General features: G+C 48.4%; 1 protein-coding gene across 2 annotated transcripts; it reads right to left on the bottom strand.

Annotated features, from left to right (window-relative positions):
* Nucleotides 1-10,589: 10,589 nt before the first annotated feature.
* On the bottom strand, nucleotides 10,590-63,884 carry LOC111144277 (ubiquitin conjugating enzyme E2 F (putative)). 2 transcript variants are annotated; one of them, XM_022498514.1, is made up of 10 exons: nucleotides 63,778-63,884; nucleotides 59,193-59,326; nucleotides 49,352-49,381; nucleotides 45,598-45,663; nucleotides 31,043-31,110; nucleotides 24,204-24,274; nucleotides 20,020-20,077; nucleotides 17,310-17,342; nucleotides 14,985-15,047; nucleotides 10,590-11,217 (listed from the first exon to the last, which is right to left on the bottom strand). In XM_022498514.1, exons 2-10 carry the CDS (start codon nucleotides 59,308-59,310, stop codon nucleotides 11,167-11,169), a joined length of 558 nt encoding a protein of 185 aa, XP_022354222.1. In that variant the 5' UTR covers nucleotides 59,311-59,326; nucleotides 63,778-63,884; the 3' UTR covers nucleotides 10,590-11,166. The 2 variants fall into 2 exon arrangements, with proteins under 2 accessions (XP_022354222.1, XP_022354232.1); XM_022498524.1 differs by lacking the exon at nucleotides 63,778-63,884 and adding an exon at nucleotides 62,139-62,198.
* Between the last annotated feature and the right edge of the window lie 44,019 nt (nucleotides 63,885-107,903).

Raw genomic sequence — 107,903 nt, 5'->3', positions numbered from 1 at the left:
GAGCGCTGACGCCCGGGCCACCCGGGGTCGGCCCTGCCACGGCGTGCTTGCGGCGCCGGGAGGCGGGTCTGCAGAGTTCGGGGCGTGGGGGACGCGTAGTTGGCGAAGGGGCGCGGGAGCTGAGGAAGGGGTGTCGGGGCCTGGGGCAGGCAGAGGAGCGGGAAGGGGGCTCCGTGACCCGGGCGGCGGGCACGTGGGATGCTGCTGCACGCAGCCGACAGCCGCGAAGTCAGCTGTGCACGGGCCGGCCCTAACGGAGCCCTGAGCACGTGCACCGTGGTGCGCACGTTCACTCTTCCCTAATTTAATCCCGGGAACATCGAGTGCGCGCTGTTAGGAGGACATCAAGGGGCACAAAAATTGAGCGTCTTGCCCGAGTTCACACGGTAGTGAAGGAGTCGGAATTTGAATTCAGGACTGCTTTGCCAAGAAGTTGAGTTTTATTCGGCTTTTCGAAGACTTTCTCAGTTTGATCCCCTGCTGGGGTCCAGAAGTTGTCTCTTCCAGCTCTGCAAGTCTCTACATTTCTGGGCTCCTTATTTCCTTTCATTCTTGCTTGCAAACTGAGCTCATGTCAAATGTAGCCAGAGCAAAGGACACACTTTTTTTTTTTTTTTTTTTTTTTTTAAGATTTATTTGCGAGAGAGCAGGAGGAGGGGCAGAGGGAGAGAATCTCAAGCAGACCCGGTGCTGCGTGCAGAGTCCAAGGTGGGGCTCCATCCCACCGCCCTGCGATCACGACCTGAACCAAAACCAAGAGTCCACACTTAACCCACCAGGCCACCCAGGGCCCCAAGGACACACCAAAATTTAAGAAGCAAAGAGGTACACAGAGCTCAAGGACAATCCAAAAGAGGAGGAAAGGGAAGGGAATTAAGAAAGAATGTCCAAGAACAGATGGGAGTGTAAAGTGCAGCTGAGAGGACATGTGGCAAGTGTCTACCTTATACGAGGATTAGGAGGCACTGATGGATTTAGTTCAAGAAATTTTTAGTATGGCAGTGGGGAGAGGGCAGAAGAGTGTGCAGTGAGTTGAGGGATGAATGGAACATGAAAGAATGAAGAATATGCTTAGCCCTTTCCCAAAGGCTGAGAAGGGAAGGAGCCAAAAAGGGGGGTACAAGATTAAGGGAAATATTTGAGGGCCTGAATGTGTTTATATGCTGAAGGGAGGTAGCTGACAAGGACACTGGAGGTAAGAGCCAAAGCCCTGGAAGCATTGAGAAGGCATGAGATTAAGAGCAAAAGTGGGGGGCACCTGGGTGGCTCAGTGGGTTAGAGCCTCTGTCTTCGGCTCAGGTCGTGATCCTAGAGTCCTGGGATCAAGCCCCACATCGGGCTCTCTGCTCAGCAGGGAGCCTGCTTCCCCTTCTCTCTCTGCCTGCCTCTCTGCCTACTTGTGATCTCTGTCAAATAAATAAATAAAATCTTAAAAAAAAAAAAAAAAGAGCAAAAATGGGTGGGGAAATTTGAAAGTAGGGGGCAGGTTTCATTCTCTGAATCTGCAGGGGATGGGAGCTGGAGGGCCCCCAGGGACAGCCGACAAAGTGATTCATCTCAAGCCCTTGGACCAATTGGGCAGTAGTTAGAGGGTTTGTGTTTCAGGGTGGAGATAGTAGTAGTGGAGTCAGAGAGACAGATAGTGCCCACGTGGCTGGTGAGACACCTGGAAAGAACAGAGCACCTGCAAACAGAGGACTGGCTGTGGAGGCAACAACTGTCCTCCTCACTCTGACGAAAAGCAGCATCTGGTGCAACAGGCAACAGCCACCACCACTATTCCAGGTGGACTGGTCAAACAGGTGCAACAGAGGACCGGAAGGATGTCTTAATTATGGAATAAGTGCTCAATAAAGACCAAACCAAATAAAGACCAATAAAGATCAAACATTTGAGGAATGCTATCTCCCTGAAAACAAGATAGCGAGTACAACCAACAGAAATCAGGTCTGAGGGCAAAGACAGTAGCACCTGCAGAGTAAATCTTTAATAGAGGAAACTCCATAAGGAGGTAAATGGCTGGTTTTGTTAAGGTAGCTAGTAAAAAACAAATTTAAAAAACATGTTGGACAAAAACTATAATCAAGTTTTATAAACTCAGTAGAGTTGCTGGGGGTTAGGGGGTAGGGAAGAAGGAATAGAACACAGGATTTTTAGGCTGTGAAACTATTTTGAATCATAGAGGCATACCTTGTTTCATTGTTCTTAGATTTATTGTGCTACTCAGATAATGGGTTTTTAACAAATCGAAGGTTTAAGATTTCCATGGAGGACGTCACTGCAGAGGGGTTGCAAACAGCAGGAGAACTGGAATTCCAAGTGGAGCCTGTAGATGGGACCGAATCACGGCAATCCTGTGATTGAACCTGAGGGAGGAGGCGTCTCTTCCTGGGGCTGAGCAAAGAAAGTGGTTTCCCAAGACGGAATCTAGTCCTGGTGACGATGCTGTAAAGACCATTGAAGAGACACCAGAGGGTTTAGGAAATCATGTCTGCTCAGGTGCTAAAGTGGGGGCAGGAAGTTCTCCTGTGGGTGAAATGCCATCAAACAGCATCACGTGTGACAGAAAAATTGAGAAAGGAAGTCAATTGATGGGCAAATCGTTGTCTTAATTTAAGAATCTGACACAGACACCCCAGCCGTCAGCAGCCACCACCCTGATCTGTCAGCGGCCACGGACATCGAGGCGTGACCCTCCTCCAACGAAAGGACTACAACTCGCTGAGAGCTCAGGTAATAGGTAGCATTTTTGCAATAAGGTATTTTTAAATTAAGGTATGTACAGTTTTTTTAAACTTAATTCTGTTCCACACCTGATAGACTACAGTACTGTGTAAATGTAACTTTTATATCCAGTGGGAAAGCAAAAACTTCATTTGACTCCCTTTATTGTGATACTTGCTCTCTTGTGGCGTTCTGGAACAAAAACAGCAATATCTCGGAGGTATGCCTGTACTATCATAATGGATACATTTTAGTATCTATTTGTGAAAACAGTTCACACTAAGTGTGAACCCCCAGTGAAAACTACTGACTTCAGGTAATAATGATGTGTCAGTAAAGTTTCATCAGCTGTAGCAAATGTTACATTTGTGGGATGTCTACAGTGGGAGAGGTTGTACATATAGGGGGCAGGTTACATGAGAACTCTACTTTCCACAGTTTCACAGTTTTGCTGTGAACCTAAAAACACTCTAAAAAATAGTCTATTTTGGGGGTGCCTGGGTGGCTCAGTGGGTTAAGCCTCTGCCTTTGGCTCAGGTCATGATCTCAGGGTCCTTCGATAGAGCCCCGCATTGGGCTCTCTGCTCAGTGGGGAGTTTGCTTTTCCCTCTCTCTCTGCCTGCCTCTCTGCCTACTTGTGATTTCTCTCTCTGTCAAAAAAAGAAATAAAATCTTTTAAAAAATGATCTATTTTTAAAGGTTATTTATTTATTTATTTATTTGAGGGAGAGCACAAGTGGGGGGCAGGGGCAGAGGAAGAAGCTGAGCAGGGAGCCCCATGTGGGACTCAATCCCAGGACTCTGGGATCAAACCTGAGCTGAAGGCAGATGCTCAACTGATTGAGCTACCCAGGCACCCCAATAAAGTCTACTTAAAAAAAAGAAAAACAATAAATGGGTTGAATAGAATAGGCACAAGGAGAAATTTAATGAGCTGAAAACCTGAGCATAAGAATTCTTTTAGATTATTCCTCAAAAACACAAAGGGATAAAAAATTTGAAAGAAAAGAAAAGTCTATCCAATACAGTGATTTTCAACACAGAGTGACTTTTTCTCCAGGGCACATTCGACAATGCCTAGAAATAATTTAGTTGTCGTAACTGGGGATAGGTGCTTCTGGGATCTAGTGAGTAGAAGCCACTAACACCCTATGATGCACAGGATTGCCCCCAAATGACAGATTATCTGGCCCACAGTGTCACAGCATTGAGGGTGACACCCTGGTGTGGTTCTACATTGCCATTCCGTATTATATTCCGTCTGAGGATGTCGTTCAGAATTTCTTCTAGTGCTAGGCTGCTGGTGCAACTTTCAGTCTTTGCATGCATGGGGACAGTCTTTATTTTGCCTCCATCTTTCATACTTTCCCTAAAGAATTTTAGCTTGACTATTTTTTTTTAAAGATTTTATTTATTTGAGAGAGAAAGCACTTGCTACATAAGCAAAGGGAGGGGGCCGAGGGAGAGAGAGAAGCAGGCCCCCCGCTGAGCAAGGAGCCCAATGAGGGACTCAATCCGAGGTCCCTGGGATCATGACCTGAGCCAAAGGCAGACCCTTAATTGAGTGGCTCACCCGGGCACCTCTGGAGTTTTTTTTTCTTTTAGTAAAGGTGTTTCTCCGTTTTCTCACTTGCATTGTTTCCAATGAGAAATCAGCTGTTAACCTTTCTCTTTGTGCCTCTGAGCATCATGTGTCTTTATTTCTGGCCCGATTTTCATAGTTCTGCTCTGATTTAAGCAATTTAGGGTGTAATTTGGTATGAAGAGTGGGTTCCATCTGTGTCCCAGACATTTCGTCTTTCATGTTAGGAGATTGTAATGTAAGTTCTGTGTAAATTTTTCATTTTAGGTTTGGTGGCCAGAGGTTTTTGGGGCCAGGGGCTCAGTGTGGAATTCCTTTGGCAGGTGCTGTCTGGCTGCCCTGGTGCCTCTGGGCAGGGGATGGGAGTCTCAGACTTACTGAGATAGAGGCTTCTGGGCTGGGCTGCTTGTGGCAAGTTCTGGATTTTTATTTTTTTGTATTTTTATTTTCTAAAGATTTATTTATGAGAGAGCTTGCACACGTGTTCGAGCAGAGGAAGGGGCAGAGGGAAAGGGAGAGAATCTTAAGCAGACTCCATGCTAAGTGCAGATCCAGACACAGGGCCCTGTCCCAGGACCCTGTGACTGTGACCTTAGCTAAAATCAAGAGTTGGATGCCTAACCAACTGAGCTACTCAGGTGATCCAGGATCTGGATTTTAAAAATTCCTGTTTGTCTTTGTTCTGGGACACAGTTCATTTTGAAATAACTTGATCCTTTAAGGCTTGCTTTCCAGACACTTGAGTGGGACTAGTGCAGCCGTGAGCATCTATTTTGTCATTACCAAGCTCATCCCTCTCCAGCACACCGCAGATCACAAATCCATTGCGGCTCAGGGGAACATGGACAATTCCTGGCCTTCTGTGAACTCCAGGGGTCATTTTCTCTTCTCCTGTTGGGTGATGCTCTTCCCCACCCGCAGGCAGTTTCCTCAGGGACACATGCTGGTCAGTCTCCAAGGGATGCTCTGGGAGGACCCCACTGCAGGTCTCCAGAGCTGGCTCTCTCTGCGGCCCTCTCTGCTGGGAACTCTAGCTCCTCTGGCCTTCCTACATCATTAGTTCCATCTCAAGGTCAGTGCCTGCTGGGGTCCACCTGGGCCTCCCCTTCCCTGGTCCGAGCCAGGCGGGTCTCACTCCAGGTCTCACTCAGGGATCGCTGTCCTGTTTTGCCTGTGTCTGACGTCAGAAAACTGTAGTTTTTTTTTTTTTTTTTTTGCTTTTTGAAATAGGGTTCCCCAGCCCTGTCACCCCATCTTAGGCTAGTACAAGTGTCCTTTCTGTTCTCTTCCTTCTGATGGCTCCTCTTTGTCATTCTCTTCTGCACACTGGAAGAATCCATCAAATTTGTCCCCACACCATCATCTCTTTTTCCAGCATCTGCCCTGCCCTGCAGTGGAGATGTTGCAATGGCTATGGTTTCATCCTGTTGTCCTTTCATTTTAGCCTGTTGTCCCCTTAAGACTTTCTGATTCCAACTGAAAGGTGCAATTCACTGCATTTTCCTAAATATGTGGTTTTCTTCCCTGAAGTCTCTTTCAATCCTACACACTCCACTTCCAATGTCCTGTTCATCCTGCTTGATATTATTTCTTCTCTACAGAATCTTTCCACAGAATCTTTCCAGTTTCCTCAGACTGTTCGGACTTGGCATGTGCAAGCTGATGGACAGAGGTTTGCTCTCCTGTGTGGTAGCAGGTGCCCCCCACAGCTCTTGCCTTGCTGAATGGCATGCCCAGCTCCTGGTGACAGGACTGTCTTGAGCAGACTCGCCAGAGTACTTGTGCCCCAAAGCTCCTGGAGGATGTACTCCATGTGAGTGATGGCATTGTACTAAGCTCTTCAGTTACTGTGGGATGGCTAAGGTCCTGTGCTCCTCATGCCACCTGACACCTGGGACAGGCAGTACTGCATATGGAAGCCTGGGCAGGACGAGGATGCCCCGGGAACTGCCCATCTGCCTGTAAGGTAGGCTTCCCAGTGGCGGCACCACATGACCTGAATGATCTTGAAAGGACAAGCAAGACAGCTGTGGAGCTCATCACAAGGCATGGAAGCACTCTGAGGCCAGGCAGGGTCATCAGGGCAGGGCTGGCGGAGTGGACAGGTGACCAGTGACAGTGTGCTCCTATGCTAAGCCCTGGGGGCTTATTCTGGAGGCAATGGGAAGATGTGGCTTGGTGAAAGGCTTGGTGAAAGCCCTCTGGCGGCAAAGTGGGGAGGACGTGGAGGCCATCCCACCAGTTTGTTCTGGTCTCTCTGGCATGTCGGCCAGGTCTCCCTCCGTCGTGCTGCTCTCCTGCATCAACTGTGGTGTTTTACACACCTCACTGACTGGTCTGGCAAGGCGCACAGCAACCACAGTGGGATCCATGCTCACTGGACTCCACCTGCTCCCGATCCATCAAGAACCAGCCCAGGGAGACAGGTTGTCTCTTCTCAGACTCACTTGAGGCTGAAACGCCTCAGGAACAGGATACTGGCTCTTCACCCACGGGACTGCCCCCACCTTACGGCTCCTCAGCCTTACCCTGGTTGGGAGTGGGGGGGTGGAGGGAAGGACACAGGTGAACAGGGCTCTTGAGGTTGGAATGAATTTTTAAAGAGATGTTTGGGAAGAACAACTGACAAGTACCATGTGGTGTGCATGGGAGCGGAGTGGGGAGCCAGGTCAATGAGGTCTGACCCCAAGAGGATAAAAACCCAACACCGGAAACTGCACAAGACGAGTCAATCCTGTGAGGCCAGAGACTGAGCAGACTCCCTCTGAGCGGGGAGGAAACACTGCTGGGTGTTAACTATGGACCAGTGGCTCGACGGGGAGGCCACACAAGGTGCTATGCCATCCATGGGTACAGTTTTCCTGGCCAATGGCCCCTGACAATTACCGCACCCGCCCTACCGTGCTGGGGCCCGGAACCCGGTCTCTCCTCGAGCACTGGGAACACTTGGGCAAGCTCTTCTTCCAGAGAGCCCTGACGTAAGCCAAAAAGTGAACTTACTGAAGAACTCTGGCTCAGTGAACTTGGCAATGAAAATGAATGAGCCCTAAGGTGGATTAAAAAAAAGATAATTCAGTCCTTTATACAGCTTAACATGAATAAATAGACATTAACAAAGTGAGTTCCCCAAATGCCTTCATCACTGGTTTTTTTTGTTTATCACTGGGCTTTTTGAATAACTTTTTTCAAACCACAATTCTTTCAATTCATCAGTTTTGGTAACCCACGGAAACCCAGGGCATGAGTGGGGCCTTCACTGGGCACCACGGAAGCCTGTGAATTAGCTGCTGTTACTTTGAGGGAGGAAAGGGGAGTAAGGAGGAGGAAAGGGAGTAAGGAGGGAGGAAAGGGAGTGCTCTCATTTTACAGGTTCTTTGGCAAAGGGAAAGGAAAAAACGTTATTTTGCTAAGACTATTAGCATTTTGCTAGACACACTTTCATGAAGAATAATGAACTTATGACAAACCTGATTTTCCAAGGAGAAACATTTTTTTTCCAAGGAGAAACATTTTTTAAGTGGATGAAGTGAAAACACTCCTGGAATAGACCGTACTTGCTGGAAGAGTTTCGTTAAAGGCTGCAATTGGTGGCTAACCAATTTTACAAATGGTTGAAGTTTACATTAAAAAAATTCTGGTAGATTCTGATAAATCTGCAAGAAGTCTGATTTTGTAGGAATTTGCGATTTTTTTTTTCACATCAACTTTTTAAAAGGCTGTGAGAGGTAACAGAGCAACCCTAGAGAACAGCGGGCATGTCCTTTGAACAAGTTTAACAGATCTTACAGATGACCACTGCCTGGAGTTTGTTTGCCCTCTGGGATTTTGTTGTTGTTGTTGTTCAACTCCAGAGCCCAGCAGAAGGGCTGTTCCATCTGTTTCCGATGCCATCGGAGGAAGACATGCTGGCTCTGCTCCCAGGTGGCCCGGACTCTGTGGACTGGTCTGGGGGCAGCCAGGTCATGACTAGCATGCTTTTGCCTCCCGTACCCACGACGGTGTGGAAGTTTGGCAGACTAAGGGCACAGGAAAAATGAAACGTTTAAACTAGTAAATACCAAGGTATATATTCCTTTTAAAGACTGTATGTTCAAACTATTTTAGCTCCCGCAAATGCGCTGAACCAGCTCTCTACAAAGCTTTCTCATGAACTTCTGTCACACGACTGCTCTAGCAGGTGCCAAACCTGGCTTCATCTGCAATGGCAGAAATCACAAACAGCCCTCTGAGCCTGTCAGTGCTTGTAAATGATAGTAGATGAATCAGGGGGTCTTGTTAAGCAGAACCCAAGGTACTGCCCTGAGCCAGAGCTCTGCCAACACTCCAAATACAGTGAATGAAAACACAGATTAGGAGCAAGGGACGCAGACACGTTAGCACTCGACACTGGAGCCATACACTCGCCCCAGCTCCTTATGACTTCGAAGGGAGGTAATGTGCAGGTGGTGTGCTTGAGGGAAGGGGAGATGTGAGCCTTTCCTTCTGACAGGTCTATCCGGGAACTGCTTCCTCCTGAGCGCGCCCGAAAAACATGCTGCCGACCCATCAAATTCTAAGCAGCAGAGTTATGGGGACACAAGTGGACATTGGAGAAATCTTGGAGCTTCATGTCCCAAGGGCCTGCTCCACTCCCGTCTGGCTTAGTACACCCACCCTGGGAAGACAAGAAATCTATTCTCACCGGGCTGGTGGAACACATGATCCAGAACCTGAAGTGTTCCTTTGGTCTGAGTGGAGAGATCTCAAGAAACCAAAAAGGCCTGGAAGTCAGGGTTCTGCAGCCACTAAACGATGCCATGCTGCCCCCCCCCCCCGCCCCCGGCCAAGTAGGCAGCACAGCATCAGTTCTCTGCCTCGATGGGCCAGGCTGGGTGGTGTTCTTAACAAGATGGGGTAAAGGGCAGGGCCCTGAAGGATTTCCACTGGACAGAGAGGGATGATTCTGTCACGCAGAAAAGTCATTTTTGAAGAATTACTGGATCTCTGATCCAGAACAGGTGTCCCTTCCATTCCTTTACCTACAACACCCGTTATTTCCATTCACCCGTGGGTGCTGACGTCCCTTCTTCACCTCCATCTGCACCCCCAGCTGTGCAGCCTGGGAGTTGCCCCAACAGCTGTGAGGGGCGTCAGGACTCAGGTGTGTGGGCAGGCCAGCTGCTGGCTGCAGACCTACCGAGCAAAGGCCAGCCCTGGGTCCAGCTGACCAGGTTCCTGGGACACCGGCCAGAGTTCCAATTAAAAGTGTGTAAGTTACAGTGCCTCTCACAGGCTTTAGGAGGGGAGATTACTGTTGTCTTCTCACAGGCCCTGAGCCTCCAAGAGGCCAGTGTGCCATCGATGCAGCCCCACTCTTCCTGCTCCGTGCACCAGTGTGGCCCATCAATCAGCCCCCAACCCCCGCCCCAATCTAATGGGTACAATTCCTGATTACAAATGGGAAGCACAGCATATATTCCTTCCCTGCCGATCTCCAGGAAGACTGACCTCATAATCAGACTGTATTATAAATTAAGAACAACAATCCAGACTGGGCAGATGGAAGACGGGGGAATCCAGAGGTCAAAGGAGGCTGTCAGTGAACTTGAGTGTGCCAGGCAGGCAGCAGGTGAAAACCATACAAGCATTTATTTTGCATTTGATTTCACTCGTCCAGATGTCTAAATGCTGGAGTAATCCATCTGCCTCCTTAGTGTTCTTACCCAACATGGGCCTGCTGGAATACGGACGGCTACGTGCTGCTGCTGCTTCTGATTCCCGGCCCCCAGACCGCCCAGAAGCACAGCAGTCTCAGAAAGCCACAGGTACTGTCTCAGTGACTTCACACACTGGTGGCTGATTGCTGAGGTACCCCTCCTGTCCCTCAGTACATGAGGCTCTGACTCTCTGGCATTGCCCACTGGCTCACAACCACAAGACTGCTGTGCAAACACCAAGTCCCTGGCCGGTCTGGGCTCCCACCAGTTTCCTCTGGGCAGCATGTGAGAAAGGGCTCCCTGCCTTTTTCCTTTCCTTTCTCTTTTTCAGTTATCATCCAGATCTAGCTTCCAAGGGTTCCAAGACTTCCTCATGCCATCTGGACCCAAAAGCAAGAGCTGATTTTTAAAAGCCAAATTCTTGTTTCATTTGGACAGAAGGAATAATGTGTCTTTCATATTTTCTTTGTATTTCTCTTCAATAGTTGCTTGACCCAACATCTTTCTGTCTGCTCTATACAATGAAAATACAAACTAAATGAGAATAGAAAAAAATAATTAAAGCATTAAATTGTACAAATTACAAATCTGTTCCAAAATATACTTACATTAAATAAAATACGCATTTCAGTAAGAGATCTACAGTGAATGACTATGCATTCTGGGAAGCTTCACAACATCTAGGCAGGGCCAACATCCGTGGGAGGAGCTAAGAGAATGTGCATCCAATCACAGTATGTAGCGGGTTTCTTATTTCCCCTCTGCGAGCTACACTGAGCACATCATCAGCATCACTTGTGCAGGGAAGGACTTTGGGAAAAGGGGGAGAAGCAAGCGCTAGCCTCAATTCTGAGTTCGTTACAACTTTTCAGGAATCTCATCAATAGCCTATACAGTACAGTTTCCAAAAAGTAAACATGTTAAGGGAAGCAGACAACTCTTTAGAACCCCAAACACATTTTCTTGCTGTATTTATGTGGGACTCTCCATCTACAATGGGCAGTCGTGAAGAGGTTCTTCCTCGGGACAGCATGGTCACAGGATGTGGATGACCCTGTGGGTCTGAGGGGAGCACGAGGACTGGGGAGGGGGAGCTCCCTCTTGGTTGAGGTTGGAGACAAGCCTACAACACACAGTCCACAGCCCCACTGTCTCCTCCTCCTATCATCTGGCATAACGCTTCATGTAGTCTTCCACTTTATTCCGGAAGTCCTCCTGTGGAGCGAGAGGGATCAGAGAGAGAAGGAAGAAGGGAGAGCGAGTTAGCGAGGGAAACACAGAACAGAACAAGTGGGACCCGCCCAAGTCAAGAAGCCACTGCAAGCTCTCCAGAGCATAGGAAGGACTTGGCCTCCAACCCCCACCCCACCTCCCGCCCCCCAGCCACCAAGGCTGCAGGATAATCAGAAGCCCAAGGAGCAGGATGCCCTCTCCCTAGGACTCCAGGGGCCTGCTATGTGCAGGAGGCTGTGCGCAGGCCATGGGGGCCACTGTGCTGGGAGGGCTGTGGGTGGGGACCCAAACACAGAAGCTCTGAGTGGAAGGCAGTCTAAGACCCTTTGTTTTGCAAATGGGGAAAGTGAGGGCCAGAGTATGGTCAAGGTGGCAGTGTAGGTCAAGACAAGGCTCTTGACCTCAAATGCAGATGAGTCAGAGTTGCTGTTCTCCGAGGACGCGTGCCCAGATCTGTCTTCCTAGAACCACCCCCCCAGACCCTGTTGCCTATTTAAAACATGCCCACTTTTCATGGTGTGAGTGAAGCCCACCATCCGAGTGACTACTGTGCCCAGAAGAGCAACCCCCACCCACCGCCAGGCATCAAGCAGAGGCCCCCTGCGCGCCTGGACTGATTCCCTGGTGAAGAGAGGACAGTGTGGCCCTTGGTGTCCCCAGGCCAGTATGGGCAGGAAAATGCCCAAGGTGTGCCCCTCAGGTCTAATGTTAAGACCAGAGTTCCTTGGCCTTGTAGGACTGAGCAAGGGCCCCCCGGGGCCACATGCGCCATGAGGGACTTGGAGCTTGCCCATCCCAGAACACATGCCTTCAGTGTTCAAGACACTGTGATCTGACAGGTGGAACTCAACCCTCTTACTCCCACAACACGGCTACTAGGTGTTGTAGGACGGCCATGGGGTCACACTGCTTCAGTCGCATCACATGACAGATAAGGCCACAGGCCACAGAGCCCCTGGTAGGCGCTGTGCTGGCTGCACCCTCTTGTGGCCAGTCCTTGCCTGGAGCGGCGTCTAAAAGGGGGCAGAACAAGGAGGAGGCCTCCTCTTCTGCCACACTTAATTCACATGGTGACCCATTCAAAGTCAGGGTGGGTTCCTGGTTTTAAGGTCTGAAAATGGTTTGGTGGCTTGTCTGCCATCTCAGGTGAGGAAATGGAGAGCTGCTGAGCCTGCACTTGTGGAAAGGACTCCCACAAGCCCTGACTTGGTCATTCCCACAGGACCCAGAAGCCAACAGCACCGTCAGCCGCTAGGGAGCCACAGTCACAGCTCGTGGGATGTGCAGACCGCACAGGCACTGCTCCCCCACCGTCCTGCCCTCAGGTGCTCAGTCTCACCCCCTCTGCTCTCTCCTGGTCCCGGACAAAGCCCAGAGCTCATGGCCTCCAGAAGCCCTCTGTGCTCAGCCTCTGCTGCTTTCCTCTCCTTCCTCTGCCTGAGGGCCCACAGAGCAGAGGCCACAGGAAGACTACAGACTCTGGAGCCAGACTGCCTGCATTCACATCTTGGGTTCTGCCCCTTCCTGGCAAGTCTGTTACCTCCATGGTGGCTCTGATTCCTCAGCAGATCAGGGATAACAAGAGTCCCTCCCCTGTGGAGATGTCAGGAGAATAAATGCTCTCTGGGATGTGGGTGGGATAGGGCTTGGGAGGGCCACCCGAGGAAGCTGCTGCTGTCAAATCACCGCCGTCCTGCCCCCCCAGCTCTAGTCACGCCAGTCTGTGTCCTCCTCCCTCAACACCCCTAGCACATTCCTACCTTAGGGCCCTTACACTACTGTAACATTCTCCAGAATACTCTGTCCTGATACCCATTTGGTTCACATCTGATCTCTACTCACATCTTGTCAGAAAGGCCTTCTCTGAGCACGCTACATAAAACAGCAAGACCCACCACTGTCCCCGGCCCCCAGGCCTCCATCCACCACATGCTTATGTTTCCTCATCTATGCTCTGCCTCTGCTAGCATGTCCGCTCTGGACAGGGACTGTCCGTTCATGAGTTGATCCTGAGCATCAGCCCCTCCCCTGGCATTTCAGTGGCCACCAATCCAACTTGGGGTGAACAATGAGCACAAAATAAAGCAGCAAGTTCAATAGCTGTCATCATGACTCAGCATGAGGATGGGGCTGGGGTCTGGGGACTCATGTGGAGGCATCACTGTCTGGAGGATTTTAGGTCCACCATACTGGGGCCAACAGTTCATAAATACAAGTCTTCCCCTTATTTCACACAAAGAGCAGGAAGCAACCTTTGAAGAAAATAAAATGATAGACCATTTATAACTGGTCTTTCTCCACCTGGCCCTGTAAGTGTTCCCATCATTATCGATTTCTCTTCCTGACTCGGCCTGTAAGACAGTGCTCAGCGGGGAAGTCCATGTCAGGGACAGTGACAGGTAGAGGTCCAATGTGAATGGAGCCACCTGAAAAGGTGCAGGGGTGCGGGGGGTAGCGGGCAGGAGCACACCTGCAAGGGCTTGTCATCGCAGTGGACAAACCAAGGCTTTGCCAGGCAGTGAGAGCCAGCACAGGCGGTATGGGGGACTGACTGCTGTGGGTGGGCGAGGCCATGAGAATGGCCGGAGGGGACGCCCATGCCCAGGGCCGCCTGATGCCATGGCACACCTGCTGAAGGCCTCTGCTGTTCCCAGCCTCCTCTGCCTGAGCAGAAGCACCCACTGACCCTGCACGGCTCACGGTTTCCCTGCTGTGCCTGCTGGTCTGGTGAGCCCCTGCCAGGGTACGTACCCAGCAGTGCGGCTCTGGCGGTGCCCGCTCTTCGGTAGTAGCAAACATCACACATGGCACATTTAAAATGCCCCCTGCTCTGGCCCGTCACAGGTCTCCCAGAGACAGAAGCCCCTGCTCTTCAGCACTGTATTTAGAACGAAGCTGACGGCATTTAGAACTTTCTAGACTCCAGGCAGGTGTTGGGTAACAGCCTCGGGTGGCTGATTCTAGGGTGGCAAGGATTCACAGGGAAGCCGGTTCAGAAAATTCAAATTCAGAAAAATTTGAGGCTCTAGGACTAAACCAGGTTAGCCCTGCAGGATTGTCTGCTGAGGCCTTACTGGCTAAAGAGCCTGGCCCCAAGTGAAGCTGCACAACCTCAAACAGCCTTGTTCCGATCCCACAGCCATTCCCAGACTCCTACTCCTGCTCCCAACTCCTCGTCCATGCACTTCTAAGGATGTGCACAAGAGGGATACTGACTGTATTATCATCTGTAGTTGGGAGAAAACCTGAGCGCCCACCACTCAGAGAATGGTTGAAAAATGTACGGTAGAGCCACTTTATGGACTATTAGCTCCTAGAATGGGTAAGGGTTTATGCACTGATTTGGAAGAAAAAAGTTTAAAAAAAAAAAGGAACTGATGATTAGTAATAATTAACAGGACCTCATTATTTTGGATGGAAATGCATTGGGCACCGCAGTGCATAGGCACGCTGGAGGACCCGACAGTGTGAACGCTGTATCCCCATACTGTCAATCCAGTGAAGTAACAGTGGCCTGTTTTAAATCCCTCAGACTGAATTCTACTAGGAAATCACATCTAATAGGAACACTTCTGTCTGACCTTGGGTCAAGCACTTTACTCACATTTATCACAACACATTACTTATCAATCAACTGCTTTCAATTCCAGGCATGGACCTACCATTCTCAGCCTCCTACTTATCTGAGCAAGAGCCGCTAATCATCTTTTTGGCAAATCCATCAACCTCGATCACTACCACTAGCTTACCTTGTCCCTCAAATGATGTTCTGCAGCCTCAATATTCAGTGGATCATCAAAATTCAAAAGATCCTTAAAAAGAGAGAAACCCAAAGTAAACAACGGAAAGAATCTGTTTTTCTGCTGTCACAAGTCTTCATTTTCTGAGCCAGATGACAGAAGTCTACTCAGTAAACAGGAGAAGCTGGAGAGTAGAGCGATCCCATTATGGATCCCAGGTCCTGTGATGGACGCCCACGGTCTACGAGGTGCTTTCTGAACGTCGGTGAACCGCTGACTGAAAGATCACGATGTTTATATACAACTGTCCAAAGTTTGGTGAAAATGAAGGATAGTGATCACATTGAGTTCTAAGGCTCTTTTTGATGTAAAGAACCACTTTCATTATGAGCATTTCCAAATAAAAGTCCCATTTTTTCCTCCAAAATTCATCTCTTCTTTTAATTTGTGACAAACATCTTTGCTTCTCTAAGTTTGTGGCTTCTACACTGACCTTAACCAGATCTTCCCTTTATCTTTTTATTCCCCTTCACAGCATGACACTCATACCCAACAGAGATGGGGTGTGGAGCCTGAAGGCAGGATAGTGCCAGGAGGACCCTGTCCCCAGGCATTTCTACGTTAGAAAACCCTGAGGTAGGGTTTGGAGCATGAGACTCTTGATCTCGGGGTTATGAGTTTGAGCCCCATGTTGGGTATAGAAAGTACTTAAAAAAAAATAAAATCTTAAGAAGAAAACCCTGGAATGGCTACTCCCCTCTCCCCATGAGAAACAACATGGATTTCAAATTGGAGGCCATGTTTTATCTTTATACTGCCTACTCCCCTTCTTAAAAACCAAGGTAGTGAGATTTGTTCTTATGAGAAGTCACTGCTTTCCAGAGTCGTCTGTAAAGACAACTGTACTTCTCCCTCAGGAGAAATGTTTAATTTGGGGGCTATATTTCTGATTTGGAAATAAATATGAGGTATGACCAATATGTTACAAATATAGCAAGGAAAACTCTTAAGTCTCTATGATCACTTGTAAAGTTGAACAATTAGACTTCAAGTCCTAGAAACAGGGAAAAATATAAAGCACATAGATGAGATGCCCAGGGCATATGAAAACCACCAGACACACCAAACTCTCCATCTTCCTTACCATGTATCTGACCTAAGATGAACATATTGGCTGGAACAACCACTACAGGCTTAATCAGCAATTTCGGTTGGCCCTCTAGAATGTAGAGCACTGGAGAGACAGGGACTGCGTCAGATTAAAGGCTCAATCAATGAAAAAGCAGTGTGACCTGCTGGGAAGATTTTAAATCCTCCTGCAGCCTTCATGGCTCTAGAAGTAAAACTGTGCACATTCATGAAAAAGCCAAACCAGGACCATAACAGAATGATAGCACTACCTTCCCCGGAGGTGAAGGGAGGGCAGAAGACAGAAGTGCTGGGCTTGCTGCTTCTGCTACAGGGATCACCTGGGACAACAGATGAGAAGGCAGAGGGAGGCAGGGCCCTGGGGGTCTAATTTTGAGGCTCTGCTGCTTTTTACTTTGCTGCTGGTAAGAGAAGAGCTCTGTGACCTAGGACAGCAGCCTGGCCCCAGATGCCAGTGTCGTGTCAGCACACCTGCCATGGGCCAGGAAGCTGCCCCTCCAATGACCCGCCCATTCTGAGGTCTGGACGGGGTGGGCTCGTTTTCATGGAGGGTCAAGTTTTATCAAAAGCAGCACAGCTTCTCGCCCCACCCCACAGACAGATCCCTGAGGCTCATTTCTTCTAAAGCTCTTTTATGATCAAAGAGCAATAACTCAAAAGAATAATATTAAATTAAAAAAAATCCAAAGAGCAGCTTTTAGCTTCTCCCTGACCCCCTCCTGCCCTCCAGCCCCTGCCTGTGATGGGCTGTTTTCTGCAGATAGCAAACTTCAGCAGCTCATCACTGAGGAGAGAATGGTTCTAAGGTTCTGGGTTTGTGAAAAGCCTAGAGGTCAGGTGACCACACTTCTTCACCCAAACCAGGACACCTGGGAGGGAAGAGGGCTGATGGCGAGGGCAGACATGGAGCGGGGTGGGCCCAGCGCCCACAGAGGAAGAGCCGCCCCCGTGAAGGAGGCCGTGGCCCCGGCCCTTCCCTCCCTGATGACCTCCCCAGGTGCCACCCCAAAGCCCCCTTGGTTCCCATCTCACTGTTCCTCTGTCTCCTACAAATCCTACAGAAAGAAGGAGTTCAGTGTCTACAGGGTGCTGTTTTTAATCTCTCCAGGTCATCCTTAGTGTGATGTTTAAAAGCAGTAGTCAGAGGACTCAAGAAAAACTTGGGATTCTGGTCAATATACTTACAGTAAACAAAGAGTTTAATCCCCAAACAACATCCTGGAATGAGAAAGAAAGAAGAAAACAAGTTTCAGGCTCCTGTGCACTTAGTGTTTCAAACCCTTGACCGAGAAATATAGACTGTGGTAGGTCAGAATTTATCTTTAGTGTGCTGTTTTTCCTAAAGACAGAAATTTAAAATAACTTGTCTCCAATATGACAACAGACTTGGGAAATCTGGAGGGGGCAGTCACAGGAAGTAATTACTGAATCAAAGTACCCTCGAGACCCAGCCCAGGGAGCCCACAGGCTGTGTCTGCTCAGGAGAACCTCCCCCTTCCATCACCTCCTCCTCCTCACCTTCCAGTACAGTGTGGGACTTCTGAAGAGTCATCTTTACAACAAAATCTGTTGTTTTTGTGCCCTCTTGGGGACTAGAGATAAGCTAATTACCCACAGTCCCACAGGCCTCTAACCATTTTGCTCTAATTACCTTAAAAAAAAAAAAGTGATAAACACTTCCTAACATTCAAAGGTCAGAAATTCTCATTAAAATAAGGTGGAAAACCAATGTGCTCTCTCTGGACTGACTTGTCATCTGTGATTCAACTGCAAATTCCCTCTCAGCCTTCCCTGTCACCAGCTCGAGTCTTGTCTTCTAAATCAGGCCAATTCTCAGCCCCAGCTGATACTCTGCTAGTTGGCAATTTTAATTGCCGCCTCTGCTTTGGCTCAGCCATCCACCCGTGTCCTTTTGGGGTGAGCTGAACCTGGGGCTGGAGCGGGGGGTGAGCACACATTCTCTGTCTGGTGGAGAGGTTGGACAGACAGGCATGTCAGCAGAACTCCCACAGATGTGTTCCCACAGAGGAGCCAGCAGGGAGGAGACACTTCCCAAAGGAAGCGGGGCCTGCCGGGTAGAAAAATGGCAGGAGGGAACACCTTCCAGGTGGAGGGACCCCTGTGCCAAAGCTAAGTCCCGAGTAGGCAGGACATGTCCGGGGTACGGCGAGAAGACAGGCCAGGCCCTGTGGCAGTAGAGACCACACCTGGGGAGGACCCAGAGTCAGGCCTGTAGGAAGTGTGCAGTGTCCTCTGAGGGCAGGCCCCAAACTCCTTCCCTGTGTTCTTCCCCCAAAGCGCCTACTTGGCGATACACAATAATACTGCCTACACACCAGAGTTGGCAGCTGTCGCCCACGAGGTGTGGTCATGGACAGAAAGAGACCTGGCCCAGGACTGAGGCAGTCACTGGTGGGCCACTGTGACCCATGCATACCTCTCCGGGCCTCAGTGTCCTTCTCTAAGAGCAGTGGAGCTGCCTGGGACCAGGGGTGGGAATGAAGATGGTCTCTCAGTGGTGAACCAGGAAGCTGGCATATATGGAATGAGGTCAGTGTATCCGCAGCAGCTCTGTTCAAAGGCAGGGCCTAAAGAGTTAAAGTATGAAGGACGCTGGGGAGAGAAAGCCCAGCACCTGTGTGCAGGGCAGGGCTCAGGCCTGTCTAGTTCCAATCAGGTTCCCCTGGGGGCCCAAAGGACAGTAACCAACGCAGCATCTGAAGTGCCAGCCACGCTTATGTTGTGTGTGTTTGGCGCAGAGTTCGCCTTACAAATAGTTTTAGCTGGGACGACTTTCGTAATCCATACGTGACTGGGCCTAAGTTAACACATGCGCAACAATGCTGCTCTTGAAAGAGAGAGATGGGGAGGGGGGAGACAGAGAGGAAGATGGCATCGTGCAACGTGTCAGGCAGTCTGTGAGTGCCAAAACATGCTACTCTGACACCCATAACCCTTTCAGGTTGACCTGGCACAACTGTCAGCCGCAGAGGAGGAGGACACAGTCACCAGGGAACACAGGCCGGGTGCGGATGACGACGCCTTCGTGCTGAGTCCCGGGCTAAAGAGACGCACAGGCTGGGAACCCAGTTGCCCTCTGAGCCCAGGAGCAGGAGGGCACTTTTTTGGGCAGCACGGATCTGGCACAAGAAGGGCCAAGGTTATGATGACTGCATGGATGGCTTCATTGGCCAGCAGAAACCATGGCCAGAGTCAGGCACTGTTCACTACAAAGTGAACACCAGCCAGAAGCCCTGGCTGCCTCTGACGAGAAGCTCAGGCAACAGGAGGAAACTGTAGGTTTCCTACAGATACCACGGCAGAGAAGCCCTAAGCTGAAGCCACAGTCGGTGGCCTCATGGAGCACCCACAGAGTGCATCCCCAGAACCAACCAGAGCCTACACCACAGAAGCAGCTGGGGCCACTTGTTCAGGCCCAGCAGCGGCCCTCTCCATCGCCCTCCCCTGGGTGGGGTCCTCCCTCAGGGCACTCTGGCCTCTGGGTTGCCACCAATCTGTCCAGGCTAGCTCAGGGGAACTCAGAGCAGATGGAGGCCACACCTGCCCTTTCCCTCCTCCCCCTCGCCCCACCCTGGCAGCTCTCATCTCCTCTGAGAGTGAGGCACCACACGAGACTGGGGGACAGAGAAGGGAAGAATAGAAAACACACACAGTAAAGGGCAGAGAGGAGAGATGGTAACTTGAACCCCCCAATGTCCCGAGACAAACTGGGGGCAGAGAACTGACCGAGGCAAGGGCTCGGCCAAGCAGCCCCAGGTGGGCAGGTGGGAGCAGGGTGTGCCCGGCCATCTGGGTGGATGGGACAGCGAGGAGACTGGTTCCTGGAGGGAGAGGCCTCCAGGCCGGGGCTGTGCTCAAGCGCACTGTACTCTACCTTTAATGTCCTTGTGGGAGCCCAGCCAGTGCCGTCAATCGAATGTTCTCTCAGTAAACTGAAACAGACAGAAATCACAGCAGTCAGCAGGTCAGTCAGCCTCCAGTCGCACGACTGCAGGTGTGCCAAGCCGCTGCTGCCAAGCCCGTGGGCCCGAGTCTCCTCTTCAGGACATCTGCTTTCCCCGGGCCCCACCTCTCTTCCGGTGCCCATCTCCCTGTACAAGGCCACCTCTACCCCCAAGTCTAATCTCTTGTGCCACGTTTATTGCTCATACACCCAGGTCTTTAATCCTGCATGCACATGAAGTTTTAAGCTGGAAGTAAGGATGCTTAAAATAATGTAAAAGAGCACTTCTCAACTTGATATTCAGAAAATGACAACTGATGCTTAGAGCTTCTTATGTGTTTCAGCACGATCCTAACCTCACCTAATGCCTCAACGACCCATGAGGGTGGTGCTGCCATCTCTCTAATGGAGGAAAGCAAACAAGGCACAAAGCAGCAAGGGCACAGGCCTGGGGGACAGTCCTTCAAACTCAGGCAGCTTCCCTGGAGCTGCGGGTGAACAAGAATGACAGCTCCTAGCACATGTTCTAATACTCTGTTTTTGTTTTTGTTTTTTTTAAGTTCAAAAGGGAAAAATGAAGGATAAAGGTAATTAGCAAAAAATTCTGGTTGTTCTTCCCCAGTGGGTGGGAGGACCGTGTTCAGGGAAGGTGCACATGCGTTTTGGAGGTACTGTGAGGTCCTGTTTCCTAAGCTGGACCCGAGGGTCATTTCCATCACTGTTCCATCAGCTGTACGTGCACATTACGTACTCTCACAGAAATGATTATTCCACATTTTGAAAAACTACAATTTACTGCCCAGTTTCCTTCTGGGAATAAATTAGTTTGGCACTGTCGAGCTGTATCTTGCTGCTGCTTTAATGTGTATGGAACCGTTCCTAAGCTCACACGGCAGTATCAGGCCCTCTGTGCCTTAGAGATGTTCTGGACCAGAGCGTGTTCAAGTTCACGTAAGTCAGTTAAAATCAGGAGAAAATATAACTGTGCTATAATCTTGATTGCCAGTGAAGTTCAGTTAGAATAAATAAAATCTTAAGTTGACCACTATCACTTATTTACAGACATCCCTCCCTGCCAAGGGGCAGGCCTTGTTGCCACGAAAGCTCTGCAGCTTCTGAGTAACTGTTCAGGAGCCACGTGCCAGGTCTAGCGGTCCATATGACCCAGTGAGAGGTCTCCTCACTGAGGCAGGGACAGGAGTCAGTTCTGATTGTCTTTGTCCTTTTGACATACCTTGTCACAATCCTTAGCCATCTACTGGCTCACTCGTTCAATGCCTGTCTCCCCAGCAGCCGGCAAGCCCCACAAAGCAAAGAATACCAACTGCCCCCACTGCGTCTGGGCATGACCACCATTAGCTGATGGTGGGGTGGTGGGGGGGGACAGCTTCACTGGCTGAGCAGGCAGTATCCTCTGACCTCTGTCAACAGCATAGCCAGAGCAGGAGGGCTCTGAACCTGGAAGCCAGCTGTGCCCACCCAGGGCGATAGCAGGTAAGGGGCAGATAAGATGCCCGTAATCAGGCAGGCTGTGCTCAAGTCTACAGGCCACAGGTCTGGGCAGAGTGACACTGTGGAGGGAACACACCATCACTGTGCAAGTTCCAGCCCAGCCTCAGCAGGCAGGAATCCTGCGGGAGCTCAGGTAACAGGCCCTCAGAGAGGGCACCAGGCAGGGGATCAGACAGTGCCTCAGGGGCTACACTGGAAGCACGGAGCCCAGGAGAAAAAGTCTCAAGTGCAACCACCAGGGTCCTGGCTCAGGGCCCTCGAATCCCATAGACACATCTGTCCCCGAGCCCAAAGCAGGCAAGGACCCCTGGTGGCAGGGCAAGCCTCACAAAGAGAGCTAATTGGCCCGTGTACTAGACAAGGCTTCACAGAGCGCTAGGCACTGGTCAGAGCCGCTGAGTGAGGAATCCAGGTAGATGCCACTGGGTGTCACTGTGGACCAGGAGGGGCTGACCCAGGCTCGTCTTTCTCTTTGTTCAGGAGATGCCACGAGTCAGTGTTACGTTAAGCCCCTGCTGGACACTGTCTAGTTTTTTCATAAATAATGACAAGGTCTTTGCATTTTAATCTGACACATTCTTTCCCACAAATAAACCCCTACAAGTGTAGCTGACAAATCCAAGGGTAAATACAAGTTAAATGTAGACCTTAAAGCTGAAGGACCAACAGAGGTATATCTCCTGTGATGAGAGAGAGCCCATTCTTCCCCTTTCTCTTCTCTCTCTCACAGCTCCCCACTCCCCTGGTCTGGGTATTTGCTTTTGCACCAGGGCAATGTGAGGAGTGGTGAGCGGCATCTTGTTTCCACAAGCCTCTCTCTGGCTACTGCTGAGACCGAACACCCCTCAGGTGCTTACCACCCACCCAAAACTCTCCTGTGAGTCGCTACTTGTAGTGGGTGCTTGCTTTTCCCAGTGGCTGTGTCTTTTATATCCTAATTGGCAAAGACCTTTACACATGAAGGATGTAACCCAGCTGGTCTTTTGTGTTTTGAATTTTAATGTGGCTAAATCTATCAGTGATCTTCCTTTAAGGTTTCTGGCCTTTGCTGCTGGCTACTGCCCGCTGAGTTCTCCTCCTACTTCCCTAACAACCTGATTTCTCAGAGAAAGCAAAAGTGACAAGAGAAATTCCTGCTCTGGTATTAACTCTGGTGGAGGGCAGGGTGTGACAGGGAGGTGGTGTGTAGTGGGCTCTCGGGAGAGCAAGCACCAGCGATGGCCTCGCGGGAGGAGGCTGGAGAGGATGCCATCTATGGCCTGAAGCTGGAGGAGTCAGATTTTGTAAGTGTGATACTTCAGGGACAGAAGGGGAAAAGGTGGCCTCTTGAAAGTGCATTTGTAACTGTCTATGGAAAAAGAGGCAGACAGGAGAACAGGGGCACTGCACACAAGCTGCATGGGGAGCCGGGTGCTAACTGCTTTTAAGAAGGAGAAGGGGGGCGCCTGGGTGGTACAGTCTGTTTAGCATCTGACTCTTGATTTTGGATCCGGTCGTGATCTCAGTCCTGGGATCAAGCCCCATGTAGGGCTTGACGCTTGGCAGGTAGGTTGCTTGTTGCTCTCCCTCTGCTCCTCTCCCAGCTTGCGTGTTCTCTCTCAAATAAATACATAACCCTTAAAAAAAGAAAAAAGAGGAGGGGGAGGAGAAAGAGGAGGAAAAAGAGGGGTCCAGCTTTGCCGGCACTACGGGCAGTGTGTAGCCCCCCATCACAGGCAGGGCTGGTGTTCCTGGGGTGGGGATGGACATGACAGGGCACCGACTTCGTCACAGGAGGAAAGTAGAACAAGGCACTAATGCGAATGTCGACTCTGCGTGGGGCTGAAGGTTATATAACCTGCCCAAGTCCCCCGCTGCTGGCGCTGCTGCTGCTGGCAGAGGCACCGGGTTCCAGCCCAGGCCGTCTGGCACCACAGCCTCACAGCCCCACTGCCGTCTTACTACATAAAGTGACGAGACACAGGAAGATAAAGCCCAAGGGCTAAGTTTACTTAAGAATGACAAACCACACACCTTCCCCAGTTCCCTAAATTAGTGGCCAGCAGCCTCAAGAAGCAGGAGTCGCAGATCCCTGATCATCTGCCACTGCAGTGGGGGTGGGGGGAACACAGAGGCCACAACCGACATGAAGCTCTGGGAGAGCTTTCCTGCTTTACGCACTTTAAGACAATTTCGGTAAGGAGAGGCCATCTTAAATACAAACACCCAGGTCTTAAACTTGCCATCTACATCCCCTATCCCCGGATTTTATAAATCCTTCTTTTCCTTCTTAGCTAAAATCAGCCATGTGGAGAAATTGCAGTATCTCATTACAACAGGAGGGGAAAAGGATAAGGAGCCCTAGGGGGAGCACCAGCAGGGGTCTTGGCCACCAGAGGGCCCAGGAGGATGTGGGTCTGGAGGTGGCGGCAGGCTGGGGGGTAGGGTGGGAATGGGAGATCTTCCAGTCACTGGAGTGCAGCCCAAAGGCCTGAGGACGGTTTGGGAAACCCTAATTGGGGCCCAGCCTCAAAATTTCCTCTCAGTGAGACTATGTGTTAGAAAGCCCAATGCTCACACACAGTGCTCACAAACACAGAAGATGGGAAAGAAGAGAAACCCACCTTAGACATATTTCGCCTGTCTCTGTGATGTTGGGGTGCCAGATCCTGGTCAGGCATTTCACTTTGGGAGGCTGCAACACAGAGAGAAAGAGATAACAGGCTCTCCAAATCATGCCTGCTGCCACAGACCCATCTAGCCCCTCATTCCACGGCTTACTTGGCACTCAGCTAGACTGGTCCCAACCAGCACTCAATTCTGGCCTCCTGCCCCCCAGTGCACTAGTGTCCTCACACTGCAACCACATGTGCTACTCTGCCCATACCCCTAACGTGACCCTTCTACAAGTCCCAGGGCTGGAAGGTGCGTGGTGCTGGTGGCGGGGCCTCGGCCTCCTCTGACCCTCTCTGCCAGGGCTGCAGAGGAGCCCGCGGTGCACTCCAGGCCCCATTCCCACCGAGAGCCCACAGATGCGATGTTGTGCGCTATGCTGCTGAGCTGTGGCTGAAGTTACTGCTCCTCATGGTGGTAGCTGGGTCCCTGCGCATGTGTTTCTGAAGATGCGACTGCCATGTACATTATCCTACCTCCAAGTCTAAGTCTGCTCTATGCTTATAGGAGGGAGAGAGAACGAAAGCAAGCACGTGGGAATGAGGCACATTGACATCGCTGATGACCAGGCATATATTTTTTTTTTTTAATGTTTCAAGATTTTATTTATTTGACAGAGAAAGACACAGCGAGAGAGGGAACACAAGCAGAGGGAGTGGGAGAGGGAGAAGCAGGCCACCTGCTGAGCAGGGAGCCCGATGTGGGGCTCCATCCCAGGACTCTGGGATCATGACCCGAGCCGAAGGCAGATGCTTAATGACTGAGCCACCCAGGGCCCCCCAGTTCCAGTATTTAGATGGCTTATAGATCATAAGTTTATATGATCTATAAGACCAGGCATATTTGAATAAAGGTGTTCTTTTAAAGTGACTCTATGATACAAGCAATCCATACTCATGTAAGACAAAAAGACAATGAAAACAAAAGGCAAGATCTCTCTTTGTCTTTCCTTTTGTTATGTATGATAATGCCACCCAGAAATAATCTAACACCCGGTATACATCTGTGAGCCTCTTTTCTAGGCGCTGCACAGAGATGCGTGTGTGCACATTCATTTTTCTTTATAGAAGGGGGGACATGGGCTCTCTATCTTTTCACATTCCTTTCTGTCACCATTTCAGATGGCATTGGGCTTTCTCGCCCTCCATGGTACTAGTTCTAGCATTTCACAAGCCAGTTCCTATTACTGGACATTTAGGCTGCCTCCCATCTCTACCACGGACTGCGCTAAATCACTGTGCTCATCTCTGTTCACATCTGTAGGAAAGGTCTGCCCGGGAGGAAGCCCAGGTAGAGGGACTGCTGGTCAGAGCACAAAGTGTCGTCTGGTCAAGTCTCACAGACACGTCATCTTGTAGACATTTATGTGTCAGCCCTTTGTCACGGGGGGCCATGCTTTCCATGTTTATCATTTGGTATTAATTTGCATTTGGGATGCTACTCTTTTGTAAAGTCTTTGTAATCAGATTTTTGCCTTTGTTACCACCCAAATACTCTCGGTACTTCTTCTAGTACTTGAATTGTTCCATCATCTTATTTGTACAAAACAGACATACTTTTCCGGCACTCCTGTAAGTTTTCCTACTGACTTTAAAACAGCATGACATCAAGAAACTCCCCCAGATAATTAATCCAAGTATGTAAATGTAGGTGTCCAAGGTTAGGATTTAGATTCAGAGTGAGTTTCAATCAATTTAATATGCTCTAACTTGGTTTCCTGCAAGTAAATGTGAGAGCATTTGACAGAAAGTATGCTAGTCGTCGTGCCACTTCCAGAAAGGCCTTCAGGCTGAGGGAAGGCCGGCATTGTGGGGCTGTATGAATCTAAGTGATAATACAGTTTCCATACTGGATAGACTGAACCACCAACTTGGCATTGGAGGGAACCTACAGGCTCTATCTCCCTCCCTTCTAGAGAGTCCATGACATATCTGTTACCCTGCCTAGTGTTGTTCACTAAATCTCCAAGTGTCTGGCTGTATTTGCCCCTCCCCTCCTTGTCCCTTCACATCGTCCATAGTTAAATGTTAGCAGAGACACCTCCCCTGCCAGCAGTCCTCCTAACTGCGGTCCCCAGACAAGAGAACAGATCAGAACTGTGGACCCACATTCTGACACACACTTTCCCAACAGATCTTCTAGACCGGGCCCCATCCCTAAAGCTAGACAAACAGGAAATACCCAGTTCCACCTCCTACTTGGCATTGCCACCTGCCCCATCACAGGCTGAGAACTTAATATGTGACAGCCACTGCACTGCAGACCAGCGGGGAAAAGGGATTCTTCAGGGCAAAACCAGCTAGCCATCTGCAAAAACATATCTAGACCCCCACTGAAGAGCTGTACTCTAGATCCAGTGAACACACCTGGTACAGAACCGTAAGAGCACTGAAGAGAATGCAGCTGAGTTACTCTGGGCTCTGGCATGGAAAAACTCGTGAAAAAAAAAAGCAGATTTTAATACAGTGGTGAAGCAAAACAAAACAATTCTCTCCCCACAAAAAACCCCCGAAGTTTTACAGAATAAAAACAATAAAAAACAAGGGAAAAAACAGAAAAATCTTTACAGTACAACTAAGCAAACTAGGTTTAGTATGTGCCACGGTGAGCGCTGTGAATTGTGTAAGGCTGATGACTCACAGACCTGTACCCCTGAAGCAAATAACACATTATGTGTTAACAAAAAAATAAAACTCTAGCTGAGAAATCTTATAAGGAAATACCTGTGGCCACAGTTTCTTAATTACCTACAAAGTACACATTACCTACAAGAGGAGAATGGAAGTTTAGTTCACTTTCAGTATCTCTGGATCCCCCTTACCCTCTCTGGAGCTGGTCATGGCCATGTCTCTTGATTTGGTTATGTTATCAAATATGTGTATGGGGGGGCACCTGGGTGGCTCAGTAGGCTGAGCGTCAGACTCTTGGTTTCGGCTCAGGTCATGACCTCGGGGTCCTGAGATCAAAGCCCCACATCAGGCTCCACACTCAGTATGGAGTCTGCTTGTCCCTTCTCCCTCTGCTCCTCCCCCTCCTCTCTCTCATTCTCTTTCTCTCATAAACAAATAAAATCTAAAAAAAAAAAAAAAAGTGTGTGGGACATAGCATATGTCCCTTCTAGAGGAAACTGGAGGCAAAGAATGAAAAGTCGTGTCCCCTTTTCCTGCTTCAGTGCATAGTCTACGAGACTGACCACGTCCAACCATGACTGACATGTCACGGGGGCACCGTAGGACGTGGGTGGGGACTGTGACACCACACTGGCTCATGACCATTTGTGCTGTCTCCCAGGAGACCAGGCTTCTTAAAAAGCTAGTGTCTGACAAAGAACCTTGCACATTTTAAAAGCTTATTTCATGTCACTAAATACTTTCAGCCAATATAGAGAGATCACAAGGAGGGCGTGAGACTGTGAGATAAAGTTCAGGGACAAAAGGACAAAGAACCAAAGGAAACTATGAACTTTAGCTGCTGGGGTGTGCGGGAATTTAGGGGGTAGGGAAACCAAATAGAATTTTCTTTCTTTTAAAAGTTTACTCTGAAATAATGACCTGTTTTACTGACTAGAAGTTTTTCAGAATGACAATCTTAATAAGTGACTTCAACTGAAGAAGCTGTAAGTGTCACAGGTTTTTAAAAAGTCCTTACCAAGCACAAACATCATATAAAGTCATGGAATAAAGGCAAATGAGCCAAGCCTGCTCCACGGAAGTCTCCTAGGCTGCCTACAAGCTGGCTGTATCCTCATCCAAATAAAACACAGGTGCCTGACATTTACTCTCACAAACTCTGCCCCAAATGCCTGTAACCCGTGTATCCTCAGATGCTGCTTTCGTCTTCCACACAGTATGTCTGTAGGGGCAGAGAGCGCCAACCGCTGGATAAATGTGAACCGTGTGCTCTCGCAGAGCCCTGGAGATACAGCGTAAGCCACTCCCACTCTAGTGGGCAGAGACACTACGGAGTGATATAAGCAAAGATTAACTACAAAACAAGTAATCCCAAATACCTGTCTCAGCTGGGGACTGCATCACAGGGTCTCCTGGGGATGGTGTCACCCCACTCCCTGCCCTGAGCTAGTGACAGTCGCCGGCCTGTTGGTAAGGCTGTACCCTGAGCCTGGACATGGAGGCAGAGAGGACATGCAGGGGCCGAGGGAGTGTAGAGCAGAAGAGGCCCTGCTGGCAGCAGGGCAGGGTCTGGGTCCACCCTGAGGGGCTGGCCTCTCAGGGCCCTTGGCTAGAGAACATGGGTTTCATTCCTGATGAAATCAAACCAGTCCATTATTCAGAAATTTCTCAAAGGAGAAAGAAACTAAATATAATGTAAAACCATCGTAAGTCACCAATTAATGTAAGAGACATGTCCTTGAGGCTCAGTGGTTTTCTATCCTGTGTATTCCGTATCCTACATCTCTGTTTCTTGAAGAGGCCACAAAGGGACAGGACAAGATGACAAACATTTTCTCACACCGAGTGGCCACTGGGTTTGTGGGAAGGGCACACATCCTGTGGCTGGGCAGCCTTGGACAAGAATCTGCTTTAGCAATGGAGCCTTTTATTCTGGCAAAGCTAACGAGGTATATCCTTAACTCTACCTCTCTGGGCCCCACAGGGGAAGTGAATGGGGGCACCTGGTACATAAAAGCTCAACAAAAATCGGTTCTCTTGTGTCTTCTCATGCTCTGCTCTCTTATGACACTGGGACTGAGAAGCTCAGCCACTAAATGAAACCTGATGTTCCTGAAACAGTGATCCTTAGACTGGCAGGCCTTGTCTGAAAAGTCCGCCAGCTCATGCTAAGCCCCTCCCCACGCCATCCTCCTCCTCAAACACTCACTGCCTCTCTGAAGAAAAGACTGTGTCACATACCACCCTTTAGCATTCCCCCGACAAGGAGTCCTTAGAAATGACAAATGTCCAGACAACTAAAAGGTCCAGATTTAGGTGCCATATGCCTGGCTATTTCCAGAAAACATCACTAGCCTCTGGAATTCTAAACATCTGTACTTCAACCAAACTTCTCCAACTGCATCTCACCTGGGGGGAGTCCAGTGTCCTGTCAAGCCAGACTCCTCAGTGTGTGATGAGTAAAACAGAGGAAGTCAGCAGGGAGATGGATGGACAAAGACCTGAGATGCACATTTTCCTGTCTTTGATTAAAAATTAATTTTTTTCTTCTTGCATTGCCAACTCTTTCCCATCCTCATAAACTACATTCAGAAAGAACTTTTAATGTAGTAGCCTAGTAAAGACCAATTCCTTAGATAAAGGTTTGGCTTCAAATAAAAAAGTGTGCCAGCCACTGAACTGTACCTCGGTGGTAGGGCCAGGGCCTGGGGCAGGAGGCCTAAATCCCACATGTGAGGTAGTAGGACAATCACTGCTGGCAAACTAACAGGGCACATGGGGTCCCCCGTACCCACAGGCTCAAATTAACAAGAGATATAATTTCACCATCAAATTTTTTTTCCCTATTTTATACACCTGGAGAGGTCTAGGAAACATTAGGGGGATGTTTACATATACATATACCTATACACACACACACACACACACACACACACACACACACACACAGAACTGTGGAGCTGTTCAGAACTGTCACTGGTTTCTCACTGCCAAAGTGAAAATGCCCCCAAATCCTCAAAACTGAGATTCTCGTTTGTCCTCACTTCTCCCCAAACCCGATTCTTCCTTCAAGTTGACCTGGTCAATCCACCACACACAGCTGCTCGTTCTCACTTCTGTACCTAACACGGCTCCAGAGATTTTGACATCACACAGACCACCCTCCCTTGGGTTAAAGGTCAACCCAAGTCAGGACAACTCCAGTCCTATTTTCCCTGAAAAACTCAACTGGCCAGACAACTTTGCCAAAGTGATCCTCTCCTTTCCTTCTCAGAATTCCCATGCATGTGTTTCCTGGCTCTGCTCCAGCTCTGTTATCTGCTACTTAGGGCTTTTATCATTTTATGGTCACTTTCTACATTTTTTCTCACCTTCCTAATTGTTAAGTTCCTTAAGAGCAAGGACAGAATGTGACAATACTTGGTGTAATTATTACCTAGGTGGGGTCTTTGAGAGATTAACATATAGCTCTGGGGGCGCATGGGTGGCTCAGTGGGTTAAGCCTCTGCCTTTGGCTCAGGTCATGATCCCAGGGTTCTGGGATCAAGTTCCGCATCGGGCTCTCTGCTCAGCAGGGAACCTGCTTCCCTTCCTCCCTCTCTGCCTGCTTCTCTGCCTACTTGTGATCTCTGTCAGTCAAATAAATAATAAAATCTTTAAAAAAATATAGCTCTGAGCATAAACTACTTATGGTTTAAAACTATGAGTCATTTCTCTTTTCTAAAATTCTAAAATACATGTTTCCTACACCCTGGGAATTTTGGTATTATACCATAAACAAAACTCCAGTTTTAAATAAAATGCTTTCTTTTTCAGTGCCAGAATTTAACAATTAAGACTGGTGCGAACCACACAGGCGGCTCACAGCGAAGGTGCCAGTCTCAGGACAGTCTCGGCTGCGCTGTGGCTCTGGTGTGCCCCGCCTGACACAGCACTCACAAGTGCTAATCGAAAAACGAATCTCTCTCCTAGGGCTCTGAATGCTGCTGATGAGCAACATTAGTCACAGAAATATCAGCTGTTTTGTACTCAGCTCTGGGACCGGGGATGGGGAGGGTGGGGGGTCAGGGACCCAATGCTGGGGGTGGGGTGGGGCGGGGCCCCTGAGGACCACCAGACCACGCCAAGGGGGAAGGACAGCTCAGACGCAGGCTACTCACCACCATGTTGTATGCATCAGGAACTTCAGTTTCAAACTGAAATTTTCCACCCTGGTAGTAACCCTCATCTATCAAAAACACAAAACAAAACAAAAAATCCTTTAAATTAAAAAAAAGGAAACAAAAAGCAAACACCGTGTTAGGATATGGCAAATACAGAGAATTAAGAGTTAAACAACAGGACTGCGGGATTCCTTGTTACTTCACCAAATCCTGCCCCTGCTCTAAAGACGAGCCCCAATCAGTGCCCTGCTGATCTCTGTCACCCACTAGCTGTGCCCCCTCAGAGGAGGCACAGGCACCCCCCTCCCCCAGGGACTGGTTCCTCTTCCTCAGTCTCCCAGGACCCATCCAAGGAACCCTGTTCTCACCTCAGTCCACCCAACTCTACATTCCAGCACCCATGGGCTCACGTCATGACAGGTAACCATCCTGTTTGAGCTGCAGGGTCGTCTGTTTGCTGCTGGTCGCCCTATGAGAATGTCAGTTCCAAGGGTACCCCAGGGCCGGGGGACAAGCAGCGAGGCATACGGACAGAATCCCTGCCTGAGAGAGAGTGCACAGGCGACACTTCCGGGCTGGCAGGCTGAGGGCTGGCTGCAGGTTTCTGAACAGGGCACACCCTCTGGAAGGGGGCTAATGGGCATGCAGGGGGATATCTGGAATCAGGGCAGCACTGGGTCAGACCCCAGGATACAGTCTCAACTCCCACAATGGTGTCAGCCACCTCCGAATCTCCTGTAGGCTCCACCCCGGGGTGAGCCGGGCCTGCGCGTGCATTGTAAATGCTGCTGGGGCGGCTGCTAGAAGAGGGCGCTCCACCACGAAGGTGCTCGAGCCTGAAAAAACTGCCCCCTCCCCGCTGCCCCACTGGGGCAAATTACTCTGAGCTCCACAACTTGATAAAATTCATACCATCTTTAAAATGAAAGTTCAACTTCCCCCCAAATATTTATCACTGTGAACAAATCAGCAATAGTACATTTCATTGCTTCCCTCAGCTATTTATGTAAAACGAACATTTAATAGGAAGTTGTTAGTTTCCAATAAATCATCACTAAAAAGTTTTTTGGGAATGCGTCAATATTTATGTTGTCCAGCAGGTAAAACTAACATTACCTGGACCCCAACATTTTCATTCTTTGCCAGTATGACAGAAGAGAAAGACTCTGTTTCATTTTACATTCATCTGAAGAAAAGTGGCGAGGCTGAAATTTATTTCATATTGAGTCCTTTTTTCATAAAAATGGAATGACTGATGTTCCATAAGTAGCCTTGTATTACTGAGGTACCCATGTTTCAATTACAATATAAAAAAGCTCTGAAGAAGATTAACCTTTGCCTTTTATATTTGTTATAATGTTTCTTAGTCTGCTGCTTGTCTTTTGGTTTTGTGGTTCAACTAGTTTTCACTTTTGAGAAGCTATTCTTTCTGTGGTTTCTGTCTTTGGTATTACCTTAAAAAGATCTTTCCCAACCAAGATCACAGAAACACTTGATCTCTGTTTTCTCTCAGTGATCCTGTGGTTTCACATGTTCCATCCGCTCATCCACTCATCTAGAACAAGGTGGTGTGTTTTTTCTCTTTGCCTGCCTAATCTATCACACAGCATTTATTGTTCTACCCTCCCCACTGATCTGATGCATCTACTTCTAGTGTTTCCAAGTGTACCTGGATTCGTGACTGACACTACCAAGTCTTTGGAAAAGACTCTGGGGAAAATTTTTACCTCCAGATACAAGAACTTTCCTAACAAGTGGCATCTCAGATATAAAATAATCAGAGGACACCCTTGCTCACCAGAGGTTCCATGTTGCACAGCGGTCACTGCAGAGTGGCCTAGCGCTGGGCTCTGTAAATGACACCAGAACCCCAGCTTCAGGTGCAGAGCTCCATCTGCTCTCCTCTCTTTTGCTCCCCAAGGCTGTGCCCCAGCCACTCCCATCCTGCCACACCACTGTGGTTTTTCTCTAGCTGGCTTTCCGTGCCACGATTATATAGTTTCAACTCTATCTACCAGTTTCAAAGAAAGTATTATTTGGTCTGATGGGGTTTTGGTTTTACCATATTCCTCTGTCCTAGTCAAGCTCTCGATTAGTAATTATTAGAATTATATAATCTCCGAACGCACTGAAAATCGAGAGCAAACAGTTCTAATTTTTGTTCTATTTCATGAACTATGCTTTCAGGAAAGATTATCAACTCCTGAGCCAGTACTTCATTTTTCCTCTTCTAAGGTATGTAGCTTTCCCAATCCACCCTGGTTATGAATTTGCCTAGAAATGCCATACTCCCACTTATGCTGAGAAACAGACCAGACTGAGAGGAGACTCAAGAGCATCTCTTGTTTCCTGTGATTTTTCTCGACAAAAGGCCCCAGGGAAGAGTTCCTGCAGATCCACCTTCCGGGTCTGGCTCCCAAGCTGGCACTTTGCAGGGCGGAGGCTGAGAATGGCCTACGTGGCTCTGGAGCCAGCGGGCAGAGGGGTCATTGAAAGCATCCGCAACCCAGTGTGGACCACATCCAAGTCTGGGACCGGCCCACTACGGCCAGGACTATCCATGGCTGCTGCGGCTGAAAACGTCCTTCTTCTCAGATAACTGGACCTTTAGGTACAACAATGAAATGCAGTAGGAAAGTCCTGGCATCCAGCTCTCACTGGGCTGGCCTATCCCTGCCACCCAGGGTTACAATGACAGGAATCCTCTTTCCCTCCTCTTGTATCCTGGAGCCCAACCCACTCCCTCCTGCCTTCCAAAAATCATATACACTATCTCTGAGCCAGGCGAGGGGTATTCCTGGGAGAAGACTGTCCAAGGCGTAGGTGGGTAAAGTCTCAGGATAGTCCACTTCTAGGTGGTCAGCGTCCAAGTGCATTCTCTCCTAAAATGACGCTGCCTGATAGTCTCAAGAGGGCAGAAGTCCTGCAGGCCTCCCCTTCCCTTTCCCTTCTCACAGCTGCTCCCACTTAGAGCAGAAGGCTGATGTCTCAGCTCTTCTCTTACCAGGACGTACTGCCCTCAAGGTCCAAACGTCCCAGAGGACAAAGGTCACAGGAAAGCCCTTTGAATGGAGGCACATGGCAGGGCTGTACTTATCCTACACCCAGTTCTGTTAAGGGCAAAATAGGGCGTTATAAATAAAATATCCCAGTTCATACTGGAATGCCTTAAATTCAGACACATGGTAGAGTTTGATGGCAGGGATGATTAGAATTTCACTTGGCACCTTCAATCCCTAGACTACTATCAAAGAACACATTATCCTCACGAGAAGCAAGCAAACAGGGAGCCAACAAGCCACAGGCACAGCATCTTCTTCCACCCCGGTGACTGGCTCCATGCCTCACCTAACTGCTAGGATTTAAACTCAGAAAAGAGGTGGCTGATGGTACATCTTAGAAATAAGTAAGACTTCTCCTGCGAGTGAGTCTGACTGATGACTGGGCTGACGATTAGAACTGGTTCTGCCCATTTATGCACTGGAGATAATTCTGATAAACTGAATGAGCTAATCTGCAGTTTCAAGCTTTTGAGAAAATATAAAGCATACATTCTTATATTGATAAAGGTATGACAAAATCAGTATCACAAAATTCTCAACTCTTGCTGAGAATTTCAGGTAAAATGACAGATGTTTCTAAGTGAAGACAGGTCTAATGGTCAGTTGACAGGTCTTGGGAAAGCGGTTTTGGTAAATGCCTCAGAAACTGTGATGCTAAGGGACTCTGACGACTGTGCTTGGAAAGCCTTCTCCAAGTCAGGTGGGTTCCAATTCTCTGCTTTCAACAAAATGTAAGGACCCTCCTCAGTAATCAACAAAAAGATCAACAAAATATCTTTTATGATATTTTTGGCCTCTAATTTTGAATTCCAAGGACGGAATGTCATAGCTATAACAAAACACCTTCCAGGCCTGTCTGAACAAGCAGTCCTCAGTGTCTACATCTACAGAAACAAAACAAAGAAAACTGATACTGAACCCTTTTTTCTAGCATAAAGTCATTCATTCACAAATACATCAACTAAACCAGAGAAACATGCTAATAACTCCATCATTCACAGATACATGAAATGCTATTTTATGTTTAATAACCATCAAAGCTTGCAACATATTATTTAAAGTCATTATTCATTCAACAATTATTTGATGAGTGCTTATGATGTGCCACACACTGGTGACATGCCCTTACAAAGCTTACATTCTAGTGGAAGAGAGACCAAAAAAATAAGGAAATCATATAATAGAAGGCGAAAGAGCTAAGGGAGTAGGAGCTGTGATTTTAAGTAGGGCGGTCAGAGAGCGCAAAGGCCTAAAGAAAGAAGGCCACTGGGGTGAAGAACACTCCAGGCGGGGGGTTGCAGGTGGGGGGGGAGCTGAGGCTCAAGAGGCCACTGTGAGAGTGCTGGCTTTTATGCAGAGGGAGACAGGGAGCCATGGGAGGGGTCTGAGCAGAGGAGGGACAGGCTGGAGGCCCTGTGAGGCTATTTGCTACCGTGACCCTGGTGAGACAATAAGCTGTTAGGACCAGGGTGGAAGCAGTGAAATGGGAATACTCTGATGGGAGACACACCAGCGTTTGCTGACAGATTAGGTGAGAGGTGGGGAACAAGGAGCCACAGAAGAGCTGAGCTCTCTGACCTTGCAATGCCAAGGGCAGGGTTGCCACCAGAAGATAAAAAGGCTATGAGGGGCACCCTACACCAAGTTCCACGTCAGACATGTGACTCTGAGGTTTCGTGTCAACACTCAAGCGGAGGTGTCCATCGGCAGCAGAAACATCATTCTGGAGAGTGTGGGAGGTTGGGGCTGATTGAGATTATCTGGGAGCTGTTCAGTAGACAGAAGCACTCAGATTTCATGAGTGGACTATGGAGGTCCAAGGACAGGACAGAGTCTGAAGGGCCCCCACCTGGAAGGGTGAGGAGAGGAGCCAGGAGGAGCAGCTGGCACCATTAGAGGAAGACCAGGAGCCAGGACTGGTGCAAACAATGACTAACAACCATTCAAAAGAAAATGCTTAAGGCCTAAGAGTCTTAAAGAAACTTTCAAAATAATTTTTAAATATACATATACATGTGTATGTATAAATAAATATCTGTATTTTTATAGAATAGGACAGGGTGACAAAATACTTAGCAGAAAAATGTTTACACTGAGATAAAATTCTATAGGACATGTGGAATAAAACAAAGAGTGCCAGGAGAAAAGGCAGCATCGACCACTTTCCAATCACTGCAGTAGAGCTTGCTCATGTTTCTCCAAAAATGCACGATAGTGGGTGTATCCATTTAGTTCTACTGGAAACATTTTAAAGAGCAATATAATACTTTTGTCTAAAAATGTCAATATTTACAGCACACTGTAAATTATACTGTATGCACATTTTAAACCTAAAAGGGAGAGCACAGCACCGTCCCCGCCAAGATGAGCTTACAGGCTGGGGCCAGCAGACTTGTTCTGTAAAGAGGCAGACAGCAAGCACTTAGGCTTCGGGCCATAAGTCTCTGTAACGCATCTTCTCTTGTTTGTTTTTTCATAGCTCTTTAAAAATGTAAAAGTCATTCTCAGCTTGAGGGACATACAAAAACTGGCCCTGGGCAAGTTTTGGCTCACCTTTGGGATGGAGTCTAGTGCACAGACCCCAACATGAAAATGCACAAAGACAAAGGGCGCCAGGGTGGCGGGGGTGGGGGGGGGGCTCAGTTAGTTAAGAGTCTGCCTTTGGCGGGCACCTGGGTGGCTCAAAGGGTTAAGCCACTGCCTTCGGCTCAGGTCATGATTCCAGGGTCCTGGGATCGAGTCCTGAGTAGGGCTCTCTGCTCAGCAGGGAGTCTGCTTCCCTCTCACTCTCTCTCCCTGCCTCTTCGCCTACTTGTGATCTCTCTCTATCAAATAAATAAATAAAATCTTAAAAAAAAAAAAAAAAAAAAAAGAGTCTCCCTTTGGTTCGGGTCATGACCACGGGGTCCTGGCCGATCAAGCACCACACTGGGCTCCCTGCTCAGTGGGGAAGTCTGCTTCTCCCTTTCCCTCTGATGATCCCCCTCCCCATGCTCATGCTCATGTGCTCTCTCTCTTTCAAATAATTAAAAATAAAATCTTTTTTTTTTTTTTTAAGATTTGTTAGGTATTTGTCAGAGAGAGAGAGACAGAGACAGAGACAGAGACAGAGCACAGTCAGGGGGAGCAGCAGACAGAAGGAGAAGCAGTCTCCTTGCTGAGCAGGGAGCCTGACGTGGGACTCAACCCCAGGGGCCTGAGCTAAGGCAGGCGCTTAAGGGACTGAGCCCCCCTGGCATCGCAATAAAAATAAAATCTTAAAAAGAAAAAATACACAAAGAAACTGTGGAGCTGACCTGTGTGACACAATGCACATGAAGCTGGCTCACTGCAGAGGGGAAGAAGCTGCTGTGGCTTGGACTACTCAAGGGAAACCTGGGGGATACACTGTTAGGTACAACCTGAAATCATGATGACAACCATTACAATATTAAGCACACAGACACAGGGAGCATGGACCACACGGTCACTGACCCAGTCACCACAGTGCAGTGGGACGGGCACAACAACACTGCTTCAAAGAAGAAACTGGGGCATGTGCAGTAAGTACCTGGCTGCAGCCCCACGGCTAGGAGGGGCACAGCCACTGCTAATCAGGCTGTCTCAATGGGAATTGAGGATGAGCAGGGCAGAGGAGGGGAAGACAAAGAGACAGTATCCATTAGAAGGCGGACTGGGAGCAGAGTCGCAAACAGGACTGGCATGAGCCAGCTATGGCAGATGTGCAGCCTGAAGCCAGCCAGGGAGGTGGGCAGGTGCTTGGTGGTGACATGGGGTTACGAACCAGCAAGGAGCCGCAGACAGACACTGAGTCAGCTGTCATGAAAAGAGGCTGAGATTTAGAGGAAACCATGGGCATAACACAAGGAAAGAAACAGTAACAATGAAAAAGAAGCAAATAAAACATCAACAGGTAAAAAAAATAGTATCTGAAATGAAAATTTCACTGGATGTGGTCCATAGTAAATCAGACCCTGCAGAAATAGGAATTACCCACCATGAAGCAGAGAAAAAAGTGAGCAAAGCTAAAAATTTGTGACCCAATGAAGGTATAGTTTCCATGCAGAGGTAATATATATGCCAGAGTCCCAAGAAGGGGTTTCAGAAAAAATATTTAAAGAAATGTTGATCAAATTATTTCTAAGTTTCATGAAAACCAAACTCACAGATCCAGCAAGCTCAACAAGCCCAGGTGAGGTCAACGATCACATCAAAGCACATAACAGTCAAACTGCTAAAAATGTGGTAAAGAGACTCTTAAAAGCAACCAGAGAATAAAAGGCACATCACATAATGTTGAACAAAGAATCAGCACTAACTCAGAAGGCAGCAGGAAAGTGATGCTGAAACCGTCACCAGCAGGCTGCGCTACAGACGAATCCAAGGGTGTTCTTCAGGCAGAAGGAAAGTTAACAGGCGGAAACTCAGACCTACCACAAGGAGTGAAGGTCATTGGGAGTCAGTATGTTGGTAAACACAGAAAGAAAGCAGACTGTCTAAAGCTGGGTTACAACATACGTAAAGGAGACATGAAAACTAGAAAATGAAGGCTGGGGTGGGAAAATGGAAATATCTTGTTATCTGTCCAAGCTTCCACCTTCAGAACTGGAAAAAGAAGAATTAAACTGAAAACAGGCCGAAGGAAGGTAATAAAGATATGAGCAGGAAAAAAAAAAATACGTTAGGGGAAAATCAGTGCAACCAAAAGCTGGTTCTCTGCAGAGACTAAAACCAATAATCCTCTAGCTAACCTGATTAAGAAAAAAGAAAACATTTTCAATAGGAATTAAAGTGTGATTATCACACAGACTCCACAGAATTTTATAGGGCAAGATATTAAGAACAACCTTACATCAACAAATGTGAAAGACATGAAAGACATAAATTACCAAAGCTCACTTGAGAATGAATAACCAAAATAGCTCTCCACCTACTAAAGAAACTGTATTCATGCTTAAAATGTTACCACAAAAACAAAAGACAACATTCCAGAGCTAGGGGGCCTCCCTGGTGAATTCTACCGATGATGAGTACAGAACCGATACTAACTCTTCATACACTGTCCTGGAAAGAGAAGGAAGCATGTCCTTCATTCAGGGAGAGAGCAACAGAAGGGGAGAAACAAGACCCTTGTCCAGCACCATACGGAAAACAAACTAAAAATGGATCACAGACCAAACTGTAATATCTAAAGCTAAAAAACTACTTTAAAAAAATAGGAGGAGGTCTTATTTCTTAGAGCTCTTAGGGCACAGAAAGCACAGTGCTCTGTATTTGCTTATATGGTTACTGTAGGTGAATTACTACTACAGTAATTCACCACAAACTCGGTGGCTTAAACAACACGAATTTACTAACTTTTGTTGGTCACAAATCCTAAATAGGTAGCATGGGGCTAAAATCAGGGAGTGGGCAAGGCTGCGTTCCTTTCAGGGAGCTCTGGGGAAATTCTGTTTCCTTCAGTTTTCAGCTTCAAGAGGCTCTTCTTCCTCCACCTTCAAATTCAGTGACGGCCAATGGGAACTACGACACACGGCAACACACGGCGGAATCTCGAGAGCCCTGTGCTAAGTGAAAGAAGCCAGATACGAAAGCTACATACTTTCACACCATTTATACGGCATTCTGGAAAAGGCACAATGATGGGGACGATGGCTGCTAGGGGCCAGGGAACCTTTCTGAGCTGAGAGAAACATCCTGTACCTAGACTGTCCTGGTGGTTACACACTGTGTTTGTTAAAATGCAGAAAACACCCCAGAACAGTGAACTGTCAATCAGATCTCTGCTACACAATTTCTGAAAAAGATTAAAAAACAAAAAACAAAACAAAAAAAAACTTGCTCTTATCACCTGACCCAGTAATTCCATTGCCCAGGGAAACAAAGACATAATGGCAAAGACCTGCACACAAAGGTTTTTATAGCAGCTTTACACACAATGGTTCCAAAGTGGAAACAACACAAAGGTTTATCAACCGGTGAACTGATAAACTGGTATATACATATAGGATAGAATACAGTTCATCAAAAAAAAAAAAAAAAGAGAGAGAGAGAGATACAAAATACTGATTAATGCTACAACACAGGTGAAACTCAAAAGCATTATGCATTAAAAATGTACTTACACCTCAACCAATATTGCGTTGAAAAGTTTTTTTAAATCAATGATCTACGTTTCCACCTTAAGAAAGTAGAAAAAGGGGGCACCTGGGTGGCTCAGTAAGTTAAGCGACAGACTCTTGATTTCAGCACAGGTCAGATCTCAGGGTGGTGAGATCGAGTCCTGCATCAGGCTCTGTGCTCAGCACAGAGTCTGAGATTCTTTCCCCTTCTGCCCCTCCCCTACTCGCACATATGCCTGTGTGGTCTCTAATAAACAAAATCTTTAAAAAAAAGGGTGGGTGTAGAAAAAAAAAAGCAAATTAAACCCAAAATATAAGGGATGAAATAATAAAGAACAGAAATCAATGATATGCACAAATAACTGAGAAAAACAAAAGTGAATTCTTTGCAAAGATCAACTGGCTAAACCTCGAGCTAACATGATCAAGAAAAAGAAGATCCAAATTACCAATATCAGGAATGAAAAAGGGGACATCAGTACAGATCTTATATACAGTAGTGGAGTAAGAGAATATTCTGAACTTCTATATCAATAAATTCTACAATTTAGGTGAAACAGACAAATTCCTTGGAAGAAAAAAATTACCAAAGCTGACTTAAACACAGATGAATAACCCTGTATCTATTTTAAAGTAAAAACTTTCCAGAAAGAAAACTCTAGGTCCAGACTATTTAACTGGTGAATTCTACCAGATATTTAAGGAAGAAATAATACCAATCCTACACAAACTCTCAGCAAACAAGAGGAAACACTTCATTTATTCTACCAAGCTAGCATTGCTGATGCCAAAACCAGACAAAATAATCACAAGAAAAATACAAACCAACATTCCTCATTAATATGGACATAAAATTCTATATCAAAATATTAACAAATTTAATCCAGCAATAGAAAGAAAATGGATAATATATCACGGCCAACTGGGGCGTATGGCAGGAATATAAGGTTGGTTTACCATTCATAACTTAAATGTATTTTACCATATAAAATAAAGGAGAAAAAAATCATATGATCATATCAATTGGTACAGAAAAAAGTATTAGAAAGAACTGAACACAAATGATACAAACTCTCAGCAAATGAGAAAAAAAAGGTAACTCTTCAACCTGAAAAGGACATATTTAAAAAAAAAACCCAGAGATAACATCATATTCAGTTAGTAATAAGCGCTTCTCCCCCAGGATTAGGAACAAGGCAAAGACGTGCTCTCACCTATTCAACACCATACTGGAGGTCACAGCCAGTGCAGTAAGAAAAAGAAATTAAAGGCATACATACTGGTAAGAAAGAAGTAAAAACGTCTTTATTACAGATGCAATGATCCTTTTTTTTTTTTAAGATTTTATTTATTTGGCAGAGAGACAGCAACAAAAGGAAAACAAGCAGGGGGAGTGGGAGAGAAGAAGCAGGCCTCCCGCTAAGCAGGGAGCCTAATGTGGGGCTTGATCCCAGAACCCAAGCCAAAGGCAGACACCTAGTGACTAAGCCACCCAGGCACTCCCAGATGCAAGGATCACAGATATAAAAATCCCAAGAATATGTTAAGAAGCTACTAGAACTTAGGGGCACCTGGGTGGCTCAGTGGGTTAAAAGCCTCTGCTTTCAGCTCAAGTCATGGTCCCGGGGTCCTGGGATTGAGCCCCGATCGGGCTCTCTGTTCAGCGGGGAGCCTGCTTCCTCTTTCTCTGCCTGCCTCTCTGCCCGCTTGTGATCTCGCTCTGTCAAATAAATAAATAAAATCTTTAAAAAAAAAAAAAAAGAAACTACTAGCAAGATGACAGGACATGTAATCAATATATTAAACAATCAATTGTACTTTTATATAATTAGTAACAAGTAAAATGGAAATTTAAAAAATACCATTTACAACAGCTTAAAAAGAACAAGAAATACTTGGTGTTATATTTGCAAGACCTATACACTGGAAAGTACAAAAACACTGCTAAGAGACAGTAAGGAAACTCTAAGTAAGTAGAGACATTCACGTGCTAATGCATGGCAAGACTCACTGTGAAGATGCCATTTCCCACAGAACTGATCTATAAAGTCAACACCATCTCAGTCAAAATCCCAGCATTGGAGAAATGCAAATTAAAACCACATCGAAATACTATTCATATCCAAATACTGAGAAATATGTAGAACAACTGGAATTTCTCATACATTGCTGGTCAATGTATAGTACAACCCCTTCAGAAAGTTCTTAAAAAGCTAAACATAGATCTTCCTGTGACTCAGAAATTTCACTTGTAAGTGGAATTAAAGAGAAAATGAATGAACGAGTGAATATAGGAGTATAAAAAGGATGGTATGAAAATGCTAATAGCAGTTATATTCCTAATAGCAAAAAGCTGGAAAGAATTCAAATGCCCATAAATTGGAAAATGAGCAATTATGGCATACTCATAAAATAAAAAGAAGCCACTGATACAACACATATGAATTTTAAAACAACTTATATGAAAGAGGTCAGAGAAAAGAGTACATATATAAGATTCCATTCATATGAAATTCAAGAACTGACAAAAGTCATTTATGCTAACAAATCAGAAAGGAATTTTGGGTGGGTAGCCAGGGGTAAGGAATTGCCTGCAGAGGCAGAAGGGAATTTTGGAAATGTTGGAAATATCTTTACTAGGGTTGTGGTTACATAGGTGTACACACTTTTTCAAATTAAGACACAGTCCAAATTAGTACATTTTATTGTTTATTATCTTATACCTCAGTAAAAATCTACTTAAAAAGTAAAAACTAAAATTAAAAATATTGTTATTTAAGTCCCTGTTCCTCTCTGCCTAAAAGCTCCAAGTCACAGTGGGGCAGGCTGAGGGGACCCCCCCCACCCCCCGCCAAGTTAGCTAAGCAACAGGTTTTCACAGGGTCCTTCCAACTTCACCAAGACTCCCAGGAGTATCTCAGCAAGTCTCTAAGTGTTTGCTTTTTCTCAATTCGTTTCACTTACTAGTATTTTTTCTTACTTTGTGAGTTGATGTGGAGAGTTTTTCCCCTCTTAAATTCAGTTCTTTTCTTTTCCTCTACCACCAAAATACATGTCCATCTTTTCTCCGAAGAGTACATTTATTCCTAAGCACAAAAACAGTCTGAAAACAAAACTATGACAATGTTACCGAGTATTAACAGGAACTAACTTGCCAGGAGCCATGTGAAAAAGAGTTTTGAGTTTCAACTACTGATACAGATCTCCCATTCTGACCATCCAAACATCTAGAACTTACTAATGCTGAGCGTGCCCACTACTGGAGGCTGCTAGTGTGCCACTTTCCAAACCCTCCGCTTCACACCTGGTTAAAACTTCTATCAGTCAGGCAGGTCTCTACAGTTTCTTCCCAATACTAAGAGGAGTAGGACTCCAAAAAGCTGTTTTAAGACAAGTTTTTAGGGTTGGCAAGTTTTTAGGGTTGGCAGATCTCTGCCATGTTTCTCTTAATAACAAAGGGCAGGAACCACAGCAGCCTTCTGACGCACTAACACCACAAACAATGGGCATACACACGGCATTGGAAGTACAGGCTGAGCACACAGCTCAGTGTGATAACTGTGTCCGTGATGTACACGATTATACAAATATTACAAATTACAAATATAAATGCTAAAGTACTAAATAGTTACAGACACCAAAACACAAGTTACTTTTTAATTTGATGGGACAGTGAATATCAAAACAACAGCAACTGTGGTTCACTTTTAAGAACAATAAGAACATAGAAGATGGTGTCATAATCTCAGTAATCATAACATCCATGTAATTCCGTAAAAAAAGCAAAAGCAAAAGGAGAAACTCTTATTCAGAAGCTGGACTTGACACAAACCCATGTAAGATGTTAACAAGCCCAGCAAACTCAAAAAAGGTTTCTGAGTGGCCGGGAAGGACCACGGAGCCCACACCTGGGCAGGGAGCAGAGCAACAGTATCTCTACCAGCCACTGAAAATGCCCTAGAAACGCAGAGGGGAGTAAACACGTTTACTACAAACACACAGTCTAAGACCACTTAGTACACACAGAACCAATCTCAACCACCACAATAATTTCTGAAAATACTCTGCATTACTCAGCAGTAATAGTAAATGATGTTCGGAATGGTGACCCTGAGTTACCAAGAAATACTAAAGTGCTCAATATCCCTTGCTAAAAACAGCACAATGCACCATGTTTTATGAAGGTGGCCAAAGAATGGTTACAATTTTCATCACTTCCTAGCTTAAAGTCCTGAGCTACGGTTATCTCTCGACATCAGGCGTGTGCAACGCCCGACCTCTACCAGCTGTGCTCTGATATTAACTCCCTCCCGGTGCCTTCCTAGTGTAAATGGTACCAGATTGGGTTTATGGACATGTCTGGATATGTCTGTAGAACCTAACTACACAGACCAAATGAGTTTTTAAGTTTTCAAGCACATTTTGAAAATGGGATTTCTCCTGTTATTATAAAACATCTTCCACAGAAAATAATCCATCCTACCTGCAGGGAGACAATCGTCAGGTCTTATTTGTGGGTTCATTATCGCCTACTGAAATTCTGTATTCTCTTGCACTTTCTAATTAGCTAGTGATTCATTATTCTCAGTTGCTCATTCCCGTTTCATCCCCCAAATAAAATAACACCCTCCATTTCCTCCACAACCTACCCCACCTACCCTTCCCCACCTACCCCACAGCAGTACCGGCTGCCCACAGCATAGCACCCTCTGCCCAACATAAACACCGGTGGTCCATGCCAGGCTACACTCTGCTAACACTCAAAGCTGAACGGCGGCAAGAAAAAACCCAAGTCCTCCATCTTGCTGCCTGGTCCGACCTAGGAGGGACAGGTTACTGCCCCGGAGCACCCGGAGCTTGGAGACTTACCAGTCCTAATGAGGGCAGCTGTTAATCTGCTTACCTCCCTGTGCCAGACCCTGGGCTGCAATGCTTCACACCCATTATCTATTTAATCACCATAAGCGTCCCGTGAGATAGGTTCTATTTGGTCCCCACTTTCTAGCTGGGTGGGCTGTGCAAAGAGGCAAATGAACCATGACCACACTGCCATGAAATGGCAGAGCAGGATCAGAACCCAGTTATGATTTCAAAGCCCACACTCTTCACCGTACTAACAGCTTCTGTGGCCCTTCACTCCAGTAATTAAAGCTATACTTCATTTCCAAGTATACACCGAATGCCACAGATTCCCTGTATTCAGCTTTCTTGACTGCAAAGCACTTATCTTGTCTTCGTGTGGAATAGTTGTAACTGTCATCACTTTCAAAAGTGAGAGGATAAATCAAGCCAAAGGTTCTAGATTGGGCAGCCTTTCAGCTTTGCTGTCTGAAAATCACTTTAACACTTAAGTATGTAAGAATATTACCTGGGGTTACAGTTAGCTGAAAGCAATGTAGCTTGTTTGGATCAGGAAAATGCACCTTACATGTACCTGCAAAAGAAACAGCACATCAGGAAGGTCTGAGAGCTGGCAGCAGTCCTTATGTGGAGGCTGACCTTGAAACACACACATGGAGTTGAAGGAGTTTGTAGACGCCGCCCTGCTCTTGGTTTGACAAATATTCGTGCCATTGTGCTAAAATTGCAAACCAGTGATTTTGCCATATAGTCTTTTACTTGCCAATTCCAAATTGAGATGGTTTCTTTCAACTTTTAAACAGTCACTAAAAATTGAGGTCTTTCCATTAACTTCAAGAATTATGCTAGTTTACTTTGAAAAGAGAAAAACACATCTCAAGGAGATGAACACATGTGGGTAAGGCAAACTAAACATGGCAAAACCAGAAGAACCCAGGCCAAACTTCTGGGCTGTTCACCCACCACCATCCTTATTCATACCCACCATAGTAAACTGAAGTTCAAAAGAAGGGTGCCCATGAAGTTAACTCACACCTAGAGTTTACCATGGCATTAAAAAGGAGGGGAAAAATGTCTTCACAGACCAACTGGTAGCTAAGTTTGCTTTGCTGGTGAAATAATGCTCTGCTCAGAGGGCAACACCCTACGTCCAATGCACCACATCCGAAGGGGTCTGGGGAATCAGGACAAGGCGTTCTCACTGGGAAAAGAGCTAAGGGCTAGTGGCACAGACAGAGCAACTGGCTAAATCTGCTTCCTTCAAACAAATGATACCGAAGAATGGTAAATACACAAGGAATAAATAGCCACTAAATTGGGGATGAATATATGTAGAAATTGTCTATTATTTTATAAACTCAGGAAATATGCTAAACTCCTTGGGTCACTTTCTGACTTTATTCTTTACAAGTCCCACCACTGAAAATATTTGTCTAGTTTTACAATGGTATGAAATTTCATCAAAATAGGACGATTCAAATTAGACTTAGATACGGCCCTTAGAGATCATCTAGTTCAATGTCCTTAAGCATGAAGTAACACAAAGATCCAGAGAGGTTCAGCGACCAGCCCAGGATCACACAGGTTATCAACAGAAGGTTTGTTCCCAAATTAAAGACGAGTTCATGGCTCTTCTCCCTATACCACACCTCATTTCATTACTTCATGAACATGCCAGGCATGAGGCATAAAAACCACACAGAACAACTGTTAATAGGGCTTTTCTTTTTTCTTTTTTTTTGCCAATCCCTCAGAAAATCATTGTAGAATAAAAGGTAACTTAATCTAGAAGAGTGAGAAGGGGTCTTAGAGATTACATTGTCACATTTTTTATTTTAATAAATAATGAAGCCGGAAGCCATGAAGTTCAAGACTTTTGCCCGAACCACATATGTGAACAGTATATGGGCTTCATTTCTCTTAATCTTTTTTTTTTTTAAAGATTTTTATTTATTTATTCAACAGACAGAGATCATGAGTACGCAGAGCGGCAGGTGGGGAGGGGCGGGAAGCAGGCTCCCTGCTGTGCAGAGAGCCCAATGTGGGGCTTGATCCCAGGTCCCTGAGATCATGACCTGAGCCACAGGCAGAGGCTTAACCCAATTAGCCACCCAGGCACCCCCATTTCTCTTAATCTTGACTTGAAATGAGAAATGCTGTCTTTCCAGTGAGATCCATGCAACAGAAATGCAGGACAAGGGCTTAGGGAATGTCTCACTGATTGGCGGAAGCAGCATTCCTTTGTTTTCATACCCGGCATTCTCCTTCATTTCAGGAGAAGGATAAACATAGAAATCTATCCTTCTAGAACAGATTGGCCCCCCAATAATAAAGAAGTTACCAAGGGAGATTAACAATCAATACAAGTACTGAAAAGAATCAAACATTTTAAAGCTCAAAAAGGTCTTAACAACAACAACAAAAAATTTAGAGACTGGTTTTGTTTTAGTTCAAAGCTTTTCCTCTGTCTGCAGTCATGGGCTAACATCTTATAATTCCATCTATCTGAAAGAGGTATTTTTTGCCAACAGAGAAACGTCTCTGAATTTGCATATACACAGCTCCAAACAAGTTCTGAATGACTGTTAAGTAGCACTGCTACATAGCAAGGTTATTTTGTTTTCTTGTTAATGTTTTAGAGATATTATTAATACTAGGTAAGATACTAGAGAGTTCTTCTTTGGTGGCTTCTTGTTTCCTCTTTAGAATAATGAGTTGCATACTTTTGGAAAGCATGGCTTCCTTGTATAAACTAATTTAGACTTCTCCCACTCTGATAGCACAGAGGGCAGGGAGAAAGTGAGAAGAAACAGATAGCATGTGGTCTCTTTAATCAGATACTTTAGCCAGAAATGCTAGGGAGATGTCTTTCGAACCTAAGGTGTTTAGTTAAAATCCTGGTTTGAAAACCAATTACACAGTTTGTTTTTGCAATTTTTTTTTTTAAAGTAGGCTCCCTGCCTAACATGGGGCTTGCACTCATGATCTTGTGCTCAAGAGTGTATGCTCCCCCGACTGACCCAGTGAGGTGTCCCCCCAAAGTTTAACTGTTTTTAAACCAAAATTTCAGAGAAGGTTAAAAATATTCTCTATGGGTTAAAAACCAACAATTTCAGTAAGACTCCTATTTGAGGACAAAATGAACTGTGTGTAAGTAGTAAGTTTTTGTGGTCTTGATTAAATATATGCATGTGTGTATATATATATATATGTACATATAAACCCTTTATGAGAACCCCAAAACACTTCCTTCCAGTTCTGACTAGAAGAAAACTTTGAGATCAAGCAATTCAGGGATTTTTAAGACATTAAGACATTTAAGACATTTTGACTGAGACCCACATTAAGAAACCTATTTAATATCACAACCCACCATTCCCATAGATAAATAGCACACATTAAAAATAATTTTCCAAAAAATATGTGTACTTACCCTTAACAAATGATTTTACAACCGCTTAAGGTCACACCCACTACCACCCGTCTAACTGTAGTTGGTGGCAGGAATGGGCCCTCTCTTCTCTGGGTCAGGTGGGCCGGAGAGACCAAGCTCTCTAGAGCATTCACCCAGACCAGGAGACCCACGTATAAAACATCTCACTCACAGTGATAAACATCCTCAGCCTCAGAACTATTTTTAACCAAACATGATGATAAAAAGTCCTAATTTTAAAAAAATACTAAAATGGCCAAAACTTTCAGGCTTTAATGGTATTACTAAAATTTGGCAAGGGATTAATAATAGGAAAAGAAAAGCAACCCTCTGACACCTCACACAAGCTAACTGCCCAGTAAGCGAACTTGCTCACGAGTGAGAACTGCACAGTGGGTCTGTGCGTCCAAGGGGGGAGGACCAAAGTGAGGACACCTGGTGACATACAGGTGTAGTCACCCCAGCTCATGCACGGAGATGCATTATAGGCAAGCACTTTCTGGACCAAAAAGGTGGCACTGACACTCATGAAAACAGGACCATCTGTCACTGATTTATAGATCTTTTCGCTCAAAGACGACACAGGACAGAACACTATGGAAGAAATACAAAACCCAACCCCGTCCCCTCTCCTGGTAAATATCTCGCTCTCACCTGAACCTCAACAAAATTCTGCTACCTGTCTGCACAAAATTAAAACTTACTCCCAACACACGTGAAAACCAGGCTTTGGGCTATGCAAGGTTATTAAAACATGAAAAAAAAAAAAAAAGCTCCTCCATGCAATGACTTTGCAGCACTTACTGTCTGGGTGGGATGCTATACTTACACGGTAAATTAGCTTCAAGCTCCGCAACCTCTGTGGAAACAAAAAGACTATTGTTAATATCAGTCACGCCTCCACATAAAAGCACCAGCTCTAAACTGGCAACTTCTTCCCCAATGCTGAGGAACAAAAGGGACCAAAGTAACTAACACCTACCCTGGGTCTGATGTTTAGACTTCAAGCCACTGAATTGTTTCAAAGACACAAAGGTACTTGTAGGATGCCAGGAAGTACAGTCACAGGCCCTTGAAATGTACTTAGTATAAACGAAAATCATTCAAATTCACAAAGAAATCACCCACAGATAAACCGGTCACTAAAGTGTTTTTGAAAGTCTTCTTCCCCCGCGTAGCAGAACTGCTGCCCTTGGAATGTGACTTACATATACACCTCGTGTCTCTTACAGTTCTTCCAGACCTGTCTTCCCCTGCGGCTCACCCAGTGAGAGCTTGAACTTCTCCAGTGAGAGAAAACTCTGCCTCCTGCTGGGGCCCCAGGCTGTGCTGTTATCCAGCTATCTGTTAACATCTTGCTTATGGCCCCAGGAAGGGGGGCTTGGAGCCTTGGCCCTTTGAGTCATCACTCATTCAGTGTTTAAGCCCCGCACCCCTTGGCCAGGACAAAGCTGCAACCCCGACTATGACTATTAAGAGCTGAGGTCTGGGGGCACCCAGAAATAAGTGGGCAGGCAAGTCAGTGGTGTCTCAGACATAACAGAATGTGCTCTGGGGTTCTGGGAGCACAAAGACTGCCCCCAGCTGTGGAGACTAGAAAAAGGAGGTCTATGGGCCAGGCTTTAAAGAATAAATAGTATGAAGGCCAGCAGAAGAGGAAGAATGCATTCCCCGAAGCTAAATTAGTGATGTGCAAAAGCACAGAACATAGACAAGCACAGAAACCAGAAGGCACACAATGCAGCCAGAGCAATGGGTACAAAGCAAGAGAGCAACCGGAAACAAGGAGGAAAAACAGGGCCAGGATCTCGGAGGGCCCTCAGTGCCCAGCTTAGGATTCTCAACTTAAATCTGCAGCAGTAGGGAGCAGAGGGACACTTCTGAACAAGCTTCCAAACTTTCAAGAGGACAACTTTAGAAAGGGCAAAGCAGAGACCAGTGACCTGTGAGATGGGGACTCTGCAAGACAGCAAAGGCCTAGCAAAGGCAGGGAGGGTTGTGGTGCCTGAGCGCATGGAGGACAAAAGGATCTGCCAGCTGTGAGGGGCAGGAGGGTCAGAGATGGCAGAGGGCTGACATGCTGGGAAGTCCTGGGAGGAGGAAGCTGAAATCTGGGTGCATGGCTAGGGCCGAGGTGTCCCCGTGGACATGAGACTGACAGAGGGGAGACTAGTGAAAAGAATGAAGTGTGGCAGAGTAGAAGACAAAAGCAAGGGCGTCCCTCATGACAAAAGGTGGAAAAATAGGAGATACGTGGGGGAACACAGTGACTCAGGGGACAGACTGATCCAAGGGAAATGAGGACCCAGTCAAGGCCATCCCATGTGGATCAGACACTGCTGAGGGCACTACAAACAGCAGGAAGGCAGGTGACAGGATGGAAACCAGATTACAAAAAACTAAGAAGCAAATGGGTGGTCAAAATATACAAGCAGTATATATACAAAATATACAAAATATACAAGCACGTCAAGTACAGAGTGGTGGGCAGGAGAGGGCAAGCTGTGCCATCATGTGGTACAGCTGAACATTTAACGCATTAGTGGGAAGACTGGCAGATAGCTCTACTGCGGGGCCAAGGGTTTGAGAGATCCCAGACCTTTAATAGCAGCCATTTGAGAATCTGGGTATAGACAGGGGGCCGACTAACTGTGTTGGCTCTGGGTTCCAGGTATTTAGAATGGGTGCTCAGAAAGGTGCAGTGGGGCAGAGGAGGGAGGAGCTGGGGAATGCAACAGTGCCGTGTGGGCTACAGGGCTCTACCCGATGCTCCTGCCTGGAAGAGACAAAGAGCAGGTCTCTTCAGTGGAGCAGGGCACCGGGAGAGGAGTGACAGTTATCCTCTTGCTGCGTGACTGGCAAAGGAACAAGTTTGTGATGATGTGCAAGCCTGGGAAGCCTGTTTTCTTGGCTGCTTTGTGTTGTGGTACATTTAAAATACAGTCACTTAACAAAACCAAACATAAGTAAGAATCCTATGAACTGATTATTCTTCTTCTAATGACCACAGTGATCTTTAGTTTTGTCTTTCTGACTGGCACGTGCGTTCTTACCCTTCCTTGGAGCAGGACAGGGCACTCACTAAAGACAACCAGGTGCGGCCGAGGGGGGCCGAGACCACAGTGCTAGCGCTCTGATGCGGCCCAGAGCCACGCTCTGCTCCAGCCGCTCACACAAGCATTAGTTTTATCAAAAAAGCCCTCATTTTATCAAATGACTCATTCATTAATCACTTTAAAATAAATGTTCCCTATATAAACTGTATGTTTTTCAACTATATGCATTTGTGTCTTTTATTATAGCATTATTTAGCTTGCTGGTAAGAACTTAGAAAAAACTGTCCTTGGGGGCCCTTGTTTTGAGAGACTGACGTTAGAACTGGCTTTCCCTGGCAAGTCTGTCCCGTCTACAATTGGGAGAACTCTGGGAGTCCAGCTTTAAAGAACACCCAGTGAAATGAAAACATGCTCAGAGGATTTGAGGAGGAGGGGGCCACAAAACAGAAGCAGAATGTTTGAGAAGACCATCTGCTGCCAAAAGATGGGGAAGAGGGAGGTCAGGACACAAGAGGACAGCAAAGCACTGACCAAGCATGTGGTGGTGACCATGCAACCGAACAGACCCCTGCACCAAAGGGATGGGACAGGGGGCAAGAGGCTTATGTCCCCAGGAAGCCTGACTGTTGTGCAGGGAATCTCTGCCCTAGCTGCACATCACTCACATTCGGAGTTTTTTGCTGCACCCCCTCTTTAAAAAATAGCTGTGGTGGGGCACCTGGGTGGCTCAGTGGGTTAAAGCCTCTGCCTTCGGCTCAGGTCATGATCCCAGGGTCCTGGGATCGAGCCCCGCATTGGGCTCTCTGCTCAGCGGGGAGCCTGCTTCCCCCTCTCTCTCTGCCTGCCTCTCTGCCTACTTGTGATCTCTGTCTAATAAATAAAAAAAATTAAAAAAAAATAGATGTGGTAAGGTACAATTTTCTATAAAATAGACCCACTTTTAGTGTACGATTCAGTAATTTTTAGTAAAACCTGCAGTTGTGCATTCATCCCCTTAATTCAGTACCTGCTAAGCTTTTCACACTGCTCGTCCTACACAGATCCATCCCACCAGAAGTCTGATGGGGAACCTAGGCCTCTGAAGTTCTTTCTCTCCCCGGGTTTCAGAAACTGCTACAAGATATTTGGCCGTGTTAAAATATCCCCACACAGCTATTTACGTAGATGGATTTAATAACTTCACTTTGTCGTCTAGAATTCAAGTCCAAAGATGAGCTTATGCTTGCATTTCCAGGTACAGTGTTAGTCAAGGGGAGTGGACAAGGGCTAGCAGAGCCCCACCACAGTCAGGGCCTCCACAGGCTTCGGGTCCAAGAGCAGGCAAGACATACAATCTTGGGAGCACAAGACTTCCAGTAAAGATACTCAGCACTTCAGTTCAGTCCAGTGCAGAAGATCAAAGAGCCACATACCCTCATGGCATTGTCACAAATGACACACAGGTTCACTACACTTCAAATGATGGCAAATAAGAATTCATTAATATCAGTAGCTATCGCCTTAGAATCTAGGTACAAGAAGTCTATATGGCCAAAGAAACAACGAATTGCTTCACATGCCTGAGAGGCCTCTTTGCAAAGCAGCAGCCCTTCCCTGTGTGACCTCACTGACTGCAGGACACAACTCCTCCCTGTAAAATAGCAAGAAGTTCGGGTATTTTTAACCTGCTAAAGTCTCGCCTGTTCCAAGATGCTAACACCTCTACCCCTCAGCAGCCCAGCCTTTCTGGGGGGCACCTTGCACAATTCTGAGGCTGCACAACTTCCTTCTGAGAAATTAGACTCTTTTCCTTTCTAACTAAAGAGCAAACCACAGAGCCCACTTGAAGCAGACTGCCCTTAGATATCAGATTACAAAATCCACCCAATGACCACAGTGGCCCCCACATGGCACATCTTCTCCGTTTTCTGCCACAGGCTCCTCACAACACAGTGCTCTTGTTTCTCCACTGGCTGCTCCTCAAATCGCGTTCTTCATGGCAAGGGCTGTATAGTCTGACCCAGCCCCACAACCCCGGTACTTGACCCTGGGCTTGCCACACACAGGGTGCTCAGGAAACACTTAACAAATAAGTACTCTCAACAGCAAGCTGCCCAAGCTTCTGGTGTGCCTGTCCTGAGATGTGAGAAGCCTTTCCCCTTGTGTAGCTGGCCCAATGCATTCCAAAGCTGCTGTGGAAGTGTGTTCCCTCAAAGTTCCTATGTTGAAGCCCTGCCCCTGCCCCGCCCCCATGTGATGGTATTAGGAGGTGGGGCCTTTGGGAGGTGGTCAGCAATTAGAAGAAGTCATGAGGATGGGCTTTCACGACGGGATAAATACCCTTGTAAGAGATCCCCGGTGCTTGCCGGCCAGGAAGCGGTCCTCACCAGGAACTAAATCTGCTTATGCCCTGATCTTGGAGTCCCCAGTCTTTAGGACCATGAAAATAAACCTGTGTTGCTGGAGCCGCCCAATCTATAGTATTTGCCTATGGGAATATGAGCTAAGACAAAGGGCCAATCAGAGACACAGATGGCTCTTGGCAAGAGCCAGCTCCAAGCCCCGTGGGGCAGGACAGCTGTGCCATTCCACCCAGGGAGAGATGCAGCTACTTTCCAGAAGACTCGATTACCTCCTTCCACCTGAACACTCTCTCTCAGATTTCTTTGACTGGAACTTTCTCTCTTAGCTTCCCGCCTGTCTTCATACATTAAGCACCCCTTCTGCAGTTTCAGCATCCATACACAGTACCCTTATCTGGGAGACACATGAACTAGGGCAATAGCCCCTCCACAGAGCCGAGGACTGAGGACCTCATGGAGCCTCACATCAGCCCTCCTACTCAGGCTAGGCCCAGAGCACTCACAGCGCCCTCCACACTCTGAGGGAGCAAGGCTGTAACCCTGAAAACCAGCACAGCTGCTACAGCAGAGACAGGGTACCAATGTGAATGGAACTCAAGGCCTCATGCCACCCCTACTTTCAACACGAGCTGACGAGGTCAACTTGAAACCTCGTCTGTCTTCCGCAATCCTCCTTGCCCTGCTGGGCTACAAGATACACCTAAGTGGGGCCACCAAGCTTCCTGGGCAATCTGACTGGTAGTTAACCCTTCAACAAAGCCTTTTTTAAAGGTTAACCTTGGAGCCAGCTGCCTTAGCTCCATTTTACCAGGATTTTTCTTCTCTGGGCCACTGCTCCAGCTATTATTTTTTATTTTTATTTTTACTATCTTTTAAGATTTTATGTTTCAGTAAGCTCTACACCCAACATGGGGCTCAAACTCACAACCCCGAGATCAAGAGTCATGAGTTCTACCAACTGAGCCAGCCAGGCACCCTTCAGGTTTTTTTTTTTTTTTTTTTTTTTTTTTTTTAAGATTTTATTTATTTGACAGAAAGAGAGATCACAAGTAGGCAGGCAGGCAGAGAGAGGGAAGCAGGCTCCCCACTGAGCAGAGAGCCCAATGTGGGTCTCAATCCCAGGACCCCGAGATCATGACCTGAGCCGAAGGCAGAGGCTTTAGCTTTAACCCACTGAGCCACCTAGGTGCCCCACTCTTCAGGTTTTTAAAATACATACTATAGTGCTGCTAAGTGCTCTGAATAGTCTGCCAGCATGGCAAGCCCCTGAGCCCACCCTCTGAGTCCTGGGCAGGGCCTGGCACAGAGAAAGCAGCTCTGGAGAACAATAAATGATTCTCTTTCCCCCACTCTTCCAGGAACTCCATCGGAATAGGGCCCTTCCTATCCCATCCCATGACTGCTCATGTGGACACAGCAGCTGACCCAAGGAGGCACCTGCACCCTGGACACTGGGAAGCACATGTAGGTGGGCAGCCAAGCCTGGAGCATGGAGGGCCACATACCACACCCCCAGATGCCAGGAACCACCTGAGATGTGAGGACTGGGATGGATAAAGGCACACACAGATTCATTCCCTCTTACTCCCCTAATTCCAGAACTGACCCTGAACTCAACTCAATCCAAGTCTCCACATTTAACAAAGACAATAGAGGTGAAAGGTTCCTGCCAGGGTGCCTGGAGCCCTCTGGGGTCTTTAGGGATCACTAACAATAGGCTGGCACACAGCAGGGATTCAAATGCCTGCTGAACGAAGAAATCAAAGAAGAAGACACACATAATCCCATTATACAAAAAGTGCCAAGCTTGGGCTAGCTAAGACCCTGCTAGGCTTTTCTGGCAGGTAGGGTGCACTGTCAGACATAGAACTTTTATGGACTCAGTGGCCCCACAAAGGTCCACCAGGAACTCAGCATGATCTGCCCTGTGACTAAAAACACTGGTGATAGCTCCCCAGTTAGGACCAGACCTGCACAGATCTGACACTCTCCAGTGTCCCCAGCTCCTAGGATTCAGGGCAGACAGCAGCCCTCAGTCCTAGCCCAGAAACACTAGATTATTCCACACCCTCCAGGGACTGCTGCTACAAGCATCCTTCCAGTTCCAGTCTGGAGGATGTCCCTGAATTACCAAAGGGGTGCAAGAGAAAAGCTGTTGTGACCAAGGTCCCGGCAGAGCAGAGGCCTCCCCCGGCCAGCTGCTCCAAGGTAGGCTACGGTTTTTCCATGGACAGTGGATTCCAGCCTTCCAAAGGCAAGAAAAGGAACAGGAGCTACAGCTCTGCAGCCACTACCAGCCCTTACCGTTAGCACCAACTGTTCCTGCCAACCTCCAATCTCCCCCATCTATCAGCTCAACGCTATTGCCATCTGCACCAAGCCAGATCCTGTACCTTTGGGCCATGGGATACACACATACCCTCCCTGCCTCCTCAGACCTCCACAGGGCTCTTAGCAGATGGCCTTCAGCTCTCAGTCCTTCCAGGACTGTGTAGATTGCACAGACCCCCTCACCCCAGGCGCCTCACTCCTCTCAGGGCAGCCCCTCTGGCAACTGATCCATGCAGAGCAGGAAAACCTGACCATCTCACTTGACTGGGGACTGCTCTGAAGGCTATGCTTGCCCAAAGCAGAAGCTGTCTGGGGCCTTCCCCAGAGCTTGATTTCTTGCTCTGCCTGTTCCTGAGTCCTTCACCTCCCTCCATGGGTATCAGTCCCAGGGATACTCATTTTTAACTATCCTGATACCAAATTCCCCAATCCTAGGAATCCAGCCTATGGCGCTGAATCCCAAGACGTATTAACACACTTTTCTACAAACTAATGATCGTCCTAAGTAACACTCCCACATAAGCCAAAGCCACAGACCAGGAGAACAGTGCTGACTATAGCAATCTTGTTGAATTCAGACATCCAACTTCTCTCCAAGTTCCCAAAGGGGACATTCCCTAGAAAGAACTTCACCATAATCACCCCTCAAGTGCCCCACAAGGCCATGGACTCCTGGACTCCACACACCACTTCTGTCATCCGAAATCCCCAGAATGAAGACATCCCCCAAATCCAACCAAGCAAAGGAGTGCTCTAGGTGCAGATCAGGCAATCATGGACCATCAGAGCATCCTTCATTATACATCTGCTCTTCACAGCCCCCTCTCTCAGGCCAGGCCCACCCTTGCTCTCTACCCACACTCCCCAAATGCCCAACTGCTCACCACTCAGCCAGCCCAGCCTGGTCCAACAGTCCCCTGAGGAAAGAGGGAGCAGGCCACATGAGGTGTGTGTTACACTGAGCCCTGCTGCCTACAACTACCCCAGAAACCTGATCATCACCAGTGCCCTGGGAGGATGGAAACAGGTGGCCCCACAAGGTGGTTTTGCACCTCTCTCTCTCTGATGAGTCTCACAAAGTCAAAGGACCTTAGCAAGGCCCTGTAAACCCAGCCAAAGACATCTGTCCTGGGAGCGGGGGCGAAGTCTAGCCTTATGAGCCTCCATGGGCTCCCCAGGGCTGCATCAGGCCCTAGAGCCCTTTGAGAGCTGACAGGTGAATCCCTGAGCAGGGTGGACATGTGCAGAAGCCCCTGAACCTCCTTGAATGCTCTCTTCAGTGGATGTGCCCTTCTGCTCATTCAGTTTCTGCTTGTTCGGTCTGCTCCCTAGAGCCTACCCCACCCCCAGAATGTGGGTTTGGCTGTGCTGCTACAAAAAAGTTGTAATCTGGGCACATTTCTTAACCTCTCTGAGTCTCAGTCCTTTAGCTCCAGAATGAACCACCCACCTGGCAAGGCTGAGCAAAAGTCAAACAAGAAGTGCCCTATAAAGTGTCCAACGGAGGGCCTGGTTCCAAGTGCCCTGTGTACAAAAGCTATTAAACTCGACAAGGACATAGTGAAGAAGACAGAGGACAGCCTATTCGCTGCTTCCACCTGCTCCTCCGTAGCTACTATCTGGGCCTTCCTCACTGTAGCTCCGGGGCACTAAACACCCTCCATTTAAGGACCGTGACATCACATCAAACCCCTTCCCCAGCTTGCTTGGATCCTGGCTTCCTCCGCAGATGGAACCCTTGAGCCAGCATCTGGGAAAGAGACTCAAGTTGTATCGGGACCATCCAAGCGAGGAGCGGTAGCTCATGTTCCACCCTCTTGACCGCTGCAGTGACATCACAAATTATGAATTCAGTCTGACATAGTGGGTAATGTCAAAACCTAAGAAATGATTCTTACTCCATCATTAGCCAATCATCCATCAGGCTGGATAAACCAGCGCCAAGGCCAGATTCAGGGGCAGAAAGAATAAGGAAGAGCGCACCACGTAAGACTCCCTAAAACTGATGCCTTCCTAGTGCCACTCCTGCCAAGCTCAGCAGTGCCTTGTTCCCGAGGACAAACAGTGCATCCACCCACACCAGCTCTCCTGCCGTTGTCTGTTTCAGGACACACAGATGCCAGCCAACTCATGGTGTCTACCTGATACAACATGAAAACAGGCAGTCCTAACCAACTGTATAGCTCATTGCTTCCTAGCTCCTTTACACTTAAGAAATGTAGACACGTGCCATAAAGTAAAAAGTGCTGCAAATTCTAAGCTCCTTAAGGCAGGAACTCTGTCTTCCTCCTCTTCTGTAGTCCTCATGACCCCAGGAAACTGCCTTTGCACTTGACAGTTACAAGTTTGATTAATGAATGAATGCAAAAATGCCAAACGCATGCATATTCACACACACACTATAAAAACCCTTCTCCAAAGACTACAGCTCTAGGATTCTCAGTTATTAATTCTGTGAAGGGAACTAATGTTGTACAAGGCTCTCTTCAGGCTATGACTTGAATAAGGTACGGAAGGATCCTAGAGATTACTGAATTCCACTCCCTCCCTTTACAGACCAGAAACTGGTGCTGAGGTATTAAGAGAGGGAGTCTGGAAGTCCCTGGGACTAAGCACAAGAAAGGAAGATACACCCCCCTCCCCACTCCCAGCCCACAACCAGCCAGACACTGACAGCACTGAGACCAGAGTACCAGAGTCCTCCCATAGGCATTCTGGCAGCCTCTAGAGAGCATATTCCAAGTGTGTAAGACGTACCACATTTTCTTGTCCTCAGTATTCCCATAGTGCAAAGTCTTTGAAAGCGATAGCCAATTATATTTTTAGATATTTTCAAATAGGTATTCCCACTCAGCAAATGGGTGCATCATATCTCCAAACAGCCTCCAGTGAGAGTTCATTTTGTTACAGGAGAGACACCAGCTCACAAGGATTACATTACCTTTAACAAGCAGCCTGTCTCTCACAGACACTCTCCGAGTGGAGTCGGAGGCCGTGGCTGACGTCCGGGACCCTTTGAGACCGTCCTCCCGCTTCAGTTTGCTTGCCAGCGTCAGCATTACTGCTGCCTTTACCCTGAGACAGACCAAAGGCAGGGTTATGGACACGTCTCTAGACAATGACTGGAAATTGAAGACAAGGCCATAGGTGGTTAACTTTTTCCTATAATTAAGTCACAGAAAAATTCAGCAGATAAGGCGCATTCGTAAGACTGCATTCCTTTATAATTAATTTGGGAAATCTCCATGCCATCCTCTGTAAGTCTAATTTTTTAAAGTACACAAAAATTTTAAGAAGGGAGAGCCATGCATTTAACACTCATTGGGCACCAAGCCCTGGGACACCGTGGTGACAAAGCTCCCATGAGCTCGTGGTCTAGGGGAGTCTCCACCAACGGGTTCCATGTTGGCCCACCCCTGTGCTCTAGCTAAATGTGCCCCTCTCTGCTGCAGGGACCATGCACCTGTGTGTGTGGTGTGCCCTGTGCCTGGCCCACTGCAGACTGAAGGGAGCATCAGCCCTGGGAAGGAAGAAGCAAAGCAATGCTTTCTTTTTCTTCTTCCTCTAACCAAGGTATGGCTGGAACCTTAAGAAGCATCTTTGCATTTATTTATGTTGAGTCTTATTTACATTTTTTAGGCAGTATAAAGATCAGTATTAAGTCATAATTAATGCCCCAAACTAAATTCTCTTCAGTGGCTGCTTCGAACCCATCTATGCTTCAGGCATCCCCTAAAACTCACTGAAAGCTCACTGTGAAGGACAATAAAGGACAAAAAAAAACACAAAAACTGTTCACTAGCCCAATATTCCCATAATTTCCTTTGTTGCTTTCATATTATTTCCTTTCAATACCATTCTGATTGTTTTCAAAAGAAAAATGATCTAAAACTTCCAAATTAGAAACTTGACCCAAACACAAAACTTTCAGTTTGAGGCCAAAATAGTGAAAGCTAAAATAAGAATACGCTTCCCACACTGGTATTTTTAACAATTTTTCACCCAGGTTTTTTTTTTTTTTTCCACCCAGGTTTTTTACTTCTCATATCATCTTACTCTGTGTATCTTTCCCTCCTCCAAAGACTTTCAGATTTTATTTTCTATTATGTATGCCATAAAAAAGAAACCTACTGAATATGATCTTCTATATTGTATATGACCCACACACACACACACAACTAATCCCTTTTAGAATCATTGGTCTAAATGCTTCAAAAGATGGTTCTATTGCACATTAGCCTTCCAAGCTCCTAAAATTTCAAATCTGGGAAGGACTTCCCCCTTCAACCCCCAAGTCGCACTCTTTTTTTTTTTTTTTAAACTGATATAGATCCTGTGACAATGGGAGCCCGGGAACTGGCTGGGATGAGGCCACTCAGTTGCCAGAAGCAGTAACCACAGAAACATCAGTTTCTGTGAAACATCAGAAAAAAACATTTTCAAAATGTTTTCGCAAACATTTTGAGTGTGATGATGGTTTTAAGGGTATAGAGATACACATCAACTGATCTAACTGCATACTTTGAATATGTACAGTTTCATGTACTTCAATCATACCTCAACAACGTGGACACAAAAGTGAAAACAAACCAACATTAGTTTCTTCATTATCACTTGACCATGCCATCTCCCCAGATGAACATACACAGCGGCCTGGACCATAACCAACACACATCTCAGCTTTACCCAGGTCAGGGAGGTATTGGTTTGGTACCTTCACGAGGGGGTGGGGCTTGGGATGGGCACAAACAGCCATAGGGGCTCCAGCCTATACCTACCAGAAACAGAAGCACCATCCAGAGCCAGGTTCTTTTGCTCAGCCCCCACTTGGAATAATCTTGTCAGGAATCCCTTAAACAGACTGGGATCACAATAGGGAGTTTGTCACCCCAGCCAAGTCTACCACCACACACCCAGACTTGAGCACATCAGTCCTGCCACCTGGTTAGGGCTGCCTGAAGATGGACCAAGACAAGCATCCTTCACAAGGTCCAATTGGTTTTTATCCTCTAGCTGACCTTGGCAATACAAATATGGCAAAAAATAAAAAAGCCCAGCATGAATAAAAGAGAGTTCCGTAGGCAGAACTCTAGGAAAGTCCTAACAAAGAGCCCCATGGAGAAGCAAGTGCCAGGGCACATGCCTGGTCTCCACCCAGCTCCCTGAGGGCCTGCCCTGAAGGAACCACTTGGAGGGTCCAAGGCAAGACTTGTTTACAAAGGCTCACACCAAGACACTCTTCTGTGTCACTGCAGTCTGAGAACTCTGCCTTTTTTTTTTTTTTTTTTTTTTGGGGGGGGGGGGAGTGAGTGCACGCACAGGGGTGGCGGGGTGGGGTAGAGTGTTGAGAGGGAGAGACAATCCCAAGCAGACTCCCTGTTGAGTGAGGAGCCCAACTTGGGGCTGGATCCCAGACCCTGAGATAAAGACCTGAGCTGAAGCCACAGATCAGATGCTCAATTGACTGAGCCACCCAGGCTTCCCACTGCTTATTCTTTTCTACCCCTACTACTCCACACTGAAGCCTACTCTGTGGGCATAATATGCCTCATACTCAACTCCACTAAGAGCTGGATTCCTGGCTTGCAATCTTCAAGTTTGTGGCCCTTAATAAATAGATGGGGCACTGACTGAAAGGTATAAAAGACAAGGATACTCATGTGTTGTTGTCTATCAAAGAGAACACTAAAGCCACTCCCCCAGCATTCTAAGATCTAAGTGTATACTGACCACCTATTTGTCCACCATCTGTATTACTACTGCATGCCACTGCAGGGATAAACCTAGGGCCTAATTTGGAAATGTTTCCTTAGCTGTTAAATTAATTCTCTATAAAGAGATCTGAACAAAGAGATTTATTCAAACTGTCAAGAAGTTTGCCAAACACCTGCAGTTGCTTCAGGATTCTCCGAAGTGCAGTGCTTCATCCACAGAAGGCCCCAGAGCTGCCCCTTGACTGTGGAGTACACAGTGTTAGGGCAGCATTTCTGCTGACAAGATGAGCTGCACAGAACAGCATGCTCAGTTTCTTTATCCCGCAAGTCCCAGTCGGCAGGTTTAGTCCATTTAGTTCCTCCTCTGGGTGAGACTTGCTCTCGGGCTGTTCAAAGATTCCTGCATGCAATTTACTGGTCTCATCATCAAGTCATATTTACTTGGCATTCCTGCCTGTAGTGGCAACATCGGGCCAGGTCACCTGTGCAGGGAGGGATACCAGGAGCCAGTCAGCTCCTGAGTGAGGAACTCCAAATTTGCAAATCTTCCTGATGCGGAAAAGTCCCAATCTTAAAGAGTAAGAGATGGGTCACTAGGGGACAACCAACTTCTCTAGCCAAAGAGGCCCTCATCAGGACACAAAAATGTCCACACTGTACCCTCCTCCTTCAGAATGCCAAGGCCCAGAAACCTCCCACCTGGCAGGAGAGTCACCTTGGTTGGCAGACCGACCTTTGGAGCCCAACCCTTTATTTTCATCAGTAAACATGCCCCCTCCTGCACTACCTACTACCTGAAGTGCAGGCAAATCTGGGCGGAGGTCCTCAAGCCACACACCAGCCAGCCCAGTGATGATTTGTCTCTGAAGGTCTCTCCCACCCTTCTGACCCCCACCACCCACCCTCATCCCCATACCCAGCCAGAAATCCTTTGCAAGCCGCCTTCCTCCCTGCTCCTCAACATCAGCTTTCCCATTTCTGGAATCTTCTGTTTAATCTGATGATATCCAGGTCTGGAGTGCCCTCCTTCCCTTCACCGCGTACTCCTATTCCTTCCTCAGGACACCAGATTCCTATCCAGGGTCCAGTATCTCCTCCAAGAAACCTTCTCGGGCCACTCCAATCCATCCTGCGTCCACTCCAGGGCCTGAGGCACTGCAGACAGGGGAGGGCCCGTCCCCTCATGTGACAAATGAGGAAACTGAGCCCTGGAAGGGCAGGGCCACACCCAAGATTACACACCAGCGGAACCGGGTCTAGAATCCAAGACCTGTTGTTCAGATCATTCCAAGATACCCTCCCCCCCCCCGCTCCCCGTGCGGGTAAAATCCTCCGAAGGAACTGAGGCCGCCCCCAGCCGCCGGGCAGCTCCCGGCGGGTTGGCGAGCCGGGAGTCCCCCTCCTCACCCCCGCCGCTCTCCGGGCCTAGCCGGACTCCCGAGGCGGAGGAGTCGGACGGCCCGCGTCCGAGTCCCGCTGCCCCCGCCTCGGCGGGCTGGTGACCTTGGGCTCCGTTTCCTTCTGGACAATGCGGCCCGCGGCTCCCCCGCGACGGCGGGCGCGAGCGAGGCCGTGTAGGCGCCGGCACAAGCAGGCGCTGGCTGCGGGCTGCCCCTCGAGCCCGGCGGCGGCCGGCGCCCCGGCCCTTTCCCAGTCAGGCAGTCCGGCCCCGCGCCGCCGGCGCCTGGCCGTGAGAAGCGCGCGGCCTGAGGCGGCCCCGGCGCCGCCCGCCCTCCGGCCCGCCCGCGGTACCGGCGCCGCCCGGAGGCCCGCGGCCGCCCCTCTCCCGCCGTGGGGCCGCGCGCTGCTCACCTGGACACCCCGAGACAGGCGAGGCGGGCCCGGCACCCAACACCATGCCCGGCCGGCCGGCGGCGGCGACACACAGCCCCTCACAGCCGCACCGGCTCCGGGCGGCGGGACCGGAAGTAGCGGGGCGGGGACTCGGCGGCTCTCGCCCGCGGCGGCCGCGATGGCAGCGGGCGCTTTAAAAAAAAAATTCAAAGCCCGGACGAACTTTATTTGGAGCCTGACACGCGAACAGCGGCGTGCGCCGGCCGGGGCTGGGCCCGGCAGCTGGCCTCCCGGGCCTCGCTCATTGGCAGAAGGCGCGGTCGGGGGGGGCGGGCGTGAAACTCGCCGCCCCTGCTGATTGGCGAGTAGCGACCGGGGGCGGGGCCCTCCCCTCAGTTCTGGAGTCTGCGCACCCCGGTGCCCGGGGCTCCGAGCAGTGTTCTTACCTCCATTCATTTCGTGGTGTGTGGCGCCTGGACCTGCGCCTCAGAGGTGGTGGGCGCAGCCTGCGATGCAGGAGCGGCTGGACCTGAGCTGCCCGCCTCGGTGGATGGGGTGCCCGCTCTGTGCGCGGCACAGTGCCCTGGGGGCGGAGGACCAGGCGTCAGGGGTGAGGGGCGGGGCGGTCAGGTGTGCAACAGCCACCCATCAACCCCGAGGTGTGCTTTGGGGCCGCCTTGCAGGAGTGCCTGGACCCTTTCCTGATCTTGTCTTTCTCCTCCTACACGTGTGTAAAATACCTGCTTTATCTATTTCTAGCTTGTTGAATACAAATTCTCATGTCCAATTGTACCCCCTGTGATTGAAATAGGCGCTGGGGTGGAGGAGTCAGACAAGAGGGCTCCTGAAGGAATGGGTCGTCTAAAAGATGAGGTTCACCACGTGGACCGGGAAGAAAGAGCCAAGGAGTTAGAATTTTATTTCCAGAAGCCCCATTGAATGGTTTTAAACAGTGGAGTGACTAAGTTTTCTTTCTAAAAGAAGCTTCTGGCTCTCATTGAGCTCGTGGGAGGTGAGCCAGGCAAGGAGTCAGGAAGACCAGTGAAGAACCAACCCATGGTATTCCTTCTGTTCTGGAACACTTCCCGCCTTCTTTGCCTGGCTAACGTTTGTTTTCCTAAACTTAGACACTGCTTGCTCAGAGAGGCCCCACAGTCTGGGAGGTGCAGGTGTCCCTCAATGACTTCATGGGAGTTCTGTGCTTCCCCTTCTTGGTGCTGGAGACTTCCTGTCACTGCCTATTTCCCCAAGTTCAGCTCCTCGATCTCTCCTCTGCCATGTTCCCCATCCTTCTATGTGCCCTCCCCCATCCTGTCACACAGCATGTGGTCAAAATCCATCTGCTTGATAAGTACTGCATGCATATGTTGCTGGAGTCCTGGTGAAAGAGGATAAGACCGTGCAGCCAGGCAGCAGGTGAAGGGACCATTAGAATGACTTGAAGGATTGCCTCACTCACTAAGGGGCCACTCTGTGTAGGACAGGCTGCAGTGCCCAGTGCTCCAAATCTCACTACTGTGGGTAAATGCAGCCATTTCTAGCTCCACTTCTCGAGGCTGCCTTGCGCCTTCACCTGATGTTTATTTCAGGCTCCCTACATTGTAAACTCACAGTCACATCCTGAAACTGGTATTTTGTTACAGTAGTTCCCCCCACCCCTTATCTGTGGTTTTGCTTTCCAAGGTTTTAGTTACCCTCAGTTCTAACTGCAGTCTGGAAGCAGTTCCTTCTTCAGATGTAGTGTTAGATGATCAATAGTAGCCTAATGCTATGTCATAATGCCTAGGTCACTCCCCTCACTTCATCTCATTGTGAGAATTGGAAGGGTGAGTACACTACAGTAAGATATATTGAGGGGTGCCTGGGTGACTCAGTTGGTTAAGCAGCTGCCTTCAGCTCAGGTCATGATCTCAAGATTCTGGGAACAAGCTCCGTGTTGGGCTCCCTGCTCAGTGAGGTGTCTGCTTCTCCCTCTGCCCCTCCCCCAGCTCATGCTCCTCCCCCCACCCTTGCTCAGGCTCTCTCTCTCTCAAATAAATAAATAAAATCTTTTAAAAAAAGATATTTTGAGTGTGACCACATTCACATAACTTTTATTATTGTTACAATTGTTCAGTGTTGTTATTGGTCGTTAATCCCTTACTGTTCCTAACTTATGAATTAAATTTTATCATCAGTATGTATGTATAGGTAAAACAGTCTCTGCAGGGGTTGGTAGAATCCATGGTCTCAGGAGGGTCTTGGAATAAATCCTCTGCGGATAAGGGGGGACTACATATCCCCACTTCATAAACACAGAAACCGAGGCACAGATGTAGGCTGCCTGACATGCCAGAGCTGGGGTTTACCCTCAGCTAATGCCCCATACCCCTTAGCAACTGGTGGTCCCAGTAGCCAGGAAAGGAGTCGAGTAGACCTTCATGCTTCCTTCGGAAGCAATTTGTCCTCATCCAGGGCCTCTTCAGAAATGGAACTTGCACTAGCTTAAGCACAAAAGACTGAGAAGGCTGGCGTGCTCACAGAAGCCAGGGAGGTCAGCTCTGGGGACCTGGGGGGCAGCAGGAGAGCTTATTGTGAGCAGACCTCTTGTTCTTAGTGGTTCCATCTCAGTCTTGGCCTCTGGAGGCTGGCCATGTCCTCCCAGAGGCCTCCTTGGAGCTGGGGTCTGGCTTCAGACACATCATTACAATCCAGGCGGTCAAGGGAGCTACCCCCTTCCTCCCAATCTCACATTCTCTGGGAGGGTAGGCTGGGCTTGGATCCCACACCCACTGCATGTGCACATGGGAGAAGGGGAGAGGGTCAGTTGTGAGCCTCCCAGAAGGGTACAGGTGCCAGAGGAAGCGCAGGCAGACAATTCACCAGATGTCCTTCTCACTTACCCTGAGAAGTTCAACCAGGACTTCCAGCCAGAGCATGGAAGGGGAGATGGCCTCTGTCAGTTTTCAGCTAGGCTTGCCTCTGGACACACAGGCTGCATAGTGATCCCAGAAGCTGTCTTGGCTTGGCCTGGGGATCACTAACCTGGACGACATGGTGTTGGCAAGCCAGGGATCTGGGAACTCTTCAGCCCAGGGCAGCAGATCAGCTGATTAACAACATCTGTAGCAAGGGTGTGGTTGCCTGGTGTGAGGCCTGCTAGGTCGGAAAAGTGACCTCTGCTGGTATGCCCGGGAGGGGCAGCCTTCCTTAGCCACCCATTCTGTTTCCCTCTTGCACTCACTGTGGATCAAGCAGAGCCCTCCTGCATCAGTGGTACCCCACTGGGGCAGACATTCCTGGCTCTGTGTTTCAGTGAGAGGTAAAGCCCATAGCCTGCGTGAGTTGACATGAGAGCTAGGCCCACAGGTCCAGTGTTTTTGCTCTCCTGCCCTGCCCTGTCCTATGGACTCCAAGCTTTCCCAGGGCAAGACCTTCCTAATGTGTCAAAGCCAGCCCCTTGCATGGATTGGGAAATAGCCCCGGAGGCACGTGATACCGGATAGATGTGGGTGGAAGGGTCCAGTTCAGCCCTTAGCTAGTACTCACCTGTTCCAACCTGTTCTGTGTTGTTCTAGGTTACTCCAGGGTGTGCGTCCTGTCCCCAGCTAGGCTTGGTTCTCCCTGGGAGCAAATCCTAGGGCACTGGAGAGCGGGCCTTGACATACACAGGGCCCCTTGTTCCTATGCGTCTTCTGAAATCTATGCCAACAAGTCAAGAACTGTATCAAGAGCATCTACCAAGTGTGAGAGCCTGAAAAGGACAGTGTATAGACTGTAGACCCCGGCCTCCAAAAACATGAGCTCCCCAGGGAACTAGTAGTAGGTAAATCCCACAGATGGGAGTGGGGAAGTTCAGAACGGATTCCTGAGGTTTGCTGTGCAGGGGAGAGTCCTGTCTGTCTCACTGGAGTTTAGAGATTGTTGGGGGAAGATGGGGAGGACAGCTAGGCTGACCACAGCCCTTGCCTTAGAATCCAACTGCAGAGGCCGACAACAAATGTGCACAACCCCAGGCCTTGTTGGTGCCTTCTGATGCCTAAAGTGGAGACAGGTTCCTTGTTTCTAGGAAAAGCTTTACTAGGGCTTTCAGGAAGAAAGAGCCCTGGGTCTGATCTGGAGAGGAGAGGATGAGGCACCGATGAGAGCAGACTGAGCGGCTAGAAGTGGTTATGGGGACCTGGGCAAGTTGTCTTAACCAAGACCCTCAGCGGCCCTGCTGACCCAGTTCTGACATCCACTGTGGCATGGGGAGGGTGCAGGCTCCAGGGCCTTGGGCCAGGTGGGATCTATGATGATGATGATGGTGCTGGTGATGGTGATGATGGTCATGTCAGGGGCTATCCAGACAGCAGACAATTCAATTCTAAGTACTGTGACTTTAATTACATATCCAGTATAATTAACTTGTGACTGCTCTTATAACTAGCCCCCAGGGAAAACATAAGTTTCCCTTTATTCATTCCTTTGAAAGATAATAAAACAGACTGTGACAGCGATCCTGGAAAAGGATTGAAACACAGTGGTGTTTTATATATTATAGGACTGAGACTTCCTTCATTCCTCCTAAAACAACACTGGGCACATTTTAGCAGGAGTTGTGCATTGTGCCTGGAATGCAGACATTTGTAACCGACCCCCTGGTCCATCCCCCTCCACCCCTTCCTGCAGGCTGCACTTCCCCCTCCAGGCTGCCCATCAGATCAGGCCCCAAAGCTGGCAAAGCTCTGAGGGAAGCTGACTTCCTCCAGAGCCTTTTGCTTTTCCTTTCTTGCAGGAATGTATTGAAATGGCTGCCCGCCCTTGTCACACTCTGTCCTGTTTTGCATTTCATATTCTTTTGTATTAGTCACTGACCAAGGTCGATTCATATTTTCAGTTGTGTCTAGGCTGCTGATGCAGAGTGCTGTAAGGCTTAGCTCCCGTAGAGGACTTCAGTAGTAGGAATGTATGCCCATGCGCATGCATGCGTGTGGCGGGCGTGTGCTTGTGTTCGGTACATAATAGACTTGTCCTCATTTCTGGAACCTATGAATTTGTTACTTTACATGGTGCAGAATGGACTCTGCAGATGGGATCAAGGTGGGTGCCATGACCTCAGGGCTCATTGGACAAATCCACGTGGATTCAGAATCCCAAACCCACTCTTGCAGTGAGGCCCTGCTGCCTTTGTTTTATATTTTGTATAGTATCTATAGTTTTCATTACTTTAGGTATCTGACTTTGTCTGCTTTGGGGACTGCTACGGGCAAAATGCCACAGAACGCTGTTTTCCCTTAAACATGATTGATGGTGTTTACCGTTAGGGTTTATATAAACACTCCAGTGAACAAGGCAGGAACATGGTCAGGAGGGACCTTACCACGTTCTGAGCATTTATAACAGTCCAGGATGATGTCCCTGAGTGCATCTCGGGCTGCAGCCCTTAGGGACACACTGGGGTCACCCAAGGCAGTCCCACCTCCATGTGTCGAGCCTTTCCCCCTGCAGCCACAGCTCTCTCTGACTGGGGAGTGGAGTGAAGAACCGACATTCTGGTGACTCCTTTCCAAACCATCATAACTAAAACCCTACTCCAGAACTCTGGTGACAGCAGTGCTGTGACATCTACCTGTGAAGAGAAGGAGCCATCATTCAAAGTGGACCTGGGCTGCTGCTTGCTCTGCCAGCATCAGGGACCCAGCACAACCCCTTAGGAAGGCAATAATATTCTTTTTAAGATTTTATTTATTTGGGGCATCTGGGTGGCTCAGTCGTTAAGCGTCTGCCTTTGGCTCAGGTCATGATCTTCAGGGTCCTGGGATCGAGCCCCGCATCAGGCTCTCTGCTCAGTGGGGAGTCTGCATCTCCTTTTCCCACTCTCCCGCTGTGCTCCCTCTCTTGCTGTCTCTCTCTCTCTCTGTCAAATAAATAAATAAAATCTTTTTAAAGAAAGATTTTATTTATTTGAGAGAGAGAGAGAGAAAGAGCATGAGCAGGGGGAAGGGCAGAGGAAGAGAGAGAAGCAGACTCTCTGCTGAGCAGGGAGCCCAATGTAATGGGGCTCAATCCCAGGACCTCAAGATCATGACCTGAGCTGTCGACAGATGCTTAACCACTGAGCCACCCAGGAGCCTCAAGCCTTACCTTCTTTTGACGCAGCAATTCCACTCTAGGGATTGGCTTGAGGCAGTAATCCAAAGGCAGAAAAAGCCGGGGCACAAAGATATTCACTGCACATGTACAATAGATCTTGAAACTGACCTCATGCTCAGTATTAGGGACCTCATGCTCAGTGTTAAGGAACTGGTTAACTGAACATAACCCAGCGATGAAGCTTGATCATTATGCAGATTATGTAGAACCATGAACATACTGATTAAATTAAATGAAGCAAACAAGGCTCAAATTGTAGAAAAGCAATGCCTACAATTCTGAAAAATAGGCAGAGACAAGTAAATGAGCAAAAATGAACATAATTTTTGTGTCAGGGTAGTAGAACTTTGAGTTTTCCTTTTTTTTTTTCTTTTTAAGCTTTCATTTATTTTGTTTATTTGTTGTCTTCATAGCAATATGAAGGTCTCCCTTAAACATGATAGATCCTTCACCCGGAGCACAGGTCTCACCAAGCAAGTGGCTTGAAGGCTGCTACTCACTACAGAAATAAATACAGAGAAGCATAAGTTCTTCCCTAGACAGTGTTTAAAAACAGGTGATGGGCACCTGGGTGGCTCAGTCAGTTGAGTGTCTGCCTTCAGCTCAGGTCATGATCCCAGGGTCCTGGGATCGAACCCCACATCAGGCTCCCTGCTTAGCAGGGAGTCTGCTTCTCCTTCTGTATCTGCCTGCTGCTCCCCCTGGCTTGTGCTCTCTCTCTTGTTCTCTCTCTCTCTCTCTCTCTCTCTCTTTCTCTCAAATAAAGAGATAAAATCTCAAACAAACAAACAAACAAACAAAAAAAACAACCAAACAACACGGAGCCTGGATGGCTCAGTCGGGTAAGCATCCGCCTTTGGCTCAGCTCATGATCCTGGGGTCCTGGGATTGAGCCCCATGTTGGGCTCCCTGCTCAGCGGGGAGCCTGCTTCTCCCTCTCCTCCCCGCTTGTGCTCTCTCTTGCTATCTCTGTCTCTCTCTCAAACAAATAAATAAAATCTTTAAAAATAAATATATAAAATAAAAAACAGGAGGGGGCACCTGGGTGGCTCAGTGGGTTAAAGACTCTGCCTTCGGCTCAGGTCATGATCTCAGGGTCCTGGGATTGAGCCCTGCCCCTCATTGGGCTCTCTGCTCAGTGGGGAGCCTGCTTCCCCCTATCTCTCTTTTTGCCTGCCTCTCTGCCTACTTGTGATCTCAATCAAATAAATAAATAAAATCTTTAAAAAATAATAAAAAATAATGAAAAACAGGGGATCCATACCACGCTTCCAAACCCTTTCCGAATTCCCAGAAGACACAGTTACTTTGAACTAAATGATGACTGATAGAGGTAATAGATTAGCTTTAGGTCAAATCTACGTCGTGGTAGAATCCGTGTGCTCTCCGGACAGTACATTCAGGCCCACTCAACGGGATTCTGAACGTACATTTTCTTTTCTCTCCTTCCTTCCTTCCTTCCTTCCTTCCTTCCTTCCTTTCTTAAGCAGGCTACATCCCCAACATAGAGCTCAATTCAGGGTTTGAACTCACAACCCTGAGATCATGACTGGAGCGGAGATCAAGAGTGGAACTCTAAACTGACTGAGCCGCCCAGTTGCCCCCGAACGTACATTTTCTACAGGAAGATGTAGTCTGCCTCACAGCCATCCCCAAACACATGGAAAAGCAGATGCTATCTGCATCTGAGAGGCTGGGAATGCAGCCTTTGGGCTCCCTGGTGCAGATTATCATGAAGAGAAGATGGAGAGGGCACAGACAGCAGGATGAAGACAGACGCAGAGACATCCACCCTTGAGGGTTTACCTAGTATTATTCTGGAAGTTCTGGCTAACTCAAGAAGGCAGCACCAGAAATAGAACGTGTTATTAGAAAAGAGGAGGCAACACGACCATTACATAATGACACAATGTGATCAGCTCCGGGAACATCCAAGTGGCAACTGAAAACTAAAAGGGAATAGGGGAGATGAACAAAGTGACCCCGCTTAAAAAAAAAAAAAATCAACAGGTATATTTTCTGTATCAGCAGTTTCTGATTAGAACTTATCAAGCCGCCCTTTTTACAGTAGTGGGGCAAGAAAGACACTAAAGTATTTAAATAACCTTACTGGCAGGTAGGCATGATCTGGATAAAGAGAATGATAAACTTTAGGTTTCTCAAAATGTACGTGGCAGAGTCAATAGTGTTCACGACGCCTGCGCTAGGTGCTGATACTTGAGGGAACAGGCCAGGAATCCACTGGCAGGGACCAGGGAGGCCCGAGCCCCAGGAAGACTCCTGCTCGCCTCTAGGGGTCAGCCTCCACAAGGATGGCCACAAGGATGGTGTTGGAGACTGGAATACAAATACCCCTCTCTGTTGTTCTGAACAATAAGTCTCCCCCCACAGGGCCCTGGGTAAATAAAGGCAGGGGGCTCCGGGAGTGAGTCCCAACAGCCGTCCACAAGAATGAGCAGCTGCACATCACATGTGGTAAAATGGAACCATCAGTGGCACGGGCATGAATAGTATCATGGTGTTTCTGTAAAAACACTGAGTGTAAATAGAGATACGTTTCCAAACGACTAGAAAATATTGACAAGTGTATTGTATATGACTTTGCTAGGGTTGCCGAAAGGAAGGCTACAAATGCTGTGGTTTAAACAAAAGTGTACTGCTTCTCAGCTCCAGAGGCTAGAAGCTCAAGAGGAAGGTGTGGGCTGGTTTTCTCTGAGGCTATGGGGGAGGCTGTGCAAGGCCTCTCCTGTTGGCATGTGGGCCCCCTCTTCTCCCTGTGTGTATGCCTCTGCCTTCAAATTTCCCCTTTCTTATATGGAGTCAGCCATAGTGGATTAAAGTGACCCCCAAGGACCTCAATTAAATTTTATCTCAGTAAAGCCCCCATCTCTAATTAAGGTGACATTGTGAGGTTCCGGGGGCCCCTGGGCCACCAAGGAGGTAAGGTAGCTGGCGGCAGAACAGCGCGACCAGTCTCCTGTAGGCATCCCAGAGAGACTTTTGGAAATAATCTGGGATGCTAAGGGTCTGACACCAGAACTATCCTGGGAAAAGCATCCTCCCCCCACCTCCTGCCACTCCGCATCTGTCCACTTGCGGGGGCGCCGTCCTGACTTCGGTCACCAAGAGGAAGGACAGCCAAGGGCAAGCCAGGTCAACCTCCAGCCCTCAAGGGGCAGCCACTTCCAGCTCCCCTCCCCTCCTGCCCACGCCACAGATACGGGGGAGGGGGCGCAGGGGGGAGGGCTTGAGGGAGGATTGGGGGAGGAGGGGGTGGTCAGAGGAGGAGGAGGGCAAAGTGCCCGGCAGAGCTTGGTCAACATTTCCTGACCTCCACCCTGGGACCCGGGCGGCCTCTGGGGCCACGTGGTTGAGGCTCCGCCAGGGCAGCCCAAGGGGACGCAGCGACATGCGGGGTTCTGAGTCCCCTTCTGGGGCGGCCCCCGTCCCCGAACGGTGAGCCCTGTGGCCTTGCGGGAGGCCCACGCGGGGAGCGGCCCTGGCGCCGTGGGCCGGTGGGCTGCGGGTCGTGGCTCCCGGGCCGCACTGCGCCGGGTCGCGCTCGGGGCGGGGCCCCACTGGGCACGCAGCCAGGGCTTCCCCGGGTGCCCTCGCAGGTCAGAAGGCAGTAACCTGCGGCTGGCGTCCCTGGACTGGGAGGGATCGGGTAGGAGCTGGCTGCCCGGCGGGACCAGCCTGCAGGGGGCAGGTCGGAGGAGCCCTGGAAGAGCGAAGTAGAGGAAAATTTGCAAGTAGAGGCGCCTTATACACAGTGGGGGCTGTTACTCCTCAGGCTGGGCTTTAGGACCCCTATGCCAGCCCGCCCCCCTCCCCATTGCTCACCACCTTGCAAGAGAGATTGCAAAGGAGCTTAAGGTCCAGAGGGGCTATAGTTTTAAATGCGAAAGGTAAAGCCATAAACTTTTGGAAGAACTCATAGAAGAATATGTTCATGAGGAAGACAAAGATTTCCTAAACAGAACGCAAAAAGCACTAACACTAAATGACAAGAGAGATGCCTTGAATGAGTCGACTGTATTAACATTTAGAATTTCTCTTCATCAAATGACCCCATTAAGACTGTGAAAAGACAAGCCAGAGAGTGGAGGAAAGATATTGGCAGTATGTATATCCCACAAAGGGTTCATATCCAGAACCTATAAGGAATCTATACATTTACAAGAAATGGCAGAAATTCCCAAGGAAAAAAAATACAGCCATGGATTTGGACAAGCACTGCATAACAGAGTCCAGCCACATGGCAAGGAGCACTGAGCCGGGTACCTCCTCACTGGTCATCAGGGAAAGGCAAGTAGAAGCTGCACCCCCCAGAATCACTAACACGGAGAGGGTGGGAATAGGAATCTCAGCCAAGCATGCAAAGCGACCACGACCCTCATGCACAATGAAGGAGAAAATGGGTCCCACGGCTTTGGAGAATAGGTAGGTTCTCCTAAATGAACAAATGCTCACAACCCAGCAGTCCCACCCTTGGGAATATATACATAGAGTCAGGGGGAAAAGGGCATTTATTCCATCACTTGGTTTTTATACTTCATACTATGATTTTGAACTCTATTCATATTGCCACGTGGAGATCCTTAGTGTTCACTTTAACAGGCACCTGTTATTCCTTCGTAAGAGCAGTTCACAATAGGTAGGTTCTCCTAAATGAACAAATGCTCACAACCCAGCAGTCCCACCCTTGGGAATATATACATAGAGTCAGGGGGAAAAGGGCATTTATTCCATCACTTGGTTTTTATACTTCATACTATGATTTTGAACTCTATTCATATTGCCACGTGGAGATCCTTAGTGTTCACTTTAACAGGCACCTGTTATTCCTTCGGGGGGGTGGAGAGTGAGTGCACGCACAGGGGTGGCGGGGTGGGGTAGAGTGTTGAGAGGGAGAGACAATCCCAAGCAGACTCCCTGTTGAGTGAGGAGCCCAACTTGGGGCTGGATCCCAGACCCTGAGATAAAGACCTGAGCTGAAGCCACAGATCAGATGCTCAATTGACTGAGCCACCCAGGCTTCCCACTGCTTATTCTTTTCTACCCCTACTACTCCACACTGAAGCCTACTCTGTGGGCATAATATGCCTCATACTCAACTCCACTAAGAGCTGGATTCCTGGCTTGCAATCTTCAAGTTTGTGGCCCTTAATAAATAGATGGGGCACTGACTGAAAGGTATAAAAGACAAGGATACTCATGTGTTGTTGTCTATCAAAGAGAACACTAAAGCCACTCCCCCAGCATTCTAAGATCTAAGTGTATACTGACCACCTATTTGTCCACCATCTGTATTACTACTGCATGCCACTGCAGGGATAAACCTAGGGCCTAATTTGGAAATGTTTCCTTAGCTGTTAAATTAATTCTCTATAAAGAGATCTGAACAAAGAGATTTATTCAAACTGTCAAGAAGTTTGCCAAACACCTGCAGTTGCTTCAGGATTCTCCGAAGTGCAGTGCTTCATCCACAGAAGGCCCCAGAGCTGCCCCTTGACTGTGGAGTACACAGTGTTAGGGCAGCATTTCTGCTGACAAGATGAGCTGCACAGAACAGCATGCTCAGTTTCTTTATCCCGCAAGTCCCAGTCGGCAGGTTTAGTCCATTTAGTTCCTCCTCTGGGTGAGACTTGCTCTCGGGCTGTTCAAAGATTCCTGCATGCAATTTACTGGTCTCATCATCAAGTCATATTTACTTGGCATTCCTGCCTGTAGTGGCAACATCGGGCCAGGTCACCTGTGCAGGGAGGGATACCAGGAGCCAGTCAGCTCCTGAGTGAGGAACTCCAAATTTGCAAATCTTCCTGATGCGGAAAAGTCCCAATCTTAAAGAGTAAGAGATGGGTCACTAGGGGACAACCAACTTCTCTAGCCAAAGAGGCCCTCATCAGGACACAAAAATGTCCACACTGTACCCTCCTCCTTCAGAATGCCAAGGCCCAGAAACCTCCCACCTGGCAGGAGAGTCACCTTGGTTGGCAGACCGACCTTTGGAGCCCAACCCTTTATTTTCATCAGTAAACATGCCCCCTCCTGCACTACCTACTACCTGAAGTGCAGGCAAATCTGGGCGGAGGTCCTCAAGCCACACACCAGCCAGCCCAGTGATGATTTGTCTCTGAAGGTCTCTCCCACCCTTCTGACCCCCACCACCCACCCTCATCCCCATACCCAGCCAGAAATCCTTTGCAAGCCGCCTTCCTCCCTGCTCCTCAACATCAGCTTTCCCATTTCTGGAATCTTCTGTTTAATCTGATGATATCCAGGTCTGGAGTGCCCTCCTTCCCTTCACCGCGTACTCCTATTCCTTCCTCAGGACACCAGATTCCTATCCAGGGTCCAGTATCTCCTCCAAGAAACCTTCTCGGGCCACTCCAATCCATCCTGCGTCCACTCCAGGGCCTGAGGCACTGCAGACAGGGGAGGGCCCGTCCCCTCATGTGACAAATGAGGAAACTGAGCCCTGGAAGGGCAGGGCCACACCCAAGATTACACACCAGCGGAACCGGGTCTAGAATCCAAGACCTGTTGTTCAGATCATTCCAAGATACCCTCCCCCCCCCCGCTCCCCGTGCGGGTAAAATCCTCCGAAGGAACTGAGGCCGCCCCCAGCCGCCGGGCAGCTCCCGGCGGGTTGGCGAGCCGGGAGTCCCCCTCCTCACCCCCGCCGCTCTCCGGGCCTAGCCGGACTCCCGAGGCGGAGGAGTCGGACGGCCCGCGTCCGAGTCCCGCTGCCCCCGCCTCGGCGGGCTGGTGACCTTGGGCTCCGTTTCCTTCTGGACAATGCGGCCCGCGGCTCCCCCGCGACGGCGGGCGCGAGCGAGGCCGTGTAGGCGCCGGCACAAGCAGGCGCTGGCTGCGGGCTGCCCCTCGAGCCCGGCGGCGGCCGGCGCCCCGGCCCTTTCCCAGTCAGGCAGTCCGGCCCCGCGCCGCCGGCGCCTGGCCGTGAGAAGCGCGCGGCCTGAGGCGGCCCCGGCGCCGCCCGCCCTCCGGCCCGCCCGCGGTACCGGCGCCGCCCGGAGGCCCGCGGCCGCCCCTCTCCCGCCGTGGGGCCGCGCGCTGCTCACCTGGACACCCCGAGACAGGCGAGGCGGGCCCGGCACCCAACACCATGCCCGGCCGGCCGGCGGCGGCGACACACAGCCCCTCACAGCCGCACCGGCTCCGGGCGGCGGGACCGGAAGTAGCGGGGCGGGGACTCGGCGGCTCTCGCCCGCGGCGGCCGCGATGGCAGCGGGCGCTTTAAAAAAAAAATTCAAAGCCCGGACGAACTTTATTTGGAGCCTGACACGCGAACAGCGGCGTGCGCCGGCCGGGGCTGGGCCCGGCCCCTGGCCTCCCGGGCCTCGCTCATTGGCAGAAGGCGCGGTCGGGGGGGGCGGGCGTGAAACTCGCCGCCCCTGCTGATTGGCGAGTAGCGACCGGGGGCGGGGCCCTCCCCTCAGTTCTGGAGTCTGCGCACCCCGGTGCCCGGGGCTCCGAGCAGTGTTCTTACCTCCATTCATTTCGTGGTGTGTGGCGCCTGGACCTGCGCCTCAGAGGTGGTGGGCGCAGCCTGCGATGCAGGAGCGGCTGGACCTGAGCTGCCCGCCTCGGTGGATGGGGTGCCCGCTCTGTGCGCGGCACAGTGCCCTGGGGGCGGAGGACCAGGCGTCAGGGGTGAGGGGCGGGGCGGTCAGGTGTGCAACAGCCACCCATCAACCCCGAGGTGTGCTTTGGGGCCGCCTTGCAGGAGTGCCTGGACCCTTTCCTGATCTTGTCTTTCTCCTCCTACACGTGTGTAAAATACCTGCTTTATCTATTTCTAGCTTGTTGAATACAAATTCTCATGTCCAATTGTACCCCCTGTGATTGAAATAGGCGCTGGGGTGGAGGAGTCAGACAAGAGGGCTCCTGAAGGAATGGGTCGTCTAAAAGATGAGGTTCACCACGTGGACCGGGAAGAAAGAGCCAAGGAGTTAGAATTTTATTTCCAGAAGCCCCATTGAATGGTTTTAAACAGTGGAGTGACTAAGTTTTCTTTCTAAAAGAAGCTTCTGGCTCTCATTGAGCTCGTGGGAGGTGAGCCAGGCAAGGAGTCAGGAAGACCAGTGAAGAACCAACCCATGGTATTCCTTCTGTTCTGGAACACTTCCCGCCTTCTTTGCCTGGCTAACGTTTGTTTTCCTAAACTTAGACACTGCTTGCTCAGAGAGGCCCCACAGTCTGGGAGGTGCAGGTGTCCCTCAATGACTTCATGGGAGTTCTGTGCTTCCCCTTCTTGGTGCTGGAGACTTCCTGTCACTGCCTATTTCCCCAAGTTCAGCTCCTCGATCTCTCCTCTGCCATGTTCCCCATCCTTCTATGTGCCCTCCCCCATCCTGTCACACAGCATGTGGTCAAAATCCATCTGCTTGATAAGTACTGCATGCATATGTTGCTGGAGTCCTGGTGAAAGAGGATAAGACCGTGCAGCCAGGCAGCAGGTGAAGGGACCATTAGAATGACTTGAAGGATTGCCTCACTCACTAAGGGGCCACTCTGTGTAGGACAGGCTGCAGTGCCCAGTGCTCCAAATCTCACTACTGTGGGTAAATGCAGCCATTTCTAGCTCCACTTCTCGAGGCTGCCTTGCGCCTTCACCTGATGTTTATTTCAGGCTCCCTACATTGTAAACTCACAGTCACATCCTGAAACTGGTATTTTGTTACAGTAGTTCCCCCCACCCCTTATCTGTGGTTTTGCTTTCCAAGGTTTTAGTTACCCTCAGTTCTAACTGCAGTCTGGAAGCAGTTCCTTCTTCAGATGTAGTGTTAGATGATCAATAGTAGCCTAATGCTATGTCATAATGCCTAGGTCACTCCCCTCACTTCATCTCATTGTGAGAATTGGAAGGGTGAGTACACTACAGTAAGATATATTGAGGGGTGCCTGGGTGACTCAGTTGGTTAAGCAGCTGCCTTCAGCTCAGGTCATGATCTCAAGATTCTGGGAACAAGCTCCGTGTTGGGCTCCCTGCTCAGTGAGGTGTCTGCTTCTCCCTCTGCCCCTCCCCCAGCTCATGCTCCTCCCCCCACCCTTGCTCAGGCTCTCTCTCTCTCAAATAAATAAATAAAATCTTTTAAAAAAAGATATTTTGAGTGTGACCACATTCACATAACTTTTATTATTGTTACAATTGTTCAGTGTTGTTATTGGTCGTTAATCCCTTACTGTTCCTAACTTATGAATTAAATTTTATCATCAGTATGTATGTATAGGTAAAACAGTCTCTGCAGGGGTTGGTAGAATCCATGGTCTCAGGAGGGTCTTGGAATAAATCCTCTGCGGATAAGGGGGGACTACATATCCCCACTTCATAAACACAGAAACCGAGGCACAGATGTAGGCTGCCTGACATGCCAGAGCTGGGGTTTACCCTCAGCTAATGCCCCATACCCCTTAGCAACTGGTGGTCCCAGTAGCCAGGAAAGGAGTCGAGTAGACCTTCATGCTTCCTTCGGAAGCAATTTGTCCTCATCCAGGGCCTCTTCAGAAATGGAACTTGCACTAGCTTAAGCACAAAAGACTGAGAAGGCTGGCGTGCTCACAGAAGCCAGGGAGGTCAGCTCTGGGGACCTGGGGGGCAGCAGGAGAGCTTATTGTGAGCAGACCTCTTGTTCTTAGTGGTTCCATCTCAGTCTTGGCCTCTGGAGGCTGGCCATGTCCTCCCAGAGGCCTCCTTGGAGCTGGGGTCTGGCTTCAGACACATCATTACAATCCAGGCGGTCAAGGGAGCTACCCCCTTCCTCCCAATCTCACATTCTCTGGGAGGGTAGGCTGGGCTTGGATCCCACACCCACTGCATGTGCACATGGGAGAAGGGGAGAGGGTCAGTTGTGAGCCTCCCAGAAGGGTACAGGTGCCAGAGGAAGCGCAGGCAGACAATTCACCAGATGTCCTTCTCACTTACCCTGAGAAGTTCAACCAGGACTTCCAGCCAGAGCATGGAAGGGGAGATGGCCTCTGTCAGTTTTCAGCTAGGCTTGCCTCTGGACACACAGGCTGCATAGTGATCCCAGAAGCTGTCTTGGCTTGGCCTGGGGATCACTAACCTGGACGACATGGTGTTGGCAAGCCAGGGATCTGGGAACTCTTCAGCCCAGGGCAGCAGATCAGCTGATTAACAACATCTGTAGCAAGGGTGTGGTTGCCTGGTGTGAGGCCTGCTAGGTCGGAAAAGTGACCTCTGCTGGTATGCCCGGGAGGGGCAGCCTTCCTTAGCCACCCATTCTGTTTCCCTCTTGCACTCACTGTGGATCAAGCAGAGCCCTCCTGCATCAGTGGTACCCCACTGGGGCAGACATTCCTGGCTCTGTGTTTCAGTGAGAGGTAAAGCCCATAGCCTGCGTGAGTTGACATGAGAGCTAGGCCCACAGGTCCAGTGTTTTTGCTCTCCTGCCCTGCCCTGTCCTATGGACTCCAAGCTTTCCCAGGGCAAGACCTTCCTAATGTGTCAAAGCCAGCCCCTTGCATGGATTGGGAAATAGCCCCGGAGGCACGTGATACCGGATAGATGTGGGTGGAAGGGTCCAGTTCAGCCCTTAGCTAGTACTCACCTGTTCCAACCTGTTCTGTGTTGTTCTAGGTTACTCCAGGGTGTGCGTCCTGTCCCCAGCTAGGCTTGGTTCTCCCTGGGAGCAAATCCTAGGGCACTGGAGAGCGGGCCTTGACATACACAGGGCCCCTTGTTCCTATGCGTCTTCTGAAATCTATGCCAACAAGTCAAGAACTGTATCAAGAGCATCTACCAAGTGTGAGAGCCTGAAAAGGACAGTGTATAGACTGTAGACCCCGGCCTCCAAAAACATGAGCTCCCCAGGGAACTAGTAGTAGGTAAATCCCACAGATGGGAGTGGGGAAGTTCAGAACGGATTCCTGAGGTTTGCTGTGCAGGGGAGAGTCCTGTCTGTCTCACTGGAGTTTAGAGATTGTTGGGGGAAGATGGGGAGGACAGCTAGGCTGACCACAGCCCTTGCCTTAGAATCCAACTGCAGAGGCCGACAACAAATGTGCACAACCCCAGGCCTTGTTGGTGCCTTCTGATGCCTAAAGTGGAGACAGGTTCCTTGTTTCTAGGAAAAGCTTTACTAGGGCTTTCAGGAAGAAAGAGCCCTGGGTCTGATCTGGAGAGGAGAGGATGAGGCACCGATGAGAGCAGACTGAGCGGCTAGAAGTGGTTATGGGGACCTGGGCAAGTTGTCTTAACCAAGACCCTCAGCGGCCCTGCTGACCCAGTTCTGACATCCACTGTGGCATGGGGAGGGTGCAGGCTCCAGGGCCTTGGGCCAGGTGGGATCTATGATGATGATGATGGTGCTGGTGATGGTGATGATGGTCATGTCAGGGGCTATCCAGACAGCAGACAATTCAATTCTAAGTACTGTGACTTTAATTACATATCCAGTATAATTAACTTGTGACTGCTCTTATAACTAGCCCCCAGGGAAAACATAAGTTTCCCTTTATTCATTCCTTTGAAAGATAATAAAACAGACTGTGACAGCGATCCTGGAAAAGGATTGAAACACAGTGGTGTTTTATATATTATAGGACTGAGACTTCCTTCATTCCTCCTAAAACAACACTGGGCACATTTTAGCAGGAGTTGTGCATTGTGCCTGGAATGCAGACATTTGTAACCGACCCCCTGGTCCATCCCCCTCCACCCCTTCCTGCAGGCTGCACTTCCCCCTCCAGGCTGCCCATCAGATCAGGCCCCAAAGCTGGCAAAGCTCTGAGGGAAGCTGACTTCCTCCAGAGCCTTTTGCTTTTCCTTTCTTGCAGGAATGTATTGAAATGGCTGCCCGCCCTTGTCACACTCTGTCCTGTTTTGCATTTCATATTCTTTTGTATTAGTCACTGACCAAGGTCGATTCATATTTTCAGTTGTGTCTAGGCTGCTGATGCAGAGTGCTGTAAGGCTTAGCTCCCGTAGAGGACTTCAGTAGTAGGAATGTATGCCCATGCGCATGCATGCGTGTGGCGGGCGTGTGCTTGTGTTCGGTACATAATAGACTTGTCCTCATTTCTGGAACCTATGAATTTGTTACTTTACATGGTGCAGAATGGACTCTGCAGATGGGATCAAGGTGGGTGCCATGACCTCAGGGCTCATTGGACAAATCCACGTGGATTCAGAATCCCAAACCCACTCTTGCAGTGAGGCCCTGCTGCCTTTGTTTTATATTTTGTATAGTATCTATAGTTTTCATTACTTTAGGTATCTGACTTTGTCTGCTTTGGGGACTGCTACGGGCAAAATGCCACAGAACGCTGTTTTCCCTTAAACATGATTGATGGTGTTTACCGTTAGGGTTTATATAAACACTCCAGTGAACAAGGCAGGAACATGGTCAGGAGGGACCTTACCACGTTCTGAGCATTTATAACAGTCCAGGATGATGTCCCTGAGTGCATCTCGGGCTGCAGCCCTTAGGGACACACTGGGGTCACCCAAGGCAGTCCCACCTCCATGTGTCGAGCCTTTCCCCCTGCAGCCACAGCTCTCTCTGACTGGGGAGTGGAGTGAAGAACCGACATTCTGGTGACTCCTTTCCAAACCATCATAACTAAAACCCTACTCCAGAACTCTGGTGACAGCAGTGCTGTGACATCTACCTGTGAAGAGAAGGAGCCATCATTCAAAGTGGACCTGGGCTGCTGCTTGCTCTGCCAGCATCAGGGACCCAGCACAACCCCTTAGGAAGGCAATAATATTCTTTTTAAGATTTTATTTATTTGGGGCATCTGGGTGGCTCAGTCGTTAAGCGTCTGCCTTTGGCTCAGGTCATGATCTTCAGGGTCCTGGGATCGAGCCCCGCATCAGGCTCTCTGCTCAGTGGGGAGTCTGCATCTCCTTTTCCCACTCTCCCGCTGTGCTCCCTCTCTTGCTGTCTCTCTCTCTCTCTGTCAAATAAATAAATAAAATCTTTTTAAAGAAAGATTTTATTTATTTGAGAGAGAGAGAGAGAAAGAGCATGAGCAGGGGGAAGGGCAGAGGAAGAGAGAGAAGCAGACTCTCTGCTGAGCAGGGAGCCCAATGTAATGGGGCTCAATCCCAGGACCTCAAGATCATGACCTGAGCTGTCGACAGATGCTTAACCACTGAGCCACCCAGGAGCCTCAAGCCTTACCTTCTTTTGACGCAGCAATTCCACTCTAGGGATTGGCTTGAGGCAGTAATCCAAAGGCAGAAAAAGCCGGGGCACAAAGATATTCACTGCACATGTACAATAGATCTTGAAACTGACCTCATGCTCAGTATTAGGGACCTCATGCTCAGTGTTAAGGAACTGGTTAACTGAACATAACCCAGCGATGAAGCTTGATCATTATGCAGATTATGTAGAACCATGAACATACTGATTAAATTAAATGAAGCAAACAAGGCTCAAATTGTAGAAAAGCAATGCCTACAATTCTGAAAAATAGGCAGAGACAAGTAAATGAGCAAAAATGAACATAATTTTTGTGTCAGGGTAGTAGAACTTTGAGTTTTCCTTTTTTTTTTTCTTTTTAAGCTTTCATTTATTTTGTTTATTTGTTGTCTTCATAGCAATATGAAGGTCTCCCTTAAACATGATAGATCCTTCACCCGGAGCACAGGTCTCACCAAGCAAGTGGCTTGAAGGCTGCTACTCACTACAGAAATAAATACAGAGAAGCATAAGTTCTTCCCTAGACAGTGTTTAAAAACAGGTGATGGGCACCTGGGTGGCTCAGTCAGTTGAGTGTCTGCCTTCAGCTCAGGTCATGATCCCAGGGTCCTGGGATCGAACCCCACATCAGGCTCCCTGCTTAGCAGGGAGTCTGCTTCTCCTTCTGTATCTGCCTGCTGCTCCCCCTGGCTTGTGCTCTCTCTCTTGTTCTCTCTCTCTCTCTCTCTCTCTCTCTTTCTCTCAAATAAAGAGATAAAATCTCAAACAAACAAACAAACAAACAAAAAAAACAACCAAACAACACGGAGCCTGGATGGCTCAGTCGGGTAAGCATCCGCCTTTGGCTCAGCTCATGATCCTGGGGTCCTGGGATTGAGCCCCATGTTGGGCTCCCTGCTCAGCGGGGAGCCTGCTTCTCCCTCTCCTCCCCGCTTGTGCTCTCTCTTGCTATCTCTGTCTCTCTCTCAAACAAATAAATAAAATCTTTAAAAATAAATATATAAAATAAAAAACAGGAGGGGGCACCTGGGTGGCTCAGTGGGTTAAAGACTCTGCCTTCGGCTCAGGTCATGATCTCAGGGTCCTGGGATTGAGCCCTGCCCCTCATTGGGCTCTCTGCTCAGTGGGGAGCCTGCTTCCCCCTATCTCTCTTTTTGCCTGCCTCTCTGCCTACTTGTGATCTCAATCAAATAAATAAATAAAATCTTTAAAAAATAATAAAAAATAATGAAAAACAGGGGATCCATACCACGCTTCCAAACCCTTTCCGAATTCCCAGAAGACACAGTTACTTTGAACTAAATGATGACTGATAGAGGTAATAGATTAGCTTTAGGTCAAATCTACGTCGTGGTAGAATCCGTGTGCTCTCCGGACAGTACATTCAGGCCCACTCAACGGGATTCTGAACGTACATTTTCTTTTCTCTCCTTCCTTCCTTCCTTCCTTCCTTCCTTCCTTCCTTTCTTAAGCAGGCTACATCCCCAACATAGAGCTCAATTCAGGGTTTGAACTCACAACCCTGAGATCATGACTGGAGCGGAGATCAAGAGTGGAACTCTAAACTGACTGAGCCGCCCAGTTGCCCCCGAACGTACATTTTCTACAGGAAGATGTAGTCTGCCTCACAGCCATCCCCAAACACATGGAAAAGCAGATGCTATCTGCATCTGAGAGGCTGGGAATGCAGCCTTTGGGCTCCCTGGTGCAGATTATCATGAAGAGAAGATGGAGAGGGCACAGACAGCAGGATGAAGACAGACGCAGAGACATCCACCCTTGAGGGTTTACCTAGTATTATTCTGGAAGTTCTGGCTAACTCAAGAAGGCAGCACCAGAAATAGAACGTGTTATTAGAAAAGAGGAGGCAACACGACCATTACATAATGACACAATGTGATCAGCTCCGGGAACATCCAAGTGGCAACTGAAAACTAAAAGGGAATAGGGGAGATGAACAAAGTGACCCCGCTTAAAAAAAAAAAAAATCAACAGGTATATTTTCTGTATCAGCAGTTTCTGATTAGAACTTATCAAGCCGCCCTTTTTACAGTAGTGGGGCAAGAAAGACACTAAAGTATTTAAATAACCTTACTGGCAGGTAGGCATGATCTGGATAAAGAGAATGATAAACTTTAGGTTTCTCAAAATGTACGTGGCAGAGTCAATAGTGTTCACGACGCCTGCGCTAGGTGCTGATACTTGAGGGAACAGGCCAGGAATCCACTGGCAGGGACCAGGGAGGCCCGAGCCCCAGGAAGACTCCTGCTCGCCTCTAGGGGTCAGCCTCCACAAGGATGGCCACAAGGATGGTGTTGGAGACTGGAATACAAATACCCCTCTCTGTTGTTCTGAACAATAAGTCTCCCCCCACAGGGCCCTGGGTAAATAAAGGCAGGGGGCTCCGGGAGTGAGTCCCAACAGCCGTCCACAAGAATGAGCAGCTGCACATCACATGTGGTAAAATGGAACCATCAGTGGCACGGGCATGAATAGTATCATGGTGTTTCTGTAAAAACACTGAGTGTAAATAGAGATACGTTTCCAAACGACTAGAAAATATTGACAAGTGTATTGTATATGACTTTGCTAGGGTTGCCGAAAGGAAGGCTACAAATGCTGTGGTTTAAACAAAAGTGTACTGCTTCTCAGCTCCAGAGGCTAGAAGCTCAAGAGGAAGGTGTGGGCTGGTTTTCTCTGAGGCTATGGGGGAGGCTGTGCAAGGCCTCTCCTGTTGGCATGTGGGCCCCCTCTTCTCCCTGTGTGTATGCCTCTGCCTTCAAATTTCCCCTTTCTTATATGGAGTCAGCCATAGTGGATTAAAGTGACCCCCAAGGACCTCAATTAAATTTTATCTCAGTAAAGCCCCCATCTCTAATTAAGGTGACATTGTGAGGTTCCGGGGGCCCCTGGGCCACCAAGGAGGTAAGGTAGCTGGCGGCAGAACAGCGCGACCAGTCTCCTGTAGGCATCCCAGAGAGACTTTTGGAAATAATCTGGGATGCTAAGGGTCTGACACCAGAACTATCCTGGGAAAAGCATCCTCCCCCCACCTCCTGCCACTCCGCATCTGTCCACTTGCGGGGGCGCCGTCCTGACTTCGGTCACCAAGAGGAAGGACAGCCAAGGGCAAGCCAGGTCAACCTCCAGCCCTCAAGGGGCAGCCACTTCCAGCTCCCCTCCCCTCCTGCCCACGCCACAGATACGGGGGAGGGGGCGCAGGGGGGAGGGCTTGAGGGAGGATTGGGGGAGGAGGGGGTGGTCAGAGGAGGAGGAGGGCAAAGTGCCCGGCAGAGCTTGGTCAACATTTCCTGACCTCCACCCTGGGACCCGGGCGGCCTCTGGGGCCACGTGGTTGAGGCTCCGCCAGGGCAGCCCAAGGGGACGCAGCGACATGCGGGGTTCTGAGTCCCCTTCTGGGGCGGCCCCCGTCCCCGAACGGTGAGCCCTGTGGCCTTGCGGGAGGCCCACGCGGGGAGCGGCCCTGGCGCCGTGGGCCGGTGGGCTGCGGGTCGTGGCTCCCGGGCCGCACTGCGCCGGGTCGCGCTCGGGGCGGGGCCCCACTGGGCACGCAGCCAGGGCTTCCCCGGGTGCCCTCGCAGGTCAGAAGGCAGTAACCTGCGGCTGGCGTCCCTGGACTGGGAGGGATCGGGTAGGAGCTGGCTGCCCGGCGGGACCAGCCTGCAGGGGGCAGGTCGGAGGAGCCCTGGAAGAGCGAAGTAGAGGAAAATTTGCAAGTAGAGGCGCCTTATACACAGTGGGGGCTGTTACTCCTCAGGCTGGGCTTTAGGACCCCTATGCCAGCCCGCCCCCCTCCCCATTGCTCACCACCTTGCAAGAGAGATTGCAAAGGAGCTTAAGGTCCAGAGGGGCTATAGTTTTAAATGCGAAAGGTAAAGCCATAAACTTTTGGAAGAACTCATAGAAGAATATGTTCATGAGGAAGACAAAGATTTCCTAAACAGAACGCAAAAAGCACTAACACTAAATGACAAGAGAGATGCCTTGAATGAGTCGACTGTATTAACATTTAGAATTTCTCTTCATCAAATGACCCCATTAAGACTGTGAAAAGACAAGCCAGAGAGTGGAGGAAAGATATTGGCAGTATGTATATCCCACAAAGGGTTCATATCCAGAACCTATAAGGAATCTATACATTTACAAGAAATGGCAGAAATTCCCAAGGAAAAAAAATACAGCCATGGATTTGGACAAGCACTGCATAACAGAGTCCAGCCACATGGCAAGGAGCACTGAGCCGGGTACCTCCTCACTGGTCATCAGGGAAAGGCAAGTAGAAGCTGCACCCCCCAGAATCACTAACACGGAGAGGGTGGGAATAGGAATCTCAGCCAAGCATGCAAAGCGACCACGACCCTCATGCACAATGAAGGAGAAAATGGGTCCCACGGCTTTGGAGAATAGGTAGGTTCTCCTAAATGAACAAATGCTCACAACCCAGCAGTCCCACCCTTGGGAATATATACATAGAGTCAGGGGGAAAAGGGCATTTATTCCATCACTTGGTTTTTATACTTCATACTATGATTTTGAACTCTATTCATATTGCCACGTGGAGATCCTTAGTGTTCACTTTAACAGGCACCTGTTATTCCTTCGTAAGAGCAGTTCACAATAGGTAGGTTCTCCTAAATGAACAAATGCTCACAACCCAGCAGTCCCACCCTTGGGAATATATACATAGAGTCAGGGGGAAAAGGGCATTTATTCCATCACTTGGTTTTTATACTTCATACTATGATTTTGAACTCTATTCATATTGCCACGTGGAGATCCTTAGTGTTCACTTTAACAGGCACCTGTTATTCCTTCAATAAGAGCAGTTCACAATTGCTTATGCAGTTTCCTACTGGTGGGCGTTTAGGTCATTTTCAGGTATTTGCTGTTACAAACAGTGCCACTGCAATAAGCACAGTGGAAAAAACAACCTGCAATGCAGGGGCAGAGTTTCTCCAAGGCTGGTCCCCAGAAATGAAATTGCCGGTTGTTGGAGTACCTCATTTTCAACTTGGCTGGCATTGCCAAACTGGGCTTCTAGGTGATCCTACTACTTCGCATGCCCACAACCAGTCTATGACAGCTTGCATTTCCCTGCACCTCTGGGCTCTGACAGCCTTGTGAATTTTGCCCACCCATTGCCATGTATACAATGGTGTCTCTCCTTAGTTTTAATCTGCATGTCTCAAATGAAGAGTTTGTACTTTCTTGTCTAAATAATATTTACTTTCATCCCTAACCTTGTGGTTATAATTGAGTATACTTTTTAAAGAGGCCCTCCTGACACTCCAAGTTCTATAGGCACGGTGGGAGGCAGAATAATGTCTCCCCCTTACACCCCGAGATGTCCACATCCTAATCCCTTGAACCTGTGGATATGTGACCTCACGTGGCAAAAGGGATTCTGCAGATGTGATTAAGAGAAAAAGTTTGGAATGGGGGAGATTATCCTGGATTAGCCTAGTGGGCCCTAATTGTAAAGATAAGAGGGAGGCGGGAGGGTTGAAGTGAGTGAGTGAGCTGTGAAGATGGGAGCAGAGGTCAGAGAGAAAGAGATTTGAAGATGCAATGCTGAGAGCTGTGAAGGTGGTAGAAGGGGCCATGAGCCAAGAGACACAGGTGGCTTCTGGAAGCTGAAAAGGCAAGGAAACGGATTTTCCCTTGAAGCCTCCGGAGGGAGCACAACACTGCAGACGCGGTGATGTTGGTTTCCCACCTGCTGAACTGAAAGAGAACAAATGTTTGAAGCCATCAGGCTTGTGGTCAGTTGCCACAGCAGCCATGACAAATGAATCCAGCCTTGTGTCCATATCTACATCAGAACATTTCTGGGATCCCACTCTACAAAAGCCCGGCAGCTGACTTTCCCCTCTTTTGCCCAGCTAGCAACAGATCCCCAAGGTCTTTTACACACAGACACACACAGAGCCACGCCCTCGCTGAGAGGCGGTGATGCTTCCTAACATTCCTGTTGCTCCGCACAAGTCCCAGCCCCTGCGGGGGGGTGGGGGTGGGGGTGGGGGGCAGAAGCCATGTAGACACAACGGGAGCGCGCAATCTTGTTGAGTCTCCAGGACACTCCCCAGTGGGCATCGGCGGAGGGAGGGAGCTCCGCAGAGAGGTGCAGAGCAGAGCAAGACCCTTCTCTTCCTTCTCAGTCACAAAGCTCTATTTCTCACGGGGCAAATTGCTTCATCTCCTTTGGCACTAGAGTGGTCTCGTGTCTGGGTTGAGTGGAAGGCTGCTCACGTGGGTTTGACTCAGATGGGAGAGAGCTCCCTTTGTCTTCCTGAGCCACCTGGGTTCTTGGAAGTGATTCGGGGAAGCAGGCATTTTAGAGGCCAGAAGATTCTCTTTATCCATTCAGTTGGCTTAATTGAGGTGGTGGTGGGGAGGACCTTCTCATCAGCATTGCCAAGTGCTTCCCTTGTACCAGAACCCTCCACACCTCCACCCCTATCCCCGCCCCTACCCCCACCCCCACCCGGCCCGCCCTGATGCAGGGTGGGCTTGCCTACTGGTTCTGTGCAAGCTCAATTACTCCATTACATTAGCCAGGGGGAGAGGGGCGGGTGGAGCTTCTGGGGGCTCTGGGGTCTGGCGTGTGAATGGGACCGCACAATAACATGTGCACCCCAACGTGGCTCCTCTCTGGGCCACACAGAGAATTCACACGTTGTTCCTGCTGCCCTGCCTTCCGTTCTACCCGCCATCAGTCCATGCTGCTCTACTCAAAATTCTTTGGTAGCAGCACACAGAAACCCTCTCAGACTTGCTCCAAACTTAGCATCTCTTAACTGGGGGCAGGTCAGGCGGCAAGTGTCAGGATTCTAGAAGGCATTCAGGAATGGAAGTTTCTGGGTGCCTGCGTGGTCTCGCATACCGCTGCATACCCCTGCCTCTCTCCATCACTCACTCCCCTTCCATCGGGCTCGCCCTGCTTGTGTGAAGTCTGGCAATGCCTCCCTATTCCCATGACCATCCGCCTGGCCGGTGGGTGCCGAGTCAGCCAAGAGGGGATTTATCTGTCCACCAAATTGATTAAGAATACACCACATGCCAGACTCTCTATTAGGCTTAGCAGCCATGCTGATAAAAAGACGAGGATGGCTCTGCTCTCGTTGAAGGCATTGAGGGCAGGCACTTTACAGTTTAATGGGATCTGGGCAGCCCTAGATGGGAATCACAGAGGACTAGAAAATCTGCATAAAAATCCATGGCTCAGAGGGAACTCATTACCCACCATCACAAAATTAGATGAGAAATCAGCTGATAAGAAAATAACCACCATCCACTTATAAAATGAGCCTCCTTTGTACCATCTAAAAATAAATATGGCAAGTGACATGAATGAAGCTGCAGTGAACATCTCCGAAATTCTGTCCCTTTGAGAAAGCAACAAAACGCTGGCAAAAATGGTCTGAGTCAACTTGTTGGAACTCTGGAAATTAACCAGAGATTTGTAAGAACTCAGGAAGCACTTATCCAAAAGAGCAGCTGCGTCTTAGTAAGAACAGCAGACTCTGCGTTGTCTTAACTTACTCTGGCTCCATCCCCTGCTCCCAGCCCGGCAGTGGCCTGGAATGAGAGACTAAGACTCAGACAATGGCCAGACCACATATGAAAATGGAATGCTGACCCACAACTGGCAGCAACCTGCCCAGGACACTAACCTCTGTGGACCAGGCTCAACCCAAGAAGCCAGCCTGCTGGAAGTCAGACTTGCTGGGAGCCAGACCGCTATCTCCAAGAACAATCCAGGAAGCTAAGTGATTACTTCTGTAATGGTCTGCCACTCATGGTCAGGACAGGACACTCGACACCTTTCCTAAGTTTTGTCCCCACTTCCAGCTTAGGATCAACCAGGCAGAGCCAAACATACTAACCAATCCCATGGGACAACCTGCTTCTAGAGGGCTGCCTCCAGCTTCCCCAGGCCAGGGGCTTCCATCAGGATGCACCTAGAACCTTCTTTTTCTCCCACTCCTCTGCCTGCCTGTGAGTCTCTGCCAAAATGTAACGGAGGGTGGCTGATTTCCTTACCAGAGTAGGTTCTGAGAAAACAGCCTTTGCTTTTCTCATTTGGTTGGTCTTTGTTGATTTCTACAAAATAAGAGAATTCATAAAGAATTGTCGTTATTTGATCTGTTGGGTAACTCTCTGAAAGACTCCTGAAAAGGTTTGCCTTTATTGTTTTTTATTTTTTACTTTTTTAAAGATTTTATTTATCGACTTGAGAGAGAGGGGAGAGAGTGCATAGGCAGGGAGGGAGGGAGAGGGAGAAGCAAGCTCCCCTCTGAGCAGGGAGCCTGACACCGGACTCCATCCCAGGACCCTGGGATCATGACCCGAGCTGAAGGCAAATGGTTCACTGACTGAGCCACTCAGGTGCCCCTGATTTGTCTTTATTTTGCCTTACTTGGACCTCATCTTGTGCCAAAGCCAGTGCCTCTCGCTTTTGTGCAAGCTCCCATTTCAACAGGGAGAATCGACCATCCACTGACTGACTTGATGGTTTCCAGAATCCTTGTGCCTGTGTTTGTTGTCCCTTTGCCTCTAGTCTCATGTCCAAAGTGACCCAGGATGGCACCTTATTCCCACCTACTTCAGTGAGACGACAGTTAGATCCTCTTGTCACAGTCTGCATTCCCTCTGGGGTCCCACAGCTTCCCCAGTGAGAACACCTCTAGGAGAGCAGTGTGACTTGTGGAGAGTAATAGGCATCTTGCCATCTTGCTATAAACACTCATTCTGGAGTCTTTTTGTCAATTCTTTGCGATTTTTACATAGATAATCTTATTTTTTAAAAAGATTTTATTTATTTATCTGACAGACGGAGATCACAAGTAGGCAGAGAAGCAGGCAGAGAGAGAGGAGGAAGCAGGCTCCCTGCTGAACAAAGAGCCCAATGTGGGGCTCAATCCCAGGACCCTGGGACCATGACCTGAGCCTAAGGCAGAGGCTTTAACCCACTGAGCCACCCAGGCGCCCCTAGATAATCCTATTTTAAGGATATAAATCTTTTTATTTTTAGAGAGAGGAGGGGGAAGGGGGAGACTCCATACCTACAGCGGAGCCCAACATGGGGCTCGAGCTCATGACCTCAGCCCAAATCAAGAGTTGGATACTTAATGGACTGAGCCACCCAGGTGCCCTGGAAGATATATATCTTTTTATTATATGATTATATAACTATATACTGAATGTTATAGTATTATATAATTATATAATTTTATATCATATATTATTTTTTTATAAATACAGTATATTATATTGATATAGTATTATGTTGTATATTTTATAATTGTAGTTTAATATACTAGTTGTATATACATAAAACAAGGCAAAAATCTTATGTATTTGTCCACATCATTACTGTTTCTGATGTTCTTCATTTCTTTGTTGTGGGTCCATACATCCAATCCATCTGGTGTAGTTGTCCTTCTTCCTTTAACATTTCTTGTAGCATATGTGTGTTGGTGATTAGTTATTTCAGTTTTTCTGTATCTGAAAATATGTTTATTTTGCCTTCATTTTGAAGATATTTTCTCTGGGCACAAAATTCTAGGTTGCCAGTGTTTTCATTCAGTATGTTAATGACGTTGCCCCACTGTCTTCTCCCTTGCATTGTCTCTGATGAGAAATTTGCCTTCATCCCTGTCTTTCTTTCTCTGTGTGTAACATCTTTTTATCTCTGGCTGCTTTTACGATTTTCTGTTTAGCGCTTGTTTTGATCCTGTTTCTTGTAATTGGAGTTTGTGGAGATGCGTGGATCTATAGATTTGTAATGAAATCTGGAACCATTTATGCTATTATTTCTTCAGATAGTTTTTCTGTCCCCTGGTCTCTCCTCCTCCATCAATCTCCAGTTACACATGTGTTAGATTGCTTAAAGTTGGTCCCACAGCACACCGATACTCACTTTTTAAAAATTTTCTTTTCTGGGGTGCCTGGGTGGTGCAGTTGGTTAAGTGTGGCCCTTGGTATTAGCACTTGGATGGTGATCTCAGGGTTATGGAATCAAGCCCCTCATCCGGCTCTATGCTCAGCAGGGAGTCTGCTTGAGACTCTCTTCTTCTCCCTCTACCTCTTCCTCCCCTGCGCTCTCTCTCAAATAAATAAAGAAACCTTACAAAAATAAAAAAATTCTTGTTTCTCTCTGTTTCATTTTGAATAGTTTCTATTATGTCTGCAAGTTCACTCATCTTTTATTCTGCAATGTCAAATCTGCCATGAATCCTATCCAGTATATTTTCCACCTCCCACATTGTGATTTACATCTGTAAAAGTTTGATCTGTGCCTTTTTTTTTTTTTTTAAAGAACACTCCATACCCAGCATGGAGCCCAAGGTGGGGCTTGAACTCACGACCCTGAGATCAAGACCTGTGCTGAGATCAAGGGTTGGATGCTTAACTGACTGAGCCACCCAGCACCCCATTGATTTGTGTCCTTTAAAATACCTTTCATATCACTACTTTACTTTTTCAACATATGGAATCAGTTATGTATCAGTCTGTACTCAATAGGATATAGAAAACACACAGAGATTTAAAAAGGGGAAGTTTAGTATAAAGAGGTATTAGATGCTGATAAAAGAATGATTATAAAATATAAATCTATATATAAATATAAAATATAAAATATATTTTATAATATAAAAATATAAAAAATATAAATTATAAAAAAGCTGTATATGGTGCTCTAGGACCAAGGGAGAGGGCCCCAGGAGAACCCTCACCAAGGCTGGGGTTTGGAACTTACTGGAGAGATTACAGGTGCAGCCCAGAGAAGTTTACTGGTTCATCCTGGCCAGAGCTTGTCTGTAACCAATGGGCTAGCAGGAACCCATCCCCCAGACTTCAGGCTGGAACTAGACCATCAACCAATGCTCAGGCACATTGGCATGGGGAGGGAGTAGGTTCTGTGCAGGTAGATGGAGGTGAGGGCTAGGTATACAGGTGAGCAGAAGCCAGCAGAGTGCTGGTGGAGGCAGGAGCCCCCCCCGAGCATAGTCTCTGTGTCGGAATGGTCATAGGAAGGGTGTCACCAGGTCAGACTGCAAGACTGCTAGAGGATCCATGTGTTCTGGGCACACATGCTGGGGGGAGATCACTAACACACATTCTCACACAAACCCCACTGACCCAGGCCTGCAGCAGGTGGACACAGTAGGAGAGCCCTTCTGCTTGAAATGTCCCTCCAGGGTGCTCTGCTGTGAAGGCTTATCACTGTGCTTAAGGCCAGGGAAAGGCTTAAAGGAATTTACCCCATTCCCATAGAACATGTACTGAAGGGGGAATTTGGAATTGAGAGATAATAAATTGATTACTGACCTCAGTTATGATAACTTCCTGAATATTCTTGTCTGTGAATTTGAGAATCTGTGTCAACTTTCCATTAGTTTGAATTGATTAGTGTTTGTCCTCATCATGGGTCACACTTTCCTGTTTCTCTGGGCACCTGGTAATTTTTCCAGGGGTGGGTGTCTGTATTCCCATCAATGTCCTTGAACTTCATGCTGTGATGCAGTGAAGTTGCTTGGAAACAGTTTGATTCTTTTGGGTCTTGTTTTGAAGGTTTGTTGGTTGGATCAGAACAGTGCTCAGGTTAGGGCTAATTATTTCCACTCCTGAGCAAAACCCTCTGTGTACACTCTGTTGTGTCTCAGGAGCTGAGCTTTCCAATCTGGGTGACGGGAGCAGGCACGACTCTCAGATTGAAGTGGGCTCTAGACTGTTTTCACTCTACTCCTGGCTGTTTCCGCTGCAGGTAGTTTCCTCATACACGTGTGCTTGAGCCCTCTCTCTCCCTCTGCCCCTCTCCTCCCTCTGGGAGCTCACTGTCCTGTGTTTTCTGGTGTGCTGTGTCTTGAAAACTATTCTTTCTACTTATTGGCCAGGGTCAGAAATGTCCTGAGATGCTTAGCCAACATCCACGTGGAAGTATTGAGATGGTCCCAGTGAGGGATTCTCATTTACTCCTCACACGTGTCTCTGGGCTGCAGGTGAGAGCCAGGCTTCCATGCCAGGCAGACCATGCCATCCCAGTTTGACCTTCAGTTGACCGGGGTCTAAGCTGCTCTGATCCACAGTTTTCATCTTTTTCTCTGTACACTGGGCATCGTAACAGTACCTGCCTCAGGGGACTGTCAGGAGAAGCAAATGAGTGAAACATGTAAAACACAGCGAGCGCTCAATAAGCAGATGGCATTGTCATTATGAGTTATAAAATTGGCAATGGGGGTGCCTGGGTGGATCCAAGGTTGGGTGTCCAACTCTTGATTTTTGGCTCAGATCATGAACGTGGGGTCATGAGGTCGAGCCCTGTGTTGGGCTCTGTGCTGGGTGTGGAGCCTGCTTGGGATTCTCTCTCCCCCTTCTTTGCCCCTCTCCCCACTTGTGCTTGTTCTCTCTCTCTCTCTCAAGAAGAAGAAGAAGGAGGAGGAGGAGGAGGAGGAGGAGGAGGAGGAGGAGGAAGAGGAGGAGGAGAGGAATAATTAGGAATGACACAAGAGAAATGATAGCTATTCTGAAATCCTGCACCTTTTATGTTTATCATTAATTGAGAAAGAATCTTGAGCTGTGCCAAAGACATCTGGGAATTCATTGAATAGTCGGAGAGTTGGAAATATGTCTGTGATATGTAACTGTGATAGGGATACTGAGATGTAGTGGGCAGGCTGTCCCTACCACATGACAGCTGTGACTGTCACGGCTCTGGGAGGACCAAGGTCTCTTCTGAGACCCCAGATGACTTGGATACTACCTTTCTAGAGACCACCCTGCAGTGTGGGAAAACAAACCCCAGAAGCTGGGGTTTTGGAACTGCCTTGGGTGAAAGTAGTAAAAAAAACTCCAGAGAAAATATTTCTAGCATTCTGGGTATGTTTGAGGAATAGAAAAGTCAAGGACTGGCCAGGAAGGAGGGTTTAGTGTAAAGTTAACTCAGGTACATAGACATATGGTTCATTGGTGGAACTCGAGTTGCACCAGATAATTAGTCCTTGGGACATCTTGCTCAGAAGAAGGCTCTTATCTGCAGGTGTGAATCAGGACTGCTGTGGGCAGTTGTGCAGGTGTGCACTGCATAATTCAGGGCCACTATTAACATCATACATAATCATTACATGGCCAAGATTTGGCTAGGGTGCAGCCTTTTGGCTTTACCATGTCAGATGCCTTTGTCTTTCTGGACTAGCCATGGGAAATCTGAGAGCCTGCCAGAACACAAACCTTGTAAGGCTCACCTGATCCTGGGAATGTGTCACCCTACAATTCTAACCTAAGGGCCCTACCAGGGACAACTTCAAAATCTCCTCATTGGGGGATGTGGCAGACAGACCCTAGGGCATGTGAACAGACTCTTGAGGAATGACCTAAGTTCTTAACCTTGTAATACATAATTCCCTTCCCCTGAGTGTGGGTGGAACCTGTGACTTTCTTATAACTCATGGAATATGGCAAAGGTGATGATGTCACTCCCATGACTACCTTCCCATATGGATATGGGAGGGGAGCAAGAGAGGGCATCCTCCATCTCACCAGTGCACACTAACACACTGGAGAGTCTCCTTGTTGGCTTGATAAAGTAAGGCGCCATGGTGTGGGAGTTCATATAGTGAGGGACATAGCAAGGACAGGAGGGGGAACTCCAGTCAATAGCCAGCACACAGGGTTCTCAGTCACTCGGCAGAAAGAAGAGAAATACTGACAGCAGCCTGAATGAGCTGGGAAGCAGGTCCTTCCCCGATTGGGTCTCCAGATGAGAGCGCAGTCTGCCCAACACCTGGATGATGCCTTCTGAGACCCCGTGGTTTCAGATGCCCTTGCCAGGCTGTGCCTGGATGCCCGGGCAGATGAGACATGTCTGTTGTTGGAAACTGCTGAGTTCGTGGTGATTTGTTACACAGCAGTGGTTAACTAGGACGGGGCTCTTGGGAGCACAGTTCAGTTGGAAGGAGAAATTGTCTTCAATGGTGAAGGGGACTTGTGTTCGGGTGGTACACATGCTATCTTGTGTCCAGCTGTGTGTTTATTTGGGGCGCTTTGGGGGTGCAGATGGAATTATGGTAGGTAAAGTCCCTTCAGGCCACCTTGGCACTTGGCGATTGGCCCAGGTGGCTGCAGGAGGAGGAGGGGCAGGGCTGGAACCCCGCTTGTGGGACAGGATATTTGTTTGGAACGGTATCATACAGTTAACTGGTGTGCAAAGCGTTGTTGTTAGCATTTTAACTTTTGGACCCAGTTTGGTTAGGTTAGCTATTAAAAATTGTAGTGTACGGGGTGCCTGGGTGGCTCAGTTGGTTAAGTGATGCCTTCAGTTCAGGTCATGATCCTGGAGTCCTGGGATCGAGTCCCACGTCAGGCTCCCTGCTCGGCAGGGAGTCTACTTCTCCTGCTGACCTCTCTCCTCTCATGCTCTCTCTCTCTCAAATAAACAAATAAATAAAATCTTTAAAAACAAACTGTAGTGTAGTACATGAAACGTTAGGCAGTATGCAACTGCCTAACACACACACACACAGCAAAAATCCAAACAGTTCAAGAGGACACAAAAGCTTCCTTCCTAACCCAGTCCTCAGTAACCCTCCCCCGAGGAACCTCTGTTAAGTTTCTGGCTTGACTTACTAGAAATTATCAGTGGACATGTGGGATCATATTGTTTTGTACTTTTCACTTAACAGAACGTTGTGGAGATTCATTCCCTATTGCTATTTATGCATCCTACTGTTCTTTTAAGGGGCGGCACGGTTGTCTGCTCTGTGGGTGGATGTGTGGCCCCTGCCTTGCCCTGCCTGGGAATAGCCCTCAAAAGATCCTCCAGAATGAGCCACAGTTCAAGGTCAAGACTGTCTCAATGCACACATAGCCAAAGCCATCTACCCTCACCTGGGAAAGGAGAGCAAGACACCTAGACACAGCTCCGCTCAACCAAATCCAAGCCTACCCCAGGCCAGAACCTGTAAGGCTCCTGCCAGCTGTGTTCATGTCCCAGTTTGCCCCAAGAAGAATTTCAGGAGCACCTTTGAGGCTTTTGTAACCAAAAGCCTATTGGATTTCCCAAAGCACAGAAACAGGCTGTCCTGGAGCCAGATATCTCCATCCTAGAGGTGGGGTGGGCGTAGGGGGGTGGAGGGAGTGAGGGGGCTGGAGGGAGAGAGGAGGGTGGAGGGGGAGAGAGATGAGGGGAGAAAGGGATAGAGAGATGTTTGCTACTTGCATAGAATGGACTGTCCCATCCCTTCCCATCTCTCCCCATCCTCCCCTCCCAACTCCCACACATATGTCCAGTCCCTTCCCTGCCCCAGGTGTGGGGCGCATTGGTTACCATGGAGGTTCCCTCACTCCCCGGGGAATGAAGCTTTACAGCATTCACAGTGAAATATTTGTTCTTCAAGTCGTGACTGGCAATATATTTAGAGCCTGGAGCCATCCTTTAGCTGTGGGGGTTTGGGGCACTGGTGTCCCTCCTACGGAGAGTCCGGGGGTGGCCTCAAGAAATCTGGGTTGCCAGGTTGTCACAGGCTGAGCTCCAGGAACTAAGACCCATCCTTTTCCCAGAGCTGGTGCCACCTGCTGATTCTTCAAACAAAGAATCCCTCAAGCACTGATTGGGGTTTCCACAGCCCAGAGGACAGCTAGCTTGATGGGATGTCCTTTCCCACATGTTTGACTTTGCCAAGAAAGAAGGTCATTTTTGCAACTCTACTCGATCAGTTGTCCACAGTGCCTCTCTCAACCTGTGATGTTTAAACCATCCTCGTTGGCACCACCTGCACCATCATTTTTGCCATCGGATTTGAATTGCCGTATTGGATATTTTCATCCGACAATCTACAGGGACACTGACTCACAAAGACTGGTGGGAGCAGGACAGCCACTGTTTTTATCATTTTAAAATAAATGTTTTTATTTTAGAACAGTTTTAGATTTACAGAACAGCTGCACAGAGATGCAGAGAGTCCCCACCTTCCCCGTATTGTCAACCGTGTTCTTCACATCCCACGTACGTGGTGCTCGGGTTTCAATTAGCCCGCCAATATGACTACATGTCAGTACTAGCCCAACTTTCTACTTTGTTCAGATTGCCTTAGCTTCCCCCAATGTCCTTTTTTTTTTTTTTTAAAGATTTTATTTATTTATTTGACAGACAGAGATTACAAGTAGACAGAGAGGCAGGCAGAGAGAGGAAGGGAAACAGGGTCCCTGCTGAGCAGAGAGCCCGATGCGGAGTTCGATCCCAGGACCCTGGGATTATGACCTGAGCCGAAGGCAGAGGCTTTAACCCACTGAGCCACCCAAGCACCACCCCCCTAATGTCCTTTTTCTATATTCGGGATCCCACCCAGGATACCACATGAATTTCTTTGTCCTGTCTTCTGAGGCTCTTCTTGGCAGGACTGTTTTTCCAAACTTTCGTTGTTTTTGAGGCCGTAGACCATTTCGAGGAGGACAGGTCATGTATCTTATAGGAGGCCCTCAATTTGAATTGGTTTGACGTCTTCCTCATGATTAGACAGAGGCTGTGGTTTCTTGGGAGGAGGCCCACAGAGCTCGGCATGTCATACTGAAAATACATGTTATCAACACAACTTACCGGGGATGATGTCAATGGTGGTCATCTAGTTGTGCTGGTGTTTGCCCTATTTCTCTACTGTAAAATGACTTTTATTTTACCATTACCTTTTTTTTTTTCAATTTTAAAAATTAAGCTATAATCCACTGGACAGAAAACTCACCATTTTAAAGTATCCAATTCAATTTCTTTTAGTATATTCTCGATTATGAGCAGCCACCGCCACTAATTCTAGAACATTTGTATTATCACCCCAAAAGGAACCCCGCACCTGCTAGTAGTCACTCCCCATTCTCCTCTTTCCCCAGCCCCTGGCAATCTCTGATCTACTTTCTGTCTCTATGGACTGGCCTGTTCTCCACGTTGCTCATAAATGGAATCCTATAATAAGTGGCCTTTTGTGTCTGACTTCTTTCTCTTAGCATGTCTCCAAGAGTTACGTATGTTGTAGCAGGTATTAGTGCTTCATTCTTTTTTACAGATGAATAACGTCCATGGTAGGGAAGGTTATGTTCCATTTGTTCATCCATTCATCACTTGATGAACATTTGTGTTGTTTCCACTTCTTGGCTCTTCTGAATAATGCTCTTAGAAACATTCATGCACAGATGTTTACATGGGGATATGTCTTCAATTCTCTTGAGTATAGACCTTAGGGTGGAATTCCTGGGTTATACGGTGAATTGAAGAGTTTAAGAGGTTCTCCCCAAAGCTGATAATTATTCACATCTCCATTAATATTGTCATACTGGATTTTATCGCTCATAAAATTTTGCCAACATGATGTACAAAAAATGGTATCTCATTATTGCTTTAATTTGCATTTTCCTGATCGCCTTGAGAAAGGGTGTCTTTTGTCTACTTGTCATATATCTTTTCATGTTTATTCATATACTGCCATTTCTCCTCTGTGTTTCTCATGCTCTATAAACCATTCCAGAGCATAGAATAAGATGGCCGTTTTCCAATTCATTTTACAAAGGTAACACAAGTCAGAGAGCTCGCAAAATCCTGAAAAGAGAATACCCCAGAGAAAAACTACAGACCCGTTTATGAATAGATATGCAAAAAGTACTAAAGGAAATGGAACCACTTTGTGCATAAAACTCATTCCTGAAAACATGTACACCATCAGATCACCAAGCAGAGTGCTATTATAGAGTGTAATAATTTGTTTATGGGCAAAGGGCTTGTGCAGAAGTCTCGTGAAGAAGACTCCTTTAGCCAGAATCCAGAGGAGAGAAGGCTGGCTTCTTGGTCATCAGATGTATGTAACACAAACAGCAGTGAGAGTAACTGGAATCTGATGAGTGCTGATGGGTGGGGGGTGGTGCAAACATTCACAATGGATCTAATAATATTTATAGAACATTTATAGATTGCTTTACCACGAACATTCCATTTCTTTTTTTTATTAAAGATTTTATTTATTGATTTGTCATAGAGAGAGCACAAGCAGGCAGAGTGGCAGGCAGAGGCAGAGAGAGAAGCAGGCTCCCTGCTAGACAAGGAGCCCGATGTGGGACTCAATCCCAGGACCCTGGGATCAGGACCTGAGCCAAAGGCAGTGGCTTAACCCACTGAGCCACCCAGGTATCCCTGAACATTCCATTTTTAAGCACTTGTTTTTAAGGAAGAAAATAAGGATGTGCACATTAGAGTGTTATAAACATCAATAAGCAAATAGACAAAACCATTGCCTTTAGGAGCTTATAAAGACTGTGTAGTTGTGTATGCATGTGTGCGTGTGTATGTGGTCACTTTTTAAAGTTACTTTTTTTAGACTGGAAAAGTCATTTACAAAACACCATGAGCCATTTTTTTTTTTTTTTTGGTTTATCTACCATCTATGTTCTTAAGTATGAATTGCAGTTAAGAAGACTTTCTACCATATATACTATATGTTAAAAATTACCTGAATGGTAAGAATTAAGGCTTCTTATTTATTTATTTTGTTTACTTATATTTTCTATAATGTATAGGTTACTTCTATAATTAAAGAAGTTATTTTTAAATAGTATTTGGCATGACAATAAGAAATCGAGGGAGGGACCCATGGCGGGCTCAGCTGGAGGAATATTCAACTCTTGATCTTGGGGTTGTGAATTTGAGCCCCACATTAGGTGCAGAGATTACTTAAAAATAAAATCTTAAAAAAAAAAAGAAAGAAATCAAGGGAAACTGCTAAGCTGTTAAATGCCTAACAAAAGAGGATTGGCTGATGAAGTCGTGGTTTACGGAGTTACAAGTACAATGAATGAATTCAATAAACCCCTTTGAGTACCTACCACGTGTGGGCTCTCACAGTGGTTCTGTGGCCATTCTGGGCTGTAGGTGTGATCATGCTTGTAGTGAAGAAGAGAGGGAGTGGAGTAAGAGAGAGAGAAGGACAGCCTTGAGCTGGACGGGTGGCCAGTGGCAGGCGCTGTGTCTTTGTCTAGGGATGGCCTCCTGTCTTGGGGTGGGGGGAAGGAAGTGGGGGTGTCTGGGGGGTACTGCTGACTTGCCTGCGCCCCTAGCAATCGGCCGTGTGCCTTGTGCAAGTGTTCTCCCCCTGTTCCCCAGTTCCTGGCCCTGGATCAGCTGCACCCCAGGTGCTCTTTCCTTCCAGAGCCTCCAGCCCTCTGGGGAGCCCCTCGAGGGACCCAGCCGGTGGCAGCCCAGTGTCTTCCAGGCCGAGCAGGGGGCAGGAAAGGCACCCAAGGCACAGGGAGCGGCTTGGGCTGGCAGTAGGTCCAATTTGTTCCCTGAAACACAAAATCACTTACAATTGTGTGTGACCATCTCCTGGGCTAGGACTCAACGACTAGAAAGCAGTTTCCGTTCTCTTTTTTAAAGATTTTATTTATTTGTTTATTTAGACTGTGAGTGGGGGTGGGGCAGAGGGAGAGAGAGGATCTAAGCGGACTCCCCTGCTGAGTGCTGAGCCCCAGGAGAGGGTCAATCTCATGACCTTGACATCATGACCTGAGCTGAAATCAAGCATTGGACGCTTAACCAACTGAGCCACCAGGCACCCCTGAAAAGCAGGGATCTTTTTAAAACCACCAGGAAGGAAACCATGGACAGAGAAAGTCCCCCTTCCAGGCCCAGCAATAGGAATTCACTGTTATATGGATCCCGGTTTTGGAAAATTTTTAAATTTTTTATTTATTTTTCACCCATTCGATATGTATCATTCAGTGGCCTTCATTGTGTTCAAGTTGTGCAACTATCATCACAATCAAATCTAGAACACTCTCTTTATTCCGAAGAGAAACACCACACCCTTCAGTTGTCACTCTGTCAAACAGCAGCCCCCCAACCCCGTCTCCCCTAAGCCTACACGAACATCACTCTACTCTCAGTCTCTATAGATTGGCTGTCTATTTAGGACATTTCATGTAAATGGAATTATAAGACACACAGTCCTTGGTGGTCAGCTTCTTACACTCAGCATGCGTACAGGGCTCCTCTGTGTTGTAGCATGCGTTGGTACATTGTTTCTTTATAGTACAGCAAAATAGTTCCTTGCATTATTTCATTGCATTATATCCCACCCCTGATTTATCTCCATCTATCAGTTGATGAGCGTTTGAATTGTTTCCAGGGTTTGGCTCTGATGAATAAAGCTGCTATGGGCACCTAACATAGAAGCTTTTGTGTAAACGTGTGTTTTCATGTCTCTCAGGTGTAGACCTAGAAGGAGTATTACCCCACTGCATTGTAACTCTATGTTTAACCTTTTGTAGGGCCGCCAAACTGTTCATTCCCTGCTGGTGGGAGTATCATAGGATGCAAACATTTTGGAAATTTTTTTAATTGAAAATTGGGGGTGGGGGAGAAAGAAGGGTGCCGGAAAGACTGTTTTCCTGTCGGCAGCCTGGGTTAAGATGAGAGACTGCGGACCTCTCAGCGGTGGGAGCTAAGCGAGGCAGTCAGCTCTGGGGGAAGGTAGAGTACAGGAATCAAGAGACCACTCCTGGCCCTTGCCCCACTTTCTTCTGCTGGGCAAGACCTAGAGCCTTCCTTGAACCCGATCGGCTGTGGGGAACCAGAGTCCAGGGCAGGGGCTCCCCAAGTTGGTCTCCATCCAGTGGTTTCCTAAAGGGATTAGCTGGGCAGCACTCGGGGACAGAGGTGGCCCAGGATGGCTTAGGCTGGAAGGTGCAAAGGTCCTGCAAAGGGAAGCCTCCTTGGACTTAGGATACCTGGAGTTGTAAACACCTGGTTGTGACCTGTCCGAATGCACACACAGCTGGACGCAACCGCCTCTGCCTGTCCTCACCCTCCCTGAACCCCCAGTTCCTGACTTTTCCACTCTCCTGGAGCCAGAGAGTCACCCAGGTGAGTGGGAGATTGGAGATCTGGGGGTCAGAGGGCCCTGGCTTCAAGCCCTGGCTTTAGCACCCTCATTCAGTGACCCCTGGGCATGAGCTGTCACCTCTTTGTGCCTCAGTCTCTTTATCTGCAAAGTGGACATAATCTCCCGTGCCAATGCCTGCTAGCAGAGCAGACGTAAGTCACGTGAGCAACCCTTGACAGCAGCTCTCCACGCTTTGTTCCTTGGCCTGCTGCCAGCAACACTCCCCTCCTCACCTCAAAGCAGGCCCACTCTTTTCTCTTCCTCCTCTTTCCTCACGCTTCATTTCTTTGTTCTATCTCTGGACCAAAACCAGAAGAAAAGAAAAATCACCATGCAGGAAACACCGGCATCGGGGGAGAGGAGAACCTTCCATTTTTCTGAGAACCAGACAAGAGGAAAAGCCAGTGTTGGCCGCTGCTGGTGTCCCTGACCGTACAGGCTCTGGGAAGCTGGAAGATGGTCCCTGAGATATGCCCCAAGCCCTGCCGCCTTGTGGCCCCCATCAGGACTGGGCCGTGCATCTTGAAGCAGGCTGTGGCCCATCACACTGTTTTCTACTCATTTCCACGGTGAGTTCCAGCAGTTCGGTGTCACGGCAGCTTTAGGTGGCAGCTTGGGCTCACCGGAAAAGGCAGTGGCCACCTGAGTGTTGGGGGAGGTGGGCTGTTTTAAGGGCCAAGTGGGTCCCTGCCCCCTCCCGTTCACAGGGGCGAGTCTAACCCTCAGTTACTCAGAATGTGACTCTATTTGGAGACAGAGTCTTTAAGGAGGTCCTGAAGGTGAAATGAGGTCATTGGGGTGGGCCCTGATGCCATGTGGCTGGTGCCCTTGTAGGGAGAGGGGATCCGACAGAGGGAAGGCCACGTGAGCAAATGGAGAAGACGGCCATCCAAAAGCCAAGGAGAGGGGCCTCAAAAAAAGCCAAACCTGGTGATACCTTGATCTCAGACTATCAGCCTCCAGGGCCAGGAAGAAGCACGTGCCTGCTAGTCAGCTGCAGGGTCTGGGGTCCTCCTGGCAGCACCAGCGGAGAGATCGCCCCGCCCCGGGATGCCTGGCATGGGCCCCGGGAATAGGAGAGCATCCCAAATGTCAACACTTGAATATTTCTATTATTATCATCCTGACTCCTGTCCCCTGGACTCGCCTCTTGCTCTCTGTGCAATGGAGTGGGGACCACACCGAGGGACAGAAACAGGTACGCAGACATGTGCATTCATGCGCACAGGTCATTCTCCAGGCCCCAGGTCCTTCAGGATCGTGCATCACCATGGCCAAGTTAAGAAGGTTTATCATGTGTTGGGCACAGTGCTGAGGGCTTTCTTCTCAACGACCCCCTGAAGTACGCATAGTTGCATAGTCATTGCTCTATAGGGGAGGAAACAGGCCCAGGGGCTTGAGCAGCTGGCCTTGCCCTTTTCAGTGTGCGGGGCTAGGATTCGATCTGCTCCCAGGCGGTTTGTAGCCTCTATGCTACAACTAGGTTTTCTCTTCTAGCGCTTAACTACTTGTAAGGACAGGGTGCCAGGGAGAGAATTGAGGGACCTCCTTGCGTGTCCTTGGGGGGCCTGAGCCGGTGCTGGTGTGTGGATGTCGGCACGATGGGCTGCAGGGAGGACAAGAAGCAGTTGGCATGTGCCATCGCCGCCGGCCCCCCGCACCCCTGCCTGCTTCCTGCCCCTGCCTGCTTACCGGAGCAAACCGCCCAGTCCCCCTGTGGGTGTGAGTGTTGGGGAGGGGACGCAGCTGAGGCGGCGTGCGCCCACGGCTGACCCCAGCTCAGGGACTGGGGCTGGTGTGTGTTGGGGTTGCGGAGAGAGGAGGGGTGATCGCGACCTCCATCCGGGAAACTGTTCATGCTGCACTCAGTCTGGTCTTCCTTCTACCGAGGCAGGTTTACGTAATCCAGCTAAAGACAGTAACCTCGTGGCCCATCTCAGCATGGTCGCATGAAGACGAAACCAAAGCCGGATCCAAGTTCGCCTCCACCAATAGCCTTGAGAAGTACTGTAGGTCTTTCCGAAATTTGTTCCATTGGAACCAGAGGGCAGTTATGCTCACAAAAGAGAGGAAAGCGGGGCGTCTGGGTGGCTCAGTGAGTTAAAGCCTCTGTCCTTCGGCTCAGGTTATGATCTCAGGGTCCTGGGATCCAGCCCCCCATCGGGCTCTCTGCTCAGCAGGGAGCCTGCTTCCTCCTCTCTCTGCCTGCTTCTTTGCCTACTTGTCATCTCTGTCTGTCAAATAAATAAATAAAATCTTAAAAAAAGAGAGAGAGAGAGAGAGAAAAGGGTCTTAAAACCCCTTTCCTCTTTCCTCCCAAAGTCCCCAGACTCCTGCATGCTTTCCTCCCTCTCCTCCCTCTCCTCCCTCACGCTAGCTTCCTGTCACTCCCTAGACCCACGAAGCCTCTGGCCACCAGCCTGCTCTCTGGAGCTTCCACGCCATCCTTGGGACGGAGCCCACGACCCACCCGAGGCCATCTGTCCCAAGTTTGTAAAATTAGCAGAGAGATGAAGAAGCTGTTTAAAGTCCCACTGCTGGATGGGGTCCAGGAAGACCCCAACAAGCCTGCCTCTCCCATCCCCGGCATTGAGGGGCCTCTGGGACCACAAAGTGATGTCCCAGCAACTGGGACATGGTGGCCTGATCCAAACAGCAGTGTCCTCACTGCTTCTCTGAGCCCTATTATAGGATCTTCCCGTTTGATAGGGCCTGGGGAATGTGCTCACACAGCCCACACTCACTCACCCCACGCTCACCTACCCCACGCCCCCACGCTCACCCCCACACACACTCACCTACCCACACCCTCATACTCACCCATGCACACACTCACACTTATGCATACATAATCCCGTACACTCACCTATACACACTCACCCCTATACCACCTATGCTCAGTCATACACAATCACACAGTCATGCGCTCAGTCATACACAATCACACAGACTCATTCACACATTTACCCCACACCCACACGCAAACTCATTCAAACATACCCCACACACTCACCCGTACACACACCACCCCCACACTCTCACCCCACACTCATACACACTCACACACCATCACACTCACACACATCCCCCACACTCACACATTTACACACCCATACCCTCACAACCCCCCACACTCACATGCATACACACACACACGCCATCCCAAACTGAGACAGTCTGGCTTTCCTATTTTGTAATCTGCCTTTTTCAATTAACTATACTGTGAGAAGATTTTCCCAAGTATTTAATTTTAGGAAACTCTTCTCCCATCATCTGGATTTAACCTAATCGAGCATTCCTCTAGCGTGGGCACAGAGGATGTTTCCACTCATTCGCTCGTATAAATAACCCAGACTGCAGTCCTTTTGCGGGTCTCCGCTTATGTCCTGGGGATAAATTCCTTGGAGGGAAGCTACTGGGATAAACATTTTTGACTGACATTTCACGTGGGAGGACTGAGTTTTCCTCCAGGAGGGCTGTGTGCCCATCCAGCCCCAGGCTGCGGCCTCCTCACAGAGTGGACTGTCCTGTCTGCAGAGGGGTCAAGTGTGGCAGCTGCCCCAGGAGGACTTGTGCCCTGATGGGCTCATTACCATGAGCCACTCTGGGAACAATACCTTCTTGGCCAAGTCCACATCCCACGTCCTGTTCCCTTGGGTTTTTTGTTTTTTTGGATTTTGACTTCCAACCAATTCTTTTTCTATGGATTTCCATGACAAAGCTCTGGAGATGGGCTGTTTTTTCCAGCTCAGGACACAAATAAAACTAGTTAATCTTATTTTTCAAAGTCAATCTGCCTTTAGCTTCCCCATCCAGCTCAGTGGGAGCCGGGTGAGTGGGGGTGTGAGGATGCAGGTGAGTGCGGGTAGTTGTGGGAGTTAGTGTGTGATTG

The sequence above is a fragment of the Enhydra lutris genome, unplaced genomic scaffold (genome assembly GCF_002288905.1).
Source record: "Enhydra lutris kenyoni isolate GAN:26980312 unplaced genomic scaffold, ASM228890v2 scaffoldscaffold1, whole genome shotgun sequence".
In the NCBI taxonomy this organism is placed as follows: domain Eukaryota; kingdom Metazoa; phylum Chordata; class Mammalia; order Carnivora; family Mustelidae; genus Enhydra; species Enhydra lutris.
Note: the sequence above shows the minus strand (reverse complement) of the source record. Positions and strands in the feature narration are given on the sequence as shown.

What these genes read in the sequence shown, in the direction of transcription:
- LOC111144277 (XM_022498514.1), bottom strand. Translation starts at nt 59,310, where the DNA reads ATGCTGACGCTGGCAAGCAAACTGAAGCGGGAGGACGGTCTCAAAGGG. An exon ending in TCAGCTAACTGTAACCCCAG is followed by an intron (nt 31,111 to 45,597) that starts GTAATATTCTTA and finishes TGTTTTTGATAG; the next exon opens with ATGAGGGTTACTACCAGGGT. An exon ending in GATTAAACTCTTTGTTTACT is followed by an intron (nt 15,048 to 17,309) that starts GTAAGTATATTG and finishes TCTCTTTTTAAG; the next exon opens with GATCTTTTGAATTTTGATGA.